The sequence below is a fragment of the Grampus griseus genome, assembly GCF_964374135.1.
Source record: "Grampus griseus genome assembly, chromosome: 6".
Lineage (NCBI taxonomy): Eukaryota > Metazoa > Chordata > Mammalia > Artiodactyla > Delphinidae > Grampus > Grampus griseus.
The window spans coordinates 82,043,275-82,187,453 of record NC_139000.1 but is presented as its reverse complement, the minus strand read 5'-3'; the positions used below and the strand labels follow the sequence as shown (position 1 = coordinate 82,187,453).

The 144,179-nt window shown below is 42.3% G+C and overlaps 1 protein-coding gene across 1 annotated transcript; it reads left to right on the top strand.

Annotated features, from left to right (window-relative positions):
- Positions 1-41,483: 41,483 nt before the first annotated feature.
- On the top strand, positions 41,484-98,759 carry SLC28A3 (solute carrier family 28 member 3; the record flags this gene model as incomplete). The annotated part of the gene is made up of 18 exons (XM_082655790.1): positions 41,484-41,561; positions 69,045-69,143; positions 72,380-72,459; positions 75,390-75,481; positions 76,891-77,080; positions 78,123-78,267; positions 79,524-79,637; positions 80,249-80,326; positions 83,182-83,262; positions 84,660-84,740; positions 86,942-87,067; positions 88,651-88,781; positions 90,344-90,512; positions 90,913-91,110; positions 96,626-96,707; positions 97,361-97,459; positions 97,670-97,790; positions 98,639-98,759. 18 exons carry the CDS (start codon positions 41,484-41,486, stop codon positions 98,757-98,759), a joined length of 2,085 nt encoding a protein of 694 aa, XP_082511916.1.
- Between the last annotated feature and the right edge of the window lie 45,420 nt (positions 98,760-144,179).

Genomic DNA, 144,179 nt, shown 5'->3' with positions numbered 1-144,179 from the left:
GGAGGTCCTCATCTCAGCACCAAGACCCAGCTCTACCCAACATCCTACAAACTCCAGTGTTGGAACACTCAGGCCAAACAACCAGTATGACAGGAACACAATCCGACTCACAAAAAAATAAATAAGATGGCAAAAGATATGTCACAGAGGGCTTCCCTGGTGGCAAAGTGGTTGGGAGTCCACATGCCGATGCAGGGGACACGGGTTTGTGCCCCAGTCCGGGAAGATCCTACATGTCGCAGAGCGGCTGGGCCCATGAGCCATGGCTGCTGAGCCTGCGCGTCCGGAGCCTGTGCTCTGCAATGGGAGAGACCACAACAGTGAGAGGCCCGCGTGCCACAAAAAAAAAAAAAAAAAAAAAAATCTTCCAACAAACAAAAGTCCAGGACCAGATGGCTTCACAGGTGAATTCTATCAAACATTTAGAGAAAAGCTAACACCCATCCTTCTCAAACTCTTCCAAAAAATTGTGGAGGAAGGAACACTCCCAAACTCATTCTATGAGGCCACCATCACCCTGATACCAAAACCAGACAAAGATACTACAAAAAAAGAAAATTACAGACCAATATCACTGATGAATATAGATGCAAAAATCCTCAACAAAATACTAGCAAACAGAATCTAACAACACATTAAAAGGATCATACACCATGATCAAGTGGGATTTATCCCAGGGATGCAAGGATTCTTCAATATACACTAATCGATCAATGTGATACACCATATTAACAAATTGAAGAAGAAAAACCATATGATCATCTCAATAGATGCAGAAAAAGCTTTTAACAAAATTCAACACCCATTTATGATGAAAACTCTCCAGAAAGTGGGCATAAAGGGAACCTACCTCAACATAATAAAGGCCATATATGACAAACCCACAGCAAACATCATTCTCAATGGTGAAAAACTGAAAGCATTTCCTCTAAGATTAGGAATAAGACTAGGATGTCCACTCTTGCCACTATTATTCAACATAGTTTTGGAAGTCCCAGCCATGGCAATCAGAGAAGAAAAAGAAATAAAAGGAATACAAATTGGAAAAGAAGAAGTAAAACTGTCACTGTTTGCAGATGACATGATAGTAAACATAGAGAATCCTAAAGATGCTACCAGAAAACTACTAGAGCTAATCAATGAATTTGGTAACGTTGCAGGATACAAAATTAATGCACAGAAATCTTTTGCATTCCTATACACTAATGATGAAAAATCTGAAAGAGAAATTAAGGAAACACTTCCATTTACCATTGCAACAAAAAGAATAAATACCTAGGAATAAACCTACCTAGGGAAAGAAAAGACCTGTATGCAGAAAACTATAAGACACTGATGAAAGAAATTAAAGATGATACCAACAGTTGGAGAGATATACCATGTTCTTGGATTGGAAGAATCAATATTGTGAAAATGATTATACTACCCAAAGCATTCTACAGATTCAATGCAATCCCTATCAAATTACCAATGGCATTTTTTATGGAACTAGAACAAAAAAATCTTAAGATTTGTATGGAGACATAAAAGACTCCAAATAGCCAAAGCCATCTTGAGGGAAAAAAACGGAGCTTGAGGAATCAGACTCCCTGACTTCAGACTATACTACAAAGATACAGTAATCAAGACAATATGGTACTGGCACAAAAACAGAAACATAGATGAATGGAACAAGATAGAAAGCCCAGAGATAAACCCACGCACCTATGGTCAACTAATCTATGACAAAGGCGGCAAGGATATACAATGGAGAAAAGACAGTCTCTTCAATAACTGGTGCTGGGAAAACTGGACAGCTACATGTAAAAGAATGAAATTAGAACACTGCCTAACACCATACACAAAAATAAACTCAAAATGGATTACAGACCTAAATGTAAGACCAGACACTATAAAACTCTTAGAGGAAAACATAGGAAGAACACTCTTTGACATAAATCACAGCAAGATCTTTTTTGACCCACCTCCTAGAGTAATGGAAATAAAAACAAAAATAAACAAATGGGACCTAATGAAACTTCAAAGCTTTTGCACAGCAAAGGAAACCATAAACAAGACAAAAAGACAACCCTCAGAATGGGAGAAAATATTTGCAAATGAAACAATAGACAAAGGATTAATCTCCAAAATATACAAACAGCTCATGCAGCTCAATATCAAAAAACAAATAATTCAATTAAAAAATGGGCGGAAGACCTAAATAGACATTTCACCAAAGAAGACATACAGATGGCCGAGAAGCAGATGAAAAGATGCTCAACATCACTAATTATTAGAGCAATGCAAATCAAAACCACAATGAGGTGTCACCTCACACCAGTCAGAGTGGCCGTTGTCAAAAAATCTAGAAACAATAAATGCTGGAAAGGGTGTGGTGAAAAGGAACCCTCCTGCACTGTTGGTGGGAATGTAAATTGATACAGCCACTATGGAGAACAGTTTGGAGGTTCCTTAAAAAACTAAAAATAGAACTACCATATGACCCAGCAATCCCCCTACTGGGCATATACCTTGAGAAAACCATAATTCAGAACAAGTCATGTACTACAATGTTCATTGCAGCACTATTTACAGTAGCCAGGACATGGAACCAACCTAAATGTCCATCAACAGATGAATGGATAAAGAAGATGTGGCACATAGATACAGTGGAGTATTACTCAGCCATAGAAGAAACGAAATTGAGTTATTTGTAGTGAGGTGGATGGACCTAGAGTCTTCATACAGAGTGAAGTAAGTCAGAAAGAGAAAAACAAATACCGTATACTAATGCATATATATAGAATCTAAAAAAAACAAAAACGTACTGATGAACTTAGCAGCAGGGCAGGAATAAAGACGTAGACATAGAGAATGGACTTGAGGATGGGAGGTGGAGGGGCAGCGGAAACTGGGGCAAAGTGAGAGTAGCATCAACATGTATACACTACAGAATGTAAAATAGTTAGCTAGTGGGTAGCAGCAGCATAGCACAGGGAGATCAGCTTGGGACTTTGCCATGACCTGGAGGGGTAGGATAGGGAGGGTGGGAGGGAGGCGATATGGGGACATGTGTATGCATATGGCTGATTCACTTTGATGTACAACAGGAACTAACACAGTATTGTGAAGTAATTATACTCCAATAAAGATCTGTTAATAAAAAAGGGAAAAAATACCAAGGATTTGTTGAGCTGCAATATTAATAAATGCAACACAAATTTTAAAAAAGAAACCTGCAGCCGTCTCCCAACTAGTCCATCCGTGCACTTGGGTCTCCTCCAGTTCCTTCCACACACAGCAGCCAGAACCAGATTTTCTAAAGCACAAATCTGATTATGTCCAACTTTGATGTTCAAAAGAAGTGGATTCACTACAGTACAAATGCCACCCGCCTCCCACCTACCCCTGGTGCCTGAACCAGCTAAGGGTACAGTAGCCCCTTCTCTTTAGGAATGGTACCTGAGGCTTGTTCCATAAATGGTCCTATATCCAGCCATTGAGAGGATTCCATTTGCATGATGCATGTAAAGTTAGCCGCATCCAACCTCCTCACTATTATTGCATCTGTGCCTCTAAACCTAGCCTCAGAGAGCTGGGGCTTCATTGAGCTCATGATTATGTTGTATGAACTGATTTGAGCCTACTTGCCAATCAGTGTGTGTTTAATACATGTCTACGTGGGGCAAAATTTGATCTGAGTCCATCTAATATTATCCACCTCTACCTACTGGTGGCTACTGTGATCTACCAAAAAAAGAATCTAATCCCTGTGCATGACCACACAAAAGGTCATGTTTCAATATAAGAAGAAAGATATGGGTGGGAAGAGGGGGAGGGGGAGGGTCCCCAAGAAAACCCTGCTGTTTACAGACCTACAGTTCCTGGAGAGAAGTTCTACCTGGCAAGAAGTATCCAATATTTGAAGTTTCCAGGACTCCAGGAAAAATCAATACAATCTTACCTATGCTTTTCAAATTCTTAAAAACTCTCCTAGGAGTGTAGCGTGTGAAAATGATGCTGCCTCCTGCTCTGCCCATCTCTCTCATTCATTCATCCAACACACACATTTAGAGTCCCTGCAATGTGCCAGGCACATGTCTAAGAACTGAGGATTCAACAGTGAACAAGACAGACCAACTTCTGCCCTCAGGGAGCTTACAGTCTGATGAGTTCTGCAGGGTTGGTCCCAGTTATACTCTCCTAATTGCACAGCTGGACAATTCTGATTAGAGCACAGGGTGGGCAGAACAGCAGTGGACAATGTTGGTGCCCTACCTGGACCCCTTAGGGCTCTGTGTGAATAAACCCGGCACACTGACACAGTGCAGAACCCTACCCTCCTCCCACCCTCAACCCCTCATGCCTTCTACTCTCTCCCAGTGAAATACTTTAACCTCCTTATCTGTGCCCTTTCCAGCCCATCCATCCTCCTTGACCCTTCTCCCCTCTGTCCATCCTTGATAAAATTCATCCCAGAGGACCAAATCCCCGTTTCTGAACTACACTCAGCATCCTGACCCATTTGCAGGAAGGATATACTTGTTCCAAAGACGGGGGAAGCAAGAAGCCTTCGTGTAGGAAGGCACATCTGTGTTGGACCTTGAGGATGGGTGGGATTTCCATATAGACCCACAGGGAAAAGGCCATCCCAATGAGGAGAAGCCGGAAGCAGGAAAGGAAAGGGGAGCAAAGGCAGTGGCTTCAGCTCAGAGGACACAGGGGGTGAAAGGAGGAATGAGGAAGACTGAGAGCAGGAGGTGGGGGCACAGTGTGCAAGGCCTGCAGCACCAGGCTCAGAAAAGTAGTTCTAGCCAGTGGGTAGAACTCAGGAGGTGATGAGGGGATGGAAAGAATGGTGGGTGGGTGGTGAGAGGCATTTTGCAAGAAAGGCTATTAGCTTTGGAGGCTGATTCAACCTGAGAAGGGGGAGCATCTCAAAGTCCTCAAAACTGGGAGGATTTGAGCACATAGGAGAATTGTAGTGTCACTTTAGAGACTGACACGGGAGTGGTTAAGAGCACCGCCTGGCTGGCTGTGTGACCTTGGGCTTGTTGCTTCCCTACTCTGAGCCTCCACTTACTCCACAGAAAAATTGAAATTACAATCATCCATACTGTGATGGTGAATTTTATATGTCAACTTGACTGGGCCACAGGATGCCCAAACATTTGGTCAAACATCATTCTGGGTGTTTCTGCTACAGTGTTTGTGGTTGAGACTTACATTTTAATAGGAAGAGTAAAGCAGACTGCTCTTCCTAATGTGGGTGGGCCTCAGCCAATCAGTTGAAGGCCTGAATAGAACAAAAAGACCAACCCTCACCTGAGTAAAAAAGAATTCTCCAGCAGACTGCCTTTGGACCTCATCTACACCATAAGCTCTCTTGGGTGTCAAGCCCACTGGCCCACACTGCAGATTTGGACTTGCCAGCCTCCATAATCACATGAACCGATCCCTCATAATAAATCTCTTTCTACATATATATACACACATTCTATTGGTTCTGTTTCTCTGCAAAACCCTGACTAACATACATTATACCTGCAAGGCACTTAGAACAATGCCTAGCACATACTAAGTCTGAAGGGGTATTATAGATATGTCTGTAAAGATTATTCTTCATCTAGGAAGGTTGGTCATCATATAAAGACCCATAATCAGGAATCCACACTCCAGAAGTGTTCAATTAGCAATAATCAGAAGAACAGTGATCATAAATCCATACTCCTATTAAAACCATGCACCAAGCTTATGAAAAGTTGAGGCGTAATTGCTTCATGTTCTATGTCATGCTGGAGCATCTCCCAATAAGTCTGCCTGACCCTCATCTGACACCCCCAGGGACTATAAGGTTAGAAGTTAGCCTGCATAAATTGATAAGTCATTTTGACTATATGACCTGGTAGAAATGTGAACCCCAAAGCTGTCGTAGTTTCTCTGCACTGTAGAAAGTTAAAGTCATGCATCCAACCTGGCCTCTGATCGGGCACCCATTTCCCTAAGGACTCCCCGAACCCCTTTCCTTCAAATGCCCTGAAGCAGCACTTTGGTCTACCTGCTGATTCCCTCATTAAAGAATTAAATCAAACCTTGCTTCCTGGTTACTACCTATTTGTAAGGGAATTATGTTTATAGCACCACAGAGGGTGCCACGTCTGCACCCAAGCGTTCATGATCTCTTATGAGATGTTTGAAATAATGTTTTCGTGAAAGAAAAACTGCTGCCCACGAAATGTGATTGACACAGTGCTTCTCAACCTTTTTTAGTATTAATGTCCTCCTTAAGGAGCCTTTTGAGACATTTTTCCCCTGATCATCCCCCGCCTATGAAACTTTAGTATAACAGATCTACTGTATATTTGTTGATATAATGTGGTCCTTTGGAGCACCACAAGCTGTTGTAATAGCTAATATTTTTTCACACCCCATCCAAGAGCTCATGTGTTCTCAATATGGTAATATGGCTCTGAAAGGGGAACTTTAAACTCTGGCCTACTACCCATTTGATCTTGGGGAGGTGACTTCCTTTCTCATAGAACAATTGTGGGATGCAGGGGTTGGGGAGGGAAGAGGATCACTCTTCCTAAATCTGTCTGTTTGGGCAGAGTAGTTAGACTGTAATCCCCTTCCCCACATCATCACCCCACCTCTCTGCGCATAGACACACCCATCCTGCTTTAGGGTTTGGGGGTTTTTTGGTTTGGGGTTTTTGTTTGTTTGTTTGGCTGGTTGGTTGGTTTTTTGAGCCTTCAGGTCACACTGCCTTGAAGCTCTCAGGGCAACTTTTTTCCTATTAAACATATTGCTATTTTTTTTCTATTAAAAGTATTGCTCACTCTACATTGTCTGTTGTTCATTTCAACTTACTTCTATGCTGCTTGCAAACGTGAAGCACGGATAGCTGACCCGAGCAGACCTCTCTGGTCACCAGGCTTCTGGGTGTGCTCCTCCCTTTACCTGGCTGTGAGCGATAACTTCTGTGAGGGACACCATTTCTAGCCCACAAAGGAACACACTAGAAAGACTAGAAGACCTTCTACTAAAACAACACTTTTACTAAATCCTTCAACTAAAATGATAACGGTACTGATGTGGTCATAGCTTCAAAGATAATCCTCATAGAACTTAGTCAAATTTATTTAAAAGTTCTGTGATTTTGTCCTTGAAATTTAAAATGTTTTCTCACTTCAGATTCAGAGAGGGCCAGGCTTCACATGGCAGGAAAGAACAGGATGGCCTGCTAGACTCAGGCCCACCGCTAGGTGGAGACCCTCTTAGGGATGAGACTTGAAGGCAATACCATCTCAGGGAAGGTCCTTTGCTAGGAAATGGGGGTGGGGAGGTGGGGGGTGGGGGGCAAGACTGCGAAACGAGCCCAGGGCGGCATCTGCAGAACAAAAGAAGGGATGCCTGATTCCTCCAGCTCCATTTTTCGATCTCAAGAAGTAAGTCAGAAAGAGAAAAACAAATACCGTATGCTAACACATATATATGGAATCTAAGAAAAAAAAAAGTCATAAAGAACCTAGGGGTAAGATGGGAATAAAGACACAGACCTACTAGAGCATGGACTTGAGGATATGGGGAGGGGGAAGGGTAAGCTGTGACAAAGTGAGAGAGTGGCATGGACATATATACACTAGCAAATGTAAAATAGATAGCTAGTAGGAAGCAGCCACATAGCACAGGGAGATCAGCTAGGTGGTTTGTGACCACCTAGAGGGGTGGGATAGGGAGGGTGGGAGGGAGGGAGATGCAGGAGGGAAGAGAAATGGGAACATATGTATATGTATAACTGATTCACTTTGTTATAAAGCAGAAACTAACACACCATTGTAAAGCAATTATACTCCAATAAAGATGTTAAAAAAAAAAAAAAGGAAGGGATGCAGGTGAGAACTCCTTTCTTATCCCCACATCATGAAAAAGTTGCCCTTTCCCTTACTAGAGACCAAACCTCAGAAGTTTGGTCAAGAACAGAGGGCAAAAGTTTCAAACAGACCATGAATCAATCAATTATTCAACCAGAAAGGAGCAGGAGCATGACTAGTACAGCCAGCAGGGTGGATTGAGTGACACTGAGGCACTTGGGAAAGTGTTTCTGCTTGAAGTTACAAGCTAACTCAAGGAATAAAAGACCAAGAAGGCAATCCCAGTTTCCTCAGACCAGCCCATTTGCTTTCTTACTTCTGTTTTTTTTTTTGCGGTACGCGGGCCTCTCACTGTTGTGGCCTCTCCCGTTGCGGAGCACAGGCTCCGGACGCGCAGGCTCAGCGGCCAAGGCTCACGGGCCCAGCTGCTCCGCGGCACGTGGGATCTTCCCGGACCGGAGCACGAACCCGCGTCCCCTGCATCGGCAGGCGGACTCTCAACCACTGCGCCACCAGGGAAGCCCTCTTACTACTTCTTTAGTCCTTCACACCCAGGCGTCTTCCAAATGCTTTGTGTGTCCTCTACGAGATTCCATTTGAATCAGATCACCTTAATACACGGCATATTCTTGAGCATCTACTAAGCCCCCCCGTAATGCATTTCCAGCACAAAATGGGAATTGAAATTGGATGTCCTACAATTAGTAGAAATGTTCTACAAGCAAAAGAAAATAGACAAGGGAAAAATTACAACGACTGCCTGGGGTCAAATGAAATAAAACCTTCCTGACGTCCTAGAAAGGCATATTTTCTAAGCCATCTAATGTAAAAAAGTAAAGTCATTCCTGCATATTTATTATACCCACAACGATGCACCAAATTTGTCAGCACATTTTGTAAGCCTCCACCTACTGCCACTGCAAATGTATATTTTTCAGTTTAAGGCTCAGTACAGTCAATTCTTTTCATTTGTGATAGCTGTGTTCTATAAATTCATGGCAAGTACTGAATTAGCAAGTACTGAACCACTGTTCCTAGGGGAAACCCACAGGTCAGCTCCTGAGAAACTCTGGTCACATTTTCATCAACCAACAATACACAACTTTGTTTTATATGTGTTTCTGCTTAAAGATCCCTTATTTAATATATACTGTTGTTTCGTCAATGCTGAATTTACAGCCAAAAGCACTATAACTCATGCCTGAAAGCAGCTTATCTAAGGCAGCACATCTTTTCTCTGTAAGACATGTCACAGCCTTCTTTGCCCTTGGGAATGCTAGACAGCATTTCAGCACTATGCTTGAGGCCTATATTAAATAGCAAAGTCACCAACAAATATGGGGAAAAAATATTTTTGCATAAATACGCAAAAAAAAGTGGCCCTAAAATGATTGGGAAAAGAACGCTTGCTCACAGTATGAGAGCTGTGTCATCTTGTCTGACCTCAGCTGGGAACGTGCAGTTGAAATTCTTCTCCAGTTCACACACATCCACAAATGACTGCAAAGGCACAAAGAGTACTGATTTGGGGATTACAAATAATTTTTAACAAGTAGGTGAACTCGCAAATACAGAATCTGAGTAATGAGAATCAACTCTTTAGCACCTATTGCGTACATTATCAGAGCTGAGTTTGGGGAGTCCTCCGAATATATACAAACAGAACTTACACCAAATATGAGAAGCCCTTCAATTCCATTCTGACTTTCTGCGTGCAGGAATCCAGTGCTCCTCTTGGCAGCCGGTCTTACCTACAATTAAAATCTTCCTCCCGGGACTTCCTTGGTGATGCAGTGGTTAAGAATCCACCTGCCGATGCAGGGGACACAGATTCGATCCCTGGTCTGGGATGATCCCAATGCCACGGAGCAACTAAGCCCATGCGCCATAACTACTGAGGCTGCGCTCTAGAGCCCGCGGGCTGCAACTACTGAGCCCGCATGCTGCAACTACTGAGCCCGCATGCTGCAACTACTGAAGCCCACTCACCTGGAGCCCATGCTCCACAACAAGAGAAGCCACCGCAACAAGAAGCCCACGCACCGCAACGAAGAGTAGCCCTTGCTCGTCACAACTAGAGAAAGCCTATACAGCAACAAAGACCCAATGCAGCTAAAAATAAATTAAAAAAAAAAAAAACTCCCTCCCCTGGTAGACCACTGAGCCTAGTGGTTAAAAGAAGTGGACTCTCAAGCCTGCCTTCTGATTTTGTACCCCAGGCTTGTCCTTATAAAGGCTTGTCCTTTGGCAACTCAACCTCACTAATCCCTAATTTCCTTATCTTTAAAATGGGGACGGTAGGAGTATCTACCTATTGGGTTGCTGCAACACTTAAATGATACACTTACGTTTAAAGCACTTAGCTCCATGCCTGGCATGTTCGATAGTCCTCAGTGATCAGTGAGTATTATATTGAGTTGAACAGAACACATTTCCCATCATAGTCACACAGAAGGCCATGCATGAAACACTACTTTCTTATATTTTTCAAAGCTGTGAGCTTCATTGCCAACACCATGAGAGAGAAAATAAAAGTGTCCTTAAAAGAAGGATTCCCTCTTTAACTCTTCTAGTGGATTTAATCTCAAAAAAGGGAAAAAGCAGAAGTTCCATGGGGGTTCTCCAGCATTTTTCCAGATCACAAGCTTTGCCTTGACAAATGATCTGCCTCCCTGTAAAGTGAAGTTTCCTCGGTTTCCTCATCTGTAAAGTGGAGGTTTAACCAATGATCTCCAAGGACCAATCCAGAACAGTAATGTTGCAGCCCAGCCTGACTTAGGGCAACTTTTTTCCTTCTCTTACCCCAGTCTCTCTAAGGTGCTCCAGTTAAAACAGTCTTCCCAATAACAAAATTAAAAACAAAATTTCATAAGATGATATTGTACCCTGAATTGCCCCTGATTTTCAGCCAGGGGCAATTCTGCCTCTGAGGAGACATACGGCAATGTCTGGAGACATTTCTGATTGTCACAAAGTGGGACAGGGGAGGTGCAACTGGCATCTAGAAAGGAGAGGCCAGGGATGCTGCCCACATTCTACAAGGCTCAGGACAGCCCTCACACCACAGAATTACCCAGCCCAAAACTCACTAGTGCTAAGGTTGAGAAAGTCTGGTTTCTCTTAAAGCACAATTCCCACGGATGATTTAATTGCCCTTGGCATTGAGATCCAGGGGTGTGGGTGTAAAGGGACTACCTGCTTTGCATGGTGTTCTGGTCATGACCTGTGATTTCCTGCCAACGCTGAGAGCATATGATCTGCAGCATTATTGGCTACTTGAAACCCCACACACTGCTTAATCCTGCCCTAAATCTATGTTCCAATGGCCTGACTTTTTCCTAGTGCATTGATAAGATCTGATTAAGCTATTTTTAAAACTTAAAACTAGAAACAAGTTGTGGATTTGGTTAAATTACAGACCTTCGACCTCAGTGGAACTTTTCACATGGGATGACTTTTTCCTGAGAAAGAATTAGCAGCTGCTGGGGGGATGGGAATGTTGGTGGCTGGAGAGGCTTTAGACTATGATTAACAGATTCTCACTCCATCGCACTTACTCATTCTGACTTTGGAGAAAGCAGAACATACACACCTAACGATGCTTTCAGAATTCTTTTCAGTTGATTGCCTTTTTTCTACTCCCTAAGCCTGCTATTCTTCAGGACTTTACCAGAATCACGACCGTGCTCTAAAACTATTTCCTGGACTGTTTTTGACCAACTTCCAGGGAACACAGTCCCTTAACGCCCCACACAGAGCAACAACAAACGACAGAGTTTGCTCTCAGACGTCACTCACTGCTTCAGCAAAGCACTTAAACCCATCAGGAAATCCCTCAAGGGGAAGAGATTTGACACCAAAGGTGTGTGAAATAGTCTCGCTGTTAGGTGAGATCTTCCAGTCCAGGCAGAATCTTGTGCAATTAGAAGAAAAGGAGAGGCGATTCCAGTGTCCCTCCAGGTGGAATAACTCCATCAATTTCCCAGGAGGGTGTGACAACAGAGCACCTTAATTCCTTTCCTAGACCTCGGCTAACAGCCCTGGTATCACAATTTTGGATCACGCTTTCCATTTTGAACTGATCATCTCATCAGTAGCAGCTGCAGAGAGTATTGCCCTTATCTTACAGAAATGGAAAATTGAAGTACAAAGTTCAGTACCTTGGCCCAAGAGGTCACGTGATTAGTGCGGCACTAGAGCAAGGTCCCCCTCTCCTGGCTTGGAGATGTAAACTGAGAGAATCTCACAAACTTCCAAGAAAGAATTGTACCTCCTTTTCACTAACAAAAACATTTCTGATGGTATCTAATGGTAATGTCCTGTCTTCAGTGATAATATGGGCAAAGAAGAACTGATTATTTTACAAGTTATTGAATTCTTAATCTTAAGATTTGCTAAACCTTACATATAACCATGAGGGTAGAAGCTATATTACCCATTTTACAAGTGAGAAAACTGAGGTCTGGAGACAGGGTAGTGACCTGTCCAAGTCACATACCCGGGGATTCAGAACCAGATCTACCTGAGTCCAGAGCCCGGTCTCTTAACCTGTACACTGTACTGCCCGCCTCCCATTATTTTTGTAATTGATATATAACATCCATACAGTGCACAAATTTTTACAGGTCACCACCACCCAGATCAAGGGACTGAACATTCCCATGACCTCAAAGCCCCCTTGGGCTTCCTCCCTGGGTAGGTGCTCTCTTGACACTCTACAGTATTTTTTATCACACTTCTGGAGAGCTGGAAGGTGCCGGAGCAGACACAAAGTCTGCTTTAAGACCACATACTCCTTCAAGAAACCTCTACAGAAATGCCATGGCTGATCTTTTTGTCACAGCTATAGATGTGCCTGACTGTGGTCAAAACAACAAAAAATATACCCAGCATGTGGTGCTTGAACACCTGAACATCCACATACAAAAATAAGGAATATAGTCTTCACAAAAATTAACTCAAAAGAGATCACAGACCTAAATGTAAAACACGATACTATAAAACTCCTGCAAGATAACATAGGAGAAAATCTAGATGACCTTGGGTTTGGCAATGACTTTTTTAGATACAACACCAAAGGCATGATCTATGAAAGAAAGAATTGATAAGTTGGACTTCATTAAAATTACATTTTTCTGCACTGTGACAGACTCTGTGAAAAGAATGAAAAAGTAAGCCACAGACTGGAAGATAATATTTGCAAAAGACACATCTGATAAAGGACTATTATCTAAAATATTCAAAGAACTCAACAATAAGGAAACAACTGATTAAAAAATGGGCCAAAGACCTTAACAGACAACTCACCAAAGAGGATATATAGATGGCAAATAAGCATATGAAATGATGCTCCGTATCATAGGTCATCAGAGAAATGCATATTAAAACAATGAGATACCACGAGACGCCTATTAAAATGGTAAAAATTCAGAATACTGAAAACATCAAATATTGGTCAGATGTGGAGCAAGAGGAAATGCAAAATGATACAGCCACTTTGGCGATTTCTTACAAAACTAAACATATTCTTACCAAATGATCAAGTAATCACGCTCCTTAGTATTGATTCAACGGGGCTGCAAACTTATGTTGACATAAAAACCTGCACATGGATGTTTATAGCAGCTTTATTCTTTCTTTTTTCTTTTCTTGTTTTGGTTGCACCAGGACTTGGTTGAGGCAGGCAGGCTCCTTAGTGGCAGCATGCGAACTCTTAGTTGCGGCGTGCCTGTGGGATCTAGTTTCCTGACCAGGGATCGCAGTCTTATCCACTGCGCCACCAGGGAAGTCCCTATAGCAGCTTTATTCTTAACTGCCAAAACTTGGATACAGCCAAGATGTACTTTACTAGGTGAATGAATAAATAAATTTTAGTACATTCAGAAAATGGAATATTATTCAACACTGAGAAGAAATGAGATACCAAGCCATGAAAAGACATGAAGGAACCTTAAATGTATATTACTAAGTGAAAGAAGCCAATCTGAGAAGACTACATACTGCATGAATACAATTATATGAACTCTAGAAGAGGCAAAACTATGGAGCAGAAAAAGATCAGTGGTTGCCAGGGGCAAGTGGGGAGGAAGGAATGAACAGACAGAGCACAGAGGAATTTGGCGATAGTGAAACTACTCTGTATGATACTATAATGATGGATGCATGTCAATATACATTTGTCCAAGCCCATAGAATGTACATCACCAAGAGTGAACCCTAATGTAAACTGTGGACTCTTGGTGATAATGCTGTGTCACTGTGGGTTCATCAACTGTGATACATGCACCACTCTATTGGGGGATGTTGATAATGGGAGAAGCTGTGCATATGTCAAGGCAGGGGATGTATGGGAAATCTCTGTTATTTTCCACTCAATTTTGCTATGAATGTAAAACCGCTCTAAAAAATAAAATCTATTAAAAAAAAAAAGTCACCTCTTCCCCAGGATATTCAGAAATTGTTGCCCTAGGGGTTCCCCCACCCCTCAACAAGGGCCCCTGTTACAGCCATGTTTGGAAACCACTGGCTTCTTGTGAACCAGCACCTGCCATTTAATGGCTCTGTGACCCTGTAATCTCAGGCAAATTCTTTCACCTCTGGTTTTAATGCATTACTCATAAATCACTACCTTATGGAATCCTGGGAGGGATTAAATGAGGATTCTATGTAGAAAAAGTACTTAACCTATAATTCCTTTCCCTTTCCCTAAGGAGTTTGGGCTTTGGTCTCAGAACAATTTTAAGAATTTTAAGGAGGGGAGTGATGTGATTAGCTTGGTTTAGAAGTATCACTGATTTAAAAAAATCATTTAGTAGGCAATGTGGATATGGATGGATGGAGGAGGAGAGGGCAGGCTTGAGGCCCCGGGAAGTGAGCTGACAGTGTCTGGTAGCTTCTCAGGGTGAGAGACAAGATCTGAGATAGCAGGGGCAGCTAGCCTTGACTCTTATCTCCCCTTCACAGCCAACATCTGCCCCAACGGCAGGTCTTACCTTCTCCACCACAGAGTAACCAGACCCTCCCCTCTCTAACCTCTGCTGCTCCTACTGCCATCCTACACTGCTCAGTCCCTAGTCCTGGACTTGTTATAATAGGCTCCCAGCACTTTTCCTGCTTCCAACTCCAATCCATTCTCTATAAAGCAGTCATCAATGTAAATCAAATCTCATCCACTCGCCACCTTAAAATCCTCTAGTAGGTTCCCATCGCACTGAATACAATAAAATTCTCTACCCTGGCTTTAGGATCTGGCCGATTTCTCCTCCCTCGCTGTGCTCCAGCCTTTCTGTCTTCCACCAAGAGGGTCCGCACCTAGCTGTTTCCTCTTCCTACAAGGCTCTCCCTGCCCTGGCTAACCTCCACCTCATTCCTTCCCCCACCAGCCCACCCCACACCCTCCACATTTGCCTGAGGACTCAATTCTGATCTGAACTGCAATGTCACCGACTCAGAGAAGATGTCCCTTCCTGTTTTAATTTTATACCTAAAAAGATCACCACCTGCTATTTTTCTTACTCATGTATTGGTTGATCATCACATTTTCTATCTCTTCCTATTAAAATGTTGCCTCTCCAAGACCAGGAACTGCCTGTCTTGTTCCTTACAGTACCTGACCCGTAATAGGTGTGAATGAATAAAAGATCGTTGAATGAATAAAATAAAATTATGCGAGGGTGGAGCAGGTGTTTGCAAAAATGTCTCTGATGATCCCACTCCAACAACTATTACTTTCATTGCACTGTTAACCATTGTTGTAGCATACAGTGTACGTTATTGGGTATCTCTTTTGTGTATCAGTCTTTCCCATTCTTTTTCGGCAAAGGAACCATTTTCTTATTTATCTTTGCATGCCCAACATCTTGCTCAGTATCTGACAGCCAGTAAGTGTTCAACAAGCATTTGTATAATGAATGAATGAATGAATATGTCTCAGTTGAGGTTTTACTTATTGAGCCAACTTTTAATTCTCACAAAGTCACTTCCTGAATGATGCCTCCTGGCATTGATTTACATCCTCTCCCTTCCCAAACTTGTTATCAAGACATGCTCACGTTCGACATTCAACTGTCCTCATATTGGACGGGAAAGGAGATGCCCTCTAACCTCAGCTCCCCAAACTTCTCTCTTTTTCACCGCATAATTTCTCTGAAGTGGCTCACTTCCTCTCTCCTCCACTCTTGTCCAGTTTTACCTCCCCAGTTCTCCCCTATACGCCCTCTGAGACAATACTTCTCTAGGAATAGCCAGACCCAAGTTGATCAATTGTTAGAAATACACATTGCTGTGTCCACCTCGGATCTAATAGATTAGTCTCTCTGGAGGTAAGGTCTGGAAATATGCATTTTTAACGTTCCAGATAATTCAGAAGGAAACCAGGATATGTCACCCTAAAATAACCCTCTTTGACATAAAAATTATTTTGAGCTGATAGCAACTAAGAAACAGTAAATGTAGAAAGGCTTCCCCTTTTCTGCCTAAAGGCAAGAAATAAATTCTCCTTTGACTGGAGACAAACACTTATCAGCCCAGAGACCAGCCAGAAGGATCTGCAAACAAACCCTGTTAAATAACTTTTATCTTCCTAGTTAAGCAAGAGAAGGACCAACTTACCCTAGCTGGACTACTCTAGCCCAAACCCCACTGTCTTGTCAATTCTTCACAAATGTATTGTTTCCTCTCTGAAAGGTATAAAAGCTTCCTGCTCTGATCACTTCTGTATGTCTTCATTCTTTTATGAACTTGTAAAAATTCAATAAGATTTGTATGCTTTTCTCCTGTTAATCTTTGTCGGTTTAATTTTCAGACCCAGCCAGGAACCCTAAGAGGCTTGAGGAAAACCTTTTCCTCCCCTACAATTCTCAAGCACACCAACATTTAAGACTGCTAGTAAGCTATTTTTGATTTTTTTTAATAGTTAATATTCTTGCAATGCACAAAATTCCAAAAATGCAATAGGATTTTGACAGCTTGTTACAACTAACTGTAGAATTCCTACTAATTAATAAAATGACTAACAACCCAACAGAAAAAGGGGCAAGAGTCATGAACAGGCATTTTTCAGAATTTCCAACAAGCATATGAAAAGATGCACTATCTTGACGAATTGAACACATATCAATCTCTTTCCTAAATATATATACCCTAACAGTTCATGAATCAGGCAGCACCTCATCTAGCAGATAGAAAGGAGCTTCAAAAAGCTCACAAAGTGGGCTTCCGTGGTGGTGCAGTGGTTGCGAGTCCGCCTGCCGATGTAGGGAATGTGGGTTCGTTCCCCGGCTTGGGAAGTTCCCACTTTCCGCGGAGCGGCTGCGCCCGTGAGCCATGGCCACTGAGCCTGCGCGTCCGGAGTCTGTGCTTTGCTACGCAGAAGGGGGCAGGACAAGGAAGCTACTACCAAAGGAGTAGATTGTTTCAAGCAAGGTCACCTTCGTAGAAGGTCATGTGTTTTTCCAGCACTGTGCACTAAATCAACAAAATTTTCCCCACTGATTTGATATGCCACCTTTTTGTGTAATAAATGCCTCTTTGTATCCGGGTCTGATGAATCCATTCATTCTAATCTGTGGTCAAAGGCAACCTGTAGCTTTGGAGCATAAAGCAAAAAAATCTGCCCACTTTATTCTTCGTTAGCTCCTTCACAGCTTTGCTAAGACAACTAGTTACAACTGGCTAAGACAGCTAGTTTAGAAGTGTTTGTAACGTACATGTCCACCTAAAGATGGTCCATGAAGATCAGAAAGCCCTTTTCAGTTTGGGTTTCAATAATGTCCAGCACAGTGTTGGGGCCCAAGTTAGGCCACCCCAAAATATGTCTCAATGACATATTGATTATTTTCAATTAAAGTTACTTAAAAGATTGGTATAAATATACATGGAATACTACTCAATCATAAAGAAGAATGGAATTTTGCCATTTGCAGCTACATGGATGGACTTGGGGGGCATTATGCTAAGTGAAGTAAGTCAGACAAAGACAAATACCGTATGATATCACTTGTATGTGGAATCTAAAAAATACAACAAACTAGTGGATATAACAAAAAAGAAGCAGACTCACAGATATAGAGAACAAACTAGTGGTTACCAGTGGGGAGGGGGAGGGGGGCAATACTGGGGTGGGTTGGCGGGTAGTGGGAGGTACAAACTATTGGGACAGGCTCAAGGATGTGTTGTACAACGCGGGGAATACAGCCAATATTTTGTAATAACTGTAAAAAAAATAAAAATAAAATAACAAAAATAAAGTTACTTAAGAAAGAGCTGATGCAAGGGAGACACTTTGACTCTCCTCTCTGCCCCCCTGAAAGCAGGAAATAAATCTCCATGTGAAAGGTGTCCTCCCTGCATCTGGAGGTAGAGGACACCCTTATCCCCAGAGATGGGAAATTCAGACTGGGAAGCTGTATAAACAAACCTAGCTACTTATTTAATTTACTACTTATTTAATTTACTTATTTAATTTAGTAATTTTATTTACTAAATAAAATTAATTTTATTTAATTTACTACCCCCCAAATCAAACTCTGTTTAGATTTTTCACTAATTAAACACCCAAAGCCAAAGTGTCTTTGTCCTGTCAATTCCTCACAAATTTATTGTTTCTTTGCCTAAAAAGTACAAAAGCTGCCTGCTTTGGCCACTTCTTAGGTCCCATTTCCATGATACCTCCACGCAAATGAGTTAAAATTTGTTTTCCTCCTGTTAATCTGTCTTGTGCCAATTTTATGATTAGTCCAGCCAGGAGATGACCAGAAGAGGGTAGAGGGGGAAATTTCCCCCGCCCCGACAGCAGCCTGATGATGGATTAACAAAGCACATCATCTTCAGGCAGCCAGTTTGCTGCAGTTTGCCAGGGCGAGAAACATTTTCATCTGTAAATGGGGATTTTGATCTCAACTCCATGAGACCAGGACTTCAGGCAGCAAAGAACTTGGCTTTGAACCCAATGTAAGAGGAACCTTTCCTAAGGTGCCTCCACCCACGGCAGCATTTCCTTCTTCCCTAACCTCAGAGCCAATCTGAAAACAATTTTCCGATTTTCTTGGCAAGTTTTGCTCTCAGTTCACTTCTCCCACAATTCTAATTAAAATGTTCTTCTTCTCTGTTGAAGGACGTGAATAGCCTTGAGAATTCTAAGTGCGAAGGTTAGGCATTCTGAGTATCACTCCATCACCCAGTTAGTGCACCCCTGCTGTGTAAAAGGGGTTGAGCCAGGAATTATAAAGAATATAAAGACAAGTGTGACCCTGTCCCATTCCTAAAGGAGACTATAGCCCACTGGGTAAACAACTAGCAATAGTACAAGTCATAACGTGATCAGAACAATTCTTGCAAGGGTGGGGAGCTAGGCTGGTGAGTCTTTCTATATCAACTTGAGCATGCGACTTAGTCTTTCTGGGTCTCCCTTTTCTCATCAGAAAAACAGACTAAAACCCGTATCGATCTCATATAAGTATGAGAACATTTCTCTCAATGGCAGAAATAAATGAAACATTCATGTAGAGAGTATGCTACAATGCCTGGTGCACGGTGGGCACTCGATAAGTGAACTGTTCTTATTTCCAAGAGCTATAGGAGTCCACTGAAGGGACCATTCATTACATCTTTGGCCTTTGAGAACAAATAGGTTTCACAAAATTGGAAGCTTAGAATTCAGGTAAAGGCTACAATTTGGGGACAGTACTGAGGCCAGTTAGGGGAATTCCATGGTATCTAAACGGTGTGCACTGCTTTCTGAGATCAGTCTGCAAAAGCAGTAGAGGACAAGAGAAAACCAAGCAGAATGAAGTTAGTATTGAAAAAAATGTTACTTGCCATTCCAGTTCTACAAGGATCAAGCCATTAGGCACTGCAGTCGCCCAGGAGAGTACGCTCTGAGGGGAATTCAGAATGGAAAAAAAAAAACCAGGAAGAATTCTGTGCTTTAAATATACTAGTACCTAGATAGTTAAGATGCATATCTAAGGGAAAGTTTCAAATGATCCCAGTTTCTTGCATCTTCCCATACATAGAAAAGCACTAAAATGACTAACTTGAGATGTCTGTTTTTATGTAATAAGCAGTAATCTTTTGGTGCTTGACTACGTGCTTTTCCTACACAGTAGCCTCTAGCCACCTGTGCCTTACTGACCCTTAAAACGTGATTAACTTGCCCGAGGAAGTGAGTTTTTAATTCTATTTCACTTTCATTAATTTAAGTGTTTTTTAAAATGTTTATCTATTATTTATTTATTTATTTGTCTGTGCTGGGTCTTAGCTGTGGCATGTGGGATCTAGTTCCCTAACCAGGGACCGAACCCAGGCCCCCGGCACTGGTAGCGCAGAGTCTTAACCACCGGACAACAAGGGAAGTCCCATCATTAATTTAAGTTTGAATCTAAATAGCACATGTGACTAAAGGCTACCACACTGGACAGCACAGCTCTGGATTATTATCATACCCGCCTTGAGCACGCCCTTCATGGAAGATAGTGGTCAGATCACCTAAAAGGAGAGAGCTGGGACTTCATCAAGATGCCAAAACAGGTTGTATGAACTGTGCTTATGGCAGCTTGCTAACAACTGCTCATTTTATAGATTGAAAGGAAGGGAGAAAAAACAAAAAAACTTCAAATGGATCTGTTCAGAGCAGTTTTCTTTCACCTTTTTTAGAAATGGGCTTACTATTTTATTTTCTTTTTTTTAATGGTTGTCTTTCTTCTTTTTTAGTTTATTCGGCTGCTCCGGGTCTTAGTTGCAGCATGTGGGATCTTCGTTGCCGCGTGCAGGATCTTTAGTTGCAGTATGAGAACTCTTAGTTGTGGAATGTGGGATGTGGGATCTAGTTCCCCAACCAGGGATCGAACCTGGGCCCCCGGCACTGGGAGCGCAGTCTTAGTCACTGAACCATCAGGGAAGTCCAGAAATGGGCTTAGTATTTTAGCACTTGTTCGTCCAGTCACTCCCCACACCATAATCAGAATCCTGCAGATTATTTCTTACACACACACACACACAAAATGGAACAAAAGATGAACATAGACTTTTCTGAGATTTGTCAGACCTTTTACTTAGAGATGGACCTAAATCTTGTTTTATCTAGTCTTACAAAAAGTCTGTGCTCCAAAGCAATGAAACTATGATCTAGCCTCTCATCTTTTATCAAAATAATCTTTCAATAATATATTCAAATAATTGTGCCAGACAAACATAGGTATCAAAACAGTGTCTTCGATAAAGATTCTGACTCCTCCAGAGATAGAAACTGATGAATGGGTACATTTCCAGCTGTTGTCCTGGAACTTTGAAACAACAAATGGTTCTCAGGCAGAGAGGGAAGCAGGCCAATAGAACAATGAATCATGTCTAGACAGGGATTATGGCAATCCTCATAATGCGGATGAGACAAAATGAGGTCTAAAAAGGTTACACGACTTGTCCAGAACTGGAAAAGCACATCTGTAAAATGGACTTGAACTGGGTCTTCTGACCCCAGACCCAGGGTAGTGGCTGCTTCTATTTTCAGGCATAGGATGGAAATAAGGGAATTTGGCTTTATGATTGGTTTTAAGGAATGTGTACTTTCCTGCATCCATGATAACTCAACTGAAATCACAGAAATCTAAAATGAGACATAACATCCAATTATGACATTTTATAAATGGGATCATGGTGACATACAAAGTATGAAAGGAGTACTGTGTTGATTCTATTATAATTAAACCATGAAAAAGTAATTTTTAAAAATCCTGGATGGTGGTAGTTTTCAAACTTTGATGTGTGCCAATCACTTGTGCCATTTACTTATTTATTTATTTATTTTTGCCCAAGCCACGCAGCTTGCGGGATCTTAGTTCCCTGACCCATGACCTCAGCAGTGAAAACGTGGAGTCCTAACTACTGGACCACCAGGGAATTCCCACTTGTGCCATTTATTTAAAACACGGTGGGGCATGGGTACCCTGACCACCAATTCTGACTCAGAATGTCTGGGGTGGGGCCCAGTCATCTTTTTTTTTTTCTTCTTAACACACAATTCTAATGTAGCCCACAGTTTGAGAATTAATATTCATACACGGCATAGGGGACTGAGAAAGACTAGTAAGGTAGGAGGGAATCCAGGAGACTGATGAGTCATGGAAGCCAGAAGAAAGTGCTTCAGAAAGTGGAATGGAGGTTGGGAGGTGAAAAAGAGATACAGAGAAGTAGCTGTTGGCAACGTTCAGGTCGTGGGCATGCTGATAAGAGCAGCTTCAGGTAAGTGAGGGCATCAGAATGTGTTTGGCATGGGATGAAGAAGGAGAATGAGGGGAGATGGAGGAAGCAGAGTGACAATAGACAAATTTTGGGGGGAAGTTGAGCTGTGAAAGGGGCTGTACACACCTTCCATCCATGTTCATTTCAGCATTATGCACAATAGTCAAGGCATGGAAACCACCTAAGTGTCATCTCTTCCTTTTGATAAGTTATTTAACCTCTGCTGCCTTGAAGTCGTCTACTGAGTAATAACTTTAAAAAAGTTGTTGTGAGAATTAAATTCATAATACTGAATGCCTGTCATAGAGTAAGTGGTCATTATTTCTGTATTCCCATACTTAGAAACCTTGCTTAGTATCTTGTTGGCATTGAAAAAAACAAATGAATGAATGAATGAACAAATGAACAGCGGGAATGGTCCAGTACAGTAGAGAGGAATCTATATGTTGTACATAGCAAGTCCCTGGAGAGATGATAAGCAGTGCAGATCCATGGGTCCTCCCCCAAAGACTTTTCCTTCTCTTGGTTTCTTGAGTCCGCCCTCTCCAGGCTCCTCTCCTACCTCACTGCCTGCATCTTCTCAGTCTCTTGAGTAATGGAGGCTTTGCTCAACCTCTTAAGTTCAGAATATCTCAGCAATTTGTCCTAGGAACCTTTTCTTCTTTGTCTTTATACTAGTTGATTTCACTGTGTTCTGTGGCTTTAAATACCATTCAAAGGATCCATGAACTTGGCTGGGGGAAAATATCCTATTTTCACTAATCACTAACTGAAATTGAGTATTTCATTCATGAATAAAGGGGTCTGAGTACTATAGTACTGCAGTACCTGTGACTTTGTCACCAACAGAAATCAGAAACATTTTCACATTACATTACAATTTTTCCACATATCTAAAGATATCAATTCCTTTTTTATTACTTTGAGATTATGGTTGTTAATTTCTCAGATCTCAGATAATTAATTTAACAGATTTACCTTCTAGATCGGTTATTTACTGTATTAATACAGGAGCATATTATATTATGCTAGTGGTTTTACCAGACTGTCAAAGGGATGCACGGCATGAAAAGTTAATCACACCCGAGACTTCTCTGGTGGTGCAGTGGTTGGGAGTCTGCCTGCCAATGCGGGGAACGGGGGTTCGGGCCCTGGCCTGGGAGGATCCCACGTGCCACGGAGCAGCTGAGCCCATGAGCCACACGGCCCACGTGCCAGTGTTCGGCAGCAAGGACAAGCCACCGCGATGAGAAGCCCGTGCACTGAGGCGAGGAGTGGCCCCTGCTCGTCGCAACTGGAGAAAACCTATGCACAGCAATGCAGACCCAATGTAGCCAAAAATAAATAAATAAATAAATTTATTAAAAAAAAAAAAGTTAATCACACCTGATTTAAATGAAGATAAGTCCTAAATTTCTACCTTCACCTTTGACTTTGCTCTAGCTCCAGCCTCATAAATTCAGTTTCACGTGGGTGTCAAGTAGGCCTTTCAATATGAACAATATAGAAACAGCTCTGTGGCTTCACACTTGCTCCTCTCCCAGTCTCCTCAGGTCTCCTCCCACTTGTTAAAGCCCCAGTTTTCTTTCTTTTTTGGCCTTGTGGGATCTCAGTTCCCGATCAGGGATAAAACCCGGCCCCCCCACCCCCCCCCCCCCCCCGCAATGAAAGCACTGAGTCCTAACCACTAGACCGCCAGGGAATTCCCCTAAAGACCAAATTCTAACACCAAGTTAGTGTACTCTACTTTCACTCACCTTCAGAACAGCATCTGAAATTCTCTAGTCAATAAGCTTTAGTAATACAAAAAGCAGTAATAATCCAGATCTCCCCCCAGAAAAAGGCAAATGGAGTCTTTTTTTTTTTCAGATGGACTCTTGTAATTGAAGAAAGGGGCGTAATAGGGTTGGAACGGCTAGCGTGAGCCTCTTCAGCAAATTTGCAAACCAGAAATTTCCCTTAGTAATTACAAGAGAGATTAATTTTTTTTTTCCTGGAGCTGAAAATTTAGATGCTTCTATTGTCTATCCTTTTGAGGCCTACCCTAGGACCTAGGGTGGGACAGATCAGGGTGGGGCAGAGTGGAAGACAGAAACAGGTCCTTTAAAATGGGTTTATCCACACCCAGCCAGCAGGACTCACAAGGCATTCTCCTTGGCGAGCTGGGGAGTGAACCTGGCGTCTGGCCCTCCATCCGACACACCAGGGAAGAGGCACCGGAGATCCTTTGTGGTTCCCATGGTGGGTACAGAGAACAGAATTTCCTTTCCTGAAATGCTTTTATTTGTGTAACTCAAAAAGTGTGCAATGGCCAGTAATCTGAATTAGCCCTGTGACCCTATTTGCAGGTTTATTCTTTTTTTTTTGGCCCGTGCCTCGCGGCATGCGGGATCTTATTTCCTCAATCAGAGATCGAACCCGAGTACCCTGCAGTGGAAGCAGATCCTAACCACTGGACTGCCAGGGAATTCCCTGCAGGTTTATTCTTAAACGTCGGTCTTGTTTGGGATTAGTTGTTGACAATCAGCTCATTTAACAAATGTTTCTTGAGGAGAAGGAAACTAACATTTACTGAGTGTCTACTCTGTTCCAGGCACTGTGTTGGGGGTTTTAAGTGTGTCTTCCATTTAATCCTCATAATGATATGTCAGAGCTCTTGGGAGTAACCTTGGACCATTTTCATCCTGTTCACTCTGCAAGTCTATATGTAGTCAACTCACATTTCTATCTCCAGCTTGACTTCTGAGGGCCACGATCTGAACTCACTCAAACTTCCTTCACCACTTCTCCGCATCCACATGCTTAGATGCCCCATGAAGAATCTCATATATTTCCAAGACTCTCCTGCCCATCCCAGCCCCCCCAAACCATTAAACTCTATGATTGTCTATCCCAGTAAATGACAGAGAAATCATCTTTAAGGCTCTATATTTTTTTGGAATTGCCACTACCCATACCTTCTCCTTTACTGAAAATCTCCCAGTGGCTTCCATAGCTCTTAGAATAGAAGGCAGAGGCCTAAAGGGGACACCTCCAAGACTTTTGCTTTGTTTTCTGCCACTCTAGCCTCAAAGACCTTGCAGTTCTAGATTCCTTCCCAATCTAGGAACTTTATCTCCTCCCCTACTAGAGATTTAGCATGAGATTAGTCTTTAAGTTTTTTGCAATTTAATACATTAAAATGGGGCCTTTTTATTTATTCCTAGGCTCTATTATATGTTGTAGCTTTCAACTTAGTCACAAAGACATTTTAATTCAGGTACCCTGGTTTAAACCTTGAATACATGGTTTAAAATGTGTATTCATATACATGCTTCCTCCCAAACACACCCCCAAATGGGATAATAGTACAAATATTGTTCTGCAACTCACTTTTTTTTTTTTACATACTCTGCAGAATCTTTTATGTCAGTTCTTACAGACGTGGCTTATTCTAACTTCTATTTATTCTCTCACGGTATGAACGTACCATAATTCACCGTTTCCCCTATAAGCTGTTCTAATGTTTTTCTTTTATTAAGCCACCATGAATATCTTTGACCATATGTCCCTGAGGATTTGTGTATTTCTGTAAGATAGATTCTTACAGGTGGAATGTTGGATCATATGAAATGTGCCTTTTTAAATGTTTATCTGTTCCATCTGCCTGCCCCAAACCAAAGTCTAGAGCTGGAAGAAGTATTAGAGGGCATGTGGTCCATCATGCTTTGTAACAGGGAAGGAATCTTGAAACCAAAAGGTGACAAATGGAGATTAGAACAGGGTTAGGATGAGAGCACAGGGCTAGGGATACTGATCTGGAAAGTGGCTCAAAAGGTGACAGGGGAGGTGGGGAGAGGTGGGGAGTGGGCTGGGAACCTAGAGAGAAAGGTGACATCTAGAGAAGCAGCCACCTCCCCCCCGGGGGTGGGAGTGGGACAGGAGCACTTGGAATGAAGACAATCAGGCTAGAGAGAGGGTCAAGGAAAGAGCGGTGTCATTAGCAGAGCCAGGGCCCAGAGAAGTTAAGGAGAAAGAGACCTAGGGATTTGGCCAGGAGGGTTTCTGGTAGAGGGATCTGACCTGAATACTTATCAATGATGTGTTTGAAATTGTCAACACAGAAACAAGTACCGTTTATTGCCTGTGTACGCATAAAGCCCCCTAAGCCACCCGATAAGCCACCCGAGACAGAGGATGAGCCCCGCGGGTCACACAGCCCGTGAGGGCTTGAAGCCTGTTTCTACCCCGCAGGGTTTCTTCCCCTTGCCTCCTGCAACGCAGGAAACTGCATGTCTCTTCTGAACCAGTTCCTATGATCCGAAGTCCAAACGGGTTGAGTCAGCAAGTCCTCCGCGCCCCCACCCCCGCTTTGAGCCCCAAAAGCCTATGGGGTGGCCTCACTTAACACCCAAGCCCCACCCACCCGGCCAGACCACGCCCATCGGGACACGCCCACTCTGAATCACACCCGCTCTGGACCACACCCACAGCCTCCAGCAGACCTGTGAGTCAGGCTCACCTAGAGCCCCTAACTGCTTCACTCGCTTGCGTCTAGCGCCTGGTAGGCACCCTGCTTACTCAAAGGCGTGATGAATGACCTCTATAAGAATTATTAGAAAATGTCTTCTTTCTGGTTCATTATTTTGCACATTCATTCAAAAAACTCACAGAATTCTTAACAGCAAGAGACAGTACCACCTCCCACTGATGGAGAACTTACAGAGGTCTCTGCCTACTGCTAGGATCTGAGGAGAAACATTTGAAAAGACACAGCCTATGCGTCTAAGGATTGCAGAGACTGGCAGAGGAAATAAGCAAAGTAGATAATCACTACAAAGTGCATTTAGCTCTGGGTAAAATACCACTTTGCTAATCTTGTTTAATCCTCACAGCCACAAATAAATCTCAACATATACCAGAGGAATCAATGATACAAATGAAATTAAGTGGAGTGAACTCCACATGTGAGTTTTAAAATTCTCTATATAGCCCCTTCACTCCCTTTTAGCTTAGAATGATTTGGTTGCCCAGATCTCTGTGTCAAAACTTTCTTTTGCTCCTTCCATTGATTTTGCTTTGGTTCTGTATGCACGGAGAGAGTATGCTCCCTTGTGCAAATCATTTAAGGATGCAGACACTCAATGCAGTATAAAATGAAAATGCAGTATAAGAGGGGTGTGAAAGTTGGAGGTGTGTACCTAGGTAGGTGTACCTGGGAGGTAGGTGGATCCCAGGAGCCTGGTCCATGTCACCTGGAGCAGCCAAGAAGTCATCACCAAGGAGGAGGCCCTTGAGGGGAGAGGCTTAAAAGGTGGGGTGAGCTTTGCTTGGTGGATTGCAAGTGGACAATAAAGGGGGAAGTGAGGCTCTGGGGGTGATGTTCTATACAGAGAAATCACATGTGCAAAGCACTGTGGGAAAGTGTAGCCTGATCTCAAGGGATCTTTAGCGTGACCTCAAGGAGTTCAGCATGGCTGATCATATTGTTGTTGGGGGATGAAAGATAATGCCATCTGGTGGGCGAGGACCAAGACTTTACCTACCTGGCTTAGGTTTTTTTTTTCCTTTGAGCAATGGGGAAACCACTGAAGAATAGTGAGCAGGGGAGTGACATGATGAAATGTCCACATGTGAAATACTTCTTGGGCAGTCATGTGATGATAAACTAGAATAAAAACTATAGGTAAGAAGTTGGCAAGAAAACTATGGCTATGGTTTAAGTGAGAGGAGGTGAGTGTCTGGGCAGGTATTGAAGGTGATTGAGTGTAAGACGTTAGAATAAATTAACAACCTAAACTCTCCCCCAAGTTTCCGACATGGGAAGCAGGGTGAATGGCAATGCCACATACAGATGAAAGAAAACAGGAATGGGAACCTGTTTGGGGGTTGATTTCAAGGTTGGTCACACTGAGTTGGAAGTACCTGTGAGATAGCCAAGTGGAGATGTTTCCAAATGTGGGTATGAAGCATCTGCCTTCTGCAAACTTGGACTTCATTGGCGTCTTTTCCTCATATCCTCCTACTCTCTCTCCACTGGTTCTCATGGGGTCACGGATCTTTAAGAATGACGATGAAAGCTCAAGACGCTTTCTCCAGAAAAGTACATGTGCATAAGAAAAATCCTTCTGTGTTTCTCCTTGATTCTCACACTAGTACCACACTCATAAGAGTTCTGACACCAGATGTCAGATACCAGCTGTGTGTCCTACAATTTAACTCAATTCTGACACTATCTACCTGGAGATAGCATCAAATCCCACAGGTTAAGGGCTCAGTCCCACAAGACCTCCCCCACTCCCATTTCAGATGCCAATCACGAGTCCAGGTTGTCACCTGTGCTTCTGACCAGCACAGGTTCCAACAGCATTTTCATCAGGTTGGATTAATTTGAAAACCCCAAGATTCTCCATGGCTTGGTCTTTCTTGTGACCGGCCTCCATCCAGAAGCCATCAAGGAGCCCACCCAGAGTTGCCTCAATAGAACAAAAGACTCTCTTAGTGCTTAGGAATTTACAAGAGTTTCAGGAGCTCTGTGCCAGGAAAGGGGAAGGAAGACCAAATACGTGTGTCTTATTATAAATCATATCACAACATGCATGCAAAATGCTTGGATGCCTTTGGGAGATTCCATTCATAGACCTTATCTGAGAAACTCTGTAAATCACATCCCTGTGTTAGAGTAGGAGGAAGCCCTAGGGACACTAACAAACACCCCACGGATGGGTGGAGGAAAAGGAGTGACAAAGGCCACTAAGAGGAACTGACCGAGGGAAGAGGGGTACCAGGAAAGGGCAGCGGAAGTCTAGGGTAACTGCAACCAAGGAGGGCAGAGATTCAGCATCAGAATAAGGACTGCGGGCTTCCCTGGTGGCGCAGTGGTTGAGAGTCCACCTGCCGATGCAGGGGACGCGGGTTCGTGCCCCGGTCCGGGAAGATCCCACGTGCCTCAGAGCGGCTGGGCCCGTGAGCCATGGCCGCTGAGCCTGAGCTTCCGGAGCCTGTGCTCCGCAACGGGAGAGGCCACAACAGTGAGAGGTCCGCGTACAGCCAAAAAAAAAAAAAAAAAGAATAAGGACTGCCCAGGGTTTAGGGATTTGCAGCAAGAAGGAGTCGCTAGTGACCTCAATGCATGAAGATCCTGTAGTGTGATCAGGCACACGATGAGGAGAAGTGACCTGCAGAGGAAGTGGATTTAGTGAGGTCATTATCCACAGATTGGCATTGAGTGCCCTGCATACCTGAAATGCTTTCACCTGTGACAAATAACCAATATTTACTAGTTCGAGTCTCTTGAGAAATGAAAGTCAGGTTTAAGAATAGAACACTTTGAAGAAAGAGTGAGGAGATCTGAGAAGGCAGTGAGTGGAGAAGAAAAATAGAACGTACGAAGAGACGTGAGTTACAAAGAGAATTGGTTGAGTTGGTCTATGTGGATTGTTGGAGGATGGAGGGAATGAAAAGTACCCACCCAACTGGGAAGGTATCTTGAGACCATTTAATCAACAGATCAGTTTATTACAGTTTAACTTATTCCCAGGGTGGGATCGGGCAGACAATGATCCGGAAGCATTTACAGATGCACTCCACACCACCAAGGGGCCGCTGGGACAATTTTATAGTTAACCCCAGGTATGGGGGTACGTGCTTGGAAACAGGATGTGCGTTCCTGAGTCAAGATGACTGATTGGGTAACTAGTCTCCTGGGCGCTGGGAATACGTCCGAGAAGGTCTTCATCATTGTTTGGGGACTAATAGCGCATAGAAACCACCTGGTCCTGATAATTAGTAAACAATATCTATTATCTACCAAGCCACTGACGACAGAGAAGTGATTTACTGCACAGTACAGGCCTGGGTAGGGTCAGCAGAAGGACAGGAAGAACTGTATGGGCCCAAGATGGCATCAGTCGTGTTAACAGCCATACATGGGTTCACAATTTTTTTTCCTTTAAAGACTAAATTTTGAGTCATTTTTCTATTCTACATGCAAAGTCAGAAATTAATAAACTTGGGAAAAGTCATTTCACTTACAGGCAATATATAAATAAGATATAATTTTCTCTCAGCAAAGATAGCAGAAATGTGTTTGGTGTATAAACTAAAGGAGAAAAAACATCATTGCTCAACTTTAAAAATATACATGCATTTAAATAACCCACATCTGCAGTGAGGCTAATCTGCTGCACATGGAGGCTATAACTGGAAAATGGATGAAAAGAGCAGCAGGAAACAATTTTTTTAAAAAAAGAAAAAACCTTATTGTGTAGAAGGGTGTGAAAACAGCCTTGTGCCTTGCTTCTTGGAATTAATGCTTCCTGTAGATAAATTACTAATTCTTCTTGGGGCAACATGGAAGGGCCCTTTTTTGCTGGATGTCACTGAGTGGACTCAAGCAAATGCCCTGAGCATCCATATTTCAGAGCTTCTCTTCACTTCTCGCTCATGATCTGGGTCCCTTGATGCGCTCCACACATCAGGCCCACTTCGCGGAAGTCTTCGGGCCTTAGCAGAACTTCCTGGATCAAGATTGCAAAGTTTCTCTGCATTTAGAAAATCCTATCCATCTTTTTCGTTGATTAATTTACAGTTATTTATAACTACATTCTTAGTTATAGTAACAGTAACAGCTAATGCTTCAATAGTCCTATGTGTCAACCATTAGTCGAAATGCTTTCCATACCAACTCACTCAATCTTATGAACATATGAATAAAGAGAGGGTGGCTGAGTTGTTGTCCAGGATCGCACAGGTAATAAGTGACAGAGCTGGAAATGAGCCCAGGTAATCTGCTCTTAACCACTACCACCTTGTTCTAATCAATATAGTCACCACACAGGAAGCACAAGAGTAGAATAATAAACAACCATGTTCCCACCAGCCAGAATTGATAACTAACTTTCAATCCAATTTGCTCTACGACACCTCTTTGTTAAAGAATCCAAATAGTGCACACAGCTAAACAATTCTTTCACCAAGGCCCCCATTGGCCACTGAACCAGCCTTCCTTGTCTTGCTCTGAAGAGGCAATCACTGTCACAAATTTAATTCCTATTCTTCTAATCTGATCGGTAGTGATGTCACAGGCACTTTCTGGCAAACCAGTTCCCTCTATTATTACCTGATTGCTACCCGTCTCCTGTTTAAGGAATTCTAGGCTGCAAAACCTCCCACCAAAAACATCCTGCACTTGTTTACTTTTGCTTGAATTACCATTCTTGAACCAGGGATTGAGATAAAGACTACACAGAACTACAAGGACCGATAAGGCTCCACCTGGAGAAGTTTTAATGCTGAGGCTGGGCTGTGTGCAGAACATTCAGATAGGACAGGAGAGAAGCAAAGCGTGCCTTTACAGGAATTTAAAGAGCTGGCCTTCTGTCTCTGCCCCCAAGGCAAGAGCTCAAGGCGAAATTCTTGGCTTGGTCTCCAGGTCTTTCTCTTGCCTTCCAAGTCCCATAGAGCAAGACATGGATCTTTGTTTTGTTCACTGATGACTCCCAAGTGCCTAGAATAGTGCCTGGTTCATGATAGGCTCTCAGTAAATATTCGTTTGGGAGCTGAAGATGCCAAAAGCAGAAGGGGAACAGTGGGGAAAACTCAAGTCTTCAAGGCAGACAGCCTAGACTGGGTTGTCTGGCTCCAGCAGGATCCAGCTGTGTGACCCGGGGCACGGTGCTTAACTTCTGAGGCTCATCTGCTTTTATGGGTCTGGACAGGGAGGGCGCTCCATCGTGGTTCACTGGGGGGACAAAGCCTTTTACCAGGCAATTCTGCCTGGGGCACCCCTTGCCCTGTCTGTGCTGTCTGCCAAGGCTGTGCTAAGTCTCCACTCTCTGATGTCCGCCTCACCCCACTCCGGAAGACCAAGACCTCAGCGCTGACAGGCTCCTTTGTGGTCAGCTGCCCTCATTTACCAGGAACAAAGAGAGGCAGGGCTTGGAATCTGAATTCCTGCTCACTTCCTGTGACTACACAGCACAGGGAGAGTTATGGGGAAAACCCAGACTGCAACAGAGAGTTGCACACACTGCACGTACTTACGAAGCTCTTACTCAGCCTTACTTTCCCTGACTCAAAACAGTCTTGGATGGAGACAAATGAATATAGCCATTTTACAGGACCTGAGCCCCATATTTTACAAAAACAATCACTATACCAAGCTGATAACTTTATAAGGATTCTTGAACGATTAAATTACTATTTGCCAAACATTGACGATGTGTGAGGCACTGTTGTAGGTGCTGGGAATGCATCCATGAACAAAACAAAGGTCTCTGCTGTCATGGAGCTTATGGTCTAACAGGCAAGCAGGCAATCAGTGTAGTCAATAAGTACATTGTACTGTTTTATTAGGGGACAGGGCTATGGAATTTTTATTCTGGACTAAGAATTATGATCATAACAAATTTAAAGGATTTAGTGAACAAGTTTTTGGAAGGAGTAGAATCAGGGCAGCCCTCAGTTTTACTTTGGAAGATGTTAAGAAAAATAGGCCAGTGTCCTGCCCGCCGACTGGGGGAAACATCACATTTTATCTTACATGCATTGTGTCCCAGGTTTTAGAACACAGTCATGCTGAATGACACCTTAATACCCTGTTTTGTATCATCTTTCTTCCCCAATGGCACACATTTAAGGTCCCCTCCACCATGCCCACCTCTCTTCCAGGCTCATGGTGAGGAAACTAGAGGTCAGAGCCCTTGAGTGACTGACTCACTCAGGTCCTGCAGGTGGCTTAACAATGGGAGAGTCTGGAACCTGGTTCCTGACACCTTGATGGGTTCTCATACTTAGCCTGCTGGAAGTCTAGAATCTCATGGGCTGGACTGGGATGAGGACAGGAGAGGGGAGGTTATACACAGCAATTACAGCTGTAGTATTTACTACTACAACAACAATAACAACAACAATAGCTAATTTATTGAGTCTTGAAAGTGCCAGGCCCTGGTCCAACAATTTCACAGATATTCTTATTTGGTCCTCACAAAACCCTAAGAGCTCTAGGAAAATGAGGCTCTGAGAGATTGCATACCCTGCTCAAGAACCCAACCTTGAAGAGGGGAAATAACGGGTTAGAACAGGCAGTCTAACTTCAGAGCTCTTGAGAGAAAAGACACAAAGACTTCCACATGCAAAAACAGAAGTGATGTGTACTTCACGTTGTCCCACATCAGACGCTCATAATATCTGGTGGACCCACTGAAAACAAATTGCCCATATGCATTGAAACTGGCCTGATCTCTTTCTTCTGCTATTTCACTGTCCCCCATGCCAGTATGTCACCTGTGTGCCGTGACCTTGATTCCATACGATATCCAGCACCCCACCAACTGTCCACTCAGTTATTTAAGACAAGCTGATCATCTTTGCTCAAGAGGTCTCCAAATCATGCTTTTCAAATCCCGTCATTCCTTTTATATTTGCTCTTGGCATTATATAAAGCATAGCTTCGGGCTTCCCTGGTGGCGCAGTGGTTGAGAATCCTCCTGCCAGTGCAGGGGACACGGGTTCGAGCCCTGGGTCCAGGGGGATCCCACATGCCGCGGAGCAACTAGGCCTGTGCACCACAGCTGCTGGGCCTGTGCTCTGGAGCCTGAGAGCCACAACTACTGAAGCCCGCGAGCCTAGAGCCCGTGCTCTGCAACAAGGGAAGCCCCCGTAATGAGAAGCCTGCACACCTCAGCAAAGAGTAGCCCCTGCTCACCACAACTGGAGAAGCCCGCACGCAGCAACGAAGACCCAATGCAGCCAAAACCTCCCCCCCCCAAAAAAAAGCATAGCTTCTCATCAGCTGGAGCTATTTGGTTACCTTGAAATGCAGTTCTTGCTGGATGATGTAAATGCTTACTTTTCTCCTTAACTTTCACAGTAAGGGATTAAACCTGCTTAAGTGGTGATAAATATGAGGGGGGTTTTCTAGAGTTTTCTATTTTAAGAATGGTTATGGACGTATGAATTTTCAAAGACTTAATGTATTTCCGCTATAAACATTGTTCTTTTTGATGTTAAAATCATCTTGACTTTGACTACTTTTGAAGCCCTTTTCAGAGTATTCTTTTAGATACAACCTCCGGTTTAAAAATTTCCTTTTTGGAAGAAGTCATAGGTGCACCTGTCTGGTTCCTTTTAGGGGGACGGTATTTAGAAGCTGAGAACCAGGCCTTTAGAGCCCCTGTATAGCTGTGCTGTCTCTGTGCTGCCTCCAGGCCAGGCCCTGTGCTGGCACAGGGGATTCTGTGGCACACAAGACAGTCTCAACTAGAGGAGGTCTGGCAAGAAGATTGTGTGGTCTGGGGCAGCAACCCTGAGCAGCTGAGAGCTGAACAATGAGAATGAACCAGCCCAGGGGCTACACCAAGTTCAAGTGAAAATGCTCTGAGGCCAGAACAGAGTCCCGAGGTCCTGGAAGATTTGTGAGCAAGAAAGAGAGTAGAACAAAATGAGGGGAAGCCCAGGAGGTCTGCCTGGGTCCTCCTGTAACAGGACAATGACAAACAATATCTCAGTACGTGCAATCCTCACAAGAGGACGCTGGGAATAGGATTTCTTTTTTTGCTTTTAGTAACTAAAATTTGTATTGAGCGAATGAATGGAAGTTACCCAGAATGATTATTTTGATGAGTGTGAAATAATGCTAATAAACGCTAACAAAGCAAATGATAAGTAACAAACCACATTGAACAGAAGAACTCAGAAACCAAGGTTCCCTTGCTTACTTTTACATAGTTTTGTGTGTTTGTGATTGTGATTGTTACATTGCATAAGTAGGACATAGTCTTTTCCTGCTCAGATTGTTTCCAGCGCAGTAGACTGAGTAGAATTCAATATCAATATTTCCCAGCATTCACAAATAATATTGCAACTTCCAGATATTCTACCAACTGATGTAAGAACCTTGACACTATCTCAAGCTTCTGCCAATATGTGAAATAACTAGATAGTGATGGGTGAGGCTGAAAATGAGAGCTCAAGATGTGGTTTAAACATTTACTTTTAGACTTAGAGCAACTTTTAAGGACAACTTACAACTTTGGGGGTACGTCCTTAAGTTTTTTAAATTCAATGTCACTAACAATTACTTGGCATCTCTATAATTCTGAGTCACATAGCTTGACCTAGTAATGACAAATCTTACAGTTTTAGGGATATGTTATATAAGAGGAAACCCCTATACCAAAAACCTTAACCTTTTTAGGTAGCAGAATCTTTGCTGTTGCTATTAATAAATCCATCCCAACTCTGAACATAAATAATAAAATGTGTATGGAATCTGTATTTAACAACATGGGGGGAAATATGTGGGATAATATATAGTTTCAGAGATGTAAAAAATATACATTAGGGTTTCTGGGGAATTGCCTGGCAGTCCAGTGGTTAGGACTCCATGCTTTCGCTGCCGAGGGTGCAGGTTCAATCCTGGTCAAGGAACTAAGATCCCGCAAGCCACGTGGCACAACCAAATAAAGAAATAAAGAAATAAATTAGGGTTTCTGGGGCAGTGAGTGGGCAGGCTGGGGTTGGGGGAGTGGGTGCTGAGTGTTAGGATGACACCTGGCTCTGTCTGCTGGCCGCAGCCCCACAGCTCTACTTCCTCAAAGGGGGATATGAGACCTTCTAACTGGAATATCCTGAGTGTTGCATGGACATAAAACCCATTTCACAAGAGAAGGTTGAAACCAAGAGTGCCCTCATTAGACCGAGTGAGAAACCAGTGCTCACTTCAGCTATAGGCCAGCTTCTGAGCAGGGCAGCCCTGTTGCAATCCTTCTAGTCCTCAACCTTGGTGGCAGGAGATGTCAGGAGGAAAATTGTACCTACTTTGTATTCTGGGTCAGTGGCATTGAAAACGGTCATTTCCCCAGCTTGCTCTCCTTATATGTGCCTGTCTCATCTCTGTGACACTTGTTTTCTTCCCTGCCCCTGGGAGTAGTCTTCAAGATATTGACTTCTGAGGTTCACAGATTTCACAATTCGATACTATTTTTTCTATCTATAAGCCATTTCTCCTGGAGAAAAGGAAATTTCTTAAAATCCATACGGAGGTGAAGAAAAGCAGTATGTTATTGGTTGTTCTTTTTTACAGTGCAAAATAAAAAGAGAAAATATATATATATATGTGTATATATATATATATATATATATATATACACATATATATAAATTAACAATTTCCCTGCCCACACACATAACTGACAAGGAGGTTAAGTTTATAATTTGCATATACAATAATTCACAAAACGTCTTTTTGTATCTTTTTTACTTTGATATAATTTCAAACTTATAGAAAACTTTCAAGAATAACAAAAACTCTCATCATTTAATCAGATTCACCATTAACATAATGCCTCATTTGCTTTATTTATTCTCTCTCATCTCATATACATTTACATGCTGCTTTGTTTCTGAACCATTTGGGAATAAATACAGACATCATACTCCTTTATTCCTACATACTCCAATGTCTATTTCGTAAGGACGTTCTCTTGCATAACAACTGTATCATTATCAAGATGAGGAAATTTAAGATTGATACATTACTATGACCAAAATTCAAATTTGGTCAATTGTCCCTACATTGTCCTATAAATTATAACAAACCTTTCCCTTGGTCCAGGACTCACTCCAGGATGATGTGTTGCATTTATCTGTAAAATATCTTTGGTATTCTGTAATCTGGAATGGTCCTCTGGCTTGTTTGTCTTTTATGACCATAACAATTTTGAGGAATACAGGCCAGTTATTTTATAAAACGTCCCTCAATTGGCCCTAATGTCTTTCTGATTAGACTCAGGTTATACATTTGGGACAGTAATACCACAGAAATGATGTTGTGTCCTGCTCAGTGCATCTTATCAAGAGGCACAGAATATCACTTTTCCCCATTTTTGCTGACCGTTTGGGTAAGGTGGTGTCTTCCAGTTTTCACCATTATAAAGTTCTCATATTCTTTTTCTTTGATTAATATGTAATTGGTGGGGAGACACTAAGAGACATGTAAATGTCCTTCTCATCAAATTCTGCCAGCCACTAGCTTTAGCATCCATTCATGATTCTTGCCATCATGGTAGCAAAATGGTGAAGAAAACATATTTGAGTTTTCTCTTTCTCATATTTCTCTTTTCCAGAGATTGCAATATTTTTTTCCAGTAGCAGCCTTATTTAGCTGACCATTCCACCCACCATTCCCTCACAAACTGTGTCTTGCTTTCTCATCTGTGAAAAGGGACAAAGAATGTTTCCCCTAGGTTGCCTTTTGGGGCAGCTGCTGGCAGGTTTGCCCTGGAATCTTGAGTGTATGCGTTCTTCCTACACAGCACCAGGCACTTATCATGCGATACCATATCAAACCCACCCAGCAGGCCTGTTATAAGGTGGGCACAACTATGAACCTCGTTTTGCAGGTAACAACATGTTTTAGATGTTTAGAGAGGATACCTGTGAGTAACTTGCCTGAGGTTCCAGCTAGTTAGCTTTAGTAAAAGGCAGAGCCTGGGTTGACAGCTAGACTGAGTCCAGAGCCTACGTGCTTAACTGCTACCTTATACTCATCCAAAACAGACTCATGGCTTGCTCGTGGCAGGGACAAGAGTAGGATGAGCTGGGCAAGGTGCCTGGGGTGCAAAATTTAAGAAGGCTCTCACTCTCAGGTCCTGACCCTGTGCCCGCATGATACTGAGAGTGAGTGTCCCCTTAAAATGTGCACCCTAGGCTCACTTCGCCCTCCTCCAAGCCCTGGTTCTTGGGGAGGGCCGGCCAGTGGGAATTGGCCTCCATCACAGTTCATTGTACAGCTCACATATATTCCTGGGATACCTGGGAAGGTAGGGATTTCCAGTTTCTCCCTTTGGTCAATGGACAAACTATTCAGCCTTGAGCCTGATCTGTTCTAAGCAATGCTAAGCACAGAGACTACGATGAGTACCATCCCTGCCCTCCTATAGCTTGCAGGTCTAAGCATTCACTTCCAGGGGAATAAATATGACAGGTCAACACTTGGGCCTTCTTAAGAATCACCTTGGGCTTCACTGGTGGCGCAGTGGTTGAGAGTCCGCCTGCCGATGCAGGGGACACGGGTTCGTGCCCCGGTCCTGGAAGATCCCACATGCCGCGGAGCGGCTGGGCCCGTGAGCCATGGCCGCTGAGCCTGTGCGTCCGGAGCCTGTGCTCCAGGACGGGAGAGGCCACAACAGTGAGAGGCCCGCGTACCGCAAAAAAAAAAAAAAAATCACTTCAATGTGCATTGGCACATTTTTTGAGGATTTCAAAGTACGCAAATGGATTAAACTCTGCTGTCTTGACAACCTCATTGTTTTCCCTTTTCATTAACCTTTTTGCATTTATCTTGGTTATGGTTTGCTTTCCCCACTAACAGAATGAATACTTTGGGGTATTAATTCAGTTGTGCTTCCCTTGGGCTTTATTTCCTTTCAGAACTTAGCTCTTGACAGGACCAGGTTTCAGAAGCATGGGCTCAAATTACAACGTTGCCACTTAGTACTTACGTTCTTGGAAAAGTCAGTTTGTCCCCTGAGACTCAAGTGTTTCATTGGTCCACCAATGTGCCAAGATCATCTTTCCCAGGATTCTAAGTAAAGTGATACATATGCCAAGTAATCTTAAATCACAGGTGCCATTACCCAGGTAGCAGATGCTGTGCCTGGCCTTTCCTAGTACCAACTGTATAGTGGGGGTGTTGAAAAGCAAAATCTAACTACAAAGGTGATTTTGTTGGAAAAACATCCCAAAGTATTTTCTATTTCAAATACACATTATTACTTTTTTTCTTTCTTGGATGATCTGAAAAATTCAAGTTGGTTAATCAGATTAAGCTTTGCAGCCATCCCAGGATTACACTTTTGGTTTATTAAACTACTTCAAGATGTATTAAAAAAATGTTATTCTGTAGTACGTGAAATGTCCTTCCAGGGAGGACAGTGGGAGCAGAGAAAAATTATGAAACATATAATACATTGTTCTCAACGTGGGACAATTTTTTAAAATTAATTTTACTCTTTTTGGAAACACTGTCACCAAAAGGAAAAGAATGACCTCACTATAGAACTACATGTATGAAGCAAGACCTACTATCATGTATTTATAATTTTTTTTACTTTCACATTTTTAATAAATTTGAAGGGGGTAGGGAGGTTTTTCATTAATGGGTTGGTATATATACAGCCCATGGGTCTTTGGTCTAAAAGCCAACTCTTAGGGAATGGAATAGGACATAGAAATCATTTGATTAAAAAGTCTAGTGATTTGGTTGCTACGCAATGGTTGCAAAGTTTAAAACTGAGTTTGAGGGACCCTGCAATGAAAATAGCTCAGACACAGAGGAGTCAAGAGACAGTTTCTCAGGCCTTGGCTCAGTTATTCCTTACAAATAACGATTCTGCATGACTAGGGAATGATTTAATATGCAGTCTTGGAAAGTTGAAAGGTGATTTTCTGGTCACAATTTCTATTCCAAATTGGGCAAAATGAGCCATCGCTTCTATCAAGGTACCATCATTTCTAGTGATAGTCCCATGAATCAAGTTAATTCTTGTGCTGCCAGGAAAGTCGGAATTTTCATTAGTTCTAAAAGCTCTTAACCATAGGTTTCAGATAGGTAGCATTTTAAGTTAAGACTTCTCTGGAAATGACCATCTTTTTTTTGCATTTTAGCATCCAAGTTGTATGTACAATTTGCTCTAATTAGGTCTCAATTTTTCCTATTAGCTGTTATTGCTGGAGAATGAAATGGGCAGGTCATTGTGTCTTTTAATCAACGCTGTAGTGTGATCTTGCTTGCACCATGACCTGCTCTCAAACATGCTTGTATCTTTTCAAACGTACTGTCTGTAGCCTAGGGGCAGAGAAAACATAGGATTGTTGCATTTTCAAAGGTTCATATAACAATATCTGCAAGAATGTCAGACATTTGAGTTACGTTTCTGCAATTACAACCATAAGTACAAGAATGAAGGTTTTTCTTTTTCTCTGGAGAATAAGGATCCTCCCTAACCTTAAACTAGATTGAGTCTTGAGCCGCCATAGACAATACATAAACGAATGGGCATGTTTGTGTTCCCACAAAATTTCATTTATGGACACTGAAATTTGAATTTCATAGGGTTTATTTGTGTCACGAAATAGTCATCCTTTTGATTTTTTTCAACCATTTTAAAAGCTAGAAACCATTCTTAGCTCTGGGGCTGCATAAAAACAGGCAGCAGGCTGGGTTTAGCTCTTGAGCTGAGTTGTAGTTTGCTGCAGTAAGTGGCAGAGTCAGGATCTGAACCCAGGCAGTATGGGTCCAGTGAGCTCTTAACATATATATTATATATTATATTATATGTAATACGTATATGTTAACATATATATATATTCAATATGATGATAATGATAGTAAATCATGCTCTTTATAGAAAATCTAGCAAAGGATGAAAGAGAAAATAGCAACCACCCACAAAACCACACCCCAGAAATAACCACTAGTAATATTTGATGTTTTCTTTCCATTCTTTTGTCTACTATATGCAGTATTCAGTTTATAAATTTTAGTTTTTTACTTATAAACATTTTTCACATTTCCACACAGGCCACACAATTATAATAATTAATGGATACGTGAGAGTTCATTTTAAATGTACTAGGGGAAATTGCTATTTTGAAAAAAATCCTACAGCTAATAATTTCATAAAGCAAAGAATCTTTTGATAAAGTTGGGCACTTTTCATTTACCTGCCACATCTTTGCATTTCTAGGAGTTGGATTTTTTAAAAGCAACCTTGATTGCAGACAGCAGTAAAAAGGCTTTGGAATCCACCAGACCTGAATTTGACTTCTCACTGACCCTTTATTGGCCAAATGGCCCTGGGCAAACCGTCAGTTTTTGTTAATCTGAGGTGTTAACTGAGATGATGTTCAGGGACACCTCAGTTTTCCCTTGTTCCGAAGAGAAACCAAAACCACTATATATAATGTCCCAAGCAGGGACCGAGCACAGAATTCTGCTCACTTGGTAGCAGCCAGTACTTATGTTCCCTGCCACCAACCACTCCCAGTGCCCAGCACCAGCACAGGAAATAGATTCCTTCCCTCAACACTGTAGAGAAAATGTCCTTTTCTGTTTTGAGCAGCACAGGAGTCTTCTTCCTGGAGTGTAAATGGGCCCGCAGGAATGAGAATAAGAAGAAGGATTAATGAGGTGGGTGGACCTGATCTGGAAGTGCCCACCCCGCCCCTTGCCACTCCTGCCTCAACCCAACCAGGAGACTTTGGTCGAAGTTTCCAAACTGAAGCAGTGTCCAGGTTCCTACAATAGCAGGTGGCATCCTGACCTAAGCAGAGGCACTGTTCTGTTTCACAGGTACAGGGGATCTCCAGCCCAAACATCTGAAAAGAATTCGGAGCCCAGCCAAATCCATGAGCAGCAAAAACTCTTTGGAGCTGCAGAGGACGGCAGCACTCACAGCCGAGGGCTGCAGCAACACTGGCTTTCAGGTGAGCAGACCTTTCCTCTTGTTTCAGACCAAGGAAATGGAAGTAATGCTCTTTCCTTGCCTTTCTGGCAAGTTTCTTAACTACAGCAGAGGGCTTCTTGGAACGCAATAAGATTTTTAGTGGCACTCTTTAAGCCTATTATTTTTCCTTCTTGGGTTCTTCTCAGGTTGACAAACCTGAAAAGTCTCTTAACCGAAACTGTTTTGGTCCCTGCCACTTAAAGACAAGATTGTCCTCTCCTACTTGTGTTTAGGGCTCATATGGCACAGATATAGTTTTGTTTTGTTTTTTTAGGTATTTATTTATTTATTTTTGGCTGTGTTGGGTCTTCATTGAGGTGCGTGGGCTTCTCCTTACGTTGGCTTCTCTTGTTGCAGGGCACGGGCTCTAGAGCGCAGGCTCGGTAGTTGTGGCGCACGGGCTTAGTTGCTCCGCGGCATGTGGGATCTTCCCGGACCAGGGCTCGAACCCGTGTCCCCTGCATTGGCAGGCGGATTCTTAACCACTGCGCCACCAGGGAAGTCCACAGATATAGTATTTACCTACAGACATTTTCCCAAAGAACTGGTGAGAGGGGAAGAATGGGGAAGAATCCAGATCCTGGATGTAGTTAGCACCTCAGGGTCCCTTTCTCTTAAACCAGGTCTCAGAGCCCCTGTCAGATGGTGGCCTGGGTACCTGTCCTGCTGCAGGGGGCAGGTACCCAAATCATCTCATGTCATCATCCAAAACTCACTGAGTGATCAACACTGCTTGGCCCAGGGCTAGGTACCACAGAAGTCCTGTCACCATAAATCACCAGGCTTTTATCTGACTGGGTCTGGAATGGGGATTTTTCAGGGCTGTACCCAAGTATACTTTTTTTTTTTTTTTTTTTAAAGCACTGAAGTAGCTTACTTCCCTGCCTCGAATTAGAATGAAATATATATTTTTAAAAATTTATTTATTTATCTATTTTTGCTGTGTTGGGTCTTCGTTTCTGTGCGAGGGCTTTCTCCAGCTGTGGCAAGCGGGGGCCACTCTTCATCGTGGTACGCGGGCCTCTCACTATCACGGCCTCTCTTGCTGCGGAGCACAGGCTCCAGACGTGCAGGCTCAGTAATTGTGGCTCACGGGCCTAGTTGCTCCGCGGCATGTGGGATCTTCCCAGACCAGGGCTTGAACCCGTGTCCCCTGCATTGGTAGGCAGACTCTCAACCACTGCGCCACCAGGGAAGCCCCCAAGTATACTTCTTTTCCTAACCTGACACTCAACATGGGAAGCTCACATGAGCAGGTGTCAGCAATCCCTTGGGCTTCAGCTTCAATAAACAGGCAAAACAAATGTTTAGGCACTAACAAAGAAAGGAACAAGGAAGGTAAAAGGGCTTTGACTCAAGTTGACTCAAGTCCTGAGTCTTCTACTCACAAGTTATTGTAACTTCCTTGATCTTCGGTTTAGTTATCTGTGCATGTGTCACAGTCATGCTTATCTCATAGATTATAAGTGTAGGGGATGAAAAATCTTACCCTCTACCCTCTAATGTTCAGTTCCTGAGGTCTGTGAATTAAACTGACAAATGGCAGATAAACAGGAGCAAAGGCATATTAATAAAAATATTTATTAATATTTTTAATTTTTTGTACACATAAAAGTGACAGAAAAGAAGGCTTCACAGGAAAGAAGGGAACATCCCAAACAAGCAGTAAGACTCAGAGGCTTATATATTATTTTAAAAAGGAGATAAGGGCTTCCCTGGTGGCGCAGTGGTTGAGAGTCCACCTGCCGATACAGGGGACACGGGTTCGTGCCCCGGTCCAGGAAGATCCCACATGCCGCACAGCGGCTGGGCCCGTGAGCCATGGCCACTGAGCCTGCGCGTCCGGAGCCTGTGCTCTGCAACGGGAGAGGCCACAACAGTGAGAGGCCCGCGTACCGCAAAAAAAACAACAAAAAAAAGGAGATAAATTGTGGAGAAGTGACTAGACAAAGGAAAGGGTGGTTGGGCTCTTAGGGCAAATAAATTGTGGGAAAGTGATGAGGAAATATATGGAGGTAACTACTGGAAGATAAGGTTTGACCATGAGGTATCTCCTCGCCATCTCTGTCTCCAGTGACTATGGTTGTTCTTTGTCTGTTATGGGAGAGGGCAACACTCACACGAGGGAAAATTATGCCCTGTTTTTAAGCAGATAGAGGAAGAGAAGAGATATCTTCTAAGAATTATTTTGAACTGAAGGCAAATGAGAAAAGGCAGACACAGAAAGAGCTCTCGGCTCTTCCTCTATCTGCTTAAATATGGCATATTTAAGCCAAAGTGGCATATTTGGAGTGGCATATCCTGATCGCCATCATAAGTGAGAAAAAAGCATAAAGCAGGGAGCCTTTTCTGATTCAAAAGAATGGAAGGGTTGGAGTGGGATAAAGGGTCAAAGTGAATATGGCAGCAAGAGAAAGGCATCTGCAGTGGAGAAGGGTGCCTGTTGCCAGCAGCTGGCTGCCCATGCTCAGTGAGCAAGACACAGAGCCGCTGAAAGCCGCCCTGTTTTCTATCCCTCACACTCTTCTCCCGCAGCAGAGCATCTCCAGGCCTCAGGGTGCAGAGCAGTGCCTCTCAAACCCCGCAGAGTACCACACACCAGCACCAACAAGCGCTGACCAGGTTATTCGTCCAGTGCTTCTCCTTCAACGAGAATTTCCAGAGACACGTATTTACTTAGCAAGATTGTTAACTGCCCCCTGGATGTGGCCCCTGCTAGAGAGGGAGACGAGTTCAAGAAGGAATAATATGCTAATCTTGCATCACAGTTGTTCGGAGAACATCAGTTAGAGCTTAAGGGTGGGCAGGGATTTCCCAGTTGAACAGGGAGGGGCGTCAGCAGAGCATCACAAATAAAGAGAACTGTCTGTACCCAGGCCCAGGGGCCTGAAACAGCCTGTGTGCTTGGGGTAGAGAAGATGCGGACCTGGGGCTGGGGAGTAGGGAAAGGGGGCAGGCTGGCGTCAGATGACGTGGCCTAGGCATTTGAGAAGAAAGCAATCAACATCTACACTCTCGGGAATTCCCTGGAGGTCCAGTGGTTAGGACTCCACACTTTCACTGCTGAGGGCCCAAGTTCAATCCCTGGTGGGGGAACTAAGATCCTGCAAGCCACGCAGAGCAGCCAAAAAACAAATCTACACTATCAAATCATTAAAGGACTCTACTAGCCCTGTTAAAGATGGACAAAAAATGGAAAGAGATTTGTGTGTGGTTGGGACACCAGTTAGGAGGTTAGTGTGATGATCAGAAGTAGGTTAGAGGCGGTGGAAACTGACGCAGGGGGAAAGTACTTGTGCTCCTAAGAGGCCACTGCGTGGAATTGGGCAGAAGTCAGGGTGAGGAGTCAGAGCTGCTCTGCCTGCGAATATTTCCACGTCCTCCTCTGTAATATATGCAAAAAATACATGTAATATATGTTTTTAAAAATGCTGTCTTAGTTCACTCAGGCTTCTGTAACAAAATATCTCGGACTGGGTGGCTTATAGACAGAAACATATTTTTCACAGTTCTGGAGGCTGGGAGGTCCAAGATCATGGCATCAGCAAATTCTATGTCTGGTGAGGGCCCCGTCCAGGGGTCACATGGCCAAAAATGCAAGGGAGCTCTCTGGGCTTTTGTCTGTTTGTTTGGCCGCACTGCACAGCTTTGGATCTTAGTTCCCCGACCAGGAATTAAACCCGTGCCCTCAGCAGTGAAAGCATGGAGTCCTAACCACTGGGACTAACCATGGAGTCCTAACCACTTCCCTGGGACCACCAGGGAGGTCCTCTGGGGTCTTTTATATAAAGGCACTAAACCCATTCATGAAGGCCCTTCCCTCATGACCTAATCACCTCCCAAAGGCCCCACCTCCTAATACACCATGCGGGGCATGACATTTTCAAAACAGGAATTTGGCGGGGGGCATGGTGTGTGGACACAAACGTTCAGACCGTAGCAAGTGCCTAGCACAGTGTGAACATAGTAACAGTAGCTCTTGGTGCCAGGACAGGTTAAAGTCCACATTTCTAGCTTGAGATATCCACTTGGAAGTGATTCCCTTTTCGTAGATAGGAAATCTAGGAATCGGGTTGGAGCAAGGAAAAGAATGACTTCATTTTGAGGCTGCTGGTTGAAATTATGATGCTGAACATCCAGATACAGATATAAATGGAGCAGGAAGCTTTAGGCACACCTGCACCTGGAGCCTGGAAGGGGACATTGTACATTTGGGGGCTGTTAGCACAGAGGTGGCCAGGGTGTGGACGAGACCACTGGGAGGGAAACCTGGGAAGTGCCAGTGTTTCAGGAGCAGCAAAGTCAGAGAAGTCAGAGGATGAAACAGAGAAGCCAGAGGGAGAGAGAGGACAGAACCAGAGGAGGGAAGGTCTGGGGAAGCAGAGGGGAAAGAGAACCACAAGGTGAACAGCAAAGACCCCTCCACGGTATGGAAGAGACACGTTCATCTGATTTGCTAATTAGGATATTACTGGTGACCGGGGCTGAGGGCCGGGACAGTCTGTGTTATTAGTGGGAGTTAAGAGACTGGAGAAAACGAGGACAGAAAGGACATTCCCCTGGCAGAGAGGAGAGGAGAGAAGAGGGACAGGCTCGGGAGAGGCAAGATGGAAATTGTAGGCAGGGTTTTTCTTCTCATTGTAAATTATGACATGCAGAAAAACACATAAAACCATATAGACAACATATTATAAAGTGCGACCCAGGTCAAGAAATAGGACATTGCCATCCCTCAGCTCAGACACCCCTGCCCTGCACATTCTGTTCAACTGCCCCCCTCCCTCAGGCATAACGAGGTTCCCAACTTTGTGGTAACTACTTCGCCGTTTTGCCTTATGCCTTAACTTCTAATTATGAATCCTTAAACACTGCCTTTACCTGTTTTTGAACTTTATATAAGTAGAAAACCTCAAAAGAAATTATTTGCTTCTTTTAGAACATTTATATGGAATTAGGTAAGATGAATCATTTTGTATCTGGCTTCTTTTGCTCAGTTTTATATTTCTAAGATTCAGCCATAGTACTGTGTGTAACCAGCGTTCATCCAATTTCCTTGATACACAGTATTCTCTGTCAATGCTACACAATTTATCTATTTTACTGTCAGTGGACTTTGCCTCGTTAAGTTTGGAGCTTTGGGGAACTTCAAAATAACAAAGGCAGCTATGAATATTCTTGTACGTGTCTCCTGGTGAATAACACTTGTATTTTGGGGTTATACATAGGAGTGGAATTACTACGTCATTGGGAATACATATACACTTTCAACTTTGATAATAATTCCAGACTGGTTTCCTAAGTGGTTTTACCAGTTTATACTCCCATCCACAGAGTGTGAGTTCCTATTACTTCATAGCCTCAACAACATTTATCGAGTTTGTTAATTTCAGTGATTCTGGTAGGTGTATAGTCATATATTAGGGAGGTTTGATTTTAATTTTCCTGTGTTATTGGCCATTAGATTCCTACTTTATGAAATACTTGCTCAAGTCTCTTGTCTATTTTCTCTACTGGATTTTGTCTTTTCCCTATTGATTCGAAAGAGTTCTCTTTCAAAATGAAAGTCTTCTATCACTCTGAAGCTGTCTTTCGCTCTTTAACATTTTGATAAACAAAAGTTAATTATATTGCGGCCCCATTTATCAGATGCTTGTTTTATATATCCTGTTTAAGAAATCACTTTCTACCCTGCAAGATCATGAAGATACCCTCTCACATTTTCTATAAACTTGTTCTTGCTTTCCACATTGAGGCCTCTAGTCCCTCTGAAATGGATTTTTATGTATAGTGTAAGATGAGAGTCAAGTTTTCTGTGTTTCTACATGGACATTCAATTATTTCACCATCACTTTAAAAAGAAAAATCTTTTCTTCACTTGACAAATACCACAAATTCCAAGAGTCTATCTTGGGGTAAGTTTTTTTAGAATAGGGCAACTGAAAGATTTTTTTCAAACTCAAAGAAGGGGAAAGGATGCAGAGAAAAGGAAGAGATGAAATTGACAGTAGGAGAGATGGGATAAAACTCAGAACTTCTAACGGTGAAAATCCAGGCAAGTTTTTTTTTTTTTTTTTTTTTTTTTTGCGGTACGCGGGCCTCTCTCTGTTGTGGCCTCTCCCGTTGCGGAGCACAGGCTCCAGACGCGCAGGCTCAGCGGCCATGGCTCACGGGCCCAGCCGCTGCCTGGCATGTGGGATCTTCCCACAGGGGCACGAACCAGTGTCCCCTGCATCGGCAGGCGGACTCTCAACCACTGCGCCACCAGGGAAGCCCCCAGGCAAGTTTTTGAACGAACCTCTTTCCTAAAGCATGTCCCTTAGAATCCCAGCACAAGTGTTCTCCTGCCCATGAGTAAACATTGATCTTGCCATGAGTGGCCGTTAGAGGCACAGGGCCCATCCTTGCTCTGACATCGGTTGGGTAGGACCCACTTATGAATGTCCTGAGACAGCCCTAGACTGGAATTGTGCCTCTACTCTACACATACACGGAGGAAGGCCAGCTCACTCCATGATTCACCTGGTGAGCCAGTCAGGTTTGGAGGTTGTTAAATGGAGCTCAAAATTTGGGAGGTCATATAAGTGCTGGAATGTTGGCATAGACTTTGAACCCAGATTCTTTGAATATATAAGTTCTGAGGTTGGAAGAGTGCTGTTTCTTCAACAGACTGATCAGGGAGATCAGCATGAATCACACTCAGATAACTGAGTATGTTTTCACGTAGCTCAGGACAAGCTTGGCTAGAGCTATCTAGATGCTTTTTTTTTCCCCACAGGTAAATTAAGACACAGAAAATACATGATAATAGAGTTGCCATATGACCCTGCAATCCCACTCCTGGGCGTATATCTGGACATAAGTATAATTCAAAAAGATACATGTACCTCTATGTTCATAGCAGCACTATTTACAATAGCAAGACAGGGAAGCAGTCTAAATGTCCATCAACAGATGAATGGTAAAAAATGATGTGGTACATATATACAATGGAATATTACTCAGCCATAAAAAAGAAGGAAAGAATGCCATTTGTAGCAACATAGATGGACCTAGAGATTATCATCCTAAGTGAAGTAAATCAGACAGAGAAAGACAAATATATGATATCACTTATATGTGGAATCTAAAACAAACGATACAAATGAACTTATTTACAAAACAGAAATAGACATAAAATACAAACTAATGAAGAAATGAAATTGAGTTATTTGTAGTGAGGTGGATGGACCTAGAGTCTGTCAAACAGAGTGAAGTAAGTCAGAAAGAGAAAAACAAATACCGTATGCTAACACATATATATGGAATCCAAAAAAAAAAAAAAAGATTATGAAGAACCTAGGGGCAGGACAAGAATAAAAAGGCAGACATAGAGAATGGACTTGAGGACACGGGGAGGAGGAAGGGTAAGCTGGGACAAAGTGAGAGAGTGGCATGGACATATATACACGACCAAATGTAAAATAGATAGCTAAAAAAAAAAAATAGATGGATAGCTAGTGGGAAGCAGCCGCATAGCACAGGAAGATCAGCTTGGTGATTTGTGTCCACCTAGAGGGGTGGGATAGGGAGGGTGGGAGGGAGGGAGATGCAAGTAGAAAGTGATAGGGAACATATTTATATGTATAGCTGATTCACTTTGTTATAAAGCAGAAACTAACAAACACACCATTGTAAAGCAATTATACGCCAATAAAGATGTTAAAAAAAAAAACAAAAAAACTTATGGTTACCAAAGGGGAAAAGGGCGGGGAGGGAGGGATAAATTAGGAGTTTGGGATTAACAGATACAGACTACTATATATAAAATAGATAAATGATAAGGACCTACTGTATAGCATGGGGAATTATATTCAATATATTTTAATTACATATAACAAAATAATCTGAAAAAGAATATATGTATAGAACTGAATCACTTTGCTGTATACCTGAAACTAACAAAACATTGTAAATCAACTAAATCAACTAGACTTTAATAAAAAAACAAAAAATAATGTGGCAATTCTGGAAAACAGATACATCCCCGTTTCTCCAGGCTTTATTGTTGTTGCTGTTTGTTGCTGTTGTCATTATTGTTACTATTTGTTTCTTTAGTGAATTAACTGAAATAATTTTATGTAGTCTGCATTTATTGTCATGTGTGGCCACTAAAGTCTCTGCTCAGTTAGTTTAAGGATCTGATATAAATTCCCAAGAGGCTGGAACCAATAAATCTCCCAGGCTTTGCTGAGGGCTCTGTGTGCCTGCTGGGGAGATTGCCTTCAGTGCTCAGGCAAGCTGGCTACAGTTCTATGTTTACTTTACTCCCTGCTTCTGTTGAGTTTCAACATCAGCCAGAGATGAGAACTTTGATTTTTCTCAGGTCTTTCTCAAGCATGAACATGACTCCGGGCATGTCCCTGGGCTTCTAATTTCCCAGGAATATCAGAGCGTTTCAAAGTCCATTATGGATATCTCATTCCCCAGCCTTTCCTTTAAATTTTTGTTTATCTCGTTTTCTCCAACTGTTATCACCACCTCAGGCAGCCGCCTACCTTAAACCATTGCCCCCAGGAAAATAGCACTGGGTGAACTCTAACTCAGATTAAATAAAGACATGCCTTGTGAGTGGGATTTTCTGAGGAACTGCAAGACAGGTCAAATAATGGCAGTTATCTTGGAATTGGACTTTGGGAGAGTGACAACCCCATTTTGCCTCATTATTTACCCATTAATATGAGGCAAGGCTCTCTGCACCATGAAAAAGTGTCACAGTCCAAAAGGGGCCAAGAGAGGCATAACAGCTCCCCTTCTGGACCATCCAGTTGCCTTACTTTGCTGACCTGCTCAGCTTTGGAAATGTACCAATCATTTTACCCTGTCAGTCACATCACTTTATAAGTTTGCTAGCTTTTAAATAATTTTTTTAAGTATTTATTTATTTGGTTGCATCAGGTCTTAGTTACGGCAGGCAGGCTCCTTACTTGCGGCTCAAGGGCTCCTTAGTTGCAGTGCATCAGCTCCTTAGTTGCTGCTCGCAAGCTCCTTAGTAGTGGCATGCGAAATCTTAGTTGCGGCATGCATGCAGGATCTAATTCCTGGACCAGGGATCAAACCCGGGCCCCCTGCACTGGGAGCGCAGAGTCTTAACCACTGCACCACCAGGGAAGCCCCAAGAATGTTTATTTTTCTAATTCTCATTACTGTATTCTGAGTTTCTCATCCACTAAAGTCCTTCGGTTCGGGAACACTTACAAGGAGGAAGTTGGTTAGAGAGCACTGGTCTGACTTGCGCAGCCAGGGAGGTTTGAAACAAAGTAATTGCTTAATTACTTAATTGCTTAATTGAGGACTGGTCAGACCCAGGCAGATGAAGCAGCTGGGGAGCAAAGGTTTAGGCACAGGTTATGTTGGAGTCAGCAAGGCAGGGCATAAAGTCAAGAGAAGATATTTCTAGGAGCCAGCAAATGTGAGGCTTTCTGTTGACCCACACAGCCGCTTCCTTGTTCCCCTGCAGAGCATGAGGTCTTGAGGTCAGGGAAGAGGGAAGAAAGAGGTGGGAAAGGAAGAATTTAGAAAAGCACACGTGGGAGTAAGAAGTAGTCTGCTGTGCTCCAAGTACTGACCATAGCGTATGTGGTTCTGACCTTGGCTGCAGATGGCAAGGGGCCTCGGAGAGGGAGGAAAGGGGTGAGCTCCTGAAAAAAGCCAGACAGTTGGTGGGTGGGTGGGAAAGTGAGGGTGACAGCAGGGCACAGACACTGAGACTGAAAGCTACATACTAAGTCATTACGAGGAGGGCAAAAAACCCCTTGGGTTGAGGCTTCAGAGCCAGGCTGCCAGGTCTGCCATTTAGGCAAGTGACCTAACTTCTATGCCTATTTCTTCATCCCAAAATAGGTACTAATACCCTGCATCATAAGACTTTTGGGAGATTAATGTAAAGCACTAGTACCTAGCAAATGCTCAAGTATCAGCAACTATTATTTAAACCATTTACGTGGGGAGGCTGTTTTGGTGCAGGCCAAACCAAATTTTCAACTCCAGGTGTGAAGTCTGTCTCTTCTCATAGCAAATACTGGAATCCACTGATAGAAAAACTGTGAGAGATGCCAACATGCAGATCTGAATTGTTACCATGTCAACTGAACGTAAAACCTCACGTCCCTGAGGTCTCCAGCACACTGGAGAGCTCGGCCCTCAACATCTGTCTCTCTTCAAAGCACTGTAGAAAGTTATTTACAGATATTCTGGTTCATTTTGATTCATGTTCTATTTAATCAAATGAATTTCTTTTAAAATTTTTATACACTGTTAAGTTTATTTGATGTGTTTCTAGCACTTAATTACTTAATTAGTACTCCCTGGAACGAAGTGCTTGATGGCCAAGGTGACTTTAGAAATCACCAAAAAGCAAATTTTTTCCAACTGTGAGCAAATTCAAATACATATGACATAACGATGTGCAACTGACGGGTATAAAATACTCCAGTTCTAAGTAAGGATAATACTTAGAAACAAATGACCGTAACGCCCCACAATAACATAAGAATCAGGTAGGCACTACTGACTCAGGCTTTATCCTGCAGGTGATTCAGGCTTTGGCATAAAACACACCCTTCTTCCCCACTCCCGCACCTCGTGGCTTGAGGGATCTTAGTTCCCGGACCAGGGATCGAACCTGGGCCCCCTGTAGTGGAAGCTCAGAGTCCTGGACCACCAGGGGATTCCCTAAAACACTCCTTTACATAAAGAGGGCTGGAGAGTGGCTGAAGCAGGAACCAAAAGTAGACTTGGAGTCGATTTCACTGAACTTGCAGGAAGGTCCCAAGTTGTAATACCCACTGTATAAACCAATGGTTGCAAACGCAAAGCAGGATTTTGAATAGCTTAGGGGCTATTCAAGATAATACAAGATGAAGTTACAAGATGAAGGTGTCATTAATGATATCTGATGTCTCTTGACACCACCTGTATCTCTCCTTCCCTATTTCCCTTTTCTTCCTTCTTATTCTGTAGTACTCCAATAATAGACTTTAATAAAAGCTGAAGCCATGTTTTCTGCTCTTAATTTTAGAAATAAAATTAAGAAATAAATTTAAATATTAGAAAGAAGTCTTTCAGTGACTAATCTGACTAAATTGCTTCACAGACAAGTGTTATTACATCCTTCATAGCTTTTGTATATTATAAATATTAGCGTAAATTTCTTAATCTTTTGATCTTTGGCTGACAGTCAGGAGGCCTACAGAAAGAAGACCACCACCAGCCTTGTGGCCTATGGTGAAAGCATTTTTATAAACAAAACACAATCTACAGTCACCTCACCATCTGAATTTTTTTTTCTTTTCTTTTTTTCTTTTTTTTGCGGCACGCGGGCCTCTCACTGCCGGGGCCCCTCCTGCTGCGGAGCACAGGCTCCGGACGCGCAGGCCCAGCGGCCATGGCTCACGGGCCCAGCCGCTCCGCGGCATGTGGGATCTTCCCGGACCGGGGCACGAACCTGTGTCCCCTGCATCAGCAGGCGGACTCTCAACCACTGCGTCACCAGGGAAGCCCTCACCAGCTGAATTTTGATCCCTTCAGACAGACTGGAGATTTGCCTACTAAAACAAATCAGAGAAGGAAATGAGAGTAAGAAGAATCTTACTTTCGACTGAGAAATTCAAAGGGATTTTATCCTTGTTTGTTAATTTTTTTCTCAACTGTAGGAAGATGTTTTCCTTCTAAGAGCACCTCCGGTTCCCCTGTGACTAAATGGGTTGCATCTTTGGAATGTCAGACACAGCCAAGTTTATTCCAGTTAACCCGTAGAAGTAGTACCTTGAACTTTTTAATAGTCTTTATACCGACTATAATTAATGATCAATTAAATAATTTATGATTGACAGCTTTTCCTCTAAACTCCCTGAGAACAGGGACTGTAATGCAATACCTTGTAACTAATACAGTGTCTATGCCATAGTAGGTGCACAGTAAGTTTTATTAAAGGAATGAATGAGAATGCTTGGGATGGAGCCCCAAGGAACTATATGTAACATTAAGGGTTGAGTGAAAAGGCTTATACGGTACAGGAAAAGGAGAAGGAGAAGTACAGATGGTAGGAAAGAACTAGCAAAATGTGATCACAGAAGTCAGGGACAAGAATATTTTAAGGAGTAAATGGTCCACTATATATGATGAAAACTGGACTTAGGGAAATGGAAACCATTGATTACTTTAGCAAGGGTGATTTCCATAGTGTGGTAAGAATGAAAGCCATTTTGGCATGGGTTCAAGAGTGAATATGAGGCAAAAAATGGAACCAGTGTCTTGTCTGATCAGGCTGCTATAACAAAATACTACAGACTCAGTAGTTTAAAGACAACAGAAATTTATTTCTGGAGACTGGAAGTCTAAGATCAAGGTGTTAGCATGGTCAGTGTTCTAGTGTGAGCCCTCTTCCTGGTTTAGAGCCAGCACCTTTGAAATTACCATGTCCTCACATGGTAGAAGAGGCTTGGTATCTCTGTGGGCTAACTTTTATAAGGGCACTAATTATTCCCATTCATGAGTGTTCCACCCTCAAGACTTAAGCAACTCTCAAAGGCCCTACTTCCTAATACCATCATTTTTGGGGGTTAGAATTTCAACATAATGATTTTTTTTTTTTTTTTTTTTTTTGTGGTACACGGGCCTCTCACTGTTGTGGCCTCTCCCGTTGCAGAGCACAGGCTCCGGACGCGCAGGCTCAGCGGCCATGGCTCACAGGCCCAGCCTTTCCGTGGCATGTGGGATCTTCCCGGACCGGGGCACGAACCCGTGTCCCCTGCATCTGCAGGCGGACTCAACCGCTGCGCCACCAGGGAAGCCCCAACATAATGAATTTTGAGGGGACACAAACATTCAGACAGTAGCAACCAGTAAGTGCAGATAGAAAACTGGTGGGGTTTTTTTCGTTTTTTAAATTTTATTTATTTATTGTTTCTGGCTGTGTTGGGTCTTTGTTGCTGCGTGCGGGCTTTTCTTTGGTTGCGGTGAGCGGGTGCTACTCTTCATTGCGGTTCACCGGCTTCTCATTGCGGTGGCTTCTCTTGTTGCAGAGCACGGGCTTTAGATGCGCAGGCTTCAGTAGTTGTGGCATGTGGGCTCAGTGGTTGTGGCTCGCGGGCTCTAGAGCGCAGGCTCTGTAGTTGTGGCACACGGGCTTAGCTGTTCCGTGGCATGCAGGATCTTCCCGGACCAAGGATTGAACCCGTATCCCCTGCACTGGCAGGCGGATTCTCAACCACTGCGCCACCAGGGAAGCCCAGAAAACTGGTTTTTAATGGGAGAAGAATTCTTGGCTTCACATATTAAAAAATTGATAAAGATGCAACTATTAGAAAATCAAGGGAAAAGAGGGTTGAGTCAGGCAGTGCATGGGAAAGCACAGAGCACTGTGTAAGAAGTCCAGATGTTGTCATATTATTGCTGTTAGGATTAGCTTCTTCATGCGTGTCTTGAGACCTCTCCCTCTCAAATGTATAGTAGAAGTTCTTGTGGGAGGGTCTTCAAGTATTCAAACAACAGCCTAAGTCAAAGAAAAGCAAAAGAAACAATAACAGGAAATTGGAACCAGGCTGAAATAATCACACATTATCAAGTACAAATATGAAAAACTAAGATAAGAGTGAAAGACAACCCAGCAGGAGAAGGGCAGTGATGTCTCGGAGTGTACAATTCTACATTTATACGACTTTTAGCTAGTTCCAGGATCTGGAAACCACATGTGAAAAAAGGAAAACATATACATATGTGTTTTTGGAGAAATTTAACTCCACTATTGGTGATGAGTTGGTTAGTGTGGTGACAGGTCGACCATCCCATTATAAAGTTACATTTCTCTCTTTCTAATTAGTAAGTGATCTGAGCAGTGATTCTTCAGGCTGTGTGAATATCCAGTTCCCCAGCACATTTCACCACATGGTTTTTGCACCCATTGATGACCCTTTCCTGGATCAATTATTACTTCGGGAGTTGCAAAATGGTAACTTTCATTTCTTCAGTATTCCTTACCCCACATTGTTTTGAAAAGAATGAACTTCTCTTTTTTTGTCTTTCTCTCTTTTTTGAGTATCGTTGTAGACTAACGTTCCCTTTTATTCAATGTTTTATGATCAATTACCAACATTATTTGTTTCTTCCAACACTTTTTATGAAATTTTTCAAACATACAGAAAAGTTGAAAGAACTTCATAGTGAACATCACCCACATTCTACAAGTTACATTTTACTATCCTTTATCACAGATTTCTTCATCTATGCTGCCCTCTATCCATCCATCATTCCGTCGTATTTTTTGACATAAGTTGCAGTTATTATTCACATTTTTTACTTTTTGGTACTCAATTTGTCCCAAATTTGGCCAGTGACCAGAGTATATAAAAATGAGGTCACGTTAATGGTTTTTACCAGGTTCCTGCTTCCAGACTACCAGAATCAGGAGTGGGGCTGAGGGTTGGCCTTCATGGCACCTCTATCTTGCCGCATTAGTGGAATGGCCTAAACAAGTAGACATTGCATGCAGCCATCAATCTCCAGCCTACCTGAGCTTGTCTGGTCTGGCACCAGAATTACATTGGAAGCTAATCTGCATTTCATCTTTTAAGTATAACCCAGGACTCTGATCATTTCTGATAGAAAAATACAACCTCTTTTAGAAAAATCGTATGACATCAGCCTCAGACAATTAAGCAGGAAGCTTAACCATCACTCATTTTCTCTTTACTTCGAGAATCTATATGAACCAGATGCCAAGTCCTTTATTCTTGGGCATTTTTTGACTTATCTGACTAGTAGATTTACTGGATGATAATATGGACAGAACCAGAAGTAAAACCAGGACCTCCAATGACAAAGAAAAAAAAAGGTCCATATTCTCTCAGATGTATCCATTTATGGTGGCTTCATAAATAAGAGATACATCAGGTGGGGAGTGGGCAGGGAAACCTTTCCCATGAGCCTGAGGAGAAAGGGGCACATTCTACTCCACAGACCAAGAGGAGATTGAACTCCGTGTTTGAAATGTATGTGACAGATGCTAAAGGACCCTCACTACATTGAGCTACTAAGTACAAGTAGAAAAAAGAATTCGTATCTATTGCATAATTTACATCCATGGCATTGAAATTAAAGTGGTTATTGGAACTTGTTACTGGACCTTGCTGGGGTATTTTTTCCTTGTTTTTTAAAGTGTTAATAAAGATGCATATATGTTATTCTATCACTAATTAATTTTAATATTTTAATAACTGTATTTCAATATAATTGGCTTCCTTTTAACCCTATATATTTAATTTTATGTATTTTAAAACACTCTGAAACGGGTGCATCAGCTCCACCAACTGCCCTGCTTTAGGACAGTTCCCAGAAGTTGCACATAGCTTCCATCACAGTGGCAGAACTTCATCATAACCACTGGGAGTTTAGGAAATATGTCTTTTTCTGGGAAACCGTAGGCCCTGCTAAAATTCAGAGCTGTATTTCTAAAGGAAATGGGGAAGAATAGATGTTGGGGACAACTAGAAGTCTTGGCCGTAATATTATATTTTTTATTGGAGTCCGATAGCTGTTAATTAGATTCCTATTTTTTGTTGTTATTTTGGTTTTCCTTTATCCTTCCTTTCCCACTTGATTTGTCATAGACTGAAAGAGTTCTCTCAACCTCTTTCTAAATGCGTCTCTAGATTTTTCTCCCAGTTTCCCTTGTTAATCGATGCCACTTGTACATAGATAGCCATCCTTCAGAGAGTGAGATTGGACCCCGACCACTGGCTTCTTTTTGGACGTGGTAATGGAATCTTTTGTCCTCTCTTCAGCCTTGATTGATTAAGATGATGGCCACTACGTGTTTTACCTTTCTGAGTCATTTTCAGTATATGGTTGTGTTCTGTTATTCCATCTGACTCAATCAAATAGATTTGCTTGCCCTTAGCTTCTCTCATCATATTTGATGTGATTTTTTAAAAAAAACTTTTCATTGGTTTGGTTTATTTTTGTTTGATTTCTTCTGAAGACATATTTTGTTTGTTTGTTTGTTCGTTTTAATGGCTCCTTTTATAACCAACTTAAGATTGTGAGTAATCACAAATTTTCTATATTTTCTATTTTCCATTATTTTATTTCCTTCTCTTCCATCACTTAATTTTAACTGACTATATATCTTTTAGTGTTTACCTTTCTATCTTAAACACTGCTACTTATAATCTCTTCCAGCTCCCAGAAATTAAAAGTTGAGGAAACTGGCATATTTATCCAACCATCAAAATTTTTGTTTCCTTCTCCTTCAAGTGGTGCTCTGATAATCTTTTCTACATTATCAGAGGTTGTAATGTTTATAATTTGTTCTAGAAACTTACTCCCTGGAGTTGTTTTGGATTTCGATTCATTAAAAAGATTCAAAACACGCTATCACTTCTTTTGCCAAAATTTCTCCATTTATCATTTGTTTCGCTGGTTCTTCCTCAAGGTGTTTCTTCAAGAAAGCTCACAGAAGTCATATTCCATGAATACTTGCATGTTTAAATGTATTTTTTTCTAAATCCAATAAATAGAAACCTTCCTCTAATTTTTCTCCTTCAGGTACAGAACTCTGACTCTTTCCACTTCTCCTTATCTCTCTATCCTTAGAGGTTCCTTTTGCCTATGGCAAAGATCACGAGGAGAGAATGTCATCAGTGTTCTGTAGCCCTGACTCCTTGCAGCCAACTCAAAGCTCTGTTCAGAGCATTCAGAGGTGACAGAGAATTGTTCCAGGGCAGTGTGATAATGAGTCCCAGGCTGGTCAGGTGCTTTCCTTGGCACCCGGTCTGTGAACCCACACAGCCTGGCAAGAAAAACAGGCACATCTCACGGAGAAGCAGTCTAGCCAGTGCCCATCACCTCACATTAAGGATTACGTAAACCCAAGACTTGAGCCAGAGGTTACCTGAACCAAGAGGGTCAGAAAGATCAGAGGCTTCTGGAATACTGCCTTTGAAAATGCAACCGTTCCAAGGTAATGCTCATGCAACTTGAAAGAAAATTTTAGATAGAACTGGCCTTAAAATATTTGACATTTGTAGAGTTTTAAAATAGATAGATAGACAGACAGATAGATGGATGATAGTTAAGAGGGGGGAGGAATGATTGCAATTTGAAGAGATTAGATTCACAAAACAGATGTTGACTTTTACATGCCAACTTTCAACGAGAGGACAAAGTGGCAAAGAGGCGCCACCACCTTTGAGCGGCTGGGCCCCTGCCGCAGTAGGTGGGCCGCGTCACGCCACCTCTGGCCCGTAGATTTGCCTCCCTCTCCTGTTCTGCCGCGGGCCCATGATGCCGCAGTACCAGACACAGGAGGAATTCAGTCACGCAGTGGAGAAACTCTACCTCACAGACCCTATGAAGCCATGTGTGGTTCTCAAATATAGGCATTCTGATGGGAGTTTGGGTATTAAAGTAACAGATGATTTAGTTTGTTTTGTGTATAGAACAGACCAAGCTCAAGATATAAAGAAGACTGAGAAATTCCACAGTCAACTAATGTGACTTATGGTGGCCAAGGAATCCCATCAGTGTTGCCATGGAAACGAACTGAATGTTTTGAAATGAAGACTGTCATGTTCTTAGGAAGTAAATATCTTTTGAATTTGAGAAAGTGTTGGGACAGAAAACACTTTATGTAACTAAGTGGGCTATTCAGAAGCCAAGAGATCATTTTTTTAATGTTTACTTTAGAGGGCTAGGAATGTAAATGCTTTCAGTTAGAAAGCCTTTATTTAGTTTTGGAAATGGAACAAGGAATGCCTCTATCTTGGAAACTTTTTGAAGATTGTTTGATGTTAGGCAAAATAAAAACTTACTCTCTGGTAAGTTTGTAACAGTAATTTGAAAATGAGATATCAAGAAAAGCCAATTCTTCCTTAAATTTAGTTAATCTGTCTTTAAAAGAAAATTAAATGTAACCGGATTGATATATTTCTTTTGGAGCATAAATTTTGTGCTGTTGATGACCAGCAAATACAAAATATGGTAACTGGAATTAACTGTGCACAGCAGTATAGCTGATTATATATGGTAGTGTAGTCTCTATATCTAAAAATAACTATGAAAAAAAGTATGCTTTACCTTAAACTTTACAAATTTAAACTATATATTTTGTTTTGTTTTGTTTTTATAAATTTATTTATTTATTTTTGGCTGCGTTGGGTCTTCATTGCTGCATGCAGGCTTTCTCTAGTTGCAGCAAGCAGGTGCTATTATTCTTCGTTGCCGTGCAAGGGCTTCTCATTGCAGGGGCTTCTCATTGCGGTTGCTTCTCTTGTAGCGGAGCATGGGCTCTAGGTGCGTGGGCTTCAGTAGCTGTGGCACGCAGGCTCAGTAGTTGTGGCTCGCGGGCTCTAGAGCGCAGGCCCAGTAGTTGTGGTGCGTGGGCTTAGTCGGTCCACGGCATGTGGGATCTTCGAGGACCAGGGCTCAAACCTGTGTCCCCTGCATTGGCAGGCAGATTCTTAACCACTGTGCCACCAGGGAAGTCCCTGGGTTTTTTTTTTTTAACATCTTTATTGGGGTATAATTGCTTTACAATGGTGTGTCAGTTTCTGCTGTATAACGAAGTGAATCAGCTATACATATACATATATCCCTATATCTCCTCCCTCTTGCATCTCCCTCCCACCCTCCCTATCCCACCCCTCTAGGTGGACACGAAGCACAGAGCTGATCTCCCTGTGCTATGTGGCTGCTTCCCACTAGCTATCTATTTTACATTTGGTAGTGTATATATATCCATGCCACTACATCTGCATCTTTATTCCTGTCCTGCCCCTAGGTTCTTCAGAACCATTCTTTTTTTTTTTTTTAGATTCCATAAACTCTATTTTTCAATATAAGGGATTCATCATATCATTAACTTGTTGAGCAAAGACTTACTCTGAATCTAATTTTCAGTGCTCAGAAACATCTACCGTTACTTTAAATGCATGAACAGAATGCTCACTAATGGATTGAAACAACCATATTACACAAATATATGCCACATATTTGCCATCTATATTTTCTCAGAGGGCTAAGGATTATTTGAACTGTTAAATTTTTGCATACCTCTACGACACCCCAACCCACTTCTCTCATTACTTAATCAACGTGTTAAGCATGACCGTCACAACTGTTTTCCATTAAACCAAAACTATGATATTATTTGATATTTATCTTATATTTATAACTCGAATTTTACCACCTAAATATAATGTTCACATGTTGATTCCTACATTAAAATATTTTTTGTTAGGAATTTGTGTGTTAACCAACGTTTTAACATGGAAAGTTCCGTTAGCCATATGAATTTTGGCATGTTTCAGAGAGATCGGTAAATAAAATATTACATGAATAAAAAAAAAAGGACAAATTGACTAAATGCCCCAGAGCAAGCAAGCAAGTAGCAAACTAAACCATAAAATTAACCTAAAAGTCAATGAGTACTCACTGTGTGTGGCACCAGACTGATCACACAGCCCCGCTAGGTAGGTAAAGAAAGCTATGTTCCCATGTAATAGGGTATGAGGCCTCAAGAAAGTAAGGCTGGGGCTTCCCTGGTGGCGCAGTGGCTGAGTATCTGCCTGCCAATGCAGGGGACATGGGTTCGAGCCCTGGTCTGGGAAGATCCCACATGCCACGGAGCAACTAGGCCCATGAGCTACAACTACTGAGCCTGTGCGTCTGGAGCTTGTACTCCACAACAAGAGAGGCCGTGACAGTGAGAGGCCCGCGCACCGCGATGAAGAGTGGCCCCCGCTCGCCGCAGCTAGAGAAAGCCCACGCACAGAAACGAAGACCCAACACAGCCAAAAATAAATAAATAAATAAAATTTTAAAAAACAAAAACAAAAAAGAAAGTAAGGCTGGATTTGAACCCAGGTATGACCATGGAACCCAAGATTTTTATCACAATGCAGCACCAATTCATATAGATAATTTACCAATATTCCAAGAAGCAGTCATCTAAGATTTATGTTAAGTCACTGCCTGTGATCTCTTTATATCGCATTTTGGAATTTTAAGTTATTATTTGAGGCTGTTGTCCTAGTCTAGTTCCATTCCATGTTCAGAGAAATGGATACAGAAAGGTTAGATCACTTGAAGAAGCTCAGAAAAGCAACTGAAACTGAAGATGTATTACTAACACCTTCACTTAGACATTTAAGGCTTCGAATATTAAAACATAAGGTAACCTTCTTAAAGAAATAGAGAAAGTAGTTCCGTGCTAGTCCTGTACCACTTGTAGAGACGCAGCTTTATCTGTTATTTTAAGTTTGAGAGCCCTTTTTCCATTCATTCAGAAACAGTCCTTGAGCACTTCTATGCCTGGCACTGTGCTGAGCACACAGTATTCAGCAGAGAACAGAGAACAAAGTATCTGCCTTCTCAGCTTAGAGTCCAGGGGGTAAAATACAGATTTACACAGTGCCAAGTCCAAATGACAGTTTGACACTTGACTTTGACCCGAAGGCCAGTTTTGTTGCTGGCCTTGGGACTTTGACATCCATGGCAACATTTAAGGCCTGCCTTGGTCTCAGAATGCACCACATTGATTGCTTCTGTTACTGAATTAAACACAAGGCCTCCGTCTTGGGGCAGCCAAACCAAAGCCCCCTTGGCTCAGTCAGGGAGTTCTTTCCTACCTGGGCTCATGCTGCCAATAATGAAACTGAGTTTGGTGCAAGCCAGATGGGCTTTTATTCTATAGCCAGAGAATGGAGAAGGGGAACTCATGCTCTAAAGGCACCTTCTCCCTGGAGGGAGTGAGTAAGGGAATTCCAAGGGTTAGGAGGCAGACAGGTCATCAGGCTCTAGGAAAGGATGGAGATATCCAAGGGCAGCTGGGGCATGCGCAGTCTTCCACGCTCCTTTGCACACGGCACGAATTGTGCCTAGCAGAGTACAAATCCCTGCTTCGGGCGGAGATCTTAGCACGGTAATGGAGCAAAGGTAACTCTTGATACCTCCAGGTTTCACCTGTGCAGGCACCTTCCTGTGGTCAAGTCAGAGCCCGCTCTGGGGGGTTGACCACTGCATATCTCTCAAAGCATGTATCTCTCACAGGACAGCTGCAAAGCACCTCTGCCAAACACCAGGTACTTTTGAAACAAACACAGAGATAGATCAGGCAAGTGTCCTTCAGCTCTCAGGAGACGGTATAGAAACACAGAGATAAATCAAGGCAAGGAAAGTGGTGACCCTTAGTCTACTTTGTCCACTATCTGGTTTTACTGTGGGCCTTTGTGGCAACCTGTTGATAAAACACAACTAGCCTGCATGGCTAAAAACCAGTTTCTACGCCTGGGGCCTGGGCTGCATAGCATGGATGACACTTCCAGGAAGTTTGCATTAAAGGTGTACAAAGATGTGAAAATAGATACACACACACATACATATGTAGAAAATTAAATAAACAACTTTTATCACCAATCTAATCTATGCTGGCAGTATAAAGCCCTCCACCCAAGGTATATTATCCCCCTAGAACTCGCCAGGTAATGCTAAGCCCTAGAATAAATTAAAGAACTTCACAGCGACTTCCCAGGATCCTTGTCAACATCCCTTTGCCAGCTGGGAAATGCCCATCTTTCATAAACCTATATGCTCCACGTCCAACCAAAGGTTAGGATCAAAGTCTACTTGGGTGAAGGTTTCCGTCCTTGCCCCAGGTCTCAAAGCCCAGCTGTGCCCCCTCAGCAAGGTCAGTCACCCAGTCAGAACACACGGGGCCAGAGCAGCTTCTATAAGGAAGGTGGAAAGAAAGGCCCCCCTGGCACAGTGATGCTGAGTCTCGGCAGAGAAACCGCGGCGGAGAAATGGAAGCCACATTGTTCAATCAGGGCCACAATGGGAGGGAGAGACCAAGTGAGTGGAGCAGGCACAGTTAGAAGAAGAAAGAATGTCAAACTCATCATGGAGACATGACCCGCCCACAAATGCAGGAGTGCCCATTCGTGTTATTTAAAGGGCACAGTTGACTTAGAACCAGTCTACGGGGTCAGAAGGCCACCGTGCTGGCATGAGAAATGACCACCAGAACCTAAATAGAGTTTAAAAGTCGCCACAAGCCTTTCTGGAATCTTCAACACCTCTGTCATTTCTACTCTTGTCTAGAGTCCAAATCAGGCTTTCTTAATTGAAAGGGAATTCAATCTGTAGGTACACTACTATGTCTTTAGACATTCCCAAGGCCAAAGGGTCTTGGCCCAAGGGCCAAACTCTATGAGTACAATATGGCCTGCAGTTGGACAGTCTGAGTTCAGATTCCATCTCATCTACTTCTGGTTGTGCAACCTGAGTCAAGTAATCTTCTCTTTGCCTTAGTTTCCTCATCTATAAAAAGAAGGATCCTGGTACCCACCTCACAGGACTCTTAGGATCAGACTTCTTTTTTTCTTTTTTTTTTTGGCTGTGAGGGGTCTTCATTGCTGCACGTGGGCTTTCTCTAGTTGCAGCGAGCAGGGGCTACTCTTCATTGTGGTGTGTGGGCTTCTCATTGCGGTGGCTTCTCTTGTTGCGGAGCACGGGCTCTAGGCTCGCGGGCTTCAGTAGTTGCAGCACTCAGGCCCTAGAGCACGTGGGCTTCAGTAGTTATGGCACGTGGACTCAGTAGCTGCAGCACACAGACTCTAGGGTGGGCGGGCTCAGTAGTTGTGGCGCACAGGCTTAGTTGCTCCACGGCATGTGGGATCTTCCCAGACCAGGGATCGAACCTGTGTCCCCTGCATTGGCAGGCGGATTCTTAACCACTGCGCCACCAGGGAAGTCCGGGATCAAATACTGATACAAAACATTGCAAAGGGTTTCATGATGTGTCTTGTACCTACTAAATATTATGTAAGTTTAGGTGCACATAAAAGCGAAAACCAAAAGTAATAAGGGAGAAGTTTGTTTCCTGCAGGTAAGTCAGGAGGTGGTGGCACAGCTCAAGGTTTTCAGGGGCTCAAACCCCCCGCCCCCCGGTTCACCATTTTGACATCACCAGGATGGGGCCCGGGTGTTCATGTCCCAGCTGGAACCATCCACACACCAGGCAGCAGGACAGACAAGAAGATAGAAGGGACAAAGAGGACCTGCCAGCCATCTCTTAAGGAGCGACCCCAAGCTGCCCCACTCAGGGCTCCACTTCTATTTACATTTCATTGGCCAGAACCTAGTTAAAAGGGAAGCCTAGAATCATAGCCTTCATTCTGGGTGGCGATGTGTTCAGCTAAAATTCTATAGAAGGGGACCCCCTCCACAAAGAGATGGCGGGGGAGGGTGATTTCAGTTTTCAGAACTTCTATGTTCTAGAAGTTATATGGTTTAGGAACTGAATGAAAGGAAGAAATTAATTTAAAAGGCCTCTGTCCACCTGTACCCCCTGGAACAGCCACTGTAGATCTATAGTTGCTCGAACAGCATGGAAATGCAAGATCAGAAAGACAAGTAGGGGGCTTCCCTGGTGGCGCAGTGGTTAAGAATCCACCTGGGGGACACGGGTTCAAGCCCCGGTCCGGGAAGATCCCACATGCCGCCGAACAACTAAGCCCATGCGCCACAACAACTGAGCCCGTGCTCTAGAGCCCACGACCCACAACTACGGAAACCCACGCACTTAGAGACCCTGTTCCGCGACAAGAGAAGCCACCACAATGAGAAGCCTGTGCACCACAACGAAGAGTAGCCCCCACTCGCCGCAACCAGAGAAAGCCCACACCCAGCAACGAAGACCCAACACAGCCAGAAATAAACACATAAATAAATAAATTTATTTAAAAAAAAAGACAGGTAGGGAAAAAAACCCAGGCACCGTGTACTCCTGGCTCAAGGATCTGCCTCCAGAGGGAGCCCCGTGCAAGATCATACCCTTAGGACACTCAGCCACTAACACTAAGTAGAGAAATTAAAAGTGGTGTGCTGTAAATTGCTTAGAAATACTCATACACGACACCCACAATGTTGTTACCCATTCAGTGGACAGGTGTGCCCTCAGAATACAGTCATGGTTATAGGAGTCCGATGTACTAAGTTATCTATTAATCTAAATTGCTAAATAGATGGAAAGAAACAATGAGCTAAGAAGTAATTATGGGCCACCTGTTATATAGCTCCCACGACTCCAGTTTAAAAAGAAGCAGAGATATAGGTGTTTTAAGGGTCATTTTTCAGGCACCAATTAACACCCACAAACACCCCAATTGTTTCTATTGGAAATCCTCAGCCAGGAGATATTGTTCTTCTGAAAACACTAAAAAGCCCAAGCATGGGGGCTTCCCTGGTGGCACAGTGGTTAAGAAACCGCCTGCCAATGCAAGGGACATGGGTTCAAGCCCTGGTCCAGAAAGATCCCACATGCCACAGAGCAACTAAGCCCGTGTGCCACAACTACTGATCCTGGGCTCTAGAGCCCCCGAGCCACAACTACTGAAGCCCTGTGCTGCAACTACTGAAGCCCGCGCGCCTAGAGCTCGTGCTCCGCAACAAGAGAATCCACCGCAATGAGAAACCCGCGCACCACAATGAAGACCCAACGCACCGCAACGAAGACCCAATGCAGCCAAAAATAAAAATAAATAAATCAAAAAAAAAAAAAGCCAAAGCATGTAATCTAACAGAGGTAAAACAATCCTATTAATGTTACAAATACATCCATAGGTGCTCTTGTTGCCGCTTATGCCCACCCCCACGCCAACCCTCCCCCGCCTTCCTCTTTCATTAACTTTAAAAAGGACAGCTCCACCCTCTTGTTCCACAAGGAAGTCTCAGATTCTGTCACCAGGTGGCAGGAATAATCAGCACCAAGAAGCTGAAGCTCTTGGAACCAGAAAATGTCAGGATTCTGGAAGGGACCATGAGAACAAGTCGAAAGTATGTTGTCTAGATGGGTGGACGGAGGGGTAGGAAGATATGACCTGCCCAGGGTCACGTGTAATTAGGGACCTAAAGGACCAAGCCCCCTCTGTTACCTGTGTCCTGTTTTTCCACCAACTCTTGCTGGGTTTTATTTTTAACTTTTTATTAAGCAAATTTTCAGCACCCATGAAAGTAGGAATAGTAAAGGGAGTCCCTAAGTGCCCATCAGCCAGCTTCAGCAATTAGCAACACTTTGTCATCTTTCCACACTATATGTATTGTCCCCCACATACCTCTATATTTTGTTTTCTGGGGTTTTTTTAAATTTATTTATTTACTTATTTATTTTTGGCTGCGTTGGGTCTTCATTGCTGCGCACGGGCTTTCTCTAGTTGCGGCGAGCGGGGGCTACTCTTCGTTTCCGTGCACAGGCTTCTTATTGCGGTAGCTTCTCTTGTTGCGGAGCATGGGCTCTAGGCCCATGGGCTTCAGTAGTTGTGGCTCGCGGGCTCTAGAGTGCAGGCTCAGTAGTTGTGGCGCACAGGCTTAGCTGCTCCATGGCACGTGGGATCTTCCCTGGACCAGGGCTCGAACCCGTACCCCCTGCATTGGCAGGCAGATTCTTAACCACTGCGCCACCAGGGAAACCCCATACCACTATATTTTGATACCAAGTATCCAGAGGTACTACACTGCACTAGATAAGGCAACGTTAAAGTCACCTTCGTTCACTAATTCAACAAACAATCGTTAGTATCTGCTATGTGCAAGGAACTGGGCTAAAGTAAGGTATGAGCACTTGTAACACAATAAAGCTGTTTGGCCACAAAACTTTTATGCATAAATCATATGTGTGCAGGAAGTTAGACTTTATTCACATTTATACACTCTTGTGTTTCAGTAAATGGAACACGTAATACAAGTTGGAATTGCATTTTTTTCCCTAGATCTGTGGGGCCAGCCAGAGATTTAAATTTAAAATCAAACTCATACACTTGTTCCTTTTTCAAGGACATGGTCACAGCCGACAGGGCTAGCAGGGAATATGTCCTGAAAAGATATAGACACCTACCCGACACTGTTTATCTATCTATTGCCTTACTTGGAATGAAGTACCATATAAAATGTCTAGTTGGGCTGAGATGGGAGAAAGATTGGACCCACCCAAAATAGGTAAAAGATAAATGAACCAGGTATTTGTCACATTTGGAAAAAGCGGTAGGGGGCCAGGATACCCATCCAAGAGCAAACCCTACTCAGTTTATTAAAGTAAAATCACAAAAAGTAAAAATAAAATTGGTCCCACAAAAGAAGCCATTTTTTTCTTATGCTCATTACTACCAGAGAATGCTGGCAACCGAACAAAACACATTTTAACATCTCATAGATCCAACATCTAAGAATAAAATGATCAAGGATCCGGCCCATGGTTTACTCTATTTTGTTTTGTTTTTCAATTTGAAAGTCTGTGTGATGTGTTGGAAAGGAGGTTGGAAACCAACATGCTTATCTCAGCTCTGCTTATTAGAAAGTTACATGGCCTAGACCCAGCAACTTTGTTCCATTCTGTCTTCCTCAAGTTGGACCACACCAATCTTATCTATCATAACAACACAAACCAAAATCATCCATGTTTCAGATATAAACAATGACCTTCAGTACAACACATGCATTTTTCAGGTCATCACGGTACCGGCTGAACCATGCTTTATCTTTAAATCTTGTCATATAAGGAACTGCTAATATTTTATAATTTTGCAGGATAGCAGAGAGAATATGGCAAGCTCAGGGCAGGAGAACTTAGCCTGGGCTTGGAGAAAGTCACGTAGTTCTGTTTGGCTGGGTGTCCCTTCATGGTTCCTGCAAGGGGAGCAGAGTGAGATAAATGAGCTTGATCGTGCAGCCCTGAACCATGCCAAGGAGTGTGCAACTGACTCCGCAGGCCAGGAGACTCACTTTATTATGGAGGAAGAATAACGAAGAAGGAATATAGACAGATCTGGAGGAAAGAAAGATCAGAAGCAGAAAACTGACCAAGAACATGTTTAATCAAAGAAGTGAAATAATGCAAAACATTTAGGCATTTGTTAGTCTTGTACTTAAAGCATTCATATCTTTAAGGAAAAAAATATACGTGAAATATGTGATCCAAATTTTCAACTAAAACTTATTTTTGGTATCAACCACCATATGTACTGTAAGATCATATTAGAAAACAGAAAGATTTAGGGATTTCCCTGGTGGTCTAGTGGTTAGGACTCCGTGCTGCTGTTGCAAGGGGCACAGGTTAAATCCCTGGTCAGGGAACTAAGATCTCACAAGGCACGCGGCCCAAAAAAAGAACACAAAAGGATTTACATTTCTAGATTGAGATAATTTTCTTCTTCCTTATGTGGCTTCTACAGACAGTAAATTGTCAAAATTTTTCAAAATCATCTGTGTTTCTTTATGTGCCAAGCTTCCCTGGTTCTTTCTTTAATCAGCTGACTCATCTAAACACCTCATCTTTGCCATCCCGTCCCTCAAAAGTCTTTGGGTATCATTCATTGAAAGAACATTTGTTTTGTGGCTCTGAAATGTTATTTTTGCAATCTGTATTTTTTCCTAGTATGATGACGACTGCTTTGAAAACCAGAACACATCAGGAAATGACAACTCACTAAGGAGTAGAATTGTGCAAAACAGAGAGCAAGAAAATGGCAGACAGGTACGGCTGGAAAGCAGTGAGTGAATCTATCACCACGTTAACTACTGTGCAACAGCTATGGGGACAGAAAGCATGGCACTCAGCTGGCACTCAGAGGAATGAGTTAAATGGTAATTTGAGTGTGTAAGGCAGTCATGAGGAAAACACACATGCCCAAACAAAGATTTTGTGTTTATACAACTGTGCTCAGAGTTCTCTGATGGGGAGAGTACCCAGGCTTGCTCTGACACTTCACTATTACTATTAGATTCCAAACTCCATCCCAAGGCAGAAAGCACTGGCTTCAGCAGATAACATCTCAATTTTAAAGTAAATGAGGCAGAAAAGAGTAAGGTTCTAAGACATGGTTCTAAAACTGTGTGCATCACACCCAACATTTCCTCAGCGACATCTAAGTGTACACAGCAAGCCGAGGTGCTCTGTGACAATGCCACCTCTTATTTCTTTTATATATTGAATTCTGGGTAGGATCTCATTTTTTTGTTTGTTTGCCTGAAAATATCTTTATTATGTGTTCCCTTTTGATGGATATTTTCACTGAGTATAGACTTATTTTTAATTTAAAAAAATTTTAATGAAGTAGAGTTGGTGTACAATATTACATAAGTTACAGGAGTAAGGATCTCATTTGAAGACAGCCTTCTGCTAAAAAGGGAGCAAATTGCCCATCTATATCACCCTTAAAAAAGTAATTTTGGGTGCATATTCTGGGGGGAGTTTGCTCATGATAAAAGAATAACTTATTTGAAGTGGAAAATTTGAAATATTATTGCAGCAAAATTTGGAAGACAAAAAATGACCTAATGACCTGTAGTTCCAGCAAACAAACAAACAAACAAACAAATCAGTGCCTAACATATTAGAATATAGCTCACTTTAATATAAGTACATATACATCAATGGGCACATGTCACATATATTAGGATCATGCTTTCATATTATTGAGTCATTGCCTATTTCATTTAATATATTGTAAAAAGTGTTCATATCACTAAGTAGTCTTCAACCAAAAAAAGAGAAAACAATACTTCTTTTCACACAAAAACCTGCACATGGGTGCTTATAGCAGCTTGATTCATAATTGCCAAAACCTGGAAGCAACCAAGATGTCCTTCAGTAGGCGAATGGATAAATAAACTGTGGTCCATCCAGGCAATGAAATATTATTCAGCACTGAAAACAAATGAGCTATCAAGACATGAAAAGACATGGGGGAGCATTACATGTGTATTACTAAGTCACAGAAGCAATCTGAAAAGGCTGCATACTGTATGGTCCCAGATGATGTTCTGGAAAAGGCAAACTGTGGAGACAGTAAAAAGATCACTGGCTGCCGAGATGGGAGGGAGGGGTGGATGGGCACAGAGGAGTTTTAGGGCAGTGAAAACACTCTGTATGATACTATGACAGTTGATGCATGTTATTAAATGCTTGTCCAAACCCACAGAATATAGGACACCAAGAGTGAGCCCTAATGTAAACTACAGACTTTGTCGGTTCATCATTTGTAACAAACGTACCACTCTGGTGGGGAAGTCAATAATGGGGAAGGCTGCATGGGGTTGGGGGCGGGCGGAAAAGTATGGGAAATCTCTGTACCTTCCTCTCAATTTTGCTATGAACCTAAATAAAACTGCTCTTAAAAGTCTTTTTTTAATTGTTTCACCAAAAAAAGTCAAAAACAAAAAATTAGGTATTATTGTAAACAGAAATATGAAGACTGAGGAGTAGCCACTAGATTTGGCAACAATGGTCCTTAGGTGACCTTGGCAGGTGACCTTAGCAGAAGCCATCTCAGACGTAGACGTCTGGTCACAGTGGCTTGAAAAGTGAGCAGGATGCCAAGGAATGTCACCAAAAGTAAGGGCAATTCTTTCAAGTGGTTTGGCTGTGAAGGGAAGGAGGGAGGGTAGATGTCCCATGGTTGTAGGGTCAAGAAGGTTTTGTTGTTGTTTTGTTTTGTTTTAAAGATGAGAAAGGGTTAAAAACCAAAAAAGAAAACAATAGGAATGCTAGACATTCCATATAGTAGGTAACTTGGGACAATTTCACTCTAAGAAAATAATAATTATGATCATTTAAATCAAAAATTTACCAAACTTTGACTATTGGCCAAGCTTGGTGTTAGGTGGGAAAAAATGAGAAAGGCTTCTCTGTACTCCTGACCTTTGCAGCTACAGCTTGGATTCAGCTGGTCTCTATTACAATCATCCCATTACCTTCCTTGTACCTGAGGCCCAGTCCACAACAGGAAGGCAGCCTAAGTCAGGAGTACAATGGGAGTTTGGTATCAAAGGACTATATGATCTTTGAGGATCCTTTCAGCTCAGAGACATGCTAATAACTAATTTCTTTTCTTGGGGGGCGGTGGGGGTGGGTTAAAGTAAAGAGAATTGAAGGTCTCATGGGATCTGACAAAAAGCTAGAGCTGAGATTTGGCATTATACCTCTTAGGGCATGTTCAAAACTGCTCCACATCTACCAGCTTCCTCCCAGCCTTCCCTTGCCTTTGCTTACAATAGCTGGACCAGTTTGAGGCATTATTGCAAAATGATGAGACGCAGGAAATCCTCTCCACCATCACAAGAATAGGATGGGTCATGGATATTTCAAAGCTAAACAGTACCTAGAAAGATTGTCCATAAAAGATAGCCCAGGTATATACTTCACTCAGTCAGTTAGAGCAAGTACTAGCTGAGTAAGGGAAATATTTCCCTTTAACCCAACTGATAGAAGAACCCTAGTTCCCAAGGGTAGTTTAACAGCTCTTGAAGATGCTGAGCTACTGTTCATATCTGCAGACCAAGCCTTGGGCTGCCAGGAAAATAAAACCAGCCTTGGTCTCAGTCCTTTGGAAAGTGGGGCTGGCAGAGTATTAAGGAAGATTTGTGCAGCCTCTGGTATTAACTTCATTTAGCACTTGCCTGAAAACAGAGCGGGAGTTGAATGTAGAGACAGGAACTAAAAGCAGAGATATTAGCCCTCTCCCTGAAGAAATGGAGAAAATACCAATGGCTCCTTCTGAAGTAAAGGGAGAAATGTATGATTTTTTGTGGATTTTTTGTGACAAGGGGGAAAATGTCTGTGCATAGATAATTGGAGACATCATCTTGCAAAATAATTTAAAAGGACCGTTTGGGAAAATTTCCTAGCCAAAATTCTGAGCAAAAGAGATCAGAGTCCATTGTGCTCAGGATTCTCATCATTCCATCTCTGTTCCAATGTCTGATTTTGAGGGTGAAGAGCAAGTGACCATTGAGCAGGATTCTCCAAGAAATGATGAAGATGAGGATGACCAAGAGACGCATCAAAAAGGGTACAGGTTTATACCATAGAAATAACCACACTTACCTCCTCAACACAGTGGTTTTGACACTTTTTAAATTCTCATCTAATTTTTAACATTAATTATGATTTATCAGAGATGGTCACCACCAATCTCCCCTCCCTACTATCCACCCAACACCATTTTCAGAAAAAGTAATGGAGCTCTAGAATAATCAACGTGGTAAATTCAAACTGCTAATGTCCTGGGAACCCAATATCCAGGACAATCTTCTAATTAAAGCTCTGAATTGCCAACTAATTGCTCCAGTCTATACAAAAGTAGTTAATTCATCTTCACAATGTTCAATCAATAAGCAATTGATTTCTCAAAATCCAATTCACTTTAAATCCCAACAAATTTGCTCTTACCTTGTCATATCATAATGTTGCAAGTCCTTATCTCCCATTAGCAGGAGAGACAAATTATTATTTTTATTTTTTGGATCAGAAAAATGAAGCTCAGAGAAGTGACTTAGCCAAGGTTAGTGGAACAAAGCTAATTTAAATTTCAGCTTCTGATTCCCAGTCCAAGATTGTCTGGTACTCTATCATAACATGAAAGTATTTGTAAATTTTCTAAATTCCTATTTAAATTTGGTGTAAATTCCTAAGTCTCTGAGGGACTTTATTTTTATGTATCAGAAGATAGACTCGGCCAGAATTAGGATCAAAAACTCTTGTCACATATACATCATCAAGAATATTTGCCACCTTGGAAACCTGAACTTAGTTTCATCCTTTGTTTTCCTTTATGCATCTCTGATCCTGGGGGCTGAGAGCTTCTCTTGGGTGGTCAGAGGTACTCAGGTTTCATCCGTGTTAATGGATGGAAAACAACCACCAGGAGATTGGGAGTTGTTCAGCCTAGATAACCAAATGGCCAAAGCAACTATTTCTAGCTACAGTACTTCCTTTTATGAAGTGTCAAATTGCACTATATACATTCCTTGCCATTAAAAAATCTGATAAATTCAACTTAAAGTAGATGGACCTGCCCTGTTACATGCTGCCCTCCAACGCTGCTACTGTATAACACTATATCCACAGCTGAGGATAAGGCATCAGCAGCCTTTCCTAAATTAGACCATGAAAAATTTAAGTCTTTACTATACTTATATTCCCTCAATATGTTCTAGAACAGTGTTTCTAATTCTCAGTACGCATATTCACACACATACATAAGACAAAATTTTCATGAAATAATGCCTGTCGTCACTATGTATGATACACTCTGAGATGTCCTGTGCTTTTGTTTAAGGATGATCATCATGCACAGTGTGACTGACTTCGCAACCCACTAATGGGTCCCAACTCACAGTTATAAACTATTGTTCCAGAAAAGCAATACGCACTACCACTTCATTTAGCTAAGAATTCGACACAGGCCCGCCAGTCACTCTTAATGCCCATGGTGCTGGTGTTGGGCTCACAGACATCTATTCTCCACAAAGTTATGGTCAGTTAAGGCTTCATAACAAAATACAATCAAAGGAGACAGTAGGAATAAGTCGCAGGGGAATGCCCCTGTTTGACGAAATGCAAGAAGGCTTTGTAGAAGCAAAGGGCTTGAGCTGTGCCCTGAAACGTGAAGGGGGCTGAGATCTGGGCACAGGGGCATGACTGCTGGAGGGAAGGGAACTGGAGGTGTTCACCAAGGGGACGGGAGCTCCCAGTGGGGGCTGAGTCCTTTGAGATCCTGGGGATTGAGAATCTTCTATATAGGAGAAGGGGTTGTTTTAGAAATCCTGTCCAGTGGCCTGGAAGTGGTCATGATTAAATGTGTGAGTAAATTCCTTCCATTTGGCCTCAAGTGGGAGAATGAAGGCACATTGAGCAAAGAGACATGTGCAGGGAAGCCAGGTTTCAGAGTAAGTGGAGGGCCTGGGGGGGCAACCGGGAGCACCCAGGAGAAGGAAGGACAGTTGCTATGGGTACAGGCCTGTGGCCTCTCCAGACTCCCTCCCTGGTGGACAACATCCTCCCCAGAAGAAGTGATCAGATGCACACGTGGCTCACACACCACACACTGCCCTGTAACAAAGCTCTGGGCAGAAACAAATACACCAACAATTCCAGAACGTTCTGAAAAAGCTATATGAGAACCCATTGGTTAACGGTCCTCAAATCCGCGAAATTCTACTTTACATGTAAGCATCCTGTGAAGTCCGTCAGCCTCCTGCTAAACAGGGTGGTGACTGAGGACAGGGAATCTCCAGCTTGCTCACACTTTGGGAACCAGAAGTGAGAACCAGAAGGGATGAGAGTTCATTGGATTTTTTTGGGGGGGCTGCGTTGGGTCTTCAATGCTGCGCGTGGGCTTTCTCTAGTTGCAGCGCGCAGGGGCTACTCTTCGTTGCGGTGGCTTCTTTTGTTGCGGAGCATGGGCTCTAGGAGCGAGGGCTTCAGTAGTTGTGGTGCATGGACTTAGTTGCTCCGAAGCATGTGGGATTTTCCCGGACTAGGGCTCAAACCCGTGTCCCCTGCATTGGCAGGTGGATTCTTAACCACTGCGCCACCAAGGAAGTCCCCATTGGAATTTTCTTTTTTAAGTCAACATTTACATGAGAGCTTACAAGCTAATGGAGGCCCTCCTAGCACAGTGAGAAACACTCTCGTCCTATGGTTTATTCTCAGCTTTCGGTTAGTTATCCTGTCCCCTGCTTTATTTCCAGGAGCATGTTTTCTGCATCTCTGTAATTCCTCAGGGCTTTGGCACATCCATTCAGCAAAGGTTAGCAAGCCATGGCTGATTTTAGTCTAAAATGAAATGAGTTTCTTATTTCTATTTTGTAGGACACATACTTCATGAATGTGTTTGCCTGCTTGATTTACAAAGCCTTATCTAGCTTTAGCATGCCAGGTTATGTCGTGTATGTGGTGTTTACCTCTGTCTGCCTTCTTGCTTTTGTGTTGTTACAGGTGCCTGGAAAGGAAGTATGATGCAGTTTATGATTTTTGTAGGGAACACCAAACAATCCTTAAGACCACAACCTGGGGCATTTTAATAGCAGGTAAATAACAAAAGGGGATGGAATACCAATGTCTCTTTTTCAGGATCCCTCAAATATTTGTTTTCTGTAGAAAACAAATAAATCTTTCCCTTCCCCTTGACTTCCCTGAATCATCCAGAGAGGAGAGAATTTAACCAGGATGCCCCTGAGTGGTGGGTCTCAACTTGAGAAGCCCATGTAGATAGCTTCCCTGTCCTGTTTATGCAGCCAGCAGCTCATTTTTTAGGTCACCTACTCTCACTTTGTTATTGTGGTATGGATTTGAGGGTTGGATATTGCAAATCAGGTAACTGGAAAACATGGTGATAATCACAAGGCAGAAACCTAATTGAAGGGGTGATATAAGTAATCAATCAATGCCTTATATGAACACAACACAAGAAGGAGCCTAGGGTCAGGTAGCCCACTCCTCTTACCTGAAAGCAGGACTAGACTGTCTTCACAGATGAGCAGGTGTCCTGTTTTGACACCCTCCAAACAAAGGGCTCCAGGGCCCATTTGAAAGAACATTCCTGTCTATAAAATGTGAACCCTCCCACCCAAGCCCACAGACATGTATGCAAGACTGCTGCCGCCCCAGAAGGTCCGTAGTTTCCCGGTGCTCACACAGCTAGAACAGGGAGTAAGCAGGATTGAAAGCTTTCTTTGTACCAGCTCAGAGAGTATTTTGCAGACCATACTCAAAACCACACAGCTATGCCATTGTAGTACAAAGTAAGCAGATGGTGTGGCTGCGTGCCAGGGTGACTTTATTTGTAGAATTAAAATACAAATATACAAATACAACTGTCCTTGCCACCTACAAAAACAAGTGGTAGGCCAAACTTGACTTGGAAACAAAGACTTGTTTGCTGACCTTTAATGGAAAACCGTGTTGTTCTTACCCTAGAATATCATCTTCAAAAGCCATCACTTTGGTCATCGCCCTACCTCTTTCCTTTAGAGATGCTGTGGCACTTAGGGATTGTTGTTGTGACACTCAGAGATTTTCCTACTCAAGCTTAGGCAAATCTGGGCTACAAACTAGAAGACTCAATATCTTCTTGCCAGTAGTTGCTTTAGTGCCTGGCCTTTCTCTGATGGAAGCTCACCTGCTACGTCTGAATATCAGAAAAAGTAGTACTAAGCAAGAGTCCCAATGATCAGGCAACAAGATTCAAGAATTCAGAAGGTTCTTTGAGAAAAAAGACCTAGCACCCTGTCCTCCTAGCATTCTTGGTGAGACTTTAAAATGTTTTTAAAAACCCAAAATATAGTCTTTATAATCAGAGGCACCTATAGCTATATCAAGAGTACCCCTGCGTTCAATGGTTTCCTGATTGAACCTGCCCTTGGCTGAGCCAGATAAATGCTGGAGGCTGGTCTCCAGCTGATTTGGTGATGCTCACTGTCTGCATTGCTTCCAACAGGTCACCTGGCTCTGGTGATTGCGGCCTGTGTGCTGAACTTTCACAGAGCCCTTCCTCTTTTCGTGATCACGGTGGTTGCCATCTTCTTTGTGATCTGGGATCACTTCATGGCCAAATATGAGTCTCAGATCGCTCAGTTCCTCTCTCCTGGCCAAAGGCTTCTGGACAGCCACTGGTTCTGGCTGAAGTGGTAAATGCTGTTAGTTCTCTTACTGAGGTTGAGAGTGATGTTAGTGTTTTCCAACACTGTTCCATAGATTTGTTCTGAAATTGCTTCCTCATTTATGGGATATTGAAGCTAGAAACAACCTAGGGAATAATCTGTTAAAAAATGCCTTCATTTTACAAGCAGGACATCAAGGACTAGATAAGGCAAGATGTGCTCAAATGTCCCTACAAACTGTCTTAATTTCAAGTGCCACTAAATGATAAAATGTTGTCCAAAAGTTGGGACGGTTCTGACTTAGAAAGGTGGCTTTCTGCTCTGGGCACGAATCTGGACTCTTGGGGAGGAGAGGTCTGTGAATTAGTAAAGCCAACTCTCTCTTATAGGACCCCCTGTCCTGCAAGTGACCATTCAGGGCTTTTCTTTCAGCCTCTCTCTCTGTGGGACCTCCTCTCTCTCCAGGTGGCCCTACAGGGTAGGACCCAGAACCCATTCTCCCCAGTATGGCCCACATGGAATCTACCAGGAAAGTTCACACATTCTTTGCCTAATAAACCAGGGTTGTACAATCCCAACAGAGCAACCCTCCCTGGCTCTGCCATCCACTGATTCAGTGCTATCGTATGCCCACTAGATTCCCCAAGGAGTCAGAACCCAGGCTAAAGCCTGACTTAGTTCTCTGAGGCTTGGGTGAGGTCTCCAATGCAGAGGACACATTTCAAGCTCTCCCTTGAAGGGAAGAAGGGAACGCTTCCCCCATCTCCCAAAATGAAGACGCCCAGCAGCTCTCGCAAAGAAATCACCGGACTTCCTCTCCAAGCATCGTTTCTCCCTCTGACCCCTTTATATATCCAAAGGGCCCAAGTGTTGTGGACACATTGCTTCATTTTTTGACTATGTGCCTTTATAGCTACACCCAAAAAGAGTCTCTTGCAATTTCTAGAAGCATAATTTCCTGGTGCCAGGGTGTGTTACTCAATATTTTTTGCTTGTTAGTTGAAGCCTGTTTAAGATTTTAAAGTTAGCACAGCAAATGATGCCAAAGCCTCCTTCTTTGTTCCCTTAGGGTGATTTGGGGCTGCCTGATCCTGGGAGTTATTTTCTGGCTGGTCTTTGACACCGCCAAATTGGGCCAACAGCAGCTGGTGTCCTTCGGTGGACTCATAATGTACATTACCCTGACATTTCTATTTTCCAAGCACCCAACCAAAGTAAGCACGAAATCGATCATTTCTTGGTCTTTTTCCCTCTTTTTTTTCCTCATGTGTAAATTGCTCAAAATCATGAGTATGAGAGAGTTGAACTGTTATTCAATATTTTTCTTACCTTGCTATGATATTTCAGTGGCTAAGGTGCCCTTTTCCTGAACGTTAATAGTACTGTTGCTCTCTCATTTTTCATTCTCAGTAATTTTCCAGTTGCTCAACCAGTGAGATACTCTCTCCTGTCAAGTCCGATTTCTACTCATGTACCCCCTTCCCCCCCATCAAACACACATACAAAGAAAACTCATCCATTTTTATTCAGATTTCCCCAGACCAACAAATAATCTAATATTCTACCACTGGATTCTGCAGTTATCAAATTTGTATTTGCCATTGAGGCTATTTTACTCCAAAAATTTGTACTTAAGCAGTTTTGTTCACATAGGATTCAATTCTCACCCTTGTTCTGTCAGCCTGTAACCCAATAAATGGGCAAGAATTCTGAGATATCAAAACTTTCACATATGCTTCATAATGGCAAACTCTGGAAGACTTTACTGGCTGAAAGGCTGATCCAAGAAAAGAGCATTAATCAAAACCAAAGCCACCTGATACAATCCAAATTCTTTGCCCTGTGCGGGTGACCATCTCTGCTATTTTCTGTGCCTCCAATCCCATAGTTCTTTGCAGGCCACTCATCTCTACTCCAAAAATGAAAGCACTTGATTGTCCATTACCACTGCACTCCCTGGGTCTGCATTAGAGTTAATTGGTTCCTTTTACTGTGAAATGAGAGCCCCTCAACAGGGTGGAATTTCACTTAATTCACTTACAAATTGTCAAATCAACAAACCTTGGACACAGAGAGAAGTCATGTTCGGCCTTTCCATTTTCCAAATGGGGAAATAATTATATGTATCTAACATTTACAGCATGACCGGGAAGGCCAGATTCTTCCTCTTTTAATGGCCCTTCTAAGACTACTCTTTGTGTCTAAGTGATTTTATCTTGACAAAATGGTTACATACACTGCTGGGACTGAAAGCTTAATCTCAGGTTTATGAAGAGGGAGCACAACCCTGAGATTTTTAGGTATGATTCTATGGAGGGATTCTCTGTTCACAACTGCTTTGGCCTCCGAAAGAAGGTGGATCACAGGCCACATCTGAGAAGCTTCCAAGGAAATAGTGATCCTCTGGGCATTTATGCTGAGTTCAGCATTCATTTTCTAATAACCTATATCTCTTCCTATTTCTGTATAGGTTTACTGGAGGCCTGTCTTTTGGGGTGTTGGGTTACAGTTTCTTCTTGGGCTTTTGATACTAAGGACAGAACCTGGATTTATGGCTTTTGATTGGCTGGGGAAACAAGTTCAGGTAAATTTGGTTCAAAAGAATGCCTTGCTTTTATAGTGCTTTTAACATTTGAATATAACCCTCAAGACATGTCAGAAATAGCTTTATTTGTCTGCATTAGTTGACCCAAATTTTAATTCCATAGCATGAATTAGACAAATAACTTTGTTTATGTTAATCCGTGTAGTTTATTAATATTCTGGTTGTCTCTTACCCATACCATCCACTACATCACTCCTCAATCCCATTTGACCCCTTCATCCTGCCTGAGGGGTGTCACTCTTCTAAGACGTTTCCCCCAACAGAGAAAAAGGCTTCTTTGCATCTAGTGGCAACCAGTACCTCCCATGTACCATCTGTGGCTTCTGGAGCAAGTTACCACACCCAGCTTATTCGTTAGCACCCTAGAGTCAGAGTGAATGTCAGAAACGCCAGGAAACCTGTATGCAGTTATAGTTCTAAGATATACTTCCAGGCCATCCACTGGAGGGGGAAAGTTGACAAAATTAACTCTCTAAGTCTATCCCACAACTTTTCTGAGTCCCCACCCTCTGCAGAGCCGTAGGTCCTGTGGATGGTAACTACCTCTTTAGTGCTTGTAATGATCTGCTCTTTTCCTTTCTTTAACTCAGACATTCCTGGAGTACACTAATGCTGGCGCCTCATTTGTCTTTGGTGAGAAATATGAAGACCACTTTTTTGCATTTAAGGTAAAGCCAAACACTTTTTTTCTATGTAGACACTCCCTTTTCAGTAACTTCTCAGTCTTTGTAGATGTTCAGATAGAACCTAACTGATCAGAACCCAGGCATATACCTGCCAGGCATGTCATAGGGACACAGCCCATCACTGGGCTTTCTCCTTTACCTGAAGTCAGTGGACTGAAACATTTCATTTTTTTACAGTAACATTCAGGGAAACATGTAGAGGAAGTCAGGAATACTGAAACACAGGCATACCTCAGAGATATTGCCGGTTCGGTTCCAGACCACCGCAATAAAATTAATACCGCGGTAAAGCCAGTCAAAAACTTTTTGGTTTCCCAGCTCATATAAGTTATGTTTATACCCTACTGTAGTCTAGTAAGTGTGCAATAGCAGTATGTCTAAAAAAAGTACACAGCTTAATTAAAAAATACTTTACTGCTAAAAGAATGCCAAAACAATTACAATAGTAACATCAAAGATCACTGATCACCATAACAAATATAATAATAATGAAGAAGTTTGAAATATTGTGAGAATTTACCGAAATGTGACCCAGAGACACAAAGTGAGCAAACGCTGTTGGAAAAATGGCGCCTACAGACTTGCTCACCCAAGGTTTACCAAAATCGTTCAGTTTGTAAAAAACACAACCTCCAAGAAGTGCAATAAAGCAAAGCACAATAAAACAAGGTATGCCTGTACTTTTGGATGTCTTGTAGCATTTGCTGAGATAGTTATGAAAGATCATGTGGTGGGGGGGGGGGGGGACTTCCCTGGTGGCGCAGTGGTTAAGAATCCGCCTGCCAATGCAGGGGACACGGGTTCGAGCCCTTGTCCGAGAAGATCCCACATGTCGCGGAGCGACTAAGCCTGTGCGCCACAACTACTGAAGCCCACACACCTGGAGCCCGTGCTCTGCAACAAGAGAAGCCACCGCAATGAGAAGCTCACACACCACAACGAAGAGTAGCCCCCTCTCCCTGCAACCAGAGAAAGCCCGCGCACAGCAACAGGACCCAACGCAGCCAAAAATTAATTAATTAATTAATTTTCCTAAAAAAGATCATACGGGGTAATAGTATCTGAGATTTCAGGGAAAAGAACATTAGGTCCCTGGCAATGAATAGACATATGGCTGCTAATGCCTCCCCAGTCCAAGCTCAGTGACAGCCCTGCAGTCAGGAAACTCCTTAATCCCAGACAAACCGGGACAGCTGGTCACTCACATCAAGATCTGTTCTTCCAGAGCCATCCCCTTGCTTAACATTTCCCCTCTCTCCTTCAGCACAGCCTTCACCTCGGCAGGCCTGCAAGCTGGGCCTCCTCCCAACCAAAGGAGGGATGTTATTTTACAGGCGAAAGGCCACTTGGCAACTTGGCCCCATGCTCAGGCCTAATCGATTCTCTCCCAGGCCTCCCCCATCCCCAGGAAGCCCATCTTCCTCTGGGAAGTCCCTGCAAATCCTGTCGATTAGTCAGAAACATGCATTTGGCTTTTCCTTCAGATTTCTTTTTTTGTGGTGTGCTATCGTTCCTACACTTCTCCATTGTCTTCTCACTCGGGGACTCCAAATTTACCTCCAAATTACCTCAGCATCGGTTAGGCCAACTGCTATGCTGAATCTTTTTTTAAACTGCTGACTTGATACTTTGGTGCTGAGATAACTAAGCCATCTCTGAAAGGTCAAATGTTTACAAATTGAGATAGAAATATGCTCCTGTCATGAATTGAATCCAGAATTACAAAAAATAATATCACGGAGAAGGAGGAACTTGCTGCCCAGACTGCACCAGTGTCTTCAGACCTCCCCCAACCCTCTGCCCCCAGGGCAGTAGTCTCCATCCTTTCTGCCAAAGCAGATTCCTGTGGGAACATTGGGGAGATGAGCCCCTTTAACTCCCTGAAGCTTTCAGGAAGGCTCTGCCTGCCCATTAAAGCCAATAAAATCACATAAGTGAGCGAGCTCTGAATAATGGCACAAAAAGTCTTTTAATATATATTATTAATAGATTTTTCTAAATTAGATCCTGTACAAATTGTCCTTGGCCATTCTGTGTCTCTGGTGGCAGCTTGTCCCTGGCCATTTAGCTGGGAACAGAGGGGAAGGGGAACAATGGAGTAGGGGTAGGGAGGGACCCAGACCACAGCTCTGTGTGGTCTATGCAGGGAAGAAACTGTTCCCTGTAGACACACAGGCTGCATTGAAGGCATCCAAAGAGCATCAGGAAAATCGGATCTAGAAAAAGACAACCTTTGTTAACACAGAAGTAAACTAGTTTCCAGAGTTTAATCTTTGTAAAGTGATTCAAAAATCTATAGGTAAAATAGTTATTATTCTAAAAGCTAAATCCACGAATGCTTGCCTTATACAAGGCATTGTTTAAGCACCTACTGTGTCACTACTGTGAATAAGGATCTGAGGTAGCTCACACTTAATCGTGACCCAGGTTACTTTGCTAATAAGTAGTGAAGCCCATGTCTGTTTAATATCAGAACAACAAGAATATCTGCCAGTGGCTTTCAGTTTCTTGATCTAATTATTACAAATTCCCCCCGAAAACGTCATTCCTTCTCTTAGAAACTAAAGTAAGAAAAGCTCATCATAGCAGGATTTTTTTTTTTAAGTCAAGTTTCCTATGAAATAGACTCAAGCTTATCCAGAACAAATTAGAGTAAGAGACTGTAGATGGGGAAGTTGCCTGTTAAAAACGCTGTTTAGTTCAAGAGGAGTTTCCAGTATCTTGATGACATTTCAGAGGGGGAAAAGGAGGCAGAAAGGAGACTGATCTGAAAGCTACTAATACTGCTGGGGCCAATGTTAACCCGTGACCACTCCTCCCCACCCCCCCCCCCCCAGGTCCTGCCCATCGTGGTTTTCTTCAGCACTGTGATGTCCATGTTGTACTACCTTGGATTGATGCAGTGGATCATTAAAAAGGTACCAGGACCAGAAGGCAGCGGGTGACCGGTGTAGAGCTGATTATCGCAGGGACAAATTCTTGAATGCCTTTTATCTGGGTTTTTCCAAAGTACCTTTCCCTTTGTACCAAGATCCACACCCACCCCAAGTTATTAGATTTAAACCCCAAAATCCTACATGGGTCCACAGAGGGAATTTTATCTCCAGGACTTCTAATAGGGCTGTGACTTGCAACACACTGAGCATCTTCATGAAGCAGTTATTCCGTTAGCCAAAGAATTGACTCCAAGGGATGGGGACCTGATTGTCCCTTCATCTTGGCTATCTGCCCAAGGCTTACACAGTCACTGCTTTTCCTCAGGTGATAACGAAAGTGGACCCTCCTGGTCTAGGAGTTGCTAGAGAATCAAAGCAAGAAGGGGAAGCTGATCTTTTCTCCTGAGGGATTTTTGTAAGCACACAAATTTTTTTTTTTTAGGTCTGAAAAGTTAACCTCAGTTCTGCTGCCCCAGCAGCTGTCAGTCCTACATTATGTTAGATCACAAAACTCAGAAATTTGTAAGCTAGTTTGAATGCACATGAGAGCAAGGCAGTGTATACAGGGCTTGGGCACAGACACAGCCCTCTTTTGATCCCTGTAAAGAAATAAAATTTATTTATTTTAAAAAAGAAAAAGAGAGAGAGAGCCAGAATACCAGCAGAATTAAAAGTTTCAGCAAGAGCACCAGGGCGCATCGTTTTCTAATTGTCAGTTTAAACATTCAGCATTCCTGTGTCCACATCGAAGCAGGAAGGAAGGAGAGAGGATGCAAAAGGAAGTCCCCATTCTGAGGTGGGCACCACAGTCCCTGGTTGGAAGGACCACTACAAATTGGGACCATCAACCATGTTTGTTTGAGAGTTAAGTAGAAAAGGCCAAACCTCAACTACATCCCATTACTTATTAGCTAGGCAAACTTTGACAGAACAGCTAAACTGTTCTGTGCCTTGGTTTCCTCTTCTGTAAAATGGGCCTAATTATAGGACCTCCCTCAAAGGCTTATGGTGAGGATTAAATGCATTACTCAAAACAATGGCTTAAAACAGTGCCTGGAATGCTGTGAAGACTGCCATGACTGTTAGCAATTATTACAACTTATTACTTGTACACAATAGACATTCAAAAAACTTTACTTGTATGAAATAGACATTTCAATAGACATTGTATAGTGTTCAAAGTATATACAATGACTCAGACTTACCGCTCAAATAGGATTTGATCAGCCTGCACTATGGACTATATAAGGTATACTCAAGTTCAGTACAATTGTTGAAGGCCTCAGTATTTTCCTCCAGTTTAAAGATTTTTATCCCTACTTTGAAGTTCTGTGTATACAAATAGTTCTTTACTGACTTTATCCTTTTTTGCCTTTTAGGTTGGATGGGTAATGCTAGTGACTATGGGAACATCTCCTGTTGAATCTGTAGTTGCTTCTGGCAATATATTTGTTGGACAGGTAAGTTGTAATATCAAAAAACAAAACACTTGCTAAAATGGATACTCTTTCCAGAAAGAGAAATAAAAAAATATGATGGTGTTATTTCTTTTAGTGTAGGGAGAAGGGTGTCAAGATAATGAACCCTCAATATTGACAATGTCCAGATTCCAAGGAGAGAGAAAGAGAGAGAGAGAGAGAGAGAGAGAGAGAGAGAGAGAGAGCGCCCTTCTAAGAGTATCAATGCACTAGTGTGGAATTTGAGTCCTTGAAAATTTATGGAGAGGAAGAAAGATTGAATCATTTTATCAAAGCATAAGGCTTCTCATGTATAGATTCTCAATAAGTCCTTTCTGAATTAACTGAATTGTTGAGGTTTCTGGCCCACCCATCAGAGGCTAGCAGCTCATCTACTCAAATGGAGTTCACCATTTATCTTGAAGCTGCAAACATGTAACAGACAGCCTCACACTCTGTAGTATAATGCTTGTGGCAACGAAAGAGACCAAAAAGGCTTTCCACCAACACCGTGCAGCCATATAAATAGTTAAGCTCATTCTCAACTTATCTGAGCAGTCTCTTTGCTGAGCCTGAAGAAAAATGCTGATGAGCAAAAGTATTTTCACCTTCCTTATCCATCATGTGGATAAATGCTCTTTTTTAAAAAAATATTTATTTATTTACTTATTTATTTGGTTGCACCGGGTCTTAGTTGCTGCAGGAGGCCTCCTTAGTTGCGGCTCACCAGCTCCTTAGTTGTGACACACGGGCTCCTTAGTTGTGGCATGCAAACTCTTAGTTGCAGCACGCATGTGGGATCTAGTTCCCTGACCAAGGATCGAGCCTGGGCCCCCTGCATTGGGAGTGTGGAGTCTTATCCACTGCGCCACCAGGGAAGTCCCGATAGATGGTCTTTTGCCCGAAGTCCATTTAAGCAAAGAAGTATGTTGCCAAGTTCTGTCCCTCAAAATGGCAGCATTCCTAAGGGGTAGATAAGTAAGAAATGGTAATAATCATCCTCATCATTCAGGATCTATGGCTTCAGGCAGAATGGAATCACACACCAAGGAAACCAAGTGTGAATACTTGCTAGCACGGCTGTGCAAAGAAATTGAACTCGAAGCAAAAATCAAGTCACCCAGAAAAACACATGGCTCCAGATCAGTAGACTTATACAACTGCTCCAGGCAGGCTGAGCCTTCTGATTGGTAAGCCCAGCTTACTAGCCTGGAGCAAAGTCTTTAGAGTGGGGCCCATACTTCTTTGCCCAGGAGTTGAAATTGTTATAATTATAGCCATAAAATCTCTCAGGACTAATTAGGGCACCATCTTGAGTTGATTACTCCTACCTGCAGGGTAAGAGGGCTCATGTACTGAGTTTCTATTTGGTCCATAAATTGAAGCTCAACACACTCAATCTCATAGCACAATTAGAAATAATGAGGGGAAAATTGTAAAATTGCACACATGCTTCTGTGGTGCTAAATTTGATACTTAATATGCTAAAAGTACAGCTATTATTTATGGAGAGCCCATGCTGCAGGCCACCTGCCCTCCTTAATGGGACTCAAGCCTTTACAACTACACTCTAATTGATTCCTTTCCATGCAAGGGGAAGAAGGGGGTCTCTGATTCTCAATTAGGAATGGGCCTGTGGGCATCGGTATATGTTATTGCTGGTATTTTTTCATACTTGTGTCTTGTTTCCCTATAGTATCAGCAAAGAGGTTTAGGGTCTGTTGAGATGAAGCTGGAAGATAGGAAGTCACAGAGGTTTGGGAATCACAGTTCCCAAGGCCAGGCCACTGGGCAGTTACTTGGCCCATGGTGCTCCAACCTTAGAAAAGAGTACTAAGCCATCACAGTCCAATCCTAGGCTAGGTGAGAGCCTTATGTGAATTGGCCTTGCAAACTTCACACGTGACTCTGTATGCTCACTGCCCTGGAGTCCAAAAGACCCAGACAATGATGGTGTGGGTTCTCAAACATGAGCACGCATCGGAACCACCAGGAAGCCTTGTTAAAACACCACTGCTGGATCCAGCCCCAGAGTTTCTGATTCAGTAAATTTGGGAATTTGCATGTCAAACAAGTTCCTGAGTCAAGCTGATAGAGTTGATCTGAAGTCCACTCTTAGAAATACTGCTGTAGAGAATGGAATTTTGAGTAAATTAGCATGTCCTCGTAAGGGAACGTTTAATCTGATCACTTTTTGTTTCCAGACAGAGTCTCCACTGCTGATCCGACCATATTTACCGTGCGTCACCAAGTCTGAACTCCACGCAGTCATGACCGCTGGGTTCTCTACCATTGCTGGAAGTGTCTTAGGCGCATACATTTCTTTTGGGGTAAGAATGTTTGGGGATTAATTTATAAAACCTCTTCTTCCTTTGCTATTGTTATTTCTGCTTTTTCCTTTACTATTACTGCCAGATAAGGAGGGCAAAAGAGTGTTCTTTTTGCTGTCTAGTTGGTCACAGTTTCTTTGGCATTTGAATGGAGTGACCCCAAGGAGCTTTGGTGTTTCACTCTCATATCTCTGCCACCTAAATGTGAACTATATCCACCCATAGCAGAATGAAATCATATTATGAGGTTAATTTGGCTGAAAATTTGAGTAAGTAAAAAAAAAAAACTATTACTGACACTAAAGGCCATCTAGTTCAGTGGTCAGCAAACTATGGCCCATGGGCCAAATTTAGATCACTTCCTTTTTTTGTAACTAAAGTAAACTAAAGTTTGATTGGTAACCAGCTATCCTGTTCATTATCTAAGCAGCTTTTATGATACAGACTTGAGTAGTTGTGGCCCTAAAAGCCAAAACTATTCACCCTCTACAGAAAACATTTTCTGACTCCTGGCTTACAGCACTGATTCTCAAAACTTACTTCACGTTAGAATTACCTGGGAGCTTTTAAAAGCCCTAATGCCCAGGCCCCTACCCAGAGTAATTCAACAGAATCTCTTGGGACGAGACCCAGGCATCAGTGTTCCCTTTCAATCCTCAGGTTTCAATGTATAGCCCAGTTTGAAAGCAGGGGGTCTATGGGATGGCGCTGAAGAACGTTATGGTAACTGGTGCACATGCCCTGAGCACAGGGCTTATTTACAACCCCTGGTGGAGAAATGGAATAACACAGCAGCTGTGTGGTCCAGGTGATGAGGAATTCTTACAAGATAGGCAAGTTTCATTCCAGGACTTCATCTGAGCCTCACAGAGCGAATCAGTAGGAAGAGGGAAGAAAAAAGGGTGAAGGAGACCTCAGGAATACCAGTTTGACTGACTCCCCAGATGGATTGCTGTAGGAATTCTACCTACAAAACTGTGCTGTGTGGAATGGGAGTGGGGAGGCAGGTGCAGATTCTATAATTCTGAAAATACAGGGAAGAGAATCCAGAAACAAGATAAGGATGTGGGAAGGGGGAAGAGTTTAAGTAGACCTGCAAAGAGGAAAACAAATCGCTTACAGATTAAAGGGACTCTGGATAAACACATATTATGTAGAGGCACAAAGGACATCAGGAAAGCAAAAGGAAAATGGAGAGGGGTGTACCCATGCCTGCACCCCAGATACCCACCATCTAAACTGATGATGTAATGAAATAGCTTTAGGGACTATAAGAACATTCAGAGGAACAACAGAGAGGTAGAGTTATCTTCCTTGAAAATTTCTACAACACAGGATTAATTAATTCTCTTCTGAAATGCTCAGATTGTGGTTTTGTGCTTCTCCCCAAGGATGTGGTCAACTGGTATAACTTCCTCCCTCCTCTCAAGGTGATACCCAGCGTGTGGCTCTTCAAAGCCTCCAAAGAAACATTGATTTCTGGCACGTAATCAATGCCTGCCTTGTAAGGCATTTGAGCCATTCATTCGGAACACAACAGAAAAGCTAAACCTAAGTTGGTCTTCCTTCTCCTGAAATCACAGGTTTCGTCCTCTCACTTGTTAACTGCTTCAGTTATGTCTGCACCTGCGGCATTGGCTATTTCTAAACTTTTTTGGCCTGAGACAGAAACACCTAAAATAACCCTCAAGAATGCCATGAAAATGGAAAATGGGTAAGTGGGACACGTTCACCTAGTTATTAGTTATTGACTATACAAGCACGAGGTTGGTGGGAGGGGAGGTTTGCTTCAGTCCAAAGTACAGCAAAAATTTGATTATCAGAGAACACAATGAATTAAAGTGAATTTAATTTCCCATGACTATGTAGACTTCACCCAAAGTATCTTGTTTCAGTACTCAAGGAGATCTTTTCTAAATATCAATACCTAAATGTCAATACATTTCCTTGACTGTTCAGTGTAGATATTTCATTTAATTAACTTTTTTAGATTGAAGTATACTTGATTTTCAATATTATATTAGTTTTAGGTGAAGAGAGATTTAATTTTAAATATAGCATAGGGTTCATTGGGCCATGATTTAAGACTGTTAGAAAGCCATAGGATCACTGTTTCTGGAAGTTTCTTATATGATAGGGAAGAAAAGTGTGGTATCGGTATTCCTTTTTATTAAAATTTATTTATTTATATATTTATTAAAATATTTCTTTCTTTATTTGGCTGCATTAAGTCTTAGTTACGATGTGAGAGCTCTTCATTACAGCAGGCCGGCTTCTCTCTAGTTGTGGTGTGTGGGCTCAGTAGTTGAGGCACACAGGCTCTCTAGTTGTGGCACACAGTCTCTCTAGTTGTGATGCGTGGGCTCTAGAGCCCGTAAGCTTAGTTGTCCCACGGCATGTGGGATCTTAGTTCCCCGACCAGAGATCGAACCCACGTCCCCTGCATTGGAAGGCGGATTCTTAACCATCGGACCACCAGGGAAGTCCCAATATAGGTATTTCTAACCCCTCGTAGGTTCATTTACTTTTTGCTCTGTTCAAAAGAAAGAGAAGAGGGTGGAAAAAACTAAGGGATTTAGGGTATTCAAAAGTATGTCATTAAGTAACAGAATTCATCAGCCAATATGTTTCTGAGATTCATCCCTTGTTTGTATGTAGAGAGAGTCATAACCATGAGTGAAAAAGCAAGTTGCCAAAGAATATATATGGAATATGTGGATTTCACTTATATAGTTAGCAAGTATGTAAACTGACACAATGTATTATGTAGGGATAAAGAAAATTGAAAAGAAAGGGAATCATAAGCAAATTCCAATGGGCCAAGTACCTCTGATATTAGAGAGAAGAAGATGAGATGAAGTAGGGGGTGCTCAAAGCTGATGTGACTCTCCATTTCTTAAATGAGGTGGTGGATACACAGGCCTTCCTTGAATTGCTAGTTCTTTTACTGTGAATATTTTATAAATATTCTCTGGAAGCTACTTTTAATTAAATATCATTGTTAAAACCTGTAATATTTTTATCCCAGTTTTTTATTATAAACGCCTCCAAATTAAAAGAGTAGTATAACATTTAGACACTCATATGCCCATCACCTACACTCAACAATTATAAATCCCATCATGATTTCACGGAATTCAGGTATTTCAGCCAGGACATGGGTCTGAGAGTTTGTCTCTCCATTTGAATGAGCTCTGATTATGCCATTTCTACACCTGTGATGTCCATCCACTGATAATCCCTTGGTAATTCTGGAATTGCTATTTTTTGATAAAGTGATTCAAAGAATCTCCTAGAAGCCGCAGCACAGGGAGCATCCTCATCCATTCCCCTGGTGGCAAACATCGCTGCGAATTTGATTGCCTTCCTGGCCCTGTTGTCTTTTGTGAATTCAGCCCTGTCCTGGTTTGGAAACATGTTTGACTACCCACAACTGAGTTTCGAGGTATGATTCTATCATGCTTTTCCTCCTTTTTGTTTCTGCCAATCTTTGTTTAAAAATAAAATAGGTTTGTGAACAGCCTTTCCTAATGTGTATAGTGCACTCTTATACAATGTACAAACTTATCATGAATCCCACACCCCTTTTGCTGTCTCCTATCACCCTCCTTACCCCAACACAGAACCATTCTGTCCTGACCCCGTTCCCCAAAATCCAGGTTACTTCAAATGACCCAATTTCAACCTTGACTCCTAATGGATATAGACAGGCTAGAGAATGCACAGGGATCTCTGTGCCTAAAAGACACACAGAGGGGGCGGGAACAATCTGGTCATGAGCGTGAGGCCGAAGAACCGGAAGCAAATCACTACTCTAATAAGGTATCCATTTTTGGGTTTTGTAGGTAATATGCTCCTACATCTTCATGCCCTTTTCCTTCATGATGGGAGTGGACTGGCAAGACAGCTTTATGGTTGCCAGACTCATAGGTTATAAGACATTCTTCAATGAATTTGTGGCTTATCAGAAACTCTCAGAATTGATCCATTTAAGGCAAGAGAGTGGACCCAAATTTGTGGATGGTGTGCAGCAATATATGTCGGTGAGTAAATTTTTCCCCCCAATATACTTCTTTGTCACACACATACATTCATCAAACAGCTGCTGGTGCCTCTGTGTGTCAGGCACCATGCTAGGCATTTGGGGTACATCAGAAGGAAACAGGCCCAAAATCTCTGACATCATAATGTACATAATGACTCATAATTGTCATTTGTGTTGAGTTAATCACAGCGTCTGTGCGCACGCACATGCGCGTGTGTGTGTGTACAGAAAGAAACGCAGCTAATCCTTACCACTGTGATCATTTACCTTTGAGCACTATCAGTACAAACCCAGAGTCATATGAGCTGGGATTGGAGTCAATCAACAGATATTTATGGAATGTCTTCTGTGAGCACTGTGCTATGTACCGAGGCCATGGTGTTGAATGAGTGATAAGGCCTCTGCTCTCATGGGGCTCATAGTCTAATGACCAGGAAGGACTCTTCCTTCCTATTTAAGAAATTTTTTGAACTCTGAGAAACTGCCTAAGTGCCGCATAGCACCTGGACATCGAAAGAAACAGTGAGACACAGTAACTACTCTCCAAGTGAATGAGGGAAGAGAAAAAGCTCAGGGCCTTTCAGACAAGCACCCTGTAATTATGTCAGGATTTCGGGTCCATAGCCTGCAAGGAGATGCTCATGTCTGCTTGGCCTTGAATGGGATGAGGGAACTTGGAGGAGGCCATTATTTAAGCCATATTTGCAGCTGAGTCTCTAACTTCTACTTTCCAGAAGAACAGAATTGTCACACGTGGAAACTCTTAGGGAAATGGTGAACATTTCCGACCACCACCATGACTCATTAAAACAATCCATTTGGAATGAATGTCCTGGGCAGGTATTTGGCTTTAAAAGGAACGGGGAGGGAAAGCATGCTGCCCAAGGTTCTAACTGAGACTGCCCGCCTCTGACCACCACCACCATCTCACCCAAACACCAAACATGCAAATTTTCCTCCCACCTGTCACACAAATACCACAGCAAACTCCAGGAGAGTACTGATTTGTATTTTACGGTCAGGGCATTTTGACCCACACATCTGATATGAACAAGAGCTCTAGGACAATAGGTCTCCTGCATCTCAAATGTTCATTCTTCAACTGACCACTCAATGGAGCTTGGCCAAATGTCCTCATTGTTTGGATGCCACCACAAACTAGCTTGCTTCTCTGCCAAAAGTAAAGAATAGGCTAAATTAAGTGAAATGTTTTCCATCCCCAACTGGCAGTTGCCTGGAGAACGTAGTTTTGCTAAAAGGAAGCTCTCAGTTCTGGTTGTGCTAAGCAGGTTTGTGAACAGGTTATTAAGAGGACAGAAATAGAACAGTAGAGCTGATTTAGGTTGGGAGTGAGCCCAACCAGAGGCAGACCCACAGAAGATATTTGGAGATATGAGCTCAATGGCTTCTGCTATTGTTGAGTCACAAAGGGGAAAACATTTTGTTTTTCCCAATTTGTTATTTCCAATCAACCAAATGGGGGTGAGTTCCTACAATTTCTGTTTACCAACCAACAAGTGGTGGGAGTGTCCCACCATCTACTGGAAAAAGTACCACGTGACTAAAACATTTGATCTGGGTCCATGAGGCAAAAACCCAGTGTAATCCATTGCATTATGATGACCTCCATCTAAGCGGTCAGAATGTGTAGGTGCAGACGGCCAACAGGCACATGGAAAGATGCTCAACATCACTAATTATTAGAGAAATGCAAATCAACACTATGAGGTATCACCTCACACCAGTCAGAATGGCCATCATTAAAAAGTCTACAAATAATAAATGCTGGAGAGGCTGTGTAGAAAAGGTAACCCTCCTACACTGTTGGTGGGAATGTACATTAGTGCAACCACTATGGAAAACAGTATGGAGGTTCCTCAAAAAACTAAAAATAGAGTTTCCACATGATCCAGCAATCCCACCCCTGGGCATATATCTGGACAAAACTATAATAAGAAAAGATACATGCACCCCAGTGTTCATAGCAGCACTATTTACAATAGCCAAGACATGGATGCAACCTAAATATCCATCGACAGATGAATGGATAAAGAAGGTATGGTCGGTATACATAACATAATACTACTCAGCCATAGAAAAGAATGAAATGATGCCATTTGCAGTGACATGGGTGGACCTAGAGATTATCATACTAAGTGAAGTAAGTCAGAAAGAGAAAGACAAATACCATACGATATCACTTATATCTAAGTGGAATCTAAAATATGACACAGATGAACTTATTTACGAAATAGAAACAGACTCACAGACAGAAAACAAACTTATGGTTACCAACGGGGAAAGGAGGAGGGGGAAGGGATAAATTAGGAGTTTGGAATTAGCAGATACAAACTACTATATATAAAATTGATAAACAACAAGGTCCTACTGTATAGCACAGGGAACTATATTTAATACCCTATAATAAATCCTAATGGAAAAGAATATATATATATATATGTGTGTGTGTGTGTTTGTGTGTGTGTATATATATATGTTTATATAAATATATATATATATATAACTGAATCACTTTGCTGTACAGCAGAAACTAACACAATGTTGTAAATCAACTATACTTCAATTAAAAGAATAAGAGAAATGTGTATGTAGCACGTTGTCCCCAGAATGAGCTCTTTATCACTCCACCATTTTCATCATTTTCTCCTTCTTAAATATAATACTTTGCATGTTTGTTTGTTTACACATAAAACATACCATGGTACAGAATTCAAGAGGTACAAGAGATGTGGAGGGAAAAGCAAGTCATCCTCCCTATTTCTTTGTCATTCACCTCCTCTCCCTGTTCCACATTATGCTCACTGTTGTTAGTGTTGCTCTTTGCTCTTGGTAACATATCTTGGATGCCACGCCATATCAATGCCTGTGACACAGTATGAGCACATCATAACTTATTTTAACCAGTCCCTTGTTGATGAACACAGTTACCAATTTTTTGCTATTAGAAGTAATGCTACAATGACTGTCCTTGAGGCACCTTTGCTCCTGTGCAAGGAGAGCTGGAAGATGTATTATGGATGGATTAGATTCCACTTAGATATAAGTGATATCATATGGTATTTGTCTTTCCATCACATAATCCTACACATTTATGGGCAAAGGCAAAGTGGAATCATCCCAGCCTCCTTTTCCTCTTATCATAAAACCCTACATGGCCACATCTGTGTATCCCTTTCCCACAGATCCCCAGAGCGCGAGAGAGGAATCTCAAGCACTTTATGCCATCTCCCTCCTCACGGTCTCTTAACAAGCTTGCCTATTTTTGAAGCCAACTGAACTAAATGAAAAGCACTAGACAGAGCAGGGGACAAAGATGATGAGCTTTTCCAGAAACAGCAGACTGCTCAAATACTTGAAATATTTTTTTCCTGCCCACTATATGCACACTGATTGAGAATATCGACAAAGGAGTTCTCAGAAATTATGAAAGAAAAGAGGAGCCTTATAATCAACAAAAAACTTACCATGAGAAAAAAAACTTAACCACGAGCACTTGAGTCTTGAATGTGAGCTTTTAAAAATCCAGTTAGTGAAAGAAAAAAGAAAAGGTTTGTTCTTTGAACCAAATCATAGATTTTCCTCAGGATTTTGGAAAAGAAAATTATTGCCTCAGTTGTGTGGGTGCCTTTGCCAGATTGGCTGTGCCTCTGGTGAACAACCGAACCTATTGAATCTTCCAAGCCTCCCATAATCAGCCCCTCAACCTGAGGAAGATTGTCTGGCCTGAGCAGCACCTCTTGCCTATTGGAATAGAGGAGGGTCATGCTCACGCTTCCAAGAATTCACCTGCCATCTTCTTACTGCCCTGTGAAAGGACTATTCACTCTCCCACTACCTAACATTCCTATGGTCTGGTCAGAGCTGAGGAACAAAGAAAGGCAAGCACACACCACAGTCAGCTGAAAGGAGCCCCTCTGGTATCTGTGAGCTTCGTTTTTACTAAGGTAATTCCTTTTCACTGAAGTATAATTTGCATACAAAAAAGGCCTATTTTTGGTGTACGTATGTTTTGATAAATCTGTCACCTGCGTAACCATGACCACAAACAATCAAGATACCACACATTTCCACCACACCTAGAAAACTTCCCTCATGGCCAGTTGTCAACAACACCCCATCCCACCCCAACCCAGTCCCAGGAAACCAGTGATCTTTCTCTTACTATAGATCACTTTTGCTTGTTCTAGAATTTCATATAAATGGACTCATTTAGGATTCATGTTGTTGCATGTATTAGTTTTTTCCTTTCTACTGCAGAGTAGTATCCTTTTTTAATGCATATCCACACCTTATTTATCCATTCGCCAATTGAATGGCATTTGAGTTGTTTCCAGCTTGGGGCTATTGTGAATAAAGCTGTTATAAACATTCACGTACAGTCTTCTTGAAGACACGTTTTTATTTCTCCTGGGAACATTCCTAGGAGTGGCATTACTGGGTCATACAGGCTGTTATGTTAATTTGATAAGAAACTGCCAAGTATGTTTGTATTTTACAAACAGGCCGTGTCAGTTTACATTCCCACCAACAATGTACAAGAGTTCCAATTGCTCAACATCCCTGCCAACACTGGGTGTTGTCCTTCTTTTTTAGCCATTTTAGTGGATGTGTAGTGAGCTCATTGTTTTAATTTAATTTGCATTTTCCTGGTGATTAGTGACGTCAAACATCTTCTCATGTGCTTATTTCGGCCATTTGCTTATCTTTTGTGAAATCTCTTTATGTTTTTTATTGGGTGCTTGTCTTCTTAATGAGTTATAACAGTTCTTTATACATTCTGAATAAGTCCTTTGTCAAATAAATGTAATGTGAGTATTTTCTGGGACCAATTTTGTATTGTCAGCAGCTAGTACTGTGCCTGACACAATATAGCAAGTGGTCAGGTCATACTGAATATTAGAGTTATCATCGAGCAGAAAATAGCATTTGTAGAGGCCAACAGTACCAACTCCAAGGACTTCATGGAGAGTCTCTGAATCCACACAGCCCCTTTCCCTCCCTGAAAATTCAAGGGGAGGACTTCCCTGGTGGCGCAGTGGTTAAGAATCTGCCTGCCAATGCAGGGAACACGGGTTCAATCCCTGGTCCAGCAAGATCCCACATGCCGCAGAGCAACTAAGCCCGTGCACCACAACTACTGAGCCTGCGTGCCGCAACTACTGAAGTCTGCGCGTCTAGAGCCCATGCTCCACGACAAGAGAAGCCACCGCAATGAGAAGCCCACGCACCACAACAAAGAGTAGCCCCCACTTGCTACAACTAGAGAAAGCCCACAGGCAGCAACGAAGACCGCTCACAGCCAAAAAAAAAAAAAAAATTCAAGGGGAGGTGGAAAAAAGAGACCAGGAAGCAACAGGTGTTTGACACCATACACTGTACATTTATTTGTCAATATTGATTCTATAGTCGGAATAGGAAGCCCAGTTAGGATATCAGATATACTCAGCTGGGTCACATCATGTATACATCTGTGTGTTTATGCTTATTTCTAGATTCGTGCTGAGACAATTGCCACTTATGCTCTCTGTGGCTTTGCCAATTTTGGTTCCCTAGGAATAGTGATCGGCGGACTCAGTAAGTGAAAAGAATATTCTCCAACAATAGATATGATATAAACATTCTTCCAATCTCCATGTTGCTCTGTAACATTATTTGTGTCTGAAAAAAAGAGCTCTGCAACAGCAATAAATTCTTTTGGGTCTATTTTTTATCCCTGCTCTGCAATGTAGTTTTTCCCATGTCTATTCAAGCTAATGTCGGGAAAAATTTGCTCAAATGTACAGGTGTTACTCCACTCAAAGATGACAAATAGATTACACTTTGTCTGCTAATTCCAATAGATTTATAATGACCAGCTAGAGAAGGATTCTGAGGGCCAGTGGAAATTCAATGGGAAAATGCCGTGATTAATTAATTCTATGCCACCACGGGCAAAGAAGGAGATGGTGACAGATGAGGTGCAGATATTTGGAATCCTTCCTTGAAACCCATTTGCCTTGTCATGCCCTCATGAACATACTGTGAGTTCTCCTACGCCAGAGAAACTTCTCTGGACGTGGAGCTCATCACTAAGCTCTTGAATCTTGAATTTTCCAGCTCAGTTTAAAAAAAGAAAAGTCAACGGACCTGAGACTCCAGCCCCAGAACAATTCTCAAAGGCTGGGAATTTGGAATTCTAATCAATAGGCTCAACATTAATCTGCCATGCTTGCTTCCACATTTCCCAGCATCCATAGCTCCTTCCAGAAAGCATGACATCGCCGCAGGAGCAGTGAGAGCTCTGATTGCGGGGACCGTCGCCTGCTTCATGACAGCCTGCATCGCAGGTACTGCATTGCATCCTCTGTGTCCGGTCTCCCTGTGCTCAGAGGATGGCAGCTTTGGGGGGACGGTGCCTCTGCAGAGAGCTGAGAGGCACAGCTGCCATTAAGCAGATTGTGAAGTGAAAAGTGTGGAGCATGGTGGAGAAGCCAAGAATAGAAGGAGAGTTCAGTGACTTCATTAATTAAATAAACAGAACTCTGTTCCACTTCCAGGCATGCTTACCAGCACTCCTGTGGACAGCAACTGTCATCACATTTTGGAGAATGCCTTCAACTCCAGCTTGGTTAGAAACACAACCGATGTAGTATCTTGTTGCCAGAGTCTATTGAACAGGTATTGTATTCTTGATGATAACTTCTTTATATCCATCAATAATAATAAAAATAGACCGAAAGATCTCAACCACTTATTTTTGTAACTTCATAACTCTTAATATAAGAACTTGTCTGGCAGTTCTAACCACCTTTCATCTTGACTAACTAAGACTAGAAACCATAGCACTAACCAGCGCTGCTCAAACATTTTAATATGCCCCCAGCTGTGTATTAGGTGCTTTGTATGAATTAGCTCACTTAAACCTTGCAGCCGCTGTATAAGTTAGGCACTACTGCTTTTTTAAGCATTAGATAAAATCTGGGTTTGGGGAGGCAACGTCACCTACCCAAGCAAAATGAGTGCAAACAAGATCAAGATAGAAAGACCCAAGAAAATTGGGGTCTTTCTGCCCATAGAGCCCATGCCCTAGTAGTTACTAGGTACTGCCTCCCTTTCAAGGGTATCAAGCAATGCAGGCTTCCCTGACAACATGATGATGGTGACGCTACAGTGGATGAGGGGCCATCAGTGACCCATGCCAGCCACCCCCATTCTGTACAGTCTCTATCTTCAGAAGCAGTATCACCACTCCATCTGCCCTTCTTAATGTGCACGTGTTTTTTTAAGGATTGCTTCTATCCTTTATTCTTTTACTCTAGAGGAAATAAGGTGAGTCTTTCAGGCCAAACAGGATTTAAGAGTCAAAACTACTTCTCTGGTGCCTCTGTCCTTAACCCACCCTAACTGGAATGTGAGGCAGGATATCAGCTTCTCGCCCTATGCAATCTCTAATATGTCATCTTCTGCTCATCTACTGTTTCTGTTTTCTAAGGTTCAACTAACTGTTTTATTCTACTTTTCACCAGCACTGTTGTCAACGGTCCCGGTGAGGTCATCCCAGCAGGAAACCATAGCCTATATTCTTTGAAACACTGCTGCAATTTGTTGAATCCACCAACACTAAACTGCAGTTGGATTCCTTTTTGAGTTCAGCCACTTCTCCAACAGAAAAAATGTGAAAAAAGAAAAAATGTGAAAAAGGTTTTGGAATACCTTGAGTAATTTATTTGTGTTTTCATTCTTGTTCATGCACAAGAGTAATTTTTTTAAATCCATGTGTAAATAGTTGACTTGTGTTTGTGTGTGTGTGTGTGGTGATGGTGGTGATGATGAAGTAGGGATCTAAATGCCCAAAGGACTCTTTATCTCCGAAGTACAATATACTAGGATATTTCTTATTATTGATCATTTGTAACATATTTTTCTTGGAACTTACTGTGCCCTTTCAGTATTTAGACTTTATTTTAGAAATAAAATTGCATTAAATCTTTAAAAAAATCTAGTGTATATTTTATACTTAGAGCTTATCTTGAGAAGCTAAATTTTCATTGGCAAGACGTCATAAAATTTACAACTGAAAAATAAATTTACATACCCAGGTTGTTCCAGATAATACCTAAAAGTTTTCCAATAACTGAAATTAGTATCAGTTTTTAAATTTTAGTTCCTCAGTTCCATATATGAAATAGCTCCATATTTCAAATATTCATGATTAACATAATGGACAATGAAATTTTACAGGATGATTTCCTACATGAATTGAAGTGTGTGTATATATTTGGTTTTAATATATGTTGCCAGACTGCTTCTTAGAGAAATACGTTGTCTTAATTTTTATCTGCTTTGCAATATAAATTCTCTGATGTGTTTTATTCATCTACTTCTGTGAGTATGTGTGATATTTCCTTTTAAATACTATATGTTCACATAAGTTGCATGCTGATTTCTTTTTTAATGTTGTTTCTTTCTTTTTTTTTTTTGCGGTATGCGGGCCTCTCACCGCTGTGGCCTCTCCCATTGCGGAGCACAGGCTCCGGATGCGCAGGCTCAGCGGCCATGGCTCACGGGCCCAGCCGCTCCGCGGCACGTGGGATCCTTCCAGATCGGGGCACGAACCCGCGTCCCGTGCATCGGCAGGCGGACTCCCAACCACTGCGCCACCAGGGAAGCCCTGTTGTTTCTTTTTTAATGTTTGAGGGAGGGAGATATTATTCCTGAGCCATATTATGGGAAAGGATAGTAAGGGTAGGATCAGGCAAATCAGCTGGTGAGCACTTGAGGCTCGTTGCCTGCAGAAACCTTATCAATCCCCCGTGAACATTGTGAGTGGCTCTGGGCTGGCTGGAAGTTTCCCTTTTCCCAGTGAAGCCAGTCGATGGAGAGTTTTGGTGGACGGTGATGTCTTCACTCTTCTTTGGCAGACATAGAAGCTGGAGGGCTCTTTGTTCCTCACAGTTTATCCTTCACCCAGCCATAGTCTTCTAAGATGTCAAAGATGGAGTGTCTGTGTGTTTCCTGTGTGTTTCCTCGGTTGTCGCCTGAGGTCACTTAGTGCTGACAGCATGTTGCTGTCAGTCTGTGCACCCTGACCTTGTTTCAAGCCAAGGCTGTGAAATCTACTTTGAAGAATTCTGCACTGTCTTGTCTGTCCATGAAATCCGAAGTCCCTAGCCGTCTTTCTGAGTCTGTCTTTCACACTGACACAGTTTTCACTAATCTGAAAGCCCTTTTTTATTTTATTTTATTTTTTAAACATCTTTATTGCAGTATAATTGCTGTACAATGGTGTGTTAATTTCTCCTTTATAACAAAGTGAATCAGCTATACATATACATATGTCCCCATATCTCCTCCCTCTTGCGTCTCCCTCCCCACCCTCCCTATCCCACCCCTCTAGGTGGTCACAAAGCACTGAGGTGATCTCCCTGTGCTATGTGGCTGCTTCCCACTATCTATCTATTTTACATTTGGTAGTATATATCAGTCCATGCCACTCTCTCACTTCATCCCAGCTTACCCTTCCCCCTCCCTGTGTCCTCAAGTCCATTCTCTACATCTGCATCTTTATTCCTGTCCTGCTCCTATGTTCTTCAGAACCATTTTTTGAAAGCCCTTTTTTAAATACAGTTATGAGTCCAGTTATGAATGTTTCCTAATTTCAATGAAGATGGAAGTTTGCTTTCCAGCTTTTTATTCTCCTTGTTATTTTCCATTGGCTTGCAAAAGGGGAGGGGGTCAGAAATGGCATTTCTCTCTCCAATCCAGAAGCTATAGTTATAAACAAATTCTCTGACCTTACAGAAGACTTAGGGTCTCAGCCAAAAATAGTTGGAGTCATAGAATATGGACATTTTTCTTTGATTTTTCTTTCCACTGGTAAAATAGAACATCTAAGCAATTAGGTCTGAGTGAGAAGGTCTCTGTAACTACACAGATTACTAACATGCATAATTTTGAAAATGCTCCCACGCTAATTGCTTTCATGTTTCTGTGGTTTAGTTAGGCTGGTAGGCCATTGTGAAGAGCTTAAGATGTGCACCTGCCCAGTGAGGCTGACTTCCAATTACAGAACAATTCCAAAATCAGGCATGCTTATAAAGAAGGTATTGAAGGACACAGTGTGCCAGGAAGGATTAAACTACTCTGAATGTACTGGAGCAGGGGCAGCGGAGGCGATCATTCACATTTTAAACAGGCAGGAGCACAGGATTAAAGAAATCCTTGGTACATGTGCACCATATGGGGCTAATGAACCACATGGTCCTAAGAAAAGCTACCTTTTTTACAGCCTGTTACTTAATAAAAGCAACTTTGTTTTAAGCTGAAGCAGGAAGAAAAGTGTACACTTGTCCATTCTTTTTCTGGATCACAAGCTTATGATGATGAATGTGTTTTCCTTTTTATTACAAAGGCAATGTGACTGCCCCTGGATGTAGAGGGAGTTCTTTCTACTCTGGTCTTTAGTAGACTACTTGGCATTTCTATTTCAAGAGACTCTAGAAAGTAAATGATGGATCTGCACCAAGTCAGTTCCTCTACTCACTATGCCTTTTGCAAAATAGGAAGACAGTGACTGATACAAGGGGTACAGCCTATAGCCATGGAATAGAAAAAAGCACTCAAATGACAATCTTGAGATTTAGTCCTCTGGCAACTGAAAACCAACCACTTTATTTTTTCTTTCTTTCTTTCTTTTTTCTTTTTTGGCCGCTTCCAGAGTCCTAACCACTGGACCGCCAAGGAATTCCCCAATCACTTTAGTATGAGAAACCAAGATTAGGAAAAAACTGATGTCTTACAAGTCATGTTTACGTGAAGAATCAGACCTGTATCTTCCATGCACTGGGCATGCTTCCAGTAACACTCATAAAATAAGAGGACAGTAGAATCCTAAGTCACTCAGAAATGCCTCATCTCCTTCCACACTCCCCCCAACCCACTTTAAGTCATGTAAAGCCACCAAATCTATAGATTACTATAGCTAAAAGGAGAATTAGGGCAATATTCCCTGGTCTAATCTGAGTTCCTTCAACTGCAGAGTAGTAGTAGACAGACTACTAATTCCTATGTATCTCCAGTACTAGTGCCTGACATCTAGTAGACATTCAGTAAATGTTTATTCGATGAATGAATGAATGAATATTGCAAAATGACTAACCTTCACATAAGCAAGAATAGTTAACTGGATCACTGTTAAAAACTTTGTAAAAATATCATCCAAAAATGCATACTCAGAATAAAAATTGCAAATGATATGCCAGTGTGTATAATGGAGAAATTGGAAATCTTCCTCCCACCTCAATCTCATTCCCCATAGTTAGCCACAGTGAACCCTGGTATCACTGTTAATTTTTCTCAGTATATAATAAACTATACAGTAAGTTATAACTGTCAAACTGGAGTGAATGAATCTTCTTTCAAGCCCAATGCCAGAATTACTTTCACCTTCTATTTCTTGGCAACATCATGCACATGATTTTGCTTGTCTTACAGCATTAACTGTCTTGAACAATGATTAGCAAATGAAGTTCAAGCAACTAGTCTTCCTGATAATCTCTGCAAGGCCAGTTGGCAATTCAGTAGTGTTATCTACCTTGAAGCTAAATGGAATCATTAAAAGCATCTCAATACCCAACATAAATAGGTGTACTTAAGTAACCAGATTCTTTCTGCTTGTATGAGCAATTGTTCTGCTATCATATTTGGAAAAGCTCTTATAGGAAATGGGAAACCACAAGCTGGTTGCAACTGCTGGCAGGATTCAGCAGCTAAGCGTCCATCTCTGGACCTGAACTGTCAGTGTCCAAATCCTGGCCCCAGCCACTAGCTCCATTACCTTAGATATTTATGTAACTGCTCTGTGCCTCAGTTTCCCCATCTATAAAGTGCAAACAAACACATCTCCTCCCTCATATTTTTGTGAGAATTAAGTAAGTTAAATCATATAAAGCACTTAGAAAAATGCCTCACAGAGAAAGGCTATAAAAGACACTTTTTCTTCATTAAGGTATCATTTATATACAATAAATGTACAGATTTTAAGTGTACGTTTTGATGAGTTTTGGCAAATACATACAGCCATGTGACCATCGCCCCAATCAAGATGGAGCACACTTCCATCATTTCAGAAAGCTCCCTGGTACCCCTCCCCAGTCAATCTCTCCCCCACGCTTCCATACTCCCAGGCAAGCCTGATTGATTTTCTTTCCCCTAGAGATTAGTTCAAATAAATGATTCAGCTAGAACATCATGTAAATGGATCCCGACAGCACATGATTTTTTGTCTCTTGCTTTTCTCATTCAGCATAATGAATTTAAGTTTTATCCAGTAGGTCATTCTGCTTTTATTGCCGAGTATTATTCCATTGTATGACTACACCACCATTTATATATCACTTCTACTCTTGATTGACATTTAGGTTGTCTTTAGTTTTTGTAGAATATTTGCTTTTGAGAGAGATTTCTATTTGCCACACACTCTTTAGGAGTATCGGAATATCTTAAGCTTCAGAAATATAAATTGGAATGTGAAGAAGGCATCGTTTGCCACATGGGGGCTTGCTCCTTATCACCCTTCCTCTCCCTCATAATCTTGCTGAATCTTTTTACTCTATGTTGTTCTTCACAGGGATTTTCAAGATGGCGGGCTTCAGGCCACAAACTGGAAGACCAGTGATGACTGAGCCTCAGTGGGGAATAACTGAGAGACTAGAGCACCATGAGGTCACTCTTGATTGAATAGAACATTGATTAGCCTGCTGCTACATACCGCATGATGGCACTTTCACTGTACCGCATTCTGAGAAAAATCACGGGGCTTTTCTAAGTCTCCAGTAAAAATAAATTACCTTAACATTAACTGTAGTACAAGAACATGAGTTAAAAATAGACAAGAAATGTAAAAAACATTTTGTAGTTTGCAAGTATTGTAGGAAAGCCCAACACATATTTGAGGTGAGCTTTGATCATACCATGATAGATTTTGGCTCCAATAGCTTGCAAGGTACAGAAGCATCCAGCAACTAACAATTTTGTTACTTAGGAGCTATGATAAACTTAATCCCATTTGTGGGAAAGATTGGCCAGTTCTTAAAAGCACTTGCGCAAAACAAAGACTCAAATTCTCATTAGAATTCACCCATCAAAATTCAACGTGCCCTTTCTGAGATGGACATCTCAAAGGGTTGAGAATTATTTGCTCTCTTTGACCATCCATTCATCAATGTCTGGCCATGTAAAACAGGTTATCCAGAAAGTGAGGGTTTCTGTGTATACTGAAACCGAAAAGAACCAAACAGAAGGAAACAATATGTTCTTGGGGACTCACCAGAGGTCCTCCTGTTGCAGTCTGACTTGAGTACGTTTCCGTAGCAACAGACTCCAGCGTTCTCAAACAAGGGTCAGGTGCTCACAGGAGGCTGCAGCTGGACACTGAAGAAAGTTTCTTTTCTCAAAAGTTACAGAAGTATTCCAAAAAAATTCGATCAAAATTCCATCTAAAATTGACAGGAGGGTGGTCTTCTAGATGACCTGAAAATAAAATTAATTTCTTAAATACTCTCTCCTCCCTCTTCCCATTATTACCAGGAAAATGTTTGGGGAGAATTTTATTCAGGTTACAGTTTTTTACAAGTGCCTCTGGTCAGATAGGACAGTGTCAATAGTGAGAAACGGGTCAGAGATCCAGAGAATTTTCCCAGCAGCTGGCCAGAGCCTGGGGGGTCCTGAGGGGATAAGGCAGAGATTTGGGGCTCCAGAGGTGGCTCCCTATGTTGGCCTGCTACAACTGTAGAGGGAGAGGTGCTCAGAGGTGTTTTTGTCTCTACCCCTTCTCATAATACCTTTTATAAGATGCTTTATTGCAAAAGTAATCAGCCTTATTTTTGTAGAAAAATATTCAAAATCCAAAGAAGAAAATAAAAACTTTATCCATATCCCATCACAAAATATAACAAGTGCTAATAATCTGTGGTATATAGTCATTCAATGTGTGTGTTTGCTTAAGACTTTCAAAATGAGATCACTATTGTGATTTACTTTGAGGCCAGCTTTTCCCTCTTAATATATCATGAACACTTTTGCATGTTGTTAAGTATTCTCCTACATCATCATTTGTAAATGGCTGTTGTGCATCCCACTGACTGTATCACTGTACCAGAATTTACCCACTCTCTTATGGTTGGCTATTACAGACGTTTCCCATTTTTCATGATTACCAACACATCGACAATACATATTCTTGTAGTCAAATCTTTGCACAAATTCATGATTAATTCCTTGTAAGACATACAAAAATGCTAGAGACACATAGAGATTTTATCTCGCAACATAAATGCTAAGTCTCAGGGCAAAGCCAAATGATCAAACTTTGAATGGACGACATATTTACAGTGTAAAACTTGTCCACCTGCTAGATTCTGCTGGCAATCAAGAAGGTAAATGAAACATGACAGTGAACTTGGGCTTATGTGGGATTTTATACACTAAACAGTGACATCAGCTTTGTAAAAACCCTGGGCAAATGACACACCAGGTTATCTTCATCTGATTAAAGATGAATTTTCTAGTTCCATACTTGAAACTGAAAGTGATTTCTCTATGTCTTGAGTGGGCTTTTGTACTGCCAACACAGATTAACTGGGTACAAATGAAACAAAAGTAAGTTTGAATGCCAACTCCCAACCCCACTTAGACCCAGTCCAGCAAGAAGAAAGTCCTAGTCCATGGAAAATCAAAAAGTATGGTTCCTGGGCTTCCCTGGTGGCGCAGCGGTTGAGAGTCCACCTGCCAATGCAGTGGACGCGGGTTCGTGCCCTAGTCCGGGAAGATCCCACATGCCGCGGAGCGGCTGGGCCCGTGAGCCATGGCCGCTGAGCCTGCGGGTCCGGAGCCTGTGCTCCACAACGGGAGAGGCCACGACAGTGAGAGGCCCACGTACCGCAAAAAAAAAAAAAAAAAGTAGGGTTCCTGCCAGTTCCGCTGGATATACGGCAAGCTGACGGCAGGGGATGGGAGAGCACTGCATAGGTCCTTGGGCCTGGGTCTGTTCACCCAGTTAGGGGAGGGCCAGCAATTTCCAGCAAAAGCAGGATCCAGAATTGTGTGTCCTATCTCCTCAGGTTGCCCAGGAGAGCAGCCATGGGTTCTCCTTTGCAGGGAGACGGAGTAGAGTCAACTCCCTGTACCTACCAATGGTTCACAAATAGCCGCATACTATACACCACCAGGGAAGCCCTGTATTTTTACTTTTTTATGGTGCTTTTTTGCCATGCATACATTTTTCCCCTCCATGTTTAAATGTATTGATTTCTTTAATTATGGCTTCTAGGTTTTGTGTCATAAAAAAATCCATCTTCATTTCAAAGTCAAAAAGTAATTTCCGGGCTTCCCTGGTGGCGCAGTGGTTGAGAGTCCGCCTGCCGATGCAGGGGACACAGGTTCGTGCCCGGGTCCGGGAAGATCCCACATGCCGCGGAGCGGCTGGACCCGTGAGCCATGGCCGCTGAGCCTGCGCATCCGGAGCCTGGGCTCTGCAACGGGAGAGGCCACAATAGTGAGAGGCCTGCATATCACACAAAAAATAATAATTTCCTGGGAATTCCCTGGTAGTCCAGTGGTTAGGACTTGGCGCTTTCACTGCTGAGGGCCTGGGTTCAATCCCTAGTTGGAGAACTAAGATCCCACAAGCCACGCTGTGTGGTCAAAAAAAAAAAAAAAAAAAGTAATTTCCTTGTAAATTTTTTATGGTTTCACTCTGCATATTTAAATTTTTGATCCATTTGAATTTTGTCCTGGTAAGTGGTGTGATATATGGCTCTAACTTCATTTTTGCTAGATGGTTGTCCCAACTTCATTTACTGAATACTGGTAGTTTCTATTTTCGCCATTTATTTAAGATACCACTTTTAACACATAATAAGATTCCATGTATTGGGGTTTATATAGACTCCGTTCTGTTCCCTTGATCTATCTCCAGTAAGGATCAATTGTTTGATTTTGAAGGGGATCAAGGTATGCTACCCTAAAAGATGCCACTTTTGTGTAAGGATTGTTTTGAGATGAAAGCAATTAGCTCTCTGCCCTCCCCTTTTCTGTCTAAAAGCAAGGCATAAATTTCCGTTTGTAAAAGTGTCTCCTCCTACACCAGGAAGATGATGACAACCCTTAATCACTGGAGACAACTCTTATCAATGGAGAAAATACCAACTTGAGTTTGCATAATAAATCTATAATTCTTCTCTTCCACTAGTTTCCCCTATATATTTACCTTCCCACAATTTACTGCCCCGGGAAGCACAATTTATTGCTAATTTACTTCCTACAATTTACTCCACTTCCTTTGTCTAGTAACTTCACAGTTTATCACTCTTTGTTAAGATGGTATACATGCCCCCGGGTCTAACCACTTCTTTGGGTTTCTTCTCCTTTCTTTTGAAGCACCCATATATATGCAAAGTAAATTTCTTCTTCTGTTAACCTGTCTTTTATGTGTTTAATTCATGGCCCCAGGCACAGAATCCAAGAGGGTAGAAGAAAGGATCCTTTCCTTCCCCCACCATCTCTAAAATGAAGGTTATAATATCTACCCCGAAGAATTAGATTAGAGAACCAAATGAACGTGGGGTGTTTGGCCCATAGAGGAATTCAATAAATTTCAGCAATGATGATGGAGAGAAGGAAAATATTGCCTACCTCACTCCTGTGCAAAGAAATGCAGATACCCAGAGGGTTCACAGATAATCCTGGTTCCCAGATCAGCCTTTTCATTATACTCTGAACTAAAGATTTCTCTACATGCAAAAAGTGACATTAGCAATGACCTTGACAGTAATTTTAGTGAATTTCTCACTAACCCAGTTTGAAAGGTAATTTCTAGCACTGTTATTCTCCTGAAACTGGACTGCCAAGGCAAAAATGGCAGGCAAGACCAGGTTCGAATTCTAGTTTAGCCACTCATCTCTGAGAATCTGTTTCCTTATCATTAGAAGAGAGATAACTATACTTCCTTCTCATTCTGACAAATGAGATAGTAAGATAAGTGGCTAGCACTGAGTTTGTCATTTAGCGTATGTTCAATCTCATGGTGGCTATTTTTGTTTTATCATCATCATGTTCTTTGTCATAATCATTAAAGATTATGGCTTTGGGTGAATGAGGACAAAAAAAAGGAGGGTAATAAACACCAGTACTGGAAGGAAAGAAAGGACATAATAATCAGAATATTTTAAAAAATTTTAAGTAGGAGAATAGAGGGATATGTGTGAATTGATGGAGAATAGAGGGATATGTGTGAATAATGTGATTAAACTAGGTAAAATAAAATGTTACCAGTAGAATCTAAGTAGTGCAAAATTATTTCAAGTTTGCTGTATGTTTGAAAAAAAATTTATAGTAAAATGTCTGGAAAAATTCGAGGCTACCATCCCTCTCTCCTTCCCATCCTAATTTTACTGTAACCCCCCACAAACACTCAAAGGCAAGGATGATTGATTTTCCTTGTGTCTTGATATTTTACATGGAGTGAAGAACTTGTAATTCACTTCCTGGCCAAAATTACAAGCTGTTTTATGTATGTGATTCCCTCCCTTCCCCTAAAATTCATACTTTTTATTTCCTGCTGGTTCAGCTGACAGCTCCAATTTGACAGCTGTCCAATTCTGACAGCTCCACATCAGCAACCAATATCACTCACATCCCAGAATCCCCTCTCCCACCCTGTTGCTCTCAGGCCCCCAAGTCCCAGAGTCAAACAGTTTCTCACTAGGAAACTACAAAGAGGAAGAAGTTGGGACCTGGGATTGAAATGCTGTATCCAGAGCATTTGAAACGCCAAAGTCAGCTGCAGCTTTCGCCTGTTGCTATGGCACAGGTGACTCTGTAGAGTCACCAGCCTGGAAACTGACAGACATAGATCAGTGTGCACTGGTTGCCATGGTGAGGAAAAACCTAAGGATGCTTTCTCCATGCCCATTGGTGCCCAGCATGTCAGGTGTCCAGAGCTGCAAGAGAGTGCTAAAAGCCCTCATCAAATCATTAACTTTTAGGCAGGAATTCAATTGTGCTCAATTGGTCTGAGGGTCAAGCTTCACGAAAGAGATTGTCACAGGGAGGAGAAACGCTGGACCCTTCAGAAACCTGGAAAATAAAGTATTCAAAGCAAATTCTGTGGTTTTTTTAGTGACTTGTTCATGTTCTTTTTCAAAGGAAAGTTTAATTAACTCCATTTAGAAATGTTTAACCTTGGGCAATTAACATCCTTAAGTCCAATATTTGTCAAAATGCTGTCCCCAAGGTAACAAATCAGAATCTCTGGGGGTGGGGCCCAGGTACCAGCAGTTTTAACCATGTCCCTAAGGTCCTAGGCACACTGAAGTTTTAAAACTACTGCCCTAGTGTACCTATATAACTTTAAAGTCTCAATACAAAAACAATTCCGGTCAGTAGCACCAAAACATTTCACCATTCTTGTTCCTTTTTGTCATGTTCTTACATCACCATGACTCCCTAAGAGCCGCACTCTTTGAAAGATATTTGTCTACCAACAAATTGCATGTACAGTCAGCCCTCCGTATCCTGGGATTCTGCATCCACGGATTCAACCAATGCCAGTCGCAGGCTGTTGAATCCGCGGACGCAGAACCCACGGATACGCTGCCGACAGTACCAGTCATTTTCTATAAGGGACTTGCGCATCTGCAGATTTGGGTATCCGCTGGGGGTCCTGGAACCAATCTCTGAGGATACCAAGGGATAGCTATATTGAATAATGATTTTTCCCCCTTTTAATCAAAGACGTACATAGTACCCCTCAGCTCAGGTGAAACGTATATAGCTCATTAGGCTTTCAGAGATTAAAAACAATAGCTCAAGTTCCCCAGTCCTACCTTTGCCAACCCTTAGTGATCTGAGCATCCCAAGTTGGGATTACAGAAACTATTGAAGAACTCCACGGCATCAAAGACTGGTTCTGAGATGTTAAACATAAGCAATAACAAGATCCATCCTCCTTCTAAGGAATGTAAACTTATTTATTCCTTCATTACTTATAACTACCCCTGTCCCAGTATGGATAGAATTTAAAGTAATTCACAAAGATTCATAAAATAACGTAAATTAGCACAGCCTTCTACTTGTTTCCTATTAGCCCATCTCCCTTTCCTTTCCAGTATTAATAGTCCTCATTTTTAGCTAAAACACATGGCTACCCACATTTCCCAGCTGTCCTTATAGCTAGGTGTACCCATATGACTAAGGTCTGGTCAATGGGATGTACATGGAAGTTGTTTATGCAACTTCTAGGAAGTATCCTCAAAAGGGAGGATTGGTTGTGTCCCTTCCTGCTGACTGGCCACAGACATAATGGGGAGAGTAGCCATCTTGGACCATGAGTTGGAAGCCGTGTGTTGAGAATGACAGAGCATTAGAAGTCTGGGCTCCTGATGATGGTGGAGCTGCCATTCCAAACTTGGACAACCTACCCAAACTTTTTTTTTTTTTTTTTTTTTTGCAGTACGCGGGCCTCTCACTGTTGTGGCCTCTCCCGTTGTGGAGCACAGGCTCAGCGGCCATGGCTCACTGGCCCAGCCGCTCCACGGCATGTGGGATCTTCCCGGACCAGGGCACGAACCCGTGTTCCCTGCATCGGCAGGCGGACTCTCAACCACTGCACCACCAGGGAAGCCCTACCCAAACTTCTTCCTGAGAAAATTGAAGCTTCTTTCTTGTTTAAGTCACTGGTGTTTGGGGTTTTTCATTCCACACAGCCAAACCTAATCCTTACTACTAACATAAATGAGGGGAAAAAAGATAAAAACATACAATAAAGCCAGAAATAAACTTAGCAGAAAAATAAATACCATATAGTCTTATATATTTGCTGTGAATAAGTTGCAACTTTAGCTTCACACTTTCTAATGGTCAGTGCGACAATAAGTCTTTTAAAGACACATCTCAGTGTCATAACGTTTATTTTTTTAATTGCTCAGGAGAAACACAACTGTTCCTGTTGCTAAGAACAAATTAATTCATCCTAAGAGTCCATAAAGAGGGCATCCATCATGTAATATAATAACAACAACTGCCACAACTTTCTTACGGTAGAAACAGTTGTCTCATGATGTTCTTCAATACAGGCCAGGAGAATCCCAGTGTAGGTAATTTGATTTGAAATTGCCCTGTCTACTCATTTATGTAGTATGCTAGATTGAATGCTCTCTTTCCCATCCCTCACAAACACTCTCTAGGTAGGACTTAGAGAGATAACAGGTGGGAGGATAAGAAGGTGGTTTAAAAAACCAAACTCTACCCACATCCAAGTTTGTCTACCACCAGCATCACCATCACCTATGGGAAATGGCCAGGATTGATATGTCCTCCCTTCCATGTACCACAACCTTTCCTGTTATGATATTTTCTACTTAAAACACCCTTGAAGTTATTTTAACTTAAATTTTATAGATTATTTCAAATCTGTTAAAATTTTTGTGTGTCTGTGTGCACTGGAGGAGGAACTCAGTATGTGATTTTTCCATCTGTAGTCCCTACATATCTCTGAATTGCGTAATACAAGTAGATAATGAATAAAATACAGCCAAGTAAAGCAGTCATTTACTAAAAGAAAAACACAAGGACAAAAAATGTAAATATTTAACTTATGGGTCATGTATCCCAACTGTGAATACAAAGTGGCAAATGTCAGCAGTTTGTATCCCGTAAAGGAAACTAAAATGGTTTCCAACACAACATTCTTTTGCTAGGGGCAGCAGGGCAGACACCGCCAAAGTCACAGAGACACGTTTTCAAAATTTCTAGTGAGATGCTTCCTGATGGAGCCTCATGCCTGCTCCATTGATTCTACAGCATTTCAAGCAGGATCTTGCTCTCCAACCTGGGTTCCTTTCTGGCTCTATCCTGTTGAAGGAATGATTTGTGAGACAGTGTGGGAAATGAGTAGTGAACATGTGCTACCTGAACCAGATGGTTACATACTTCACATCCAATGTGGTACCTTTATACTTTCTGGCTAGGTTTTGTTAAGGTATGCTTTCCTATTACCCAACATTGGATTTGAGAATAGAAGGATACGTTGTTTTTTGTTTGGTGGTTTTTACCCTGAGCATTACTTGTTTTCATGATGCAAATACTGCACTTAAATTGGTAAAGTAGAGATATGAGAGTATATCTGCGGTCATTGCAAGTAACCCAAGTCCCACAGAAACAGAACACAAAATGAATTCCTTTTGATCCCTCAGAGAGGATGATGGAACATCTATTTCCCCCCATTTAATTAACTGTCCAACTCCCCTAGGCAGCTACAGGCAAACACCTCAAAATTTTATCACACCAGTCTAGTTATCCTCCAGCGGCCCAAAGCCACCTTTTCACTTATATATGGAATTCACAAACAAATTCATTTCCCAAAAACGGAATCTCTAATTAGGATCAACTTCATTTGAAACTGTGAAGCAGACAGGAAAAGGAGAGCATTACAAAACATCATTAATAGCAACTGCAAATAACTTTTTAATCGATCTAGGTATTCCTCTCCAAGAAGTTACTCTTCTCTTCCATTGAGGAAACAATTTTTGCTTGCCATTAGCAACAATCTCAACATCATGCATAATAATAGTAATAATGACCATTTTTTAAAATGCCAGCCAACAACTGGGTAGATCTTTCTCATTTAAAAAAGCTTCCAGGAGACTTCCCTGGTGGTCCTGTGGTTGAGACTCTGCACTCCCAATGCAGGGTCACGGGTTCGGTCCCTAGTCACGTAGCTAGGATCCTGCATGCTGCACATCATGGCCAAAATAAATAAATAAATATAAATAAAAAAGCTTTCATCTGCATTATCATCTCACTTGATCTTACTTCTGCTTTGTGTATACTAAAGTAGGTGTTTTTACTTCATTTCACAGGCATAAGGCTGAGGGGCTCCCTGTGGGGACTCGTGTTACTGAGGTTTGTCTGATCGACCTTGGACAAGTTACTCAATGTCTCTGAACCTCAGTAAATCTATAAAATGAGGATAAAACTAGTACCTACCACAGACTGGTGCTGTGATGTGCAGTAACAGACATGCGGCAACCCTGGTAAAGCCTTGTAATTGTTGGTTGAGCATGGAGGGGTGAGTTGGTCTTCCCAAGGATGAACAGCTTTTAATCTGCAGAACCAGGAACAACCTGGCCTCTCAACTCCAGACTTGGGGCTTCCTTGAAGCAAGAATCTATTTAGGGGAGGGGCTTTCCTGGTGGAGCAGTTGTTGAGAGTCCACCTGCCAATGCAGGGGATACGGGTTCGTGCCCCAGTCCGGGAAGATCCCACATGCTGAGGAGTGGCTGGGCCTGTCAGCCATGGCCGCTGGGCCTGCGCGTCCGGAGCCTGTGCTCCGCAACGGGAGAGGCCACAACAGTGAGAGGCCCACGCACCAAAAAAAAAAGAATCTATTTAGGGGCGAAACTAAGATCAGATCAGACATTTCCAAAACTTAAACCTCTCTTTATTTCTGCCATCCCATCAACTATGTGAGCTGATGTAAGCTTGAAGAGTTAAAGGATTACTGACTCTCCTTTAGGGCTGGGATGAAACACAAACATTTGATGATCAATAGAAGAGTCTGTAAATAATGAACAGAACTCACAGAATTGTGCTTGGAATCCCAAAGGCTAGAAACACCTGTCACATATAGCTTCTCTGCCCTGGCACACTTTGGGGACAATGCACAATGCTGAAGTCCACTGCTGGCCACAAGGTGGCAGAATGTCACCAGCAAGGACGCTCAAGCCCAAACTTCACGCTGGAGCAAATCAGGGCAGGTCGCTGACACCCAAGACAACAAATGAAATAATCCAGTTAACATCAGCCCTAAACCTAAGTTAGTGACAAATATTCTGCAAATGCCATTCTTCTGCCTAAATGCTCAGCTCTTATTCCAGACGGTAAAATGGGCACCTCATCGATCTTCACCTACAAAAAGGAACCTCAAGGTGACCATGAACTTATTCCAACATATATGACTACTTCTGTTTACATGAATCCCAATTTTCAAACATATAAAATAATTGAGAAACTTTAGGTGTTGGGAGCCATCCTCCAGAATCCTCAGAGCTCTCTTATATAATATTTTCTTATAAAGATGGAAATATCTTTAAAATTAAATTATTTCCATATTATGCAATTACCATAAACAGTTTAAAACCTGGATTTTCCTACTAACCTACCTGTTTCTGAGCTACCTTCCCTTTTACTTTCTACAAAAGTGAATGTGTAAGGACTATGGAATAATTTAATAGCTTAACAATATACAAGGTTTTACACAGACTTGGATTGTTTTAGAGTTGGATGGTAACTGGGAGATTATTTACTTTAATGCCCTTATTCTCCCAGTGAAGAAAGTAGTACTGCCAGAAGTTAATTAACTTGCCTAAGATAACACAGAAAGTCAGTTCAGAACTGAGACCTGAACTTTTGTCATCTGACTTTCAGGATAGTTTGGACTAATTTAGATCTTTCATTTAATTGTGTCAGGAAAGTCATGATTGTCTTTACCCCACAGAATGGAAAAACTACTTGCAAGAGGAGAAAGTACCAGTCAAGTATCATGCTGTGTGATTCCAGCACTTCAGCTGGATCCATATTAGAAATTCAGCAGCGGTTAAGACAAAAACTGAGAAGCATCATGATCACAACGGTAATCCCCCCACCCTCCAAAAATTAAAACCCTAACAGATGATCCAGGGGTGAGTCTTTCTAGAACTTGAAAAAGAACCTGCCAGGTCACAGCCACTCCACTGGGATACGAGATTACATAAAATTCAGGCAGAAGGAGCAAAATGCCTCTCCGGGGACACCGGAGACCCTGAGCCTGTCTCAGGAGGTGTGACTATAAAGTAATGGGTCTGATTTTAAAAGAAGCACAACCAGCGCTTACACGTCTAAGTGAGCAGTCACCTTGGGAAGCTGCATATTTGTGCCAGAGTTGCTGCAGCGGCTCCAACGTTAACTCTTCTTTGGGATTTGCCGTCAGAGCTTCACCATGTTCTGCCAGATATCTACCATGGGCGTAAATCTTGGTTGTGTGAGGGTGGACTTGTTTCTGGAAAACCTCCAGAGTCAGCTCTTGGGAGTAAGGTGGGTGGTCAAGGCAGATAATAATATTTTGGGATAAAACTGAGTTGCATATAGTCATTGGGTCGATTTCCCCTGTGGTTTATAAATTCGACCAGATGGCTCATCTAGGAAAAGAATCACCTATTGGAGGCAGTCAGGAAAAACTTTAAGGTATTACTAATGTGTACGTTACTGATTTCAAAATAAAGCCTTCTTAATTCCAGTTCTTAATCATTTTGCATCCACTGGTAAGTTACTCTTCTGTCTCCCAACTCATGTCTCAGCTCCTCTAAGGGAAAAGGCCAATTATTAGATTAAATTACATGAAATTGCTGCCATTCAGACATATTTGACCTACAAAAATCATATAATTCAAGCTAATACATTTGAAGTCGTAATGTTTAGCCCAGTGGCAAAAAGGAGTTCAACAGCATTAAGAGATGTCACCGTGCTGAGGTGGGCGATCCTGAGTGTCAACACTGAATCGCCAGAAAACGATGCCGAACAACCCGAGAGGTAAACATCAGTTTTCTCCCTCCATAGTTCTACTTTTTAATGCACTTAGGTTTCTTTCATTATCTAATTTAAACTGCACATCTTGAGGGTGAAAAAGCCAGCCACGCACACCAGCAAACAGGCTTTCACAAACAGGGCTATTCTGTAAGAAACATCAGTCTCACCCTAAGTCATAGCCTGCACATAATGGCCATCCATATTCCACACATTTGGAAGCCAATTTGCCAACTTAGTCCCTCTAGGTCCTGGGACTCCGCTAGATAGGCCAGATGATCCGATTTTAACTTAACTGATTTCACTAAGGAATGGAGTGTACACTTGGCCTTTCCATCTCCCTCGCTCAGGGCGGGTGTGACCTTGCAAATTATGATTGAAGTCATTGTTCTGTGAGCTATCTTTCCCTTCTGGTTCGTTCTTTTTCTGTTTCTTTATGGTAATTTATTGCAAGAGTAATTTTTTTTTTTTTTTTTTTTTTTTTTTTTTTTAGGTATTTGGCTTCATTTTAAGAGTAAATTTTTTGCCCCAGTTTTATTGAGATATAACCCTCTGGTTCTTCTTCACTTCATTTTTAGTTTTGTTTTTCCTTGTCCTGTATTTACCATCAAAACAGGATTAGAGAAGCTGTTCCACCATCCCTTCATTTGAATATTCAGAAAGTGTCATTCAATATCATTAACCTGCCTGGGAGAAAAGACTCATTAGGTAAAGCAGAGAACTTCTGGATGTTATTTCAGCTAATATGTCATTTACTGTTTGGGTGGAAAACTGTGTCATCCATCTGCCTCCTACAGAATTCTCTCAGGAAAAGCTTTGACGAGGGAAAGTGTCACTGGTAAAAGCTGGCCTTGAGGAATTAACCAGATGATATGCAAAGCTATAAAGACTGCAAGTTGAAGAGATGCTTCCCATCAAGATCAATCCCATCAAGATCAAGGCATGGCCAGCGGACACAGGCTGGCGTCATAGCCCAGCCCCTCCCATGAGGCTCCCGCCCTGCGCCTCTATCCCAACAGTCCCCAACCCTCAAAATTCATCGTCGGTGGGAAGTCACTCGGCACATTCAATTATATTGTGACAAATTTTAAATTGTTCACCTGCGCCTCAAAATGGGAAAAGTGGGGCTACGTGACTGTAGAGTTATGATCTCTGCTGGGGACTTCCTGATAAGCCCCAGGCTGGCCAGGACGTAGTTGCACATCCTTTGTGTTAGCCCACAAGCAGCTTGGCTGACCCGGCTTCCCCTACCCGACACTTTTTATTATCACTGCCCAAAAATGCAGTTCTTGGTTTGTTTTCTTTTTAACAACCTTTTGTGATTACAAAAGCAATATCTTTTCACTATTAAAGAATTAGATCATTTTGCAACATATATATGTATGAGTCATCACATTGTACATCTTAAACTTACACAATATTATGTGTCAATTATACCTCAATAAAGCTGGAAAAAATGGAAAATGTCAATAAGGAAAAAATGGGAAAATTAAAACATCATATTCTTATTCCCCAAGTTTACCACAATTAACACCTATATCTATATTGTGCCACACTTTCTTTCTATGCATATATATCACATATATATATAATAATTCATCTTTCCATGTACATAAATTTTATTCTAAGCTAATACCTTTCAACCACCTCCCTCCACCACCACACTGTACCCAAAATGCATTCCTGCTAGTTTAGCTAACCAAGCATCCAATCCAGGACCATGCATTATATCAGATTATTATGCTCTTTAATTTTCTTTTAATCTGGGACACTCATCTCTTGTTACACATCACTGAGTCCTTGAAGACAGCAGGCCAGTTATCTAGCTGAAGTCCTATCCTTTGGATTTATTTGCCTTGTTGCTTCCTTAGGCCATCTGCCATTAAGCTTGTTCTCCCATCTCCATATTCCCTGTAAACTGGAAATTAGATCCAAAGGATTAGATACAAACACTTCCTGGCTAGCATCCATCAGAGGACCTGTGATGTATTGCATATTGCACCACACCAGGGGACAGGTAACACTTAGTTGCCTACCATTAGTGTTGCTGGGATTGCCCTCTGGATTAAGGGAGACAAGAACTTAATTCATCCAACCGGGAAGTAATCTGTGGGGTGTTACACTGGCAAATTATTTTTGAGACTCTAAACCTTTGTAGCTAATAACCTGATCCCAAAACCATACCATAAGCAAATAGGGAAGAACAGACTGCACAAGTCTGAGACTAAGAGCAGGGTTAGAGTGAGTGGGGAAGGTAATGCCAAGACTTTTGATTAGTGATCGAAGCTGGAAGAAGTGAATATTAGGGCATTCATAGTGTCCTCCACTTGCCAAAGTAATTGATGGACATTAATGCAGCTTGCTGTAAACCCACGAGTCCCAGGGACTTGGGTGAGACTAAACAACTGATAAAGTCAGCAGTGGTATCGCGCAATTTTTTTTCCGGAAGAGCTCTTACAGGAGATCGAGGACTCTGATTTCTCTTTTAACAGTCATTAGTCAAAGTTACAACGCCAGGCTCACACACGCAAGTTCTTCAGAAACAAGAACTGGATTTAATCCTCCCCAGAGGAGCCTGATCTAAGTACCTGCTTCAGCTGCAATCCTGTGAGCTGTGTACCATCACAGTAACTAGGCAATGGCAGGATAGGATCCCATCTCCCCACCTACCTACTTTAGTCCCACTCTGCATCGTGGGGGCCATAATTTTGTGACAATGACCCCGTGCACTGAGGTTGTTTGTTGATCCATGGTTGCTGAGTTCACTGCTAGAACGGGGACATCAAATGGGGCCCTCTCAGGTACAGGTAGCCTCAGGCACCCACCCCCACCAGGAACAGGGATGACCTGGTACTCTTGTTAGCCATGTATGGTACAGGTTGTACTGCTTTGCTGCTTGCTTTTTCAAGATGAGAGTGGCACAGTATTTAAGACAACAGGAAAAACCAGAATTTGTCAATCCTTTAAGCAAGTACAACTGGAAAGCCTCAGAAGGAAGATGGCTCTGAATATGTTTACCTCTGTGCCCCTGAGCAAAACATTCACGTGATGACTCAGAGCTGAGGTGGCTCTGTCTGACTGCCAGAATGGCCTATTTCTAGAATAATAACAAAAATGTGCAATTAACCTGGATAAGGTAAATTAGCCCAGGGTGTAAGAGGGAGAGAAAATAAATACCACATTCCACAACCCCCGCCCCGCCCCCCCAACACAGACTACCAGAATTTGGCCTCAAGCAAATATAATAGATTTAGACTAGTTCAAGTGAAACTCTTGGGGCAGCTCCAATAAGTTTTCCTGTCTTTCCTACTGTGTAGAAAGAAAATCTGAAAGGGCTCCTGGGACCACTGCAGTGGTCTTCTGAGTGCTCAGAGTTAAAAGGGGGGTTCTTGCATGGCTGGTAGATACACAGCCTTTGGCCAAGTGGAAGCTCAATAACTTCTGACTAAATGATCCAATCAGGTAAATTTTCCTCCTAATGGACATCAAGTTGAAAATTAAAAGGAAAAAGAAGAACACAGTATTTAGAAAAATGGGTCCTAGAGGCTGTTCTACCTGCTGCTTCAACTCCAAGAAGGCACCTCTGGTCCCTGCTTTTAGTACAAGAAGCTTGGACAACCAGTTCAGCTGGAAGCGTGCCATCCGTCCTGCCAGCAGCTCCTCGTTAGCTACCTCTGACCTGTTGAAAAGCTGAAAATACAACCTTGAGCCATTCTCTCTGCAGCTCAGCTCCTATAATTCTCTTTCTAAATATTAGCAGCAGCCCCGTTATGCCATAGTTTTAAAAGTACTTGTCCCTTTTTTGCCTTCTTTGACCACATCAACCACCACACTACTTTTCTTCAGGAAAAAGCTTTTTATGTAAAGAGTGAATTGCCTTTTTATTTGCTTTTCTCCCTATGTAGCTAGGCGTGCTACATTTTTTCTTGATGGCTTTTATACTTGGTTAAAATCACCTGGAAAAAATCAGTAGGGAAGAGGAGAGTATTTCCTTAGTTACCCATTGGCCATAGTAACTGAAGTCCACAGAAATCCATTTCCCATTTCCTATTAAAATTTTATAAGCATTTAAAATATTCACTTGGGTACATCGTGTTTTCTTTTGCATCCCAACTGAGTTTCTTTTCCAGCCTGAGGTCTAAAGTCTGGCTGATTTTCTTCAGTGGCTTTACTCACTTAAAATAATTTTTTTCCCAATAAGTAAACACCCAATTCTGTTCATTAAACCAGTGACCTTTGAGTTTTCTAACACAGTTCTCCAAAGCTGGAGCCAACTGTTGACAACGCTTTGGTTGATAGGCACACACAGATTAAACTGTCTGCCCCGAGATATATTTTTCTCCCCAACTTAGAAGGATTCCCTGCTTTAGATGCTGGGCTCCCCACAAATCATAAGCAAAAGTCACTGCAGCTTGCCTTTCCCAGCTTTAAAGCCAATACAAATGCCCTCTCTGGCACATGAATGGAATAGAACTTTACTAGCTCCCCAGTCCTCACTCTCTAGATCCTTATTTTAGGGAACCTAGACCCAACCAGGCTGAACATACCTTGTAACTCCCTAGAGGCTCTCAAAGATCAGACTTCTCAAAGATCTTACTTAAAACTCAGATTCCCAGGCATCACCTCCCACAGACTTTGATTCAGTAGGTCTTAGTGGGGTCCATGAACCTGCATTTTTCAACAAACTCCTGTCGCCACCTCAAGTAAATGGTCCTTGGAACTTACTTTGACAAACACTGCTCCAAGAGAGCTCATCTCAATGGCTTTTGATCAATGCTGTGTTCATTCATTTACCCAGCAAACAGTGACCTGCTATGTGTAGGCTGTCATTCAGGGGCAGATAAATTTCACTTGGGCCCTACCCTCAAGAAACTTACAGTCTAGCAGGAAAAACTGAGACATGAACATAAGTATCTACTCAAAGGGAGTGAGAGATTTGTCATGAAAAAGGAACAGGGTTCAGAAGAGGAAGAGTAACTTTGAGCTGGAGAGGGATGGGGCATGGCTTTATGGAGAGGTGACATAGGCATTAAGTCTGAAAGAATGTGTAGTATTGGGGCACATGGAGGTAAAAAAGAGGAGGCATTCTGAAACACAATAGGCGGAAGCAACGGCACTGTGTGGGTAAGTGTGAGGACCTGTGTGGGGAAGAAGGAGTCATTTAACGGAGCACAGGGTGCAGGAAGGGGCATAGAAGCAATCCAGTCGAGCTTATAGAAGAGAGTTATGGCCAATCCTGAAGGGCTTTGAATGCCAAGTACAATGACTTGGTTACAAGTAAGATCTTGAGGTATCCCTGGCAAAGGAGTGAACTGCGAGCAGATTTGCAAGTAGTCCCAAGCTGCCCCAAGCATGTAGTAACATGGTGGCCCTGGGCATTTGCCCAAAGAGGTGGGAAGAAAGTCTACTAAGTTCTTCTCTGCAAGGATCCCTCAGTCCTGCAGTTCAGCCAGGAGCCTCATACACTATACCTCAGAACACGACATGCAGTGTCGGCTCATACCTTGCCTTGCAGCAACCCACTAATGTTAGAAAAGGACTAGAGCTTTCAGCCGTGGATTTTACCACCATTGAACCTATAAATTCTCCTTGAGTTGGAAGGATGAGAAAAAATGTAGAGCTAGAATGCTCCATGCTCTCACACCTTTATCCTCTTGAGAACACTGCTACATCTCTATCATCATGTTCCACCACACACACATGCACACACACACGCACGCACACACACTTAAAACTGAAGGGAGACAGAGCTATAATCTGTTGGCAGGTTAAGACTAAGAACACAGTGCTATTAAGACTAGACTTTTCCTGGCAAAATTTCCCATATCCAGTTCAATGAATAATTTTTATTTGTGTGTATAGCACTTTGTAGGCTTGCCGTGGGTTGCAACTTTCCTATCTAGACCATAACTATGAAATGAATCATTTTTTCTAGTCATAACAGTTCCATCCCCCACCACACCACCACCCCCCTCAGATACAGGTTCCCCCAACTCAGGGGCTGACTGTCCATCCGCATATCACAGGATCATGTGAAAATCCTTAATTAGAAGGCCAGTTCCTCTGCATGAACTTCAGAATCACCAACAGCATAGATTACATGAGCAAATTGTACCCATAAATTCAGCTCCCCCCCTATTCTTCACCTGAGTCTAATCAGAAATACAAACAACATGTGCCAGAGAGAAATGAATTACAATCAGAAGCAGGGACCCAGAAGAAGCAGAGGGACGTTAGGATTATTTGCCCAGGTGATGGGTCATTTCTCCAGGAAATGTAATCAGAGGCGATAATAACATGTACTTTTTCAGGGAAGGAGGGTTTTTTTCTGCTTGCTTTGCGACAGCAGCACAACCTTTAGCAAGTGCAATATGTCCCTTGAGACCTTTTTGCACATCTACTATTATAAAGAGCCATTACATGGGGAGTTAGGAATACAGCGCCTACTGCCCTCTGCCGGTTTTACTGACAGGCTATGCCAACAAATTAAAGAGAGTAGCTGCCTAGTCCTGCAGCCAGGCTGGCCCATTCCTTGTGTGACCTGCTCACTGTGGATCATGCTTTAGAAGAGGCCAGGAGGAACGATCTGAATGCTTGCGCTCCCCTTTGCATGAATGTGCACTGACATATCTTCAATCAGAGCCTCCTGGCAACCATCTCTGTCTGCTCCAATGCAGGTGCACGTGAAAGCAGATCAAAATGGAATATGGGATTGGAGTTAACACTGCTGTACTGTACGCTTGAAAAGTTGCTATGAGAGTAGAGCATTAATGTTCTCACCATAACAACAGCAACAACAATAAAAGGGTGAGATGAAACATGCGGTAAGTAACCTTATTGTGGTAAACATTTCACAACACATGAGTCTATCAGATCATTGTGCGCCTTAAACTTACACAATGTTATACGTCAATTATAACTCAACAAAGCTAGAATAAAACATTTTTGATTAAAAATTATGGAATGCGTATTTGTATATGTATAGCTGATTCACTTTGTTATACAACAGAAACTAACACACCATTGTAAAGCTTTAGACTCCAATAAAGATGTTTAAAAAAAAAAAGTATGGAATGCGGACCTTCTGTGAGTCAACGCTGGCCTCTGTGGAGACCCCGGCAATAGCTGCTGGCCAAGGCTGGCAGAGCTGGGAGCAGTGATAAAGGATCTTTAGCAAGAGATCAGTTTGCAAGCTGGTTCCTGCTGGGAGGACAACTAGGACCTGTAAAACCTGTCCCTTTTTCTCCCCCCGGGGTATCTGGGATGTCTGCCAAGGCTGCCTGCCCCGCCCCCGCTGCCCACAGGCACAGCCTAAATGCTCACGGAGGTAACACACACACACACACACACACACACACACACACAGAGACACACACACACAGACACACACACGTAAACTGCCACCGGCTAGAAATGGGGCTACCCTAGAAGGATGCTTAGATTTCAGAATCCTGGAGGTAAGGGTCTAGAACTGTGCTTTTCGGTATGGTAGCCGCTAGTCATGTGTGGCCATTAGCGCTTGAAATGAGGAGAGCCTGAATTGAGATCTGAGCTGTGCTTTAAAGTATAAAATACACGTGAGACTTTGAATACTTAGCATGAAATAAAGAATGCAAAATATCTTGTTACTTTTTATATGATCGAATTTTGAAATGAAAATATGCTGGATTATACTAGATTCTTATTGCTAGTGTAATAAATCACTACCAAATTTCGTGGTTTAACACCGATTTTTTAGATTACAGTCATGGAGGTCAGAAATCCAAAATGGGTCTCACTGAACTAAAATGCAGGTGTACTCCTGGGCTTCCCTGGTGGCGCAGTGGTTGAGAGTCTGCCTGCCGTTGCAGGGGACGAGGGTTCGTGCACCAGTCCGGGAGGATCCTACATGCCATGGAGCGGCCTGGCCCGTGAGCCGTGGCCGCTGAGCCTGCGCTTCCGGAGCCTGTGCTCTGCAATGGGAGAGGCCACAACAGTGAGAGGCCCGCGTACCGCAAAAATAAATAAATAAAATAAAATGCAGGTGTGTTCCTCTGTAGGCTGTAGGAGAGAATCTGTTTTCTTACTTTTTCCAGTTTCTGGAGGCTACCCACAGTCCTTGACTCATGGCCCCCTTCCTCCATCTTCAAAGCTTGCACTATTCCATCTGTCTAACCGTTCTTCCCTGACCGCAGCCAGAAAAGAATTTCAGCTTTTAACAATCCATGTGATTAGAACAGGCCCAGATAATCCAAAATAATCCAGATTTATCTCCCCATCTCAAGGCCCTTAACTTAATCACATCTGCTAAATCCCTTGTGTCCTATAGGGTAACATACCACAGGTGGCAAAATTAGAATGTGGACATCTTTGGAGGCCATTACTCTGCCTACCACATGGATATGTTGGATGAAATACAATATATTATTAAGATTAATTTCACCAGTTTCTTTTTTACTTTTTTAATGGGTCTACTAGAAAAAATTGTAATTGCTTATGTGGCTGTCGCATTACATTTCTATCAGACATTGCTAGTCTAGGGCTTTTTAATCACCAAGATTCACTACATGGACCACTTTAGGGTGCCCAGACCCTCTCTAGGGCACAGGGGTACAGCCCTGAGGTGACCTCCACTCCTAGAACACAGCCACATGGCATATACCCTATGCTCAGGGTGACCATATGCCCCTGGTTGCAGTGGCAGTCCTGGTTTACACTGAGGTCCCAGCAGAATTAGTATCAGTGTTCCCACTCACTCTCAAAATGCCCTGGTTTGGACGATGCATTAAATGTTTGTCCTGCTCATGTGTACTGTGTGAATATGAAGCTGCTCACCCATCATCAACCAGTGCCTCCAATCAATTTGCTCATGAAGGTAATGGGTTTGCACTGGTCTTCACGTCCCGCCCCGCTGGACTTTCCCAGTCTTCTTCATGGGCAATGGCTCCCACAGCAAGTACAGCTGACACATCAAACTAGTTGGTTGTAAGCTAATCAACTTTTGAGTTTTTTAATTATACTTTGTTGTCATTTTATAATTATAAAAATAGCACTATAATTATAAAAATAAATCATTATAATAATCCATAATGTAGAAAACGTTATGTGTCCTGTAATTCTCCACACACATCCCCATAAATAACCAGTGTCAACAGTTTGCTGAATATTCCTTCAGGTATTCTATTCTCTGTGCAACAAGTTTGGTTGAAGAGTCTCAGTTCAGTGAAACAAGTGTGAAGCTGGTTTCACTGTTCTTTGACGGGCATCAGGAAGACTAAATCTAGCTCAATCTGTTAAACTCAATCATCCAGTAATGATTAAATCCAGTTTGAACTTAATCTCTTTCTCTAGTTAACACTCAGTGAAACTCAGGAAGTATAATTATTAGTGCTCAGTTCAAAGTCTCAGCCCAGAGGTTTGTTTGAAGATGCTTGAAGTAAAGAAGGGAATGCTAGACCCACCTTCTCACACCCTCTATTCTCTGTTCCAGCACAGCTTTTATTGATGTGTGTGTGTGTGTGTGTGTGTGTGTGTGTGTGCATTTGAAGGGTACAGTCCCCTTTCCGCTGGCCATTGCCAGCTCCCTGTGCAGAGGTGCACATGGAAAGGTGGTGCTGTCTATTGGATGATTGGTCCCACAGTGAAGACTTCTACCCAGAATGTCCTTATTTAGGCAATAAGGGCTACCTGGCACTCATAGCCAGAACATGGTAGCATTGCTTTTCCTCTCCTTTCTGTACAACCCCAAGTGGTAGGTGCTGTACCCCTTGAAGTGTGTACATCTTCCACTTGACCAGGTGTGTGTCCTTCACCCAACATCCTCAGTCCCTAGCTTCCATAGTGGAATCTCCTACCTGCTCTGCTGTGCTCCCATGGGTACTGGGTGGGTGAGCTGAGGGTCTACCCAGCACCTCCAACTGCACAATTCTTTAAGAGCTTTTCCTTCTTGAGAAAACTCCACAAATTCCAAGAGCAATCTGGGCCTGCTGGCCAGGTCCCAGGGTTACCCTCAAACCTCAGAAGCAATTTTTGCATGCCCTCTCAGAGGAGTTCAGGTCTTTTGAATATTAGCTGCCCATACTCTTTGCTTGGCCTTGCAATAAACACTGTACTTTCCTTCACCACAACCCCGTGTCAGTAGATTGACTTTACTGCACAAGGCGAGCTGACCCAAGTTTGATTCAATAACAGGAATATTACTATCCCAAGAATCCTGCTGCCCCCTGTCTGCCTCCCTCTCCAGCCAGCCATCTTTGTAAATGGAAGGGGTGGTAATATTAAGTTCCTCTGGAACCCACTTCAAAAAGCCTGTGTAGTTGCTAGATGCTGAGCAGCGCTCATTGACAGCTGGGGCTGACTCCTCAGGTATCAGGTAAATCTAGAAGGAACAGAAAAGTTTCTCCACAGGTATTTACACCCTCCTACACATCCTAACAGATTTTGCTTCTAAGGTGTCCCTCTGGAGAAATTCTCCCAAGTCCTAGCATTGAAATGAATTCTACACAATTACTTCAACTGTTAAGTAAAACACACGTATGATTTTCAATATTTATGTAATTGCAACTTAAAGGCAAAACAAAAGAATAGTGACAGAAGAAATGAAACTAGGCCAATCTTGCACAGATTATCCCCATTATAAACAAGCAAGTCATAAATGGTCTGAGGGAGAAGTGATGCCCCAGGCCACTCAATGGCTGCCTTTGCAGCACTCAGCTGCTGGTAAGACCAAAACGTAAAATAAAACTCATCAGAAATGTTATAAGATGGAGTCACGAAAATGGACCAGAAAGAAAAAAAAAAAATGAACTATAAGAGGGGAAAGATAAGGGTTCCAGAGAATCAGCCCAGGAAGTCCAAAATCCAATGAAGAGAAGTTCTAAAAGAGAATGAAAAAAGTGGAGAAGCAGAAATTATGAATAATCATGACAATAATAGTAATACATTTCAGCTTGAAAATTCTCTGCATAATGAATGAATAAAGAATCATGAAAATTGACTTTCCAAATGAACTTTAAGAGAAAAACAATGACTTGTACAAAGAATTGGCCAGCAAATTAACATAGCTTGAAGATGGAAGAAGGCACGATACCGTCAAGATTCTAAATGAAAGTTATTCTCAACGTGTAACTCTATCCAGTCAAATGATCCATCAAAGAAAATGGATTAAATACTATTTTTAGACAGGTTCTCAAAAATTTACTTCATATGCACCCTTTTTAAGGAAGTTAATGGAGGAGGTGTCCTAACAAAATAATAACTGATACATACCAGGTACTATTGGAGGTGCTTTACATATATTAATTGGTTTACTCCTCACCACACTCTTATGAGGTGGGTGCTATTATTATCTGCATTTTTTTCAAGGAGGAAATTAGGCTCAGAGAATTTAGGTGATTTGTTCAAAATCTCACAGCTCATAAGTACTAGAGAAAGTAGGAACTGAAATAAGAAAAAAGACAAGGGATCCGGGAAAAAGAAATTCAACCAGGAAAATGGCATAGAAAAACTCAGGATGATGCAAAGTGTAGCCCCTAGATGCTCACGGGTCAGCAGATGTTGAGCATCGTCGTCCAATTTGGAGCTGAAGGACGGAGGACTTTGGAAGCAACATCTGCAACGGGGAGGAATCAATTAATGAATTATCTGATATTTTTGACTATCCGGAAAATGAAATTGATCAGTGGGGGACAGACCTGGTGGGACATAATTATAGCACACTATTTGGCTCTATAGCTAAGACATAATAATGTAAACACTGCTTATCGATTTTGTAAAACTATGTTTTGATACAAAATAAAATAGGAAGAAGGGATAAACTGTGTGTGATGAGGAGCAGGGGAGTGAGACTGTGTAAGAAATTTAAATCCTCATCAGCCAAACAAAGAGACAATGTCTAAAATCAATAAATCCAGAAATGGCAGCACAAGCATATTCTTTAAATGGCAGCAAATACCGAAATAAATGGTTAAAAACATTTTTAAGTATTTGCCTTTGGGGAGTAGGACACAGGGTAAAAAGGGATGGAAAATTTTAGTACTACCTAATCTTTTAATTAGTCTTTTAAAATATACATTAGTTACCAAATTCTATTATTTTTTCAATTATATAAAAAAGAATAAAGTGACGAACAAGAAGTATGAAAAAAGACTATTGACTCAAATATATGGGTCTGACCTGTTCCAGATTTCCAGTATTCAGATATATGAATGATTTTTTTGCATATATGGTATAATATGGAATATTAAATATGTGAAGACATTTAGGAAGTTTAAAATATATAGTCATTAAAACCCTTTTATTTAATACAAATATATCATGCAAATCAATTGTTCAACCATAACCATGTAGCCTATGGCTTTGATGTTTCTTATGTTTAAAATTAGAGGTGAAGTTATCATTTGGATGTTATCAGAAGCACGTTAGGTTTACATTTTTTCCTTTAGACCTTTTTGCATTTTTCTAAATTTTCTTCAATTAAAATACACTGCTTTTCCACAGAAAAAAAGTTTAAAGGAGAGATTTTTTAAAAGACGGTGTATTTGAATTTTAAAACTAGATTCATAGGCTACTTTGATAAATCCAAAAATTTAATTAGAAAGAAAAGAATTTAAAAGAGGAAAACATTTTTCTTTTTAAAGAAAGAGAATGGAAAGGAAAAATGTCCCTGTATCATACAAGAACATTTGCTTTTTCTAAATGACTCAAACCTAACATAACACATTCCAAAAGAATTTATTTCACATGTTCTGTTGTATGAGACTTTCAACAATGTTACTCAAAATCCCAGGCCATGGGCTGAGGATTGGAAACCCTCCATTACCTAGAGACTGCTCAGTGTGATGGTAAATGTTGTAACATAAAATGGAAAGAAACACTGGGCTGCCTCCCTCCCTGATGTAGAATCCCAAGCAGGATGGAAAGAGAAGAGAGTGAAATGACAACAAAACTCCCTTCCCTCCGAAACTGCTCCCTGTGTATAGATGATAAATCTGAGAAAAGCTGCCAAGAGGCCTCACAAATGCACGGCTCTCCTTTGCTAAGCCTGAGCCATGGCTGTAACACAGAGGACTGCTGGGAGTTTCATGTCAAAAGGTGACTTGATGGAACCCTTTTCCCTCACTCATAATTTATTTAAATGCCAAGAATCGTAATGCAGACTGTCAACAGCTCCATGTAACGTTTAACACGTGTGACCTCACTTGAGTCCCTATCTCTCTTTAAGTACTTTAAAAACACATTATCACCTCATCTCAGTTTACAGCAGGATCTTAAAGAAATGCCATTTCTTGAAATGAAATGTTACATAAATCACAGCTGCAAAGGTCTGTGACAAAGCCAGCCTGATTGCCCAACACCCCACAGCACACACACGAAGGCAGGAAATCTGCTCTGAAAACCAAGAGAAGACATGTCTGTCTGCTACAGAATTCCCAGCATCAAGGAATGCCCTCCAAGTGTTTCAAAAAATTCCTGTTCAAAAATAAAATGCAGATTTCTGGGGCATCCTGGTATGTTCTCTAAATCACCACACAACCACCTGGTCCGAGTGTGGGAGAAACTTTGAGAATGGCCCTGGTATCTGGGGTGTCTTCAGGGCCTTGAGACTGCCTGGAATGGAGGGACGTGGCTTAACTGTCCCTAGAATGTCTGGTCCAATACCCAAGAGCACTGATGCCAGAGCCCCCTGGATAAAGGTCTGAAAGATGGCGGAACTGAGCCTGAAGGAGATCCTCTGGTACCTTCAGGCAAAGCTTTTCCCAGGGGTCTTCAGTGATGACCTGAAGGCTCCCAAGAAGAGCATAGGCTCGGAGGAACCCCCAAAAGGCACTGAAAGTGCCAGAATAGAGCAGCATCAGCTCCCATGGCATAAAGCCACACGGGATGTTTTATGGCATAAATTATAATTACGCACCCCTAAATAACCTGGTGCTTCCTGGAGGCCGTGCCCAGCTCCCTAACCTGTTTTCCACAGCCTCCACATTCCCACAGGCATGAACCAGAACCTCTCCCTGAGTCCTGGACGAAACTCAAGCGTCTGCCCAAGGGTTTAACTCCCCCCCACACCGGCCCCCGCACTCTACCTCCATCCCTCTTGCCCATGATACCCCCCAGGGGTGTCCGATGCTCCAACTCGCCACCAACCAGACGCCTCCACCACCTCTGAGGTTGCTTTCCAAGCTGTAGTGTGCCAAACTACAAGGCAGCTTCCAACTAGCCTCCCCTGATTAAGTAGGAAGTGCTCACCTTGTCCCTCTGTCCCCGTGCTCCACACAGGAGGGATGTGAGTGGTGTCACAAGCCTTTGACTGTCTCTTTCAAATGCCATCTTTCTCAGGTATCCACTCTCCTAACCTGGTGGGAAGGCCAATGTCAGTCCCGTTTCCAATCCAGCTGCGCTTCCCTTCCCTCCCATCATCAGGGGCTTACAGAATCCAGAGGCGGGCGGGGAATCTCTCAGCATCAGCTTCCTGGGCTGCCCTTGCTCCGTGCAGAGAGCTAGTGGGTCTGCCGTGTGACCACCCTCATTGTTCTTCCAGGGATGGGCTTCCCAAGCACGCAGGCTCCCCGGCCCAGCCCACTGCACAACACCGGCAGTGCCCCCAGATCCTGCCCCCTCAGGAGCCAGGTTTGGACTCTTCAGGCCTTGCCACTCAGGCCTGAGCTCTGGTCCTCTATAGGCCCTGAAATCCAACGCCACCCTGGGGCCAGCCTGCTTTTGCAAACCAGAAAACACAAAGCCTTTATTCGCTTGCTTTTCCTTAATAAAGGGGCTTAATTGCCAGTGAGGTGTCATTTGATGGTCCCAAGGGCCAGATCCCAGATCCTAGAATAGGAAGAAGCTGTTTGTATTTAAGGAAGGGAAGAATAGAAAATAAGGTCGGTGTAGATGGTTTTTAGATACCACTTCTATAAAACGGGACTGTTTTTTAATATATGTGTTTATTCATCAAACATTTAGGGAGTGGCTACGGGCCCTTTAAAATGCTAGACAATGGGAGGCACGGACTCTGCCCTCAGGTAGGTATCTGGAAGCATCCTGTGAACAGCCATCAAAGAGACTCCTCCTATCAACCAGGAGGAAACGCTATTTATTATCTCTTAAAACCACTCATTATTACTTGTCTGTAGGCGCAGACCCTAAATTTCCATATGTTAAATTACTCATTGGTTACTTTGCTTTTTAGAGAGAGGGCTGTAGATTGGATTTCCTTAGGGTAGAGCCATCTAGGACCTCAACACCAAAAATCGCAGGAGTTTTCCTGGATTTGGGGCTATGAAACGTAAAACTCCTTCACTCACAACACTTGATCCCTCTTACAGAAGAATTACAGGTGGCAAGCCTGCAAGTCCTCTGATTACATTTATAAAGAAAGAAAGCAAAGCTCAGAGAAGTTAATTTCCAAAGAGGGGGCTAATCCGCAGGGAAAGGGCTAGGTTCTAACCAATGACTCATCTACATACGTAAGCAACTCACAAACCCCAATTCACAAAACCTTGTGTTCCTAACTGGAAGCGGAAAGAAAGCTGGAAGCATTGAACTCCTGAGGGAGGGGGGTTGAGAGGTGGGGAAGCTGCCTGTGGTCATCAGAGTGGGATTTACCACAAAGCTGATAAAGCTTAAGTTTCAGGGTCCTGCCCTTACATAAGCTCCTTTGGAGGCTCATAATATGAAAAGGTAACACTTCATACACATTTCACCCAGGAGACTGTAATTTCTCACTTGTTTTGAGTTTGTAATTTGTTGGATTCTGTTTTCTCACTTTAAATAAATATTTGTTGTTCAAAAATAAAAATTCGCTGAAGTTAAAAAAAAAGTCTTTTCCTTAAATAGGCTCCCCCAAGATCCTATAAGTTCCCAGCAACCTGGTTCACCACTGTCCTACTTTTGTTTGGCAACACGAGGGTGGTCACAGGGTACTGAGGCATAGAGAAGGGAATTGCCAACCCGACAAACACCATCCCTCACCTTACCAAACAGAGACACCCATATGTAAATAGCATGTAAAGTTAATTTTTAAAAAGCCTTCTTTTAATTGACTTCCTACATATCAAAGGAGAAAACAAAGATGATCAGTGCCTGGGGGAAAAGTTGCCAGGCAAGGAAATAACCACTAGAGGGTAAGTTAACAAAGGGGGAAAAGTCAGGAATTTTTAAGTGTAATGAACAAGGTTTCATGGAGGTTATGCTAATTAAGGATTGAGAACTCTTCAAAGGAGGCCATAGGTCTGTACCTGGTTGGTTAAAACAGCCCCATCGTTTATTGGTCAGGAAAGTCTTCAGTTAGGCCCAGAGAGGGTCTGGTGTCCCCCAGGCCACTGAAGGCTCGTGGTCATTTATCAGCTTTCAGCAGGTCAGAGCCAGCTGTGATGAGGCATGGCATTCCATTTTGATATCTCCTGGGCAAGTGCTGCTGGAAGTGGAAATTTTTCTTTGAGCGTACAATAAGCCAGGAACAATAAGGTACTCAGCTTAGGGCTAATCAACCTGACAACCATGAATGATATATATTATTAAATGATTAAGTAAACTGAAAGTGCTTAGAACAGTGTCTGGCACATAGCCAGTGCTACATCATTATTTGCTAATATTATTATAAGCATGGATATACACTTTCTAGTCTGAGAAACTGGGATCCAAAGTGGTCAAGTAACTTTCTCGAGACCACCCAACTAGTGGTGATGGAGCTGGATTCCCAATCCAGTACTCTTTGACTTCTTTCTTTAGCCAAAACTGCCCCTTTCCACAGAAATCCCTGGTTAAATGTCCCAGTTTCCTGGATTCCTTTGAAAATTATACTAGAAAGAGAACTCTGAGCATGCACTTATTCACCCTCATAGGGCTCAGGATGCAGTTGTGGTCTTTGGATGAGAATTTGGAAGTGAGAGGACCTCAATCCCATGGAACACAGCCCTTCTTCCTTCAGGTCTACGACTGGAGCAGGGCTGCAGGACAGGACAAATTCTGAGACTCTGTTCAGAGAATGGATGGCCTGGAACATAGAGGACCTCAGTGAGGAAGATTATGTTTTCCAAAAGTGGCCACGATGATGTCTCTCACCCCGTTTACTCTTCTTACAATGCATAAGATGTGATTTTTTTTTTAATAGACTTTTTTATTTTTATTTTTTGGCTGCGCTGTGCAGCTTGTGGGATTTTAGTTCCCTGACCAGGGATTGAACCCGGGCCCTCGGCAGTGAGAGCGCGGAGTCCTAACCACTGGACAACCAGGGAATTCCCTAATAGACTTTATTTTTTTAGAGCAGTTTTAGGTTTACAGAAAAATCTCACAGATTTTCTGGGGGCCCTCACACCCTCGACCTTTCCAAGGACCTGGCAAGAGCTCCAACAATGTGTTCACATGGTCATGTGTTATGTAAAGTTTGCAAAAATAAGATTTTTTAACCTTAATTGGTCTATTCCACTGCTCTTTCCACTGTCTTTTCCTCTATCACACTTCCCTTCATGTAGGGTGATTCTGGAGTGGCCACAGGTATTTCAGGATGCAGTTGAAGGAGAGCTGGTGATACACGTAGCTTGAGTTTAGCTTGGGACGTGTTTACACATTTCACAGTCACATCTGTGTGTGGTTTAGCCATCCCTTTGTAGGGATGGCTTCCAGAAATACTCCTGCTGCCCACTGTGCCAACATCAAATATCATGGCATGAAGACCCCAGGCCAGAGACTTGCATCAGGAAACAAAAGGGCCCCATGGCATTTGCTACTGCAAGGATGAGGATAATGGAAGAAAAACAAGGACTGAATTGTGTGCAGCCATAAGCCAGTCTGTGTGAAATTCTTCCAGTCCTCAGAGGAATATTGTAATATTGTAAGCAGAGGACCCCTGGTCAACATTCCTCTTATTAAGAATACTCAAGGGCTTCCCTGGTGGCGCAGTGGTTGAGAGTCCGCCTGCCGATGCAGGCGACACGGGTTCGTGCCCCGGTCCGGGAAGATCCCACATGCCGCCGGGCGGCTGGGCCCGTTGAGCCATGGCCGCTAAGCCTGCACGTCCGGAGCCTGTGCTCCGCAACGGGAGAGGCCACAACAGTGAGAGGCCCGCGTACCACAAAAAAAAAAAAAAAAAGAATACTCAATACAGCTGATACAACAATAAACCTATCATACAATTTTTTCATCTTTGTTGGAAATTATGCAAAATGGAATGTATCAGAATTCCTGTGTATATAGGGTACAAACAGTAATACAAACAGTTGCTGTGTGATGTCCCATGTTTCATGCACCCCAAGGTGTCAGATTGGGGCTTAGCATATCTGACACATCCTTTCCTGACAAAGTCTAACAAGGTCTGAGGAGATGGCATGCGAAATTGCCACCAATGCTCAGAAATGGCCTGGAAGAAAAAGAAAACAGTGCTCCAGTGACAAAACTCCTATACATAGTCATCAATCGGTCAACAGGTGCAGTTATAAGTGTAATTTGATTACCTGACTATATAACACGATTCAACGTGGTGGGAATTTCAAAATGTATCTGAATTGCTCATATGGACCTTATTTTCATATTAATTTTATATATTGTCTTCAGAGTTACTGATCCTACCAAAATAAATATGACAGGAGGGAAATATCCTGGTGGAAGCCGATAATGTAAACCAAAAAGTAAAACTTAGCAGGCTTTAAAGTGTCAAAAAAAAAAAAACTCTCTTGCTTTTAGAAGATGATGGAAACTAAAACCTCTGATGATCAAAATCATGAAGATAAGGGGAAAAGATTCACAACAGCCAATAAAAGGTAAAGGAAAATGAAAATATTGGTTGGCCAAAAAGTTACGGAAAACCCCGAACGAACTTTTGGGCCAACCCAATAGAAAAGATAAAGGTGATTAGGAGAATCAGGACACTAATACAGGAAACAAAAGGAAAGAAGCTGGATGGCATTTTAAAGGAAAATACAGTTGGTGCAGACAATGGAGCAAGCTTGAGACACACAGCTTCTTTATTTTAATAAATTTGGTGACTTTGCTACATGTCCTTTACTTTGCTACATGTCCTTTACATGTCCTCTCTTATCCAGCCAAAAACAGAAGGGGATAAAAGTATCTTAGAGATTTGTCAGGCACAAAATCGAGTCTATTATGTTGTTTTCTGCAGTCTGTGAAATTTCTGGTATTTGTCTGCTTTGTAAAATGTGTAGTTTGACTTCTTTTCCAATTCTAAGCATTCCTTTTGATCACTAATTTTCTAATTGTGATTTTGTACTATTTTTCTTCAAGAAAGCCCCTGAATTATCTGAACTTCAGGCCCTACTAACCACAGATCTGACTCCGGAGACTGGTTGTACAGTTTGAACCCCTGTCAATCAATGTCAAACAATATTCAGACATTATTCTCTGCCCAAAGGAAAGGATCCGGAAGAGGAAGAGACAGATCCAGATGGCCCCACAGGTTCGCTTTTCTCTCTGATTTTGGGAGTTTAGTGAAAGGTGCCAACCAGGTTCTAGTTTTGGGAAGAAATAGAGTATGTTGGCAAGTGTTGGCTGCTTTTTGTACCTTTTAAGAAGATTCAACAAACAGTGGATTCAGGTGAGGTAACCAGTTTGAAAGCAGAGAGGGAGAGAAATAGCACTATGCCAAGGCAGAAAGGTGCTTTCTGCTAAGATCCTTAAATCTAAGTTGACTCTCAGAGCTGAAAAAGGCAACTGCTAAATAATTACCACTTGTAATATAAATGAATGAATGAATAAATAAATGAGTAAATAAATAAAAATTTTAAAAGGCCACCTGCTCCTCTACATAGATTCTAGTGCCAATATCTGTAAAGTCATAGTCTTTAAGCATCCACCTAATTAGCTTAAACACAAAGAGGGGCTTCCCTGGTGGCACAGTGGTTGAGAGTCCGCCTGCCGATGCAGGGGACGCGAGTTCGTGCCCCGGTCCGGGAAGATCCCACATGCCTCGGAGTGGCTGGACCCGTAGGCCATGGCCGCTGAGTCTGCGCGTCCGGAGCCTGTGCTCCGCAACGGGAGAGGCCACAACAGTGAGAGGCCCGCGTACCGCAAAAAAAAAAAAAAACACACACACACAAAGAGATTGTTAAGGATATAAAGAGCTCATAAAATTGCTGGAAAGGCTGAAGAAGCAGGCTGTAGCTGTAGGGCAGTTTCCCAAATCAGCAGTTTCCATTTCTACATATGGCAGCAGCTCCCAGTGGCTCAGTCTGGTGGTGTGGTTTTGGATGGCATCCTTGAATCTCAGTCTAGGGTCATTTTCTGCAGAACTCTGGCCAGTACATCTCATTTAAGAAGAGTGATAATAATCCATAGGCCTTATCTGTCTTTTTTTTTTTTTTTTTTTTTTTTGCGGTACGCGGGCCTCTCACTGTTGTGGCCTCTCCCGTTGCGGAGCACAGGCTCCAGACGCGCAGGCTCAGCGGCCATGGCTCACAGGCCCAGCCGCTCCACGGCACGTGGAATCTTCACAAACCGGGGCACGAACCCGTGTCCCCTGCATCGGCAGGCGGACTCTCAACCACTGCGTCACCAGGGAAGCCCCATAGGCCTTATCTCTTGCTGTGAGAATAAAAAAGATCTTTCCACAAGGGCTTAATTACCAAAATATACTAACAGCTCATACACCTAAACAACAAAAAAATAAAAAAATCCAATTGAAAAGTGGGCAGAAGACCTAAATAGAGAAAAGGGAATCCTCCTACACTGTTGATGGGAATGTAAGTTGGTGCAGCTGCTATGGAAAACAGTCTGGAGGTTCTTCAAAAAACTAAAAATAGAGTGGCCATATGATCCAGCAATCCTACTTTTGGGCATATATCCAGGCAAAACTTTAATTCAAAAAGATACATGCACCCCTATGTTCACAGCAGCACTATTTACAATAGCTAAGACATGGAAACAACCTAAATGCCCATCGACAGATGAATGGATAAAGAAGATGTGGTACATATGTACAATGGAATATTACTCAGCCATAAAAAAGAATGAAATGATGCCATTTGCAGCAACATGGATGGACCTAGAGGTTATCATAGTAAGTGAAGTAAGTCAGACAGAGACAAATACCATATGATATCACTTATATGTGGAATCTAAAAAAGTGATACAAATGAACTTATTGACAAAACAGAAATAGACTCACAGACATAGAGAACAGACTTGTGGTTGCCAAGGTAGGCGGGAGTGGGGGATGGATAGAGTGGGGGTTTGGGATTAGCAGATGCAAACTATTATACAGAGAATGAATAAATGACAAGGTCCTACTCTATAGCACAGGGACCTATATTCAATATCCTATGATAAACATAATGGAAAAGAATACAAAAAACAATGTATATATATATGAATAACAGAATCATTTTGCTGTACAGCAGAAATTAACACAACCTGTAAATCAACTATACTTCAATTTAAATAAAGATCTTTCCAGAGCTGTACGAATAATGTCTGACCCCTTTGGGGGATTTTTCTCAAGGACTCTCCATAATAAAACACAGCACTGTTGTGCAAAATGATGTTTGGAAAAACATCAAAGAATTAGGCAGTCGTATAAGTGGAAATATCTGTTTTTACTGATACTAGAAGTATCAGTAAGTTAGTGGGAACTAACTTCTGTAATAAGAACAAGGATACAAAGATGGAGTTGTTTAAATTCCACCACCCATGTTATTCTGGAGCTGTCTTCTCCTCAATCCCTTCTATCACTTTACCTCTCACACTACCACCATTGTCAATAAAACTGGAAAAATCTATGCCATAGAATAGGATAATTTTTGAAAATTTTTGTTTACCACTGGAATTCTCTTCCAAAGCAGTATTATTTAGGAGTTGACAACAATTTTGAATTCTTTAATGCTGTAGAGGAGACTTTTTGTTGCCTATGTTTGGGACGTATGACAAACATCCTATGACAGCAATAAAATGCAGCAGGTTCTCTGAGTAGTAGAGGGGAACCACTTTTACAGACAAGTTTAACTTCTGTAACTGATAAATTCTTCATGATACAACAGATTAGCAGCAACTCCATTATCAATGGATTCTATTATTGATAGGGGATATTTTTATATCCTTTATACAGACTCCATACATAGGTTAACTCAGGTTACTTACTAAGTATGTTTCAGGGAAATGAAGCAAGCTCATGGTGTTTCTATGCTTGGCTGTTCAATACCTCTGACAACAGACCTGAGAATATGTGGTTCGTAATTCCTTCAATGGACTCAAAAGTGTAAAATTTCTCTGCAGAATTTTGTGCAGATATTGCAGTGTAGATATTGTTTTCACTTCTGGAAAATCTTTTATCTTACAGAAAAAACTATCGGCAAGATTCTTTTGACTTTGCTACCCTTCACCCCAGACTCACCAGAAGTCACTTGTGGTTTTACTTTGTGCCAACTTAGCTAAGCTTGACCTATGCTTCCCAAAAGTCCTTTCCCCATACAGCTCCAAGCTAGGATTGTACCCAAGAGTAATTTGCATGAGATTTGGAAGCCGCAAAGTATACAGCAGCTGTTATGCTTGGAAGCTGAGTGCCGGTCCCAGGGGCCAGGGCAGGTCATACACATTGCTGACCTGCGGGCTCATCTTGTTAGCTTGCGGCAGCAGCAGGCTGTGCAGCTACTTCAGCTCCTGCCCCGTCTCGTCAGTCAGCTCCGCCTAGCCCTGGGCCAAGCACATGGCTTCAAAGCGAAAGGCACTCACTTTTCCCCAGGTCAGCGACATCACCAGAGTTAGATGCAGTGAAAGACAGATACAGTTTGCCTTCACACATTCCAACCTGTTTCTTTTCCTCTGCTTCACATCCAGCTTTTCTTCCCCACTGTCTGCCCTGCTGGCCTACAGCAACTTCAGGCCAACGACCAAATAGTTCCCCTTCATGGGCTTTCAAAGTCACTAGCTGGTGACTTTTCTCTGATCCTCCAACCAGTGTCCTTCCAGAACTCGACTGCCTCAGCTCTGCCACAGTTGTGTAAAGTCTAATCCCTATAACAAATCCCATTTCCATACCACTGGTTGAACTGCTGCCCTGGTTGAACTCTGCTCCCCTGGTTGAACTCTGACTGATGTGCTGCTGCTGAGGATGCTTATGGAGAACAGAGTGACAGAAGGACCCAAGAAATGCAGCTGCAAATCTCAGCTTGTTAATTACTGCAGTCAAACCAAGAGTCGCTCAGGACCACTGGCAGAAAGCCAATCAATGCCCCTTACTCCTAACGGTCATCAAAAGTCTTCACATTTTTAAGCTCTCTGATAAAGCCATTCCACCCCTAAGAATTTATCTCAAGGAAATTGTTACAGATTGTATAATACTTTGATAAATCATTTGGTGAAACATTTTGGTTAAAACAGATGATCCATGAAGTGCTGTCTCAAGATGGTTAGTTTTGCTGACTGCAGAACTTTTTTGCTTTGCTGAGTGAGTGGGCAGAGATGAATAAGTCTGAATTCTGGACATCACTAGGAACGTTTGGAAACTGTGGGGGGGAAAGAGAAAGTAGAGAGAAGAGGCTACTGTCTGGAAAGAAGAAAGGACGGTAGAAAACACAAATATCATATGGCTAAATAATCTTGAGTTTCCAAGATTGTGTTGTGTGCTGTGTGTTTCCTCATGAAACAGTCCCATCTGCTAATTCACAGTGGGACTGGTTCTATTTGGAGACAAGTCAAAGTGTTCAGTCAGTCTTCAAAATGAGCATATGGCAAAAATAGAAAAAAATAGGGAAATATTGGAAACTAAGCGTTAGAAATTGGGCATTATTTAAATGAATTATGTCATTTCTAGACAACAAAATACCAAGCCACCATCAAAAACTATATCGTAGGACTTCCCTGGTGGCGCAGTGGTTGAGAGTCCGCCTGCCGATGCAGGGGACACGGGTTTGTGCCCCGGTCCGGGAAGATCCCACATGCCGCGGAGTGGCTGGACCCATGGGCCATGGCCGCTGAGCCTGCACGTCCGGAGCCTGTGCTCCGCAACGGGAGAGGCCACAACAGTGAGAGGCCCGCGTACCGCAAAAAAAAAAAAAAAAAAAAAAAAAACTATATTGTAAAAGAATGTTTAATAATATGAAAAATCACCTAAAGTGAAGAAAGCACATTTCAAATAGAATGTGGAATATTTGCAAAGAAAAGAGAGAGTAAACACCAAATGCTGACAGCTGTGGTAGGCTACGCTGATTTTTATTTTCTTCCTTTTATTTATTTGTAATGTTTTAAATTTCTATAATGAACATACTTTTCTTTCGTAACAAATCAAAAACAGTAGATATATGTAGATTTTTACAAACTCTGTGAGTCTTATACCTAAAACAAGGGCTCAAAGGTAGGAAAGCAAATAGTAGGTAGACTTAGGCAAGTACTCATGTTCTGGAAATTGCTATTCTGATCTAGCTGCATCCTATCATACTTCTGTCACCTTCAGGAGAAGGGATATCGATCAGCACGTGCCCCCTCTCCTCCTCCTCACCCAGGACAGTCACACCTTGAAGGTGCTGACAGAGATGAGATTCACTGTCCTCAAAGTGAGGCAACCTGAGTTCTTACCTTGTCTCTGTTGAAGGCTGCCATTAATTCTGAGGAACGACTTGGCACTATCCAGTAGAGCTGAAGCTGCACTTCTAAATTTATAACCTGAAGAAACTCTCACATGTGCCTAAGGAGTTATGCACTAGAATGTTTATTTCAGTATGGCATTTTTTTCCTATGGAAAATTTCAAACATGTACAAAAGCTAACAGAGAAGTTTAATAAACCCCCATATACCTGTTCCTCAGCTTCAATAATAATCAACCCATGGCCAGTCTCAACTCATCTAAACCCCACCCACTCACCACCACTCCTGGATTATTATCTCAAGACACATCCCAGACATCATAGCATCTCATCCATAAACATTTCAGTATAGCTATATCACACATACTGACTATACATGAATATAATATATATAATAAAGACTCTTTAAAAATAACCAAAAATAATAACCACAATAGCTTATTACATCAAAGACAAAATAAGAATCATTTCTTAATATCCTTAATTATCAGGTCAAAGTTCAACTTTTTAATTTTTTCACAAATGTGATCCTTCTTGAGACAATTAGGACTCTGAAAATGATGGGATATTTAAAACTATTGTTAAGTTTTTTAGATGTGATAATGACTTTGTGTTTTTAAGTCTTATGCTGAAATGCTTATGGATAAAATGATATGTTATCTGGGATTTGCTTCCAGATGGGGGTAATGAGGATAGTGACAAAGCAAGACTGGCTGTGAGTTCATCATTGTTGAAGTTGAGAGACGGGTACATGAGTGTTTATTATATCATTCCCTCTGCTTTTTTATATATTTAAAATTTTCCATAGTAAAAAGTAAAAAAATAAAGAAGAAGATCCAAACAAGATATTGTTCATGCATAGCAAGAAAGATAGGAAGACAGAACAAAAGTGGGGAAAAAAAGAAAGGAAAAGATAAAGACAAAATTAAGAACATGGTTACCTGGGGAGGGAGAGGCAGAGGGTAGTCAACATTATTGGAAATGTTCTCATTATTGGTTGCAAGTGACCTTTATGTTATTTTAAATGTTATTTAAATGTTACATTTTAAATGTTATGTTGCTTTACTTTATTTTATTTAATAAATTTATTTATTTTATTTATTTATTTTTGGCTGCGTTAGGTCTTTGTTGCTGCATGTGGGCTTTCTCTAGTTGCAGTGAGTGGAGGCTACTCTTCGTTGCGGTGTGCGGGGTTCTTATTGCGGTGGCTTCTCTTGTTGCAGAGCACAGGCTCTAGGAGCACGGGTTTCAGTAGTTGTGGCTCAGGGCCTCTAGAGCGCAGGCTCAGTAGTTGTGGCGCACAGGCTTAGTTGCTCTGCGGCATGTGGGATCTTCCCTGGATCAGGGCTCAAACCCGTGTCCCCTGCATTAGCAGGCGGATTCTTAACCACTGTGCCACCAGGGAAGTCCTGTTATGTTGCTTTAAACTAAAATATTAAATGGTAGATAAAATAAAAGAGTGCTATTCAAGCACCAATGCTGATATGTGGTGTCACAAACCAATGATTAGAATTAGTCCAATTCAGGGCAGTTGAGTACCAAAGGAAAAGAGAAAAAAATTTACATGGTGACCTACACACACACACACACACACACACACACACACACACACACAGACAAAACAGAAACAGTAGCTTCAGAAACAGTGCTTATTCTTACTATATGCGACACTCTGAGGTCTTCTATTATAACTCACTTTCTAAAATATGCAGGTCAGGATGCAATAAACTGATTTCCTGACCCTCAATGATCCACACTGTGAAAAACACAGGACCATGTAATGATTAGGGTCTCTTCAGATTCTCAAAGTTTGAAAGGCTAAAGCTGGTTGAATCTATTCTACAGGCATTAGCCCTGATTACAAACACCAGCCACAAAAAGGGGCTATTATTGTATTTCTATGTAAGAAAACAGGGAATTCCTTGGTGGTCCAGTGGTTAAGGCTCTGTGCTTCCCATGCAGGGGGTGTGGGTTCAATCTCTGGTTGGGGAACTAAGATCCCACAGGCTGTGTGGTGTGGCCAAAAGAAAAAAGAGAGAGAACATAGGTAACTGCTCTCTTTTGCTGGACTCTCCTCCTCTTTCTGATCTCTAAATGGTGGATAGCACTGAGGCTCAGTCCTCAAACTCCTTCCCTCTCTCTAGACACCCAAGCCCAAATGATATCATCCAGTTCCTGTATTTTATATACCATTTCCTTGCCAGTTACTTCCAAAGGTGTATTTCCAGCCCTGACCTTCCCTCTGAATTCCAGATTCCCTTATCTAACTGCCTACATGACGTCTCTATCAGGCTTTATCCGATACTCCTCTTAAACCACACTGGATTCTACCCCACGTCTTCTCAGTCCCAGTAAATAACTATCATTGATCCAGACACACAGACCAAAAGCCCTGCCATCACCCTTGACTCCTCTCTTTCTTCCACAGCCCACATGCAATCCATCAGCAAATTCTCCTGTGACCTTCAAGGAAAATTCCAGATCTGTCCACTACTGATCCCTTCCTACTGACCACTTCCACCACCTCAGTCTACCCTGTCAATGCTCACAGTTCCCGGAATGAACTTGTCCTCCTATGTCTTCCTTTCACAACTAGAATGTTTCCAGGCCTTCCTGACCTCATTTTGTGCCACTCACCACGCCAGAACAGTGGCATGTGCCTCTGTGCCCTCTCAGAGCACAAGTAGACACCCTCTAATTTTCCAGAAGCTTCTTTTTTCTCCCTACCTTTACTCCTCATCCTACCCCCACCCTAAGCCCGGTGGGAGCCCTGACTCTTACGACTCAGGCCAATGATATTTTCTCTACTGTCCTTTTTCTTAATTCTTTCTACTCATCAAAGAGCTAATTCCCTCCATTAACGGGCGCTACATCCCTTACACCCATCCTCTTACCCTCCTCCAACCCCTGGCTTAGCTTTCATGGTGGACAGGGTGCAGAGGGTTTACCAGTAAGAGAAGTACTTATCTGGATGGATGTCAAAATATTTATGCTCCCAGCACTACTCTTAACACTCCCACACCTGGTAATTTTCATCACAGATCAGATTTGTGAAGGGTACGTGATTACCAGGTTTCTGTCAGAGGACTTCATTTTCCTGCCGAACTATCCTTAAATAAGAGAGACTGCATGTAAAATGTATAAAAAGGAGCCCACCAGACACTCCTCCTTTAATCCTTCCAGAATCTTAAAAGAATGTTCATTCAGCATTAGAAAAAGCTTTAGCCTCAGAAAAACCTTTCCTACCTCTCTTCCCCAAACCTCTACTATACCTTCCATCTCTCCTACTGCAGTGTCCCTCACCCCAAGGTACCAACACCCTCTCCTGGTCCTCTCTGTGAATGACTCTTGCCTGGAACATTGCATGCCCTGCAGCTCTCTGATGCCATAGCTGCCCTATAGCTCTCCTCAAAGGTCCACAGCACCCATGTGCCCAACAGCTTCCTCTGCCCTCACCCCTGGCCTTGCTTTCTGTAGAAGTCTCTACCAGCTCTTTCAGAGGCAGCCGCCATCATGGTTTATGACATTCTAGTGATATTTTCTCCACTTCTGAATGGAGACCTGTAAAACAGGGCTGAAAAGACCACAAGGTCTGGGGCCACCTGTATTTCATACCCATACTTTCTAATTCACAGGCCATTCCTTTGCTCACCACCTTCCACGCTGACTCAAGGCACATGTGTCTGGGCTCCTTAAACCCTGGCTACCACAAGCACTTGGGCCTACACCAGGAACCCAAAGCAGATGCACTTCTCCATTAGTAGGAGTCAGGTACTTCACGTAAGCTGAGACACTTCAGGCAGTTTGATGAGACTGTCTCAAAGGACATAAGTCCTAGCCACAGGCCACCAGGGAATGCATTGATTAATCTTGATTTCTTATTTTATTTTACAAATGCATGGTATTTTCTAAGTTCTAGGTACTATCCTAAGCACTTTGCAAATATTTA